General features: G+C 36.3%; 2 protein-coding genes and 1 long non-coding RNA gene across 6 annotated transcripts; 2 read left to right on the forward strand and 1 right to left on the reverse strand.

Annotated features, from left to right (window-relative positions):
• Window positions 1-45605: 45605 nt before the first annotated feature.
• LOC131144794 (transcription factor bHLH61-like) lies at window positions 45606-47673 on the forward strand. Of its 2 annotated transcripts, XM_058093668.1 has the most exons (4): window positions 45606-46646; window positions 46798-46974; window positions 47131-47298; window positions 47459-47673. In XM_058093668.1, exons 1-4 carry the CDS (start codon window positions 45972-45974, stop codon window positions 47543-47545), a joined length of 1107 nt encoding a protein of 368 aa, XP_057949651.1. In that variant the 5' UTR covers window positions 45606-45971; the 3' UTR covers window positions 47546-47673. The 2 variants fall into 2 exon arrangements, with proteins under 2 accessions (XP_057949651.1, XP_057949643.1); XM_058093660.1 differs by having other exon boundaries at window positions 45671-46646; window positions 47131-47673.
• Window positions 47674-48245: 572 nt separating this feature from the next.
• LOC131144775 (uncharacterized) lies at window positions 48246-83804 on the reverse strand. 3 transcript variants are annotated; one of them, XM_058093648.1, is made up of 3 exons: window positions 82639-83773; window positions 49262-49702; window positions 48246-49187 (listed from the first exon to the last, which is right to left on the reverse strand). In XM_058093648.1, the coding sequence occupies exons 1-3, from the start codon at window positions 83623-83625 to the stop codon at window positions 49137-49139; spliced, it is 1479 nt and encodes a 492-aa protein (XP_057949631.1). In that variant the 5' UTR covers window positions 83626-83773; the 3' UTR covers window positions 48246-49136. The 3 variants fall into 3 exon arrangements, with proteins under 3 accessions (XP_057949631.1, XP_057949615.1, XP_057949621.1); XM_058093632.1 differs by having other exon boundaries at window positions 48246-49702; window positions 82639-83804; XM_058093638.1 differs by having other exon boundaries at window positions 48246-49702; window positions 82651-83778.
• Window positions 83805-122592: 38788 nt separating this feature from the next.
• On the forward strand, window positions 122593-123503 carry LOC131144805 (uncharacterized). Its single transcript, XR_009133913.1, has 2 exons — window positions 122593-122717; window positions 123050-123503. It is a non-coding gene; the product is annotated as an uncharacterized LOC131144805 (long non-coding RNA).
• Window positions 123504-144179: the final 20676 nt, after the last annotated feature.

Genomic DNA, 144179 nt, shown 5'->3' on the forward strand with positions numbered 1-144179 from the left:
TGGTAAGTTATCGACAATGTATCAATATATGGAAGATAATATTTTCGACCTCCAATTTGGTGCCACCTAGTTGGTCTTAAGGGCTTGTCAAAATTAAAAATCTAAACTATTAAAGGAAAAAACCTCAAAATTTACATTTAAACGTCATCTGAGTAATAAAAAAAAAAATTATAAAAAGTAAGAAAATATCATAAAATTTATATTTTCATGTTTGATTATTAAAAAATAAAAAATAAAATAAGAATATCTTAATTTATAAACAAAATTTTAGTTATTCATATCATTAATATTTAATTATTCACAATTTTTAATTTTTTAAAATTAATTTTTATGTTTAGTAGTATTTCATATAAAAGCAAAATATAATAGAAAATGAGTTTCTTCTTATTTTTTACTTTTTTCAAATAAAATTATTAATTCAAACGAACTCTTATGATTTGTTTGGAACTTGAAAAATATTAGGAAAAGGAAAGGAAAATATAAAGGTTCCACTTTTCATACTTGGTTATCAAGTAAAGTGAAAAAGAAAATTAAAAATATAATTATGAACAAAATTTTAATTTCATTCATTCTTAACATTTAGTTTTTCTTAATTTTTTAATTAAATTATAAAAAAATTTATTTTTAATGATATTTGAGATAAAGAGAAAATATAGTACGGAATATATTTCCTTCTTTTTTTTTTTTTTTCTTTCTCCAAACAAAATCTTTGATTCAAACTAGCCCTTCGAGTCCATTTGGATCAAGGATTTTAGTTGAGGAAAAGAAAGGAAAGGAAAATAAGAGAAAAGTCATTTTCCCTTATATTTTCCTACTCTATTATATACTATCAAAACTCAAAGTTTGTTTTAATATGACTAAAAATTAGGAAAAACTAAATATTAGTTGTGTAAAATCAAAATTTTGTTCATAGGTTTGATAATTTTTTTTTAATTTTTTTCTCACTTTCATTAATAGTCAAACATGAAAATATGAATTTCTTGATTTGTTTTCCTTTCTTTCCCTAATATTTTTTGAGTTCTAAATAAATCCTTAGGTCCCGTTTAGAACTCGAAAAATATTAAGGAAAGGAAATGAAAATATCAAAGAATCCATATTTTCATGTGTTGGTTATTGAGGAAAATACGAAGGAAAATAAAAAATGTATCAAATTCATTAATAAACTTTTTTATTTTACACATTATTAATATCTAATTTTTAAAATTTTTAACTATATTAAAACAAACTTTCATTTCTAATAGAATTTAATAAATAGAATGAAAAAAGAATTTCCTCCCAATTTTCCTATGTAAAATCCTTAATTCTAAAGGATCTTAGACTCAGTTTAGAGTTTAGAAAATATTAAAGAAAGGAAAGAAAAATATCAATGAATCCACACTTTCATGTTTGTTTATTGAGGATAGTGAGAAAAATTTTATTAAAAAAAATACTAAATTTATAAAATTAAAATTTTGATTTTACACATCATTAATGTTTTATTTTTCTTAATTTTTAATCATATTTAAATAAACTTTCATTTCTGATAATATTTAATAGAGAAGAAAAATACAAAAGAAAATGAGTTCCTTCACTTTTCTTTCCAATTTTTTTATCCAAATAAATCACTAATATAGTAGAAAAAAAAAAAAAAGGAATTTTGAAAAGAAATAAAAGGAAGAAATTAAAATTGAAGCAGCTGGTAGCCTTCACAATGAAAAGATGAGAGGAGGGTTTAGCAGAAAAAGATGATACAGAAATTGAATGATGTGAAGTGATGGTCAAATTGCATATACACATGTCAAGTTAATTTTGTACTGTGTCCCTCCCTGCCTTCCTGCCTGCCCAGCTGCCCTTATTTTTGTGTTCCCCCCTTTTTTCCCATTTTCATTCTTTCACTCACTTGGGTCTACTTCCAAAATTAAACTACTGTATCAAGAAAAGGACTTGAATGTCTTGGTGGTACCATGCAATATTCATTTAAAATTGTCACATAACTTAAAGTTTATGTAGTTAATGAAGACGGTATGGTGCTCTCGAGGTATACATTTACACTTTGTTTGAAATATAAATTTCGGATCTTAAATATGAATTTGAGTGAACTTTGACACAATTTTATATTACATTTTATTCAAATTCAAGACCTCCCCAAACATACGGTTTAGTTTTTTCTTCATTCATGTTCATCCACCTCAAGAATCTATACGGGACTTGTCCCGTTATATTATCTGTGTCTGTTTCTTAGATGTGAAACATTTGATAAATGAGTTCCGCTCCCTATCTGTTTGATGCAGAAAATTATATAGAAACATGTCCCTATACGTTTTCATGTCCTTGCTTTTTATATATGAGACATATGACAGCGGGTCTCACATTCATTTGTGTTGGATAAGTTGTTAGATGAAGTTTAGAGAGAATGGGTGAATGAATAATTTTTAGTCTTTTCTTGGCTCCAAAGAGTTCAGTTTAAGGTGCTTACACACACGAATCGCATTGGTTAATTCATAAAACTATGGAGAAGGTTGGTGTTTATACACATGAATCACATGTGTTAATTCATACAAGGTAGTTATGTATATATGCATGGATGTATTTACACGTATAGTTGTATCTTACTAACGGGTAAGGGTGGCAAAACAAGTCAACGGGCTAGGTTCGGGCGGGTCATTAACGGGTCATGGTTAAACAGATTCGGTTTTGGGTTAGCCCGTTTATTAATGGGTGACTACTACATATGTAAACTCAAACCCGTTTGTTTAATAAACGGATCATAAATGGGTCACCCATCTAAAAAAATATAATTTATTTATTTTAAAAATGTTTAACATTTCATACAAAATAACATTTAAAAAAAAAAAACACACACACACACACACTCCTTCATTTTATTTTTAAACAAGTCATAAACGGGTGACTCGACCCAAACCCGCCTATCCCGTTTAATAAACGGGTTGGGTTTAGGTTGACCCTTTTATAAATAGGTCAGACTGTATTAAAACCAAACCCAGTTTAAATGGGCGAGTCACAAGTCACCCATCCGGTTTCAACTCATTTTTCCATCCCTTCTAATGGGACATAAGAAAAATGAGACTCATTAGTCGAAAGTTTTACATCTAGAAAACAAGTATATGAACAACATGGAGAGATAAGTCTCTCATATAATTTTTTTTAAATGCTAATGAATATGAGACCTATTCTCACATGTTTCACATATAAAAAAATTGGGTATTGACACGTGGAGGAGTATATAGATTGCTTGTAAAATTTTCTCGTCCACCTATGTCATCTGCATTTACAATGAGTATATCCATGAAAAGAGCATACATTTCAAATTTCGAATTTGAAACTTTTATATTAAAAATTTTAGGATCGAATTTCGTTAATAAACAATATAGTGAAGAAATATTTTCAATTTATGTCATTAATTTTCAGTTATTATTTCAACATTTGAAATGCCAAACTTTTGGTTTTAATTTTTATTGAGCAACAGTATTTTAATATCCAAAATTCATTTTTGAGAACTACATTATTGCATGCACAAATTTTAATGAATAAATATTATTAAAAAATTCTCATATAAATAAATTAAAATATCCCTAATTTTTCTATTTAAAAAATAATAATCTCAATTATTTACACATTTTAAAACCTTTTATATACAATAGGATTTTTATTCAAAAACTAAAGAGTTTTAAAGTATCAAAGTGACACATTTCTTATTTTTATAGCATATTTTAATTTATTTTATTCTTTTTCATATTTTATCCTAATAATTTTTAGTTTTTCCAAGCTTAAAATTTACTTTTTTGATATTAATTTATTCATGTTTAACGATACAAATTCAATTCATACAAATTTTTGAGTAGTTTTGCATTCTTTTCAAAGACAATGACTAATTTTGCATATCGTATTTTAACTACCTTCAACACAATCTTATACCAATATTTTTTTTTTCTTAGTACTTAATTAGTAATGTAGACTTTTACGACGCATATACAATGAAAGGACAATTAATTTTTATTTAATTTATTTCAGGAACAAAAAAATAAATATACCCACTTGATTTAAAATTTGAATCAATTTCGATGTCTAATTACCATTTAAAATAATTTATTTTATTTTTATAGTTTCATAATTTTTTACAATAATATTACATTGTTCCAAACAATCATAAAGCTTTCCTTTGTGTCACTCTCTCAAGGAGTGATCCAAAGGAGTTAGCACTTCCAATTCCCCTTGAGAACTTGGGTGGGTGAGTGTGCCTAGCTATATGCATGTACATGTATGTAGTAGCCACAAACCTCAAAGCACCTAGCTTAATTCCTTTTTAACCCTATCCTCACTAAATGCCATCACCAACAAACAGCCCCTCTCCTCTCTCTCTCTCTCTCTCTCTCTCTCTCTCTCTCTCTCTCTCACACACACACACACACACACATAAGTAGCTTCCACCAAGACCTATGAGAGGTGCACATGTATTTGAGCTGCATAATGTTTTTCCTTCTTTCTTTTTTAAACGAAACAATGGCTTTGGGCTTATATTATCCTAGCTAGGGCTTCCAATAGAAGTAGGTTTTGAACAAAGTTCCACAGTTGATGATGAGCAAAGAGGGCAGGCGGTTTTTTAAAAATATAATGAGCTTTGTTTTTTTTTTTTTTTTGTTAAATACTAATTTCTTTTCACCTTTTACCTAACTAGCTAGCAAAAGAATGCATTTGGTATATGGTATAATTTTCCATACCCTTAGACTGATTGACTAATCAATGGAAGGTTTTCAAACATCAATAATAATTAAATCATACACATAAAACATCACATCAGCCACGTCAACAACTCTGATACCACTCACATGACCTAACCCGCATTAGGTACTGGGTAAACAGACATTTTATTTATATTAGCCGAATAGCAGAAGACATAATGTTCATACTATTCAGAATATAATATCCAGAGTTTCAACATGTATACACACATTTCTATCATACCCAAAAATAATACAACCCTAGCGGAATTACACCTCTCTAGCCCAAACTCACCCTGTATATCAGGGTATCCACTCCTCACTATCTCGGAGTTCTATTCCCTAGTCTATCTCTATTCCCCGAAAAGTTTAGATAATTCGGGTGAGACACATCTCAGTAAGACGGAATAAATTATTTACAGTGTAAGGCAATATAAGTTCTGTTATAACACATTTTACTTTTCAAATCATCAATTCATCTGAGAAAAATACACTAATATATATATACACACTCATAATCATATTGTTATAAAACACAAGCTTTTATAAGCTTTTAATTTTATTTCCAATCTCATTCACATGCAACCCATGTTTATCAATGAAGTTCCCAAGAATAGAGAAGTCTATCCCCCCATATAAGTCGTTTCCCTCTGCCCTAATACGTTATGCAGCCAAATATGACTATATCTGATACCTATCAGAGCACTCATCTTACTTAGTAAGCCCTCAGGCGGAGAGTTTTACTTCGCTTAATTACTTAGATTATTAAACCCACACTCTTTTATTTTCCATTTTCATCATTCTTTCCTTTTCCATTCCCATTTCATAATCGAGCCCATAAGTGTCCTTGATACCCAATACCAACATCGTGTCTGTAACTTATGGCTGCCTTGAGGAATTTTCTCCACGTCATGCTTTCCCCCATGAATAGGGTGTGTGGTCCAAAGGCTGGATCTAACCGCGATTGGCCTACCCTGTTAGATCAAAATGGAAATCCATTCATACATCTGTAGTACGACTGGCTGACCTATAGCCTTGATCTGAACTCAGGGGCTACAACAACTCTACTAAACGATTCAGTCGACTGCCCACACCACACTCTCTACGAGATTGTGTGGTTGCACTAACACCTCACTAGTAACAGTACAGTGTTCAATATCACAACCCATCATTAGGGTTTCCATATCAATTACCACATACCCGCAATCATTATACGGTATTGACATTTCATCAATCATATTTCAATGATCCCATTGTAGCTTTCGCGCTTTGCAATGTTCACATTTCCCCAATATTCACAATTAGCATTCTCATTTCAATTATCACATTTCAATTTCCATATTGCATTATTCACGTTACAATATTCTCATTTTCTCATTCTCAACTCAGCATTTATTTTGCCATATTCACATTTCAGTATACTCATTTCAATATTTACATTTCAATATTCATATTTCAATTCCCACATTTCAATGTTCATATTGCAAAATTTACATTGCAATATTTCCATTTTCATATTCATTTTCTAATATACGTATTTCATAATTCTCATTTCAAAATTCATTTCATAATAATACACATATATCTCATTTCACATTCATTTTCTCAGAAAATACTCATCCTCATATTTCACATTTTTCAGTATACATCATATGCCACACAATTTTTATTTAATATTCATAATATACTAATTTCACAGGGAAAAATATCATAACTTCATTTTTCACATATTCATTCAATCAATAATATCAAAAATACTGCTATAATTTATTCCCCTTACCTGGTTTCTTGAATTACGCCTGTAGGGATCACGAAATTACACCTGCAGCGCTCACTCAAGCCTTGAATTCCAAAAACCCTACTTACTCAGTTCAACCCCAGATTGCCCAATATTTTAACATTTTTAAATCTACATTAATTAAATAACAATTAATCCCTAAATAACCCCTTTATCCTAATTTTGGGGCTATGCCTACGATGACCCTACGAGAAATCCGCTCTACTAAACTTGTAGAGAATCATTCCTAGATTCTCGTGGTGGTTTCCGATCATCAATACGGCTTAAGATTTAATAAAAATTTTGGTAAGAGTGAGAATTTACCTTCCCCCAAGGAATATGCCTACGTTGCTCCTACGAAAAATCTGCTCCGGTAAAAATGTCAATCGTAGAGAATAGAGTCCAGCGGTATTTTTTAATTTTAAATCGGCCGAATATCAGCCGAAAAATTGAGGAGAGTAAGAGAGAGAACGAAGGAGATAAGAGAGAACGAAGGGGGGGGGGGCACAACTTCTTTACAAATTTGAAGTTCAGATGCTTCCTGAAGGATTTCCTTCAGGAAGCTTTGTAACTTATAATATATTATATTATAATAATACTATATTATATACTTTTATATATATACATATATATATCTAATGTATATTATACTATTACTATTTAATTAATAATAATAATAATTTAATTTATTTATTTATTTATTTTGAAATCACTCCACTAATCTTGTATAACATTCTCCCCTCATAAAAATTTTGTCCTCGAAATTGCTATTCATCTACTTTCCATCCGTAAAGAAACACTTCTAATTTTATTAATTACCCTCACTAATGGCGGAGGAACACCGTGGTTACAAAGAGGGTTCTGAGAGATTACAACTATTCAAAATTCTCCCAAAACCATTCACATCCTAAAACCAAAAACTTTATCTATCCTACGTCACACTATACAAATCAAAATATAAAATTATTAATCACTCTTATTCTGACTGGTTCAACTCTAAGCTCCACTGAATAGATATGGGTACCTCTGGTGCATTTGCTCTTCTAATTCCCACCAAACTTCATCTACTGCATGATTGCACCATAGCACCTTTACTAGTGGAATCTTCTTCGTGCGTAGCTCTTGTTTCTTCCAGTTTAAAATCTGCACTAGTACCTCTTCATAAATCAAGGTATCACCCAACTCCAATACTTCATAACTGATCACATAGGAGGGGTCTGGGACGTATTTCCTCAACATAAAAACATGAAATATGTCATGGATCCTAGATAGGACCGGTGGCAATGCCAACCTATAGGCAACTAGACCCACTCGTTCAAGAATTTCGAATGGTCCAATATACCTAGGGCTCAACTTACCCTTTCTCCCGAACCTCATAACTCCCTTTAACGGTGCCACTTTTAGATACGTGATCTCCTACGTCAAACTCCAACTCTCGCTGCCGAGTATCTACATAACTCTTTTGCCAGCTCTATACTGTTCTGATCCTATCTTTGATGAGTCAGACTTTATCTTGAGTCTGTTGTATCATATCTAGCCCCAAAATCTGTCTTTCCCCAATCTACTGCCAGTAAAACAGAGATCGGCACCTCCTGCAATATAATGTCTCATACGATGTCATCCCAATGGTGACCTGATAGTTGTTGTTATACGCAAACATGACCAATGGCAAATACTGCATCCAATGACCTCCAAAGTCCAGCATACATGCTTGCAGCTTATCCTCTAGAATATGTATCGACCTCTCCTTCTGCCCATCTGTCTGGGGATGAAAAGTTGTTCTGAACGACAACTGAGAACCCATAGCCCCTTGCAAACTCCTCCGAAAACGAGATGTGAACCGTGGATCTCTGTCTGAAACTATGGACACTAGGATGCCATGGAGTTTAACTATCTCCTGGATGTATAACTCAGTCAATCTGTCCATGGAGTAGTTAACTCTGATTGGCAAAAAGTGGGCAGTATTCATTAGTAGATCCACAACTACCCAAATAGCATTATGTCCATGCAATGCCGGTGATAATCTTGTGACAAAATCCATCATTATATGCTCTCATTTCTACTTAGGAATGTAGAGTGGCTACAATGATCCCGCCGGTCTCTGATGCTCAGCTTTCACCTGTTGGCATGTCAAACACTGGTCCTGTAACGACCCAAAAAAATTTTAACTATTTAAAATAATAAGGAAGATAATAAATGGAATAGGGAAAAATAGAAAAAAGGGAAAGGAAATTTTAAAATGGTAATAAGCAGGCACTCGTAGATGACCTTGATTTTCTCATCGACGAGCAATCTTCTAAGCCTCGTCACCAAGTGTGCATGTCTCGTCGACAAGGATTTACCAAGAGAGGTTCTCATATTTCTGAATTTCGTCGATGAGCTTTTAGTTTCATCCATTAATGCTATTCTTGGGCTCATCGACAAGTCCACGTGTCTCATCAACAAGGCCCTGCCTATAAATAGAGTTTGCTTTCATTTTCAATGAGAAAACTTGGGGGTTTTCACTTTCTCTCTCTAGGAAATCGTCCGTCCGCCTTCTCTCTTCAATTCAGAGTTGGATTTGACCCTATTTTATGATCCAGAACCACCACGAGGTTCGTAGGATCATTCTCTACAAAGCTGCAAGAGATGATCGTTGATTTGGGGTTTTGGGACACCATCCCAAAATCAGGGTAAGTAAGTTATTTTGGAGTCTTCTTGTTAAATATAATTATTTGGAGCCTAGAAAGCATTAAATGAGTGTTTTCTGAGATTTGAGTAAGTTAGGATTTTTGGAATACAAGGTCTTATTTCCATTCAATTAAGGCAGGAACTTGAGGAGCAAGTAAGAGGAAATACTTTATAACAATTTTTTATTAATTTTTAAACCAGTTAAATTTTGGGTATAAAATTCTATATACATATATATATATATATATATATATATATATATATAGGTATAATTTTTTGAACGGTGCAAGTATTGAAAATATTATTTTTGATTATATACTATATTGGGAAAAATCGTGTGGCATGAAAACAACTTTGATAATTAAATGATTGTGGGTGCTATTTGATTTTGACTGATGTTCACTTGTGGATACTGTTTGGGATGTGAATTCTGTTTGGTTGTGATGTTGTTTGGATGATTAAATACTGTGACTGGCAATGCATTGAGGTTTTTCACCCCAACGAATATTTAATTTTTTCAAGTGTTCCAGGTGATCGAGCTTAGATAGCTCTAGGGCAGGGTTTGTTTTGTGAGTGGATACCAGAACGAATATGTGTATAGTTTTATGTTTAATATTTTGTCTTGATTATGCAATATGAAGAATGGAATGTACCTCTTTATGGGTTTGCATATGTTAATATAGCACTCTGGTATTTTGGTTTGAGGTTATTTAATTAATTCTGCTACCTGAATGGTATTAGAGACATATTATTGGTCTCACAACACTCCGAACCCCACGTGGCAGGTCCGGGGCATTACAGTTTCTATCACAGCCTAATGGTCTTGCAAACTTTAGGAGGATTAATACCAAAGTATAGGTTTAAGTTGAATAAGGGTAGGAATGGGTAGATTAGGGTGTTGACAGGAGTTTGAGTTTGTTTCGTACCCTGGAGGCAAAAATCTTTTGATGAACTTCTGTGAATTTCTGAATGAGTTGACGGTTTCAGAAAACCACGGTAAATCCATCGACGATGATGTTTCCAAGCATAGAAACTGAAATATGGAATTTGAATTTGCAGGTTAAAATAAATGCGGACAATTGGATATCGAATGTTTAATTGAAGATTTGGATATTAAATTGGTTTCTTGTTTTATGATTTTTGTCTATTATATTAAGATGTAGAGATATTAAACTCGCCTCTGTTATATATATTTAGGGATGGATCCTAGACGCAAAGGCGTGGATGAAGGAGGAGGAAGTGAGTTGGGAGCTTCCAATGGGGATGAGATTGAAACCTCCCAACTATTACGAGGTATAGCTCATCAGGTTAGGGAAGAGATGAGACGAGATTTTGGGGTATCAATCTACCCACCAGTACACCAGGGTTGCACGACTAAGCAATTCACCCACTTGAAACTCTCATCTTTTGAGGGTGGTACTGACCCGATAAAGGCTGAGACGTGGATGCAAGAGATGGAGAAGATAATGGTAGTGTTGAACTATACTAAGGAGCAAAAGGTTCTTTTTAACACCTTTAAGTTGGCCGTAGAAGTTGAACGGTGGTGGCATGCAATGAAGCTATAGGAAGAACAGTGAGCAGTACCTATAGCGATGACTTGTGGTCGTTTCAGGAAGGTCTTCTACGATCGATATTTTCCCGCTACTACCAGAAATGCGTAAGGAGAAGAATTTTTCAACCTAACTCAGGGGTGTTTCACTATTCAGCAGTATGTTGCTAAATTTTTGGAACTTTCCCGTTTTGCACCTTCTATGATTCCAGATGAATACCAAAAGGCGAGGTGGTTTGAAAGGGGTCTGAATTAGAGGATTCATGAGCATATGAGATACTTGCAAATTCAAGATTTGGTAGAATTGGTGGAAAAAGCCACTGTTGTAGAGTCAAATCTGCAGAGAGGTGCAGAGGCGTCAGAACAAAGAAGGAGACCCGTGTCTCCCTGTTCTCAAACAAATGTTAGACAAGGGTCATGGAAGGGAGACAGAGATGTTGTAGGTCAGGGGTCGGAAAGAAATAATCGAGGACGACATGGCGATTCGTCACGCCCCCACTGCCCTAGATGTAACCAGGGGCATTGGGGAGAATGTCGAAGTAGCAGTGTCGTGTGCTATAGATGCAGTAAATATGGTCATATAACTTGAGAATGTTGAGAACTGCTGAACAACGCACCTGCTCCAAATCAGAATCAGATGGACAAACCGGTACCTCGCGGTGGCGGTGCCCCGACACGTGTTTATATATTGGGTACACCTAAGGGGGACAACGCTAAAGGCGTAGGTAATATGTCTACATTAGCATAAGTATTAATTTTGTTTTACTTTGCATGATTCAGTGTTGTATATGTTTGAATTGATTGAAATGTATGAATATGGTTGGTTAGCTTTTTAGTTGTGAAAATGGGTGATTAACAAATTTCGACGATGAAATTTTCTAAAGGAGGGGAGAATGTAATGACCCGAAAAATTTTAACTATTTAAAATAATAAGGAAGATAATAAATGGAATAGGGAAAAAATAGAAGAAAGGGAAAAGAAATTTTAAGAGGGTAATAAGCAGGCGCTCGTCAACGAAATTGATTTTTTCATCGACAAGCAATCTTCTGAGCCTCGTCACCAAGTATGCATGTCTCGTCGACGAGGATTTACTAAAAGAGGTTCTCATATTTTTCAATTTCATCGACGAGCTTCTGGTTTCGTCCATGAATGGTGTTCTTGGGCTCGTTGATGAGTCCACGTGTCTTGTCGACGAGGCCTTGTCGATAAATAGATTTTGCTTTCATTTTCAGCAAGAAAACTTGAAGTTTTTCACTTTCTCTCTCTAGAAAACAGTCCCTCTGCCTTCTCTTTTCGATTCTGGGCTGGATTTGACCCGGTTTGACGATCTGGAACCACCATGAGGTTTGTTGGATTGTTTTCTGTAAAACTGCGGGAGCTAATTGTTGATTTGGGGTTTTGGGGCACCATCCCAAAATCAAGGTAAATGAGTTATTTTGGATTCTTCTCGTTAAATATAATTATTTGGAGCCTAGGACGCATTAAATGAGTGTTTTTCTGAGATTTGAGTAAGATGGGATTTTTGGAATACAAGGTCTTATTTCGGTTTGGTTTAGGCAAGAACTTGAGGAGCAGGTAAAAGGAAATACTTTATAACAGCTTTTTATTCATTTTAAAACCGGTTAAATTTTGGGTATAAAATTCTATATATATATATATATATATATATATATTGGTATAATTTTTTGAACGGTGCAGGCATTGAAAATATTATTTTTGATTATATACTATATTGGGAAAAATTGTGTGGCATGAAAACAACTATGATAATTAAATGGTTGTGGGTGCTGTTTGATTTTGACTGATGTTCAGTTGTGGATACTATTTAGGATGCATATTCTATTTGGTTGTGATGTTGTTTGGATGATTAAATATTGTGAATGGAAATGCATTGAGGTGTCTCACCCCGGCAAATATTTAATCTTTTTAGGTCTTCTAGATGATCGAGCTTAGATAGCTCCAGGGCGGGGTTAGTTTTGTGAGTGGATACCAAAACGGACATGTGAAGTTATTTAACTAATTCTATTGTGTGAATGGTATTAGAGACGTATTATTGGTCTCATAACACTCCGGGTCCCATGTGGTGGGTCTGGGGCGTTATAGATCCACATTATGGGCTATCTCCCTCTTCATGTTGCTCCACCAGAAAGACTCTCGAAGATCCCTGTACATTTTAGTGCTACCCGGATGTATAGTATATAAGGACCAGTTTGCTTCCTCCAGAATAACCCTCTTGATCTTAGGGTCAGTAGAAACGCACAATCTGGTACGGAACCTCAAGGTTCCATCATCTGAGATACTGAACTCTGTCTCCTGACCATCCTGTACCTTCTCCATAAGCTCTACTAGTTCTGCATTATTCCTTTGAGCTACTTTAATTCTCTCTTGTAGAGTTTGCTGCAAAATCAGGTTAGCAATAAATGTCTGATGATCGCCCTCTACCAGCTCCACACCGAGCCTCTCTAGATCTATCTGGATCGGATGCTGAATCTTTACTACATATACAGATGGATCCACTAATTTTCAAGTCAAAGCATCAGCAACCACATTAGCCTTCCCTAGGTGGTAGCTGATAGTGCAGTTGTAATCTTTTATCAGCTCCATCCATCTCCTCTGCCTCATATTTAACTCTTTCTACAGGTATCTTAAACTTTTAGGGTTAATGAAAATCTCACACCTACCCCCATAGTGTCTCCAAATCTTCAATGCATAAACCACTGCTGCTAACTCCAAATCATGGATAGGATAGTTCTTCTCATATTCTTTCAGCTGTTATGAGACATATGCTATAACTCTAACCCGCTACATTAACACACATCCAAACCCTTTATGGGACGCATCACTGCAAATTATGAAACCCTCTTCTCCTAAAGGAATCATCAATACAGGTGCAGTGATGAGTTACTGCTTCAAATCCTTAAAGCTCCGTTCACACTCATTAGACCACTCAAATTTCACGCCTTTACCTGGTCAATCTAGTTAGTGGGCCTAATAGTTTAAAGAAGCCTTCTATAAACCTCCAGTAGTACCTAGCCAATCCTAGGAAACTCCTAATCTCCTGCATATTTTTCGGTCGTACCCAATCTACTATCGCCTCAATCTTACTCGGATAAAAAAAAATATCACCCCTGGATATAACGTGTCTAAGGAACGTAACCTATTCCAGCCAGAACTCGCACTTCTTGAGCTTCGCATACAACTTCCTTTCTCTTAGTACCTAAAGCATTATCCTCAGATGTTCCTTATGCTCCTCTGGGCTCTTTGAATACACCAGTGTATCATCAATAAATACTACCATAAACTGGTCTAAACACTGGTGGAAAACCCTATTCATCAAATCCATAAATACTGTAGGAGCATTTGTCAAACCAAACGGCATAACTAGAAATTCATAGTGGTCATACCGTATTCTGAACGCTGTCTTCAGAACATATTCTACCCTAACTTTCACCTGATGATATCCAGAGCGTAAGTCTATCTTTGAGAATATATGTGTCCCCTATAACTGATCAAACAAATCATCGATACGAGAGAGCGGGTATTTATTCTTAATAGTTACTTTATTTATTTCCCTATAGTCAATGCATAACCTCATCGACCCATCCTTTTTATTCACAAATAATATTGGCGCTTCCCAGGGCGACACACTGGGCTGAATAAACCCCTTATATAACAGTTTTTGCAACTGTTCCTTCAATTCTTTCAACTCTACCAGTGCCATTTTGGCCGAATAAATGTCTTTTGTACGACGCCTAGTAGTTTCTCGCCATATACTTAGGCTGATGTCACTGATAATAGACAACCTCCCTCACTTGCATTCTCCCGGGTGTCTCCTGAATCATATGGGGCAAGAAGGGGGCATTTGTCTGCCCTGTGCCGCTCATTCTCCTCCTCCTTGTCGTCGTCCCCCTCTGCTATCATATCTCCTCCACGGCTCTCGACTGGACCCTACTTGAAACTCTGAGGGCACGTGCCTTTTTCCTTGGCTCTGTGCTACAACACCTCTCTGCAAGCCACTCTCAATCACTGTAGCTCTGTCTACTATCTCTGAGAAGGTCTAAGCTTGGAAGCCTACCACCTGCTCATACAGGTTCTACCTCAAGCCCTCCTCAAACTTCCTCGCCTTCCTCTCCTTATCTCACACCAGATACGAGGCAAATCGGGACAGCTCAATGAATCTCGCTGCATGCTGCTGCACTGTCAAAGGCCCCTATGTCAGATGCTGAAATTCTGATGCCTTCTCATTCCTGACAATAGTGAGAAAGTACCGCTAGAAGAAAATCTCCCTAAAGCGACTTCACGTCATCACCACAGGGTCAGGCCTTTGCTCCTCCAATAATCTCGCCGACCTCCGCCAATGCTTTACTTCCCCGGTTAATTTAAATGTCACAAATGACACCCTTTGCTCGTATGTACACGAGAGGATTGCCAATGTCTTCTATGTCCTCAACCCAGTTCTCTACTACTAGTGGATCCGCTCCTCCAGCAAATGATGGGGGTCGCATACGCGTGAAATGCTCAATCGTGCAGCTCCGCTCCCCCGAGCTCCTAGCCATCTCAGCCATCACCTGCTGGGTGACGCTACGCAATACTATGTTAGGGTCTCTGCCACTCATATTGGAAGGTCCTACTCCATCACCTACTGCACTCGTGTTACTGTTCCCCGGATCCATCCTGCAAAGGGAACAACTAGTCTAAGCATACAATTACTATCACACAACCAGTACACTACTATAACTTATAAATTACTCTTCTACAACCATTTATCTCCACATCCTTTGTCCATATTTAAGATTCAGTCCTACCACTCAGAAATAAGACCCAGCGATAGTATCCATGATTTTCCTAAAATTGTCACCCCAGTAAAAACACAGAAACAACTTCAGTACTCATGTCTCTAGGCCGCAAGATAGAACCCTAAATTATCATCTCATCCTCTAACAATAACTTACTTGTTTCCAATCTACCTAACTCCTATTTTCCTCAAAGTTAAATCCTATACTCTCGTATTGTATTCCGTTGTTTACTAAAGTCTGCAGAACCTAACAACCTAAGCTCTAATACCAAACTATGACGCCCCGATTTTCCATACCATTTTTTAAAATCATCAATAATAATTAAATCATACACATAAAACATCACATCGGTGACGTCAAAAACTCTGATTCCACTCACATGACCCGACCCGCATTGGGTACCGGGTAAACAGAAATTTTATTTATATTAGCCTAACAGCAAAAGAGAAATGTGTATACCATTCAAAATACAATATTCAGAGTTTCAACATACATATACACGCATTTCTATCATACCCAAAAACAATATTACCCTAGGGGAATTACACCTCCCTAGTCCAAACTTACCCTGTTTATCAGGGTATCCGCTCCACACTATCTCGGAGCTCTATCCCCTGGTCTATCTCTGTTCCTTGAAAATTTTAGATAATTCGGGTGAGACACATCTCAGTAAGGCGGAATAAATTATTTAATGTGTGTGGCAATATGAGTTCAGTTATAACACATTTTACTTTTCAAATCATCAATTCATCTAAGAAAAATACACTAATATATATATATATATATATATATATATATATATATATATATATGCTCATAATCATATAGCTATAAAACACAAGTTTTTATAAGCTTTTAATTCCATTTCCAATCTCATTCGCATGCAACCCATGTTTATCAGCAAAGTTCCCGAGAATATGGAAGTCTACCCGCCCATACAAATAGTTTCCCTCTGCCCTAATACGTTATGTAGCTAGATATAGCTACATCTGATACTTATCAGGACACTCACCTTACTCCATAAGCCCTCAGGCAAAGAGTTTTACTTCACTTAATTATTTAGATTATTAAACTCACACTCTTTTATTTTCCATTTTCATCATTCTTTCCTTTTCTATTTCCATTTCACAATCCAGCCCATGAGTGTCCTTAATACCCAGTATCAACATCACGTCTATAACTCATAGCTGCCCTGAGGATTTTTCTCCACGTCATGCTTCCCCCCATAGGGTTGTGCGGCCAGAAAGTTGGATCTAACCGCGGTTGGCCTACCCGGTTAGATCAAAATGGAAATTCATCCATGTGTTTGTAGTACGACTAGCTAACCTATAGCCCTGATTCGAACTCAAGGGGCACAACAAGTCTACTAAATAGCTTAGTCGACTGCCCACACCACACTCTCCACAAGACCGTGTGGTTGCACTAACACTTCACTAGCAACGGTATCATGCTCAATATCTCAACCCATCATTAGGGTTTCCATATCCATCCATCAGGATTATCATTACCACATACCCGCAATCATTATGCAGTATTGACATTTCATCAATCATATTTAAATGATCCCATTGCAGTTTTCGCACTTTGCAATGTTCACATTTCCCCAGTATTCACAATCAGCATCCTCATTTCAATCATCACATTTCTATTTCCATATTGCATTATTCACATTGCAATATTCTCATTTTCTCATTCTCAACTCAGCATTTATTTTGTCATATTCACATTTCAGTATACTCATTTCAATATTTACATTTCAATATTCATATTTCAATTCCCACATTTCAATGTTCATATTGTAGAATTTACATTGCCATATTTCCATTTTCATATTCATTTTCTAATATACATATTTCAAAATTCTAATTTCAAAATTCATTTCATAATAAAACATATATATCTCATTTCACATTCATTTTCTTAGAAAATACTCATCATCATATTTCACATTTTTCAGCATACATCATATGTGACACAATTTTTATCTAATATTCATAATATACTAATTTCACTGGGAAAAATACCATAGCTTCATTTGTCACATATTCATTCAATCAATAATATAAAAAATATTGTTATAATTTATTCCCCTTACCTAGTTTCTTGAACTACGTTTATAAGGATCCTGAAATTATACATGCGACGCTCACCCGAGTCCTGAATTTCAATAACCCTACTTACTCATTTCAACCCCAAATTGCCCAATATTTTAACTTTTCCAAATCTACATTAATTAAATAATAATTAATCCCTAAATAACCCCTTTTCCTAATTTTGGGACTATGCCTTTGACGACCACACAAGAAATCCGCTCCGCTAGACTTGTAAAATCATCCCTAAATTCTCGTGGTGGTGTCCGATAATCAATTCGACTTAAGATCTAAGAAAAATTGAGGTAAGAGTGAGAATTTACCTTACCTCAAGAAATATGCCTACGTTACTCCTACGACAAATCTGCTCCGATAAAAATGTCAGTGGCGGTGAATGGAACCCAACGGTATTTTTTGATTTTCAATCGACCAAATATTAGCCAAGAAATTGAAGAGAGTGGAAAAAAGAACGAAGGAGACAAGAGAGACTCCGGGGGGGAGGCTCATCTTCTCTGCATATTAGAAGTTCAAGAAGCATTGTAACTTATAATATATTATATTATAATAATACTATATTATATACTTTTGCTTATATATATATATATATATATATATATCTAATGTATATTATATTATTATTATTTAATTAATTATTATTATTATTTTATTTATTTATTTATTTATTTATCACTCCACTAATCTTGTATAACCATTTTTGGGGTTATTACTTGATAAAAACTTTTAAATTAGAATTTAATCAACCAACATAAACAAAATAAATCATGCTTTATCATGTGGTCCAAGGATTTTAAAAAGGTGTATAATTATGTTCAAATTTAGTCCCAGGTGGTTCTTTCGATAATCAAGTTATATGCCATGAACATGCTCTTCAATCATTAAAGAAGATAATTCTAAGCTACCACAATCATATTCCCATGGTTAACATTCAAATATGTGTTTAAACTGAGAAATTTTGGGAATCACTAGAACAACTAATGGATTTTCGGCCGCAAACACCCTTTGGTATTTGGGGCATAATATTCTCTACAAAACTCCAAATAAGGTGATCTAGCTGTCAAAAGAAAGCTAAGAAAATTTCGCACAACTTTTGTTTTCAAGGTTTTTGAACATGGGAAGGTTTTGATAGTGAAAATAGCACATCAAGTCGAAAGACAAACACTGTCAGGCATTGTGCAGCGAAGGGTTGGCATAAAAACGGGATTTTTATGGGGTTTTGCAAAACTACGGTTTATGCAATCATAAAAAAAAAAAAAAAAAAAAAAGATGACAAACAAAGTTATATGGTAGAGATGAGTTTTACCATGTGGATCCTCTGAATAACTTACCAATGATCAACGAATATGAATCACGCCAAGGAATCCATCAAAATCACGGTGAACCGGTGTAAAGGTTGTTGCTTGTTGTTCATCGTGTGCAGATGGTGCGGGATGATCTGAGATGGTGTAGATGTGATGGATGGATTGTGATAGATAGATGTTGGATAGGTTGATGGTCTCACACCAATTGATTTTCGAGGAGAACATTGTAACCTTTCGCCACTCAATCGCAAGGATCGGAACAAAGCTTCAAGAGCTTCACAAAGGAAGAACCTTTTTCATTCAATAATAATACTTGGCTACCTTCCAGCATTTACAATAGCAACATATATAGGAAAGTAAAAACCTAAACAATAATTGACCTAAACGTCCTCATACAGGCATGGGAAATAACTTACTTAATATTCAAAATTAAAACTTATTAATCACTCAATTAAATACGTCTCACAACTCATAATGTAAGTAATTAAATACAAATAAAGTAAAAAGGGGAGGCCTAGGCTATGGGGCCTAGAGTAGCCATGTGGGGCCCAATAGGTCCGTGTGGGGCCCACAAGAGTCTTGATCTCCAAATTGGAAAATCACAACTCAGGCTCCTTTGTGCTGAAAAATCTTCAAGTATTTTCATAAAGTCTTCAAGTATATATGGACATCCAGGGGTCATCCACATGTCACCATGTCGGCAAACGAAAGTTGGTCATCATGTCGATGAAGAACGTAGACATCTGAAGGTTGTCCATGTGTTAGAACATCTGCAAAAGGTTGGCGTAACGCATGTCGATCCCCATCACTCCAGCCACCATTGCACTTCTTTGGATACTATGGTGTGACACCAAATTCGAGAAGTGAAAGCCGCCTGCCCATTGAAACAGCCCTAGTAATTCACTGGGGTAAACTCTCAAAAGGGAATTGAACCCATGACCTTGGGGTCAAAAATTTGTCAATATATTAGGCATTTTGATTTAAAGGACTTTAATTTGCATAAGAATTGCTTAGATGATACTCTAGAGTTGCGTTTGGAAGCATATATTTTGAGTTTTGGGTTTGAATTTGAGTGAATTTAGACAAAATTCGGTATAATTTTGTATTACGTATTATTTAAATATGCATAAATCTAAATTCAAGACCTCTCTTAAACATAGGGTGATAAATTTATGACCAAAGGTAGAATAATAAAAATATTTATTTGAACAAAATTGGGTCATAGGTAATTTTGAGTAAGTTCATATACAAACACACATTCATATTATCGTTCCAAAAATTTACACTCCAACAAATGGCTAGTGGAAGTTGGGAAGATTAGTTGAATCTAGGATTGAGGGAAATTAATTATGGGTTGGAAAATATTTATTTATTTTTCAATTTTAGTTTTCAATTAGAAAAATATCAACTTATTTTCAGTTTTGTAAGACTACTACTAGAATGGTAGAAAATAAGAGTTTGTTTAATTGTAAAAAATAATTTTAAATTTTTTATTTCTACATATCTAAATAATTACAAAAATAACGCTTTATTTTTTTAGTTTTTAAAAAATTATATAAGAAATTATAAATCTAGAAATCAATAAAAGACATTTTCCGAATTTTTTTTAACAAATTTGAGAAATTGAAAAATAAGTTGATTTTTTTGTAGTTATTTAAAAAAAATAAAAATGGGAAAAAATATTTTTCAAAATTGAATAGTGTCAATTTTTTTTATTTTTTATTTAAAGCTTTGCATACAAATGTTATAAAATTGAGAAATAAGCAATTTTTGTAATTCTTCGGAAAATTAAGAATAAAAAATGACAATTGATTTCCACAATTATAGGTCCTATAGTCTTTTGGGGGGGTGTAGTATTGATTCATAGTGGAAAAAAAAAAAAAAAAAAAAACCCCAATAGATCGTGCAAGTGAATTGTTGAATCTAAGAATAAAACGAAGGAAAGAAATTATAAAAACACGAAAAGAGGAAAAAAAAAAAAAAGCTCAAGATATTCATGTGTTTCAGCTGTAAAGTCTAAATTTACAAACAACACAACATGAAGTCCAAAATGAAGCAAGAAGCATATAATATAGATGATGACACGATGCTCTCAAAGCAATCTTTGCAAGAAACTGATAGTGATGGTTCCAACCTTAGTGTCGATCAAACAATAAAAAAGAAAGAAAAAACACTTCTAAAAGAGAATTGGTCGGCATATCCTATTTTTATCAATCAACTAGCATAGGATAAGTTGTTCTATTCTACGCAAATAATAATAATAATAATAATAATAATAATAATAATATGTTTGCTTAAAAGAAGAATAACCAATCATGTTAATTTTTATGCCTAATATGTTTAGTAATAATGATAATGATAATAGTAATGATAATGAAATTATTATTAAAAGTTTGCCTTTTTGAGATGAAGCTACTTTGATGAGGACTAATAATTAATTTTCTTCACAATAGGCTTGAGTCTATTAAACCAAGATTTTGTGGTGATTTTATACATGAAACTACACAAGCTCATTATAGGTATCAATGGGGGTGTGGTGAACTCAAAAAGTTGAGGCAAAGTAGATTCCCTTGAAAATCTAACATGCAATAGAGTTTTCCCTTTTATATAAAAGACAATGATAATAAAGGGAGAGAGGGTTTCTTTGCCTTAGACCTCTCCTAGGTTGAAGGTGCGGGGAGGTCCCCATTCCAAAGAAAAAAGAATTTGTTGTCAAACACACAATATATGATTAGTTGAATCTAGGTGGGGAAAGTAAAAGTCTTTTAAAATTGGTAAAAGAAAAGACTAGCTAATTATAGACTTTCTCAAGTTCTATGAATGTTCTCTTCTATAGTATGAGGTAACATTGTTAAAAGTCTCTGTTTTACGAATAAAGCTATTTTGATAACAACTAACAATTTTCTTTGCATATCTATTTACTAAGATATTGTGATGATTTCGTAGGTGATCATATTACACAACCTAATTATAGGTAATTCAAGGCAACTAATTTTAAGGACGAGGTATGAAGCTCCTAATAATCCTATTAAGGGGACATTTGACTTGTGTTATCGCTCAACAACATCGCTTTTAAAATATTTAGAAATCCATGGGAATTCTATGGGACAAAATATTCGTACCATTCACCATTTATGGACTTCCACTATTATTATTATTATTATTATTATTATTATTATTATTATAAAATACCTTTTTTGAATTATCATGGTTATTGTTTTCTTTACAATGATTAAATAGCTACTAGCTAGTGTAGTTGTTTTCATATAATAGGAATGGAACAAGATGGAAGTGTAACAAAGAAAGATGATGTAAGATATTTTCATAATAATGAGCGGTCATGCACTTGTTAGAATTTATCGAAATCAAAAAATGGTTTTTCTTACTTTTGAAAGGTCTCTATATATGAACTAAGCATCATGCAGGTGAATCAAAATTTGGTAATTGACTTTAGGGTTAATAAGTACATTCAAGGTCCATTTGGATGAAAGATTTTGATGGAAAAAGGGAGAGGAAAGAAAAATAGGCATGAAACTCATTTTCCATTATATTTTATTTTTATATCAAATATTAAAATGTTGTAGTATGTGACTCATATCGAGTGAAACACATATACAAAGAAAGAAGACTAAAGAAAATAAGGAAGTTGGCTTGAAGAAAACTGTCGACAGTTTTCTATAGGTACATCGACAATTTTCTCCAAAAGCCAATTAGGAAAAAAGCATCTACGGTTTTGGTCCACATTAGATTGTTTTAATTGGCTGGAATGATTAATAGGTTGGGGTGTGTGGTGGCAGCCCTTGCGAAACGATATAGGGGTATTTGAGGAATTTTTATAATACCTTTATGTGGCTAGAGTTAGTATAAATACATATGATGTAACCCTATTTGGATGATAGTGAATTTCAACCATCGCTTGCTCCTGTGGATGTAGGCATTTTGACGAACCACGTTAAATGTGTGCTTCTTGCTTTCCTTATCCCTGTGTATTTTTGTATTATTCATCGTAATTATTACACCGCATTTTTTCACAACAATTGGTATTAAAGCCCAAGTCACAATGTATGGGATTTCTTCTACGAAATTCGACATGGTGGAGTTTGACGGATCTAAAAATTTTGGATTATGGCATAGGAGGGTCAAGGATTTGTTAGTGCAGCAAGGCATGGTGAAGGCGTTAATCGTCGACGAACCACTTGAATTTATCGACGAATCCCAGGCAATAAAGGGTGGAAACCCTCATTTCAGTGTCATCTTCTCTCTCTCTCTCTCTCTCTCTCTCTAGAACCATGGTCCCCTCCCCTTCTCTCTTCATTTCCGGCTTCGTTAAAGCTTGGATTGACAATCAGGAATCGCCACGGGGTTCCTAGGAAGATTCTCTACAACATAGGTGAAGTAGATTTCCAATTTGGAGTTCTGGGGCATCATCCCAAAATCAGGGTAAGTAAGATATTTAAAGGTATTATAGGTTGTTTGGAGTATTTGAAATGTAGGTAGTATTATACAGAAATTATTGTGGGAAATGAGCTAAGTGATTTGGAAAAAATGTGATTTTTAGGCTTTTGAGTTGGGAACGCCGAGGAGCATCTATTAGTGGACCTCTCAGTAAGCCAGGTAAGGGGAATAAATTATAACAGTTTTTTTATGGAAATTATGGGTTGAAAAATATATGAAAATGATGAATGGTATTTTTCCTAAAATTTATTATGATATAAATATTAGATGAAATCTGTGTGGCATATGATTTATATTGAGAAATGTTTAAACTAGGTTAAATGATTTACCTTATGAAATATGTGATACTGAAATGTGTTTTGATATGAGAACTGAAATGTGGAAAAATGATGAAAGTGAAACCCACTTGAAAATGTATCTTCTAAGAAAAGATAAAATGTGAAATATGGAAATGTGTATAGAGAAATATTGAATTACATGAAATGAAGCATGGATATGTTATTATGAGATGAAAAGAATTTTAAACTGATGAAATGATGAAATGAGTTGAGAATACTGAATATGTGAAATGAAAATATTGCAATAATATTTCTGCAATATGAAAATGAGAAATGTGAATATGAGAAATATGATTATAAGAAATGTGAATATGTGAAATGAAAATATTGCAATGATATTCTGCAATATGAAAATGAGAAATGTGAATATAAGAAATATGATTATGGGAAATGTGACTGTGAAATGTGAATATTGCACCGTTAATTATGCAATATGAATATTAAATTGTGAGTAATGAAATGTGAAATTTTGAAAGGGGAATATAGACATGTGATTGATGAAATGCCTATACCACATAATGAATGTTGGTATGTGGCAGTGATAACCCTGGTGGATGGATATGAAAACCCTAATGATGGGTTGTGATATTGTGAGCACGGTATCGTTGCTAGTGGTGTTAGTGCAACCACACAGACTCGTGGAGTGTATGGTGTGACAAACGACTGAGCTATATAGTAGAATTGTTGCACCCCCTAAGTCTGGATCAGGGCTTTTGTCCAACCAATCGTACTACGGATACAAGATATGTGATGATATTTGACCTAACCGGGTCGGCCAATCGCAGCTCGATCCAGCCTTCGGGCCGCACAACTCATGGGGGGAAGAATGACGTAAAGCGATATTCTCAGGGCAGCCATGAAAACAAACACGGATGTATCGGTTATGGTGACACTCATGAGCTTGATATGAAAATGGAAAATGAAAAGGAAATGGAAATGGAAATGAAATGAAAATGGAAATGGAAATGAAATAAGAATGGGAACGAGAATGAAAATGAGAAATGAAATCATGAGAGTTAATAAATAATTTAAGCGAAGTAAAACACGTCGCCTGAGAGCTTACTGAGTAAGGTGAGTGCTCTGATAAGTATCAGTTGTAGCTAAATCTGAGTTAATCGGGCTAGGCTGCAAACGATATCAGGGCAGAGGGAAGCTACTTGTATGAGCTGGCAAGCTTCCCTGTTCTCAGGACCTTCGCTGCTAAACTTGGGATACGAATGAATGATTTTGGAAATAGAAGTAAAGCTTATGAAAGCTTGTGTTGTATGTCTATATATTTATGATTATGGAATTGGTATATTTTCTTAGAAGATATTATTATTGAAACGAATATGTGTTATTATATATGAGTCTTATATTTCCAGACACTTTAGATAATTTATTCCGTCTTACTGACATGTGTCTCATCCAATCATTTAAATATTTAAGGAAACTAAGATAGACCTGGTGATAGAGCTCTGAGATAAAGGGGAGCAGATACCCTCTGTAGTCGGGGAGAGTATTTTGAGCTAGGGAGGTTTGATTCCCCTAGAGGTTTATGCATTAGACTTGTGTATATGGATGGTATAGTACTCTAGTATGTGTATTCGCTACGGTTTGTATGTATATATTTATGAAATGACTTCCGTTGTTAGGATCATGTATATAAGCATGATTGCATACCCGGTACCCACTTTTGGGTCAAGTTATGTATTATGGTATCAGTGGTTGAGGTGGATGGTTTATGGTTATATGTGATATGTACATGGAAAAAAAATGGTATGAAAAATCGAGGCGTCACACTTTGGTATAAGAGTATAGGAATGCATATTAACGAGATATGAGTCAGGTTTTGTTAGAGGATGAGATTAGAATTTAGGGTTATGTCTTGCGACCTGAAAGCAGGAGTTCCGCGGTTGTTTCTGTGTTTTTCTTGGGGTGATGACTTCTGGAAAACCTTCGATACTATTGCCGAATCGTGTTTCTAAATGGTAGGATTGAATCTTAAATGGGAATTGAGAAATGTTTGTAGAAAAATGTACTGTGGATTCTAGTATGGTGAGGGATTGTCAAGCACCACCAGTTGCTGCGCCTATTCCTAGACCATATCGAAGAGGTCATCAGGCACCTCAAGGTGGACAACAGAGGAATATTGCCCCAACGCGAGTCTACGCGCTGACACTGGGGGATGCAGAGGCAGCAGAAGATGTGTTGACAGGTACAGTTTCAATTCTATCATTTACAACTATTATTTTGTTTGATTCAAGGGTGACTCATTCTTTTATCGCCCGGGTGTTTGTTAAATTATGTGGGTTTGAAACACAGCAGTTGAGTGTCAATTTTTCAGTGACTATGCCAACAGGGGCTGTGGGGATATGTGGTAAAGTACTTAGTAACTGTCGAGTGTGCATTCAGGGAAGATCTTTATTAGCTGATTTGGTAGTCTTAGATATGCATGGGTTTGAGGTAATATTGGGGATGGACTGGCTAGCTACTCACTATGCTAGTATTGATTGTCATCAGAGAGAGGTAGTGTTCAGACCTCCAGGGGGACAGAAGTACAGGTTTGTGGGGTCTTGTGTGTGTACCCCACCACAGTTATTATTCGTCATTTAGGCGAGGCGTTTGCTGGTAGAGGGTTGTTAGGGTTATATGGCTTGTGTAAAGGTGGTATCAGAACGAGAGTTGAGGATTGAGGATATCCCGATAGTGAGGGATTTTCCTAATGTTTTTCCTGAGGATTTTTTGAGACTACCTCTTAATCATGAGGTAAAACCAGTTGCAGGATTTGTTAGATAGGGGATTTATTCGACCTAGTGTGTCGGTCTGGGGAGTGCCGGTATTATTTGTGAAAAAGAAAGATGGGTCTATGAGAATATGCATCGACTACCGAGAAATTAACAAAGTGACTATTAAGAATAAGTATTTGTTTCCCTGCATCGATGATTTATTTGATCAGCTATAAGGGACACATGTTTTCTTGAAGATAGATTTACGGTCTAGATATCATCAGGTAAAGGTTACGGCAGAGAATGTTTCAAAGACGATGTTCAGGACTCGATATGGCCATTACGAATTCTTGGTTATGTCGTTTGTACTGACAAATGCTTCTGTAGTGTTTATGAAATTGATGAACAGGGTCTTCCACCAGTATTTGGATCAGTTTGTGGTAGTGCTTATCGATGGCATACTGGTGTATTCAACAAGCCCAGAGGAGCACGAGAAACATATAAGGAAAGTACTTTCGATACTGGGGGAAAGGAAATTGTTCGTGAAATTCAAAAAGTGTGAGTTCTGGCTAGAGTAGGTTACCTTCCTTGGACATGTGATCTCCAAGGGTGGTATCTCAATAGACCCGAGTAAGATTGAGGCGGTAGTAGATTGGGTGCGACCGAAGAATGTACAGAAAATCAGAAGTTTCCTGGAATTGGTTGGATACTACCACAGGTTTGTTGATGGCTTTTCTAAATTGTCAGGTCCATTGACTAGATTAACCAGGAAAGGGGTGAAATTTGAGTGGTCTGATGAATGTGAGTAGAGCTTCCAAGAGTTGAAGCAGCGGCTTATCACTGCATCGGTGTTGACGATTCCTTCAGGTGAAAAGGGTTTCGTGATTTACAGTGATGCGTCACATAAAGGGCTTGGTTACGTTTTGATGCAGCAGGGGAAAGTTAGAGCATATACCTCACAACACTTGAAAGAATATGAGAAAAATTATCCTACCCATGATTTGGAATTGGCAGCGGTGATGTACACATTAAAGATTTGGAGACATTATCTTTATGAGGGTAGGTGTGAAATTTTTACTATTTACGAGAGTTTGAAATACTTCTTCACGCAGAAAGAATTGAACATGAGGCAGAGGAGGTGGTTGGAACTGATAAAGGGTTACGATTGCACCATCAGTTACCACTCGGGAAAGGCTAATGTGGTGGCTGATGCCTTGAGCCAAAAATCAGTGGGTGCATGAGTGTCTGCAGTGGCGATCCAGCATTCGATTTAGATGGATTTGAAGAGACTGGAATAGAACTCGCAGAGGATGATCATCAGGCATTTATTACCAACCTAGTGTTGCAACCGACTCTACAAGAAAGAATTAAAGCAACACAGATGAGTGATGCAAAGCAAGTAGAGCTTATAGAGAAAGTACAGGATAGTCTGGAAGAGGATTTCCGTATCTCAAATGATAGGTCCTTGAGGTTCCATGCCAGGTTATGTGTACCTGCCGACACTGAGATTAAGAAAGTGATTTTGGAGGTAGTGCATCGATCGCTGTATACGGTTCATTCGGGTAGCACTAAAATGTACAGGTATCTTCGAAAATCTTTTTGGTGGAGCTAAATGAAAAGAGAGATTATTGAATTTGTAGCACAGTGTTTGACATGCCAGCATGTAAAAGCTGAGCATCAAAGACCGGCGAGGTCTTTGCAGCCGCTGTATATTCCTGAGTGGAAGTGGGAGCATATAGCGATGGATTTTGTCATTGGGTTGCCGTCGGCACTACATGGACAAGACGCCATCTGGGTAGTTGTGGATTGACTTACGAAGATTGTCCACTTCCTACCTATCAAAGTTAACTACTCCTTAAATCGATTGGCAAAGTTATATATTCAAGAGATAGTGAGAATGCATGGTGTGCCAGTGTCCATAGTTTCAGATCGATACTCACGGTTTACATCCCGTTTTTGGAGCAGTTTGCAGGAGGCCATGGTGTTGGCTTTTTGAGTCCAATCTCTATTTTGATGCTGACAAACCACCAGTATCTTATATGTAACAACCTGCCTATTTTACCATATTTTTTTTCACGTAAAAAACATAACATCATTCTTTATTACCATGTTTCCCTATTATACAGATATATAAACATGGACCACCCAGGCCCGTGGGTACCGGAGACATACCTGCCAAACAACTTCGACACCTAAGCAATAGGAAACGTAATTTACATACAATCATCCAATAAATCACAATACCAGAGTTCTATTTAATCCGCTAATTATATATATACAATCATCTACCAAAAGACTGAAAGTATCCTAGGTCCAATTCCCAAATTAAATCTGACCTTAGCACAACAACTTTCCCTTCTAACAGGGTAGCATAGTCCAACTCTACTGTCACGGAGCTCTATCTACTCCTCTACCTGGATTTCCTGAAATGTTTTTATGCTGGGGTGAGACACCTCTCAGTAAGGGAAATAAACTAGTATCAATGTGTGGCAACATGAGTATTTTCGTGTTATACATATAAATAATACATAAAACATAACTGAAAAAGTATGACTATACTAAACTGAGTAAAACATGTTTTGTCAATTCATAATATAACATACTGCATACTGTACATGGAAAACATCTTATATAATTGTACTTATAACGACCCGAAGAATAATGGTATTTAAATAATAAAAGAAAGAGAAATGGAAACGGGAAACAGAAGGAGGCAATTGAATCCCAGGAATTTTTCAGCTCCCCGTCGACGAATACGGGGGACTCGTCAACGAGGGTGTAACAGGAGCTCGTCGACGAGGATGGGATTTGTTGACGAAAATATAATTGGGCTCGTCAACGAGGTGATGTGGCTCGTCAACGAGGAATTACCGAGGGGATGATTTTGGGGTTTCTAAATTTCGTCGACAAAGGGGAGAGTTTGTTGACGAATTTTGTATTGACCTTGTCGACGAGGTGACGTGACTCATCAACGAAGGCCACAGTTTAAATAGGCCTAAAGTTCATTTCCGGATGAAATTTTTTGCGTAAATATTTTCTCTCCCCTAACCTTCGGTCCCTCCTCCTTCTCTTTTCAATTTAGGACCAGATTTCTACCGGTTCGATGATCTGAAGCCACCACGACGCTCCTGAGAAAGTTCTCTCCAAGTCTGTCGGAGCGGATCATCGGTGGGGCTGAGTTGGAAACCATCCCAAATCCAGGGTAAGGCTTTCTACTCAGTATTTGGTTAATTGACAGTTGTAGGAAGTGACATACGCGTAGAAATACTGAACTTTAGTTCTGGGGAATGATGTTTCCAAGGTGTTGAGTTGGGAACCCTGCGAGTGCGAGACAGATTTTCTTAAGGGCTTTTCAGGAATCAAGTAAGGGGATAAACTAAACTAGTTCTTTTTGAGAAAATGTATGTATATATATAACATTTGATTTTAAGAAAGTAAATATGTTCATATATATGATTTATATTTGAGAAAACACTGTTGAAAATAATGATATGTTGAATATGCGGAAAACCTGTTAGTGTGGCATGAGTAGAAATTGTTATGAAATACTGTTTTCTGGGAATGTGTTAATGATATGGTTTTTTATAATGGAAAACCGGTGTACGGGCCGAGATTTTTATATGTTTTGCCGGCGTACGGGTTGTGCTATATGTATGATTTACCAGCGTACGGGCTGAGCTATAGATATATTTTTTTGGCATATAGGTCGTGCTATGGATGTGATTTTCCAACGTACGGGCTGTGCTATGATATGATTTACCGGCGTACGGATCGAGCTATGGTAAAATGTGTAATACCGGCGTACGAGCAGATAATTCTCATGATATACGTATATATGCAAAATGATATGATTGATTTGATAATTAATAATATGAAATATCCACGTATCACAGTTTCAGTATATGTTATATGATATCAGAACCTGGTTGACTTGGTCTAGGCTAGCACTTGCACAGTATCGTTGCTATGTGTCCATGGTCTTCGTGATCATGATATTTGTGTTAATGCCACTGTACAGAGTGGTATGAGATTGGATGGTCGATGTGGTTTTTAAGAAGTGTGTGAGCGCCCCTGGTGTACAGACCAGGTCTGGCAGACTCATCAGACTTACAGACTGTACTTTTGACTTAACAGTGGTCGGCCAACCATTGTCAGGTCCCGCCTTCAGGCCGCACAACCCAGTCATGTGGGGGTAATACATGACAATAGCCAGCTAACCTATCAGGAATGTTTTTGTATAATTATTATATGAGATGAAATATGTTTATGAAAATGCAGTATGTTCTGCCATGTTTTGATGATATATATGTTTTCTCAGATTTGACAAAACAGTTACTGGATATGTTCTGTATGGTATATGTATAACACGGAATACTTATGTTGCCACATACTGATATTAGTTTATTTCCCTTACTGAGAGGTGTCTCACCCCAAAATTTTATAAACTTTTCAGGAGCCCCAGATAGGAGAGCAAGAAAAGCCCCGCTGATTTAGAGTTGTTGTCTGCCCTTTTTGAAGGGTAAGTTTTAGTAGGGACAGTTGGATTTGTGGGAAATGTCCCTAGATTTTTTTTTTGGGATGTATATACTGAAATATAGTGGATATAATGACTCTGGTATTTATAGTAATGTGATGGATGTTTTGTATTTATAATATTGTGATTATATGTTTCCTGCTGCTTAGGATTCCGTTATGTGTTCTGATGTATCCCTGGTACCCATGGGTCCAAGTGGATTATGATCTGCTCATCTGGGATTTTTTATATTGATTTTATTAAAAAATGTGAAAATTAAGCAGGTCGTCACAGTATTATACTAAAATAACACTCAGGATGGATAGATAGATGATGCCATGTCTTACCCCCACATAAATAGGTTGTGCAGCTTGAAGGCAGGACCTAGCAATGGCTAGCCAACCATGCTAGATCAATCATAAGTTTGTAAGTACGATGGGCCTGTCCCACCTGGTCCTAGACTACCAGGGGAACAAGTCCACTCTACACTATAGCCACATCGACTGTCATCTCCTACACTACTAGTCGTGTGGTAGCATTATCATAATTCTGAACATATAGTTGTGGTACCGTGCTCCTGAAAACTAAACTAAACCATACCATCCGGTTTCTGATAACATATAGTTTGTTTCTTATACTAAACATAATTGTTTCGTATTTCATAATAATATCAGACACGATAATATTTCATGAATTCTGTAATATCATACATGAATATGACATCTGCGCCAACATGAATCACGACATCTGCGCCGGAATATCGTAATATACTAAACATGAATTTCTTGCACTATTTTTTTGTAATATTCATAAATTCATGGTTCCTATACTGTTTAATAATTTTCCTGAAAACTGAAAATACATGATAATTCTAGGAAAACGTGATATTTCATTAACATAATTTTCATGATAAATAATACTCATGCCACACAAAAATGGGTAATATCCTGAACATAAAACCTATTCTAAAATCATATTCTTTGGTAACCCATTAAAATCATATCTCTGTTCAGCTGTGGTATTTTCCAAACATAATTATACAGTATACATATTTGCCTGAAATTAAATACTATAAAATATTGATTAATCTTATGAAAAAAAAAATGAATTAGTTTTTCCCCTTACCTAGCTTACTGAGATGCCCACACAGTTCAATCCTGAGCCTATGGCATTTCCAACACAAAACCTACAATTTTCATTTCCCCATAACTTTCAACAGAATTCCAACATAATTCCATAAAACATTTCCTAGGCTCCCAATAACCTAAATAAATTGTTTAACTCCAAAATAATCAAATTACCTTGGTTTTCCTAAACTATGCCCATAGGATCCCGAAATTACACCCGCGGCGCTTACCCGAACCCTAAATTCAATGATCCTAATTCAACCTCAGAATGCCCAATATTTAACATTTCCAAACCTACAATAATTAAATAATAATTAGCCCCTTAATAACCCCCTTAGCCTAATTTTGGGGTTCTGCCTATGACAACCCCACGAGAAATTCGCTCCGCCAGACTTGTAGAGAATTATCCCTAGATTCTCGTGATCGTGTCCGATCATCAATTGGGTTTAAGATTTATGAGAAATTGAGGTAAAAGTGAGAATTGAGCTTACCCCAGGAGATATGCTTACGCCGCTCCTATGACAAATCTGTTCTAGTAGAAATGACGGTGGCGGAGAATGGAGCCCAACGTTATTTTCTGATTTTCGATCGGTGCCTGTTTGATCGGAAAAATTAAGGAGAGTAAGAAAGAGAGCGAGGAGAGAGATGGAGAGTGGGAGAGGCGCCTGGAGAAAGAAGAAACATACGCAAATCACAGGAAGATGTCTCAAGATCCTTCCTGAGACATTCCTTATGTCTTTTATTTTAAGATAATATTATAATATTAATTATATTATATACTCTTATATACATTTATGTTACCTTAATCCATTATATATATATATATATATATGTCTATCATTTTAATTATTTAATAAATTCAATTTAATAATGTTTAATTAATTAACCTAGTTTAACAATATTTAACTAATTAGTTAATTAATAATTAATAATTAATATATTATCATTTTTTCACACTTTCATGCATATAATTTTCTGTGGCATTACATTATGTGTGCATTTAGTGTGTGAATAGGTTTCCAATTTAACACAAACATAAGATACCGATAAATGGATGCCAGAAGAACTTGAAGAGCGATATTATCTGGCATATTTCATAAGGATGGGAGAGCAAAGAAGAAGAAGAAGAAGAAGACATTTGTTTCAATTTGTATATGCATTTTAATTTTTATTATTCTAGTCTGTAATAATGCATACATATGCATAAAATTATTTGAATGCTCAGACAGAACTGTAGACAAACCTTAGGGCTAAGTCGACCAACGCCAGATTTTTTGGGTAAATTAAAAAGCCTAGACCTTAGACAGACTGTAACAACTTGGCCCTTTACACGGACTCAGGTGTCACTCAACATACATCAAATACCTATACCTGTTCAAGATATGGAAACAACCCGCCCTAAACAGGGACATACGGGTGTAAATAATACATAATCATGATGTAAATGTCGCAGAAAAACATAAACATCCATTGGGATTACTACTAGCCTTATACCAGAGTTCACTAATACATCCATAATTTACATACATTCGGACTTAGAGTAACCGTCATATTACAACCCTCCAAAAAGGACTTTCATCAAGTTTAGTACTAAATTTAGATGCTTACGTAAGCTAACCAAAATAACCTCCCCAGTCCCTTTATCTACTAGGACCGACGCACGGATGGACCTGAAAACAAAGGTTGTAAGATAGGGTGAGACATCTCTCAGTAAGGAAGAGGGAGTTACAACAGTGTGTGACTGCATACATGCATATTTTCATTCAACATTTGGAATATAAATCAAATATTTTCAATACAGTAATGCATAAGGTATATCATTATTCATATTACAAAATTCTCACTTCTGTCTTTCGACCATTTAATGATTTATCAAATGACCAACAGCAAAATATCCTTATAACTAGTTTTACCCCGTGGCTCGGGTTGTGCACTGGTACTCGTCCAATGCGTTATTCGTACAAACACTGTCGAGTACCTACATACGATCCGACTGCCTCCATTGGCCCAATATCAGCCAATGGTTTCACCCTGCTAGCCGACCATCTTAGTACCCACATCGTTTAGTACGTGTGGTTACATGTGTACATTTAGCTATAATATTGTACCGTATCATATAACAGTGGTTTCATTTCACCGTGCAAAGAAAGTATTTTTCAACCCTCCCGAGACTCTCAAGCTATGGTTCCATGTATCATAAATTCAATTTATACAAATATGATTTTATCTCTCATAATCTATATCAATAGTATAGAAATAATTCCATCGGGTTCAAACCGGCGTCTTTCCACTCAGTTTACCCCTCTTTGTTTACTGATGCGGCTCGGTGTATCACCAGCCTCTGTTTATCACATTGTCAGTATAACAAATTTGAATTTCATTCCCATATTCTATATCAGTAGTATAGAAAATACATTCATTTCCATTTCAACATATATCACAAAAGTTTAATACAAAAACCCTAAATGATAGAAATTCAATATACATAGTTTAACTAAATAAATAAAGGTATAGAGCCTCTCCTACTATAGTATAAATACAAATAACGATGTTTGTAAAATTTGGAGATCATACGTCGAAATCCTCGTTTTTATCAAAAATCGTAAAATCTTCAAACCGGCATTTCTACTCGGTAGAATTTCACAAATAAGCAGTTAAATCATACATAATAATGTAAACTAGCTTTTTAGTGGTTTAGTTTTCCAAAATAACTGTTGTAATCAAATTCCCCTTACCTTATACTCGAAATGAAAGTTCGTATGAAAATGGTCCAAATCGACAACCCGAGATCCCGAAAACCTAAAACCACAGAACATAACCTTACTATGTTTTCTACTGCTATCCAAATATCCAATCAAAATTAGGATCAGATTCCTACCTCGATTCTTGGGAAAACCCGAAACTCTCCGAAACGACGATCCGATCCACTAAAAGTGTAGAGTTTCCTCTTCTGATCCACGCAGTACCCTCCGTTTTTGGAAACAGATGACGAACGGCGAAGGATCTTAGAGAGAGAGAGAGAGAGAGAGAGAGAGAGAGAGAGAGAGAGAGAGAGAGAGAGAGAGAGAGAGAGAGAGAGAGAGAGAGAGAGAGAGAGAATGAGAGAGAATAAGAGAATTTATAGAATAAATCCTTACTTAGCCCTTAAGTAATCTAAATAAATATCTCCTCCAATATATTTATATATAAATATCTCAAAATATCTCTTTTCAAAATATCTTTTTTTTTTTTTTCTTTTTTTGAGGTCGGGTTACTACACTGACCCTACGTCCCTGCACATAATTTTGCTAAAAAATCAAGACAAAATCATAAGTGTGAAAGGGCTTCGGGCGACCGAATTGTGTGCGTTGAAAACGCCTCGGTCGACCGAATCGCGGACTGGTCAACAAGTTTGACTTGATTCGGGCGACCGAACCAAATTGAACAGAGCGTCCTTGGGCGACCAAACCCTTGAGCAGTCACTTTTCACCTTCCCCGGGCACCCAAACTTCACGTTCAAATATGCCTCGGGTGACCGAAAGTTGAAGTTCGGTATACCAAACTTTAGACCAAGCGACTGAACCACGGTCTTTTGAAATCGCCTTCGGTTCAGAAAACCGAACCCATTTTCAAGCAAGTGAACCTCAAAAACTCATTTTTTTCTCTTGTGTCTATTTGGGCGACCGAACTCGGATTCAGTCGACCGAAACTCTCATGTTGCTTATTTTTAATTGCAGTAATGAAGGTTAAAACTTAATTAAACTTTTCTAAAAATTCCCAATAGGACCCTAACAGTCATAATTTTTAGAAAAACAATAAATATCCTTTCATTTGTCAAAATTAGTAACTTTGATTAGCCAATTTTTCTCTCTATTAATTTTCTCCTAATCAAAGTTCCCCTAAAACATGTTTTTAGTTCAAAAATCTTTTATGGGGTAAATCTTATACTCTCCAACTCTCTCTATTATTCTTTGAAATATTTTTTAAAGAGAGTATTTTAGTTGGGCATTTGTTTTTAAGTGTGTTTTCATTGCAAAAATCTTTTGAGCTAAAAACCCTAGTTTTCCATTAACTTATTTTTAACATCTTTACTTGGAAAAATATCTTGAGGGTTTAGAGATCTTTGAAAAATACTTATTGCATATTTCATTTTTGAAATCAAATATCATATAAATCTTTGATGTGCTTTTCATATAAATCATTTTCAAAATTGCAAACTTTATTTGAAAAACACTCTTACTCTATTGAGCATACATTTCATATCATATTAGAGTGTTTGCATTTGAGATTAATGTGTACATTTCTGCTTGAATGTTTTAGAAGCAATTTTCATGTACAAAAATGTTTTCCATGTACTGGTTGGGTTTAGCCCGTTAATTGAACTAGGGAGTCTCAACCCCATAAGTGAGACCGATTTGGTTTAGGCCGAAAATTGAACTGGAGAGTCTCAGCCCCATAAGTGAGACTAGTTCGGCTCAGCCTAATAATTGAGCTGGGGTTTTCCTCGCCCCGTAAGTAGAGCATGTAAAAGGCTTCTACTCCACCCTATTAAGTGAGCAGGTATAGTGTAATCCTTGGGGGGTATGCCCAAAACGGGGACGTAGGCTGGTTTGGCTAAACCTCAATAACAAATATCGTGTGTTGCTATCTCCCTATCTCATTTGATTACTGTACTTTAATTTTCACACTTTATTTTCCATATGTGTATGTCTGTTCATTTTTAGTTATAATCATTTGCGTGCACATTTATTTTAAATGAGATACACGTGTATGTTTGCACTGATAACTTAATTGTTTTACATGCACGCTTTCAATATTGAATGGGATACGAACGGTGGTGAATCGGTGAAATGTTTTAAATTAGCCAAAAAGTTTTAAATGTCCAATTCACCCCCTCCCCTTTTAGGATCACACCATTTCCAACACATGGGTTCTCAATTGTCATTCAGCACCGCATTTCATCCTCAGACAGACAGGAAGACTGAGACAACGATACGAATATTGGAGGATATGTTACGTGCATGTGTTCTGGACTTTGGAGACAATTGGTTATGGCTTATACCACTAGTCGAGTTCGTGTATAATAACAGCTATGGGGCCAGCATTGGGATGGCAACATTTGAGGCATTGTATGGCAGGAAATGTTGATCCCCATTGTACTGGGATGAGATTGGGGGGAGATAGATATTGGGGCCAGATCTGATACAGTACACTCATGATAAAGTCAGACGTATCAAGGACAGGATCAGAATAGCGCAGAGTCAGCAAAAGAGTTATGCATATACTCGCCGACGAGAATTAGAGTTTGACACTAGGGATCATGTGTTTCTGCGGGTGGCACCGTTGAAAGGAGTTATGAGGTTTGGGAAGAAGGGTAAACTGAGCCCTAGGTATATTGGACCATTTCAGATTCTTGAAAAAGTTGGTCCAGTTGCCTACAGATTGGCTTTACCACCACCTTTGTCGAGAATTCATGACATATTTTACGTTTCCATGTTAAGGAAATATGTCCCCGATCCCTCCTATGTGATCAGATATGAGGCACTGGAGCTCAGTGATGCTTTGTCATATGAAGAAGTATCAATGCAGATTCTAGATTGAAAAGAAAAAGAACTACGTACAAAAAGCATACCATTGGTAAAAGTTCAGTGGCGCAACCATGCAGTAGAGGAAGTTTCTTGGGAATCAGAGGATCAGATGCCCCAAAGATACCCACAGGTATTTGGTGGGAACCAAGGTTAAGGTATGTGTTTAATTTGTATAGTGTAGGATAGTTAAAGTTTTGGTTTTGATAAGAATGGTTTTGGGGAGAATTTTCTTTCAGTGGTTGTAATCTCTTAGAACCCCTATGTAACCATGGTATTCCTCCGTCATAAGTGTGGGTGATTAATAAAATGGTGGTGTTTTTCTTTAAGAAAGGAAATGTGGTGAATGGAAAATTTCGAGGACGAAATTTTATAAGGAGGGGAGAATGTAGAGACCTGAAAAATTAAATTAATAAAAGAAATGAAGAGAAGTAAAAAGGGAATTTTTAAAAGGGAGAGAATATAGGGTTTCGTCGACGAACACAGGGTCTTCATCGACGAATGACCCGTAAATTTCGGTGACGAGATACACGTGTCACATCGACGAGAGATTATCGAGAGAGTTTTGGGAATTTCAAGTTCATCGACGAAATAGACCCCTCGTCGACGAAGTGCCTTCATGTATTCGTTGACGAACCACTTGAATTCATCGACAAATCCCGAGCTATAAATGGTTGAAACCCTCATTTCTGCATCGTCTTCTCTCTCTCTCTCTCTCTCTCTCTCTCACTCACTTTCTCTCTCTAGAACCACGGTCCCCTCCCCTTCTCTCTTCATTTTCGGCTTCATTAAAGCTTGGATTAACAATCGGGAATCGCCATGGGGTTAATAGGAAGATTCTCTACAACATAGGTGAAGTAGATTTCCAATTTGGAGTTCTGGGGCATCATTCCAAAATCAGGGTAAGTAAGAGATTTAAAGGTATTATAGGTTGTTTGGAGTATTTGAAATGTAGGTAGTATTATACAGAAATTATTGTGGGAAATGAGCTAAGTGATTTGGAAAAAATGTGATTTTTAGGCTTTTGAGTTGGGAACGCCGAGGAGCATTTGTTAGTGGACCTCTCAGTAAGCCAGGTAAGGGGAATAAATTATAACAGTCTTTTTATGAAAATTATGGGTTGAGAAATATATGAAAATGGTGAATAGTATTTTCCCTAAAATTTATTATGATATAAATATCAGATGAAATCTGTATGGCATATGATTTATATTGAGAAATGTTTAAACTGGGTTAAATGATTTACCCTGTGAAATATGTGATACTAAAATGTGTTTTGATATGAGAACTGAAATGTGGGAAAATGATGAAAGTGAAACCCACTTGAAAATGTATCTTCTAAGAAAAAATAAAATGTGAAATATGGAAATGTGTATCGAGAAATATTGAATTACGTGAAATGAAGTATGTGATGAAATGAATTTTGAACTGATCAAATGATGAAATGAGTTGAGAACACTGAATATGTGAAATGAAAATATTGTAATGATATTTCTGCAATATGAAAATGAGAAATATGATTATGAGAAATATGATTATGAGAAATGTGAATATGTGAAATGAAAATATTGCAATGATATTCTACAATATGAAATGAGAAATGTGAATATGAGAAATATGATTATGGGAAATGTGAATTTGTGAAATGTGAATATTGCACTGTTAATTCTGCAATATGAATATTAAATTGTGAGTAATAAAATGTGAAATTTCGAAACAGGAATACAGACATGTGATTGATGAAATGCCTATACCACATAATGATTTCTAGTATGTGGTAGTGATAACCCTGATGGATGGATATGGAAACCCTAATGATGGGTTATGATATTGAAAGCACGATACCGTTGCTAGTGGTGTTAGTGCAACCACACGGACTCATGGAGCGTGTGGCGTGACAGTCGACTGAGCTGTATAGTAGAGTTGTTGTGCCCCCTAAGTCTAGATCAGGGCTTTTGGCCGGCCAGTCGTACTACAAATACGAGATATGTGATAATATTTGACCTAATCAAGTCGGCCAACCGCAGTTAGATCTAGCGTTCGGGCCACATAACCCTATTCATGGGGTAAGCATGACGTGGTGCGATATCCTCAAGGAAGCCATGAGTATAGACACGAATGTATCGGTTATGGTGACACTCATGAGCTTGATATGGAAATGGAAAATGAAAAGGAAATAGAAATGGAAATGGAAGTGAAATGAAAACAGAAATGAAATAAGAATGGGAATAAGAATGAAAATTAGAAATGAAATAATGTGAGTTAATAAATAATTTAAGTGAAGTAAAACACCTCACTTGAGGGCTTACTGAGTAAAGTGAGTGCTCTGATAAGTATCAGTTGTAGTTGAACCCGAGTTAATCGGGTTAAGCTACAAACGATATCAGGGCAGAGGGAAGCTGCTTGTATAGGCGGGAAAGTTTCCCTATTCTTAAGAATCTCGCCGGTAAACTTGGGATACGAATGAATGATTTTGGAAATAGAAGTAAAGCTTATGAAAGCTTGTGTTGTATATCTATATGTTTATGATTATGGAATTGGTATATTTTCTCAAAAGATATTATTATTGAAACGAATATGTATTATTATATATGAATCTTATATTGCCACACACTGTAGATAATTTATTCCGTCTAACTGAGATGTGTCTCGCCCAATCATTTAAATATTTTAGGAAACCGAGATAGACCCGATGATAGGCCTCCGACATAGAGGGGAGCAGATACCCTATGTAGTCAAAGAGAGTATTTTGAGCTAGGGAGGTTTGATTCCCCTAGAGGTTTATGTATTAGACTTGTATATATGGATGGTATAGTACTTTGGTATGTGTATTCGTTGTGGTATGTATGTATATATTTATGAAATGACTTCCGCTATTAGGATCATGTATATGAGTAATGTTGTATACCCGGTACCCACTTTTGGGTCGGGTTATGTATTATGGTATCAGTGGTTGACGTGGCCGATTTATAGTTATATGTGATATTTACATAGGAAAAAAAATGGTGTGAGAAATCGGGGCATCACACATTTATTTTTCTGTTACTTTATATGGATGACATGTTAATTGCTACGAAGAGTATGAGTGAGGTCAATAAGTTGAAAACTTTTTTAAGCAAATAATTTAACATGAAGGATTTGGGTGCAGCCAAGAAGATTCTTAGGATGGAGATTCACAGGGACAAAGCTTCCAAGATATTATGGTTATCTCGGCGTAGCTATGTTGAGAGGGTGTTGGAAAGGTTCACCATGGATAATGCAAAACCAGTTAGTAAACCTATGGCAAATCATTTTAAATTGTCTATTACCTATTGCTCGAAGATAGGTGATGGAGTTCAAGACATGTCAAAGGTTCCATATGCTAGTGTAGTGGGGTGCTTGATGTATGCTATGATTTGTACAAGACCGGATTTGGCACAAGCTGTCAGTGTAATGAGCAAGTTTCTATCAAATCCAGGATGACAACATTGGGATGCAGTCAAGTGGATTTTCAAATACTTGAGGGGTACTACAAACTATGGCATCATATTTGGCAGACAACAGGGTGATCCTTCAGTTGTGGGATATGTAGATGCAGACTATGCAAGGACTTGGATGACAGGAAGTCTACCACAGGATATGTAGTCACTCTTGTGTGGGGGCCTTATTGACTCTATGAGTTCTATCCCATTTTGATTATAACAAATCCAATGTATCTCACTTGTACATCTAGTGCTTAAACAGAAATTTGTTTTAAGAAGGCACATAAAGTCGAGGTAAAATGGAAGTCATGATGAACTAAAAGCTCGTATCACCAAGCTTGCGGCATGGCAAAGTAAAGAGCAAGGAATGAAGAAATTTTATTTTAAATTGTAATGCATTAAGTTTGGTCTGTAATATTGCATATTTTGCATGATGGCTTCAAATGTTTTTAGGACAAAAACAGGGCTAAATTTAATATTTTTATTGACCTTAGTCGACTGACCTTGCCCATATGGCCAAAAACTTTTTTTTCAAAGGCCTAGTCGACCGACCCCTTTATGTTTTATAAGCCCTAGTCGACCGGCCCTTTCATTTGGCTTGCATTGAGTAGCCCCAACCGATCGGCCCAAATTATACTCAAAATGCCCAATTGACCAGCCTCATGATCCGACAAACTAGATCTTGAGCCCCAGCCGACCGTTCTCGGTAATTTGGAAATTGCTTTGCTCCAGCCGACCAGTGCTTTGCCTAGTCGACCAGTCCTCTCAAGAATTTTGAAATTTGCCTAAGGCTAGCTGACCCGCGCAATCCCCAGTCGACCGTGGGCAATTTTTTAGCGCAAAATGGTCATTAATTTTTAATTAAACAAATCTAATAATGCCCAACATGTCCCTTGATGGTCATTTTTTCTAGATATATATATAGCCCACTCAATGCTCATTTAAACACTTTTGATTATCTTGAGAATATATATATATATAGCCCACTCAATGCTCATTTAAACACTTTTGATTATCTTGAGAATTCTCTCAAACATTTTGTGCTTTATTTCTTACATTTACAAGCAATCATCCTACTCTCTTACTATTTTGAATTCATTTTAAGAGAGCTTTAATTCTCTTTTACTCTCTTCATTAGTAAATTTATTGCTCTTGAGGGTGGTTGAAAGAAGCATTTATATTGGGCATTTACTCCATCAATTTAAAACATTTACTTTCACTCATCTTTTATTTTGAAAATCATTTTGGAGAGTAAGCTTAAAGTTTCTCCCACTTATTTTTCTTGATAAATATTTTCGTAGAAACTTATTCTAACTTGTGAATCTTTGAGTATTCCCATTGTAAGATTCAAAAGCTCACTTGTCTTTATTTGCAAAAATCTTTTTGAGCAAAAACCCCGACTTCTCTTGAACGATATTTTTGAATATCATTTTTGGTAAAATCTCTTGGGGGTTTAAGATCTTTGAAAACATATATTGTATATTTCATTTTTGAAATCAAAGATCATTTACTTACATCTTCTCTCATATTATTTCATAAATATTCTGTTGAGAGAAAAACCACACAAACTCTACAGAGCATAAATCTTATCATACAAAAGTGAATATATAACTTCATTGTACACACTAGCTTATTTTGATAAGCATCTTATTGTACACAAAAATTTATTCCATATCATTTGTATCCCTACGGTTCAGGAAGTAAACCGTGTTCCAGACGTGGGGTATCGCCTGAGGAGGAGGTGCTACATCCTATAAGGAGCAGTTGTAACGGTTTGACTCCATATGGTTAAGGGAGCTAGGGGAACTCCACTCTCTAAGGAGAACTTGTAAACGGCATTGCCTCGCCCAGTTAAGTGAGCAAGGTAGTGAATCCTCAAGTGGATTGGCTTGAGGCGAGGACATAGGCATGATTTGCTGAACCTCGTTAAAACCCTGCGTTATTCTTTCCTGATACTTTTTACATTTCAGTATTTGCATGTTTATATTCACTTGTTGAGATTAGTGTATTTGCATTTAAATACTGATTGGTGATTGTTTGAGAAATACTAAAACTGTTATACTTGCTTAAATTTATTTGAACATTCTGTTGGTATTGTGATTGATTAGAAAGACCCTACGTTGTGTAATACTGGATATGATTTTAAAATAGGACATAATTAACCTAGAAAATTTTAAAATCTCCAATTCACCCCCCCCCCCCCCTTCTTGGGATTACACCAAAAATTCACTAGCCTATTTGTTGGAAGTCCATGGTTTAGCCTCTAGTTGCACTATCTACTACTAAGTCAAAGTATATGGTAGTGACTCAAGCTGCCAAGGAAGCTTTGTGGTCAAGGAGTTGGGTATTTAGTAAGGTAAAGTTATGTTGCATTGTGATAGTCAGAGTGTCATTTATTTGGCAAAGAACCAAGTGTATCATGCAAAGACCAAGCACATAGATGTGAGGTTTCACAAGATCAAGGAATTGATTTCTTCTAGTGAATTATTGCTTGAGAAAGTTTACACTTCTAAGAATGCAACAAACATGTTTACAAAGCATGTTACCATAGATAAGTTCAAGCACTGCTTGGACTTGATTAACGTCTCCAGATGCTAGATTGGAGGTGTCCCAAGCTATTGTCTCAAGTAGAGTTTTGGGTTATGTTTTCTTCTTTCTCATAAGGGGGTGAATATTCGCCAATGTGGGGATTGTTGTAGTAAGTGACTCATATCGAGCGGAACACATATACAAAGAAAGAATACTGAAGAAAATAAGGAAGCTAGTCTAAAGAAAACCGTTGACGGTTTTCTATAGGTGCATCGACGGTTTCCTCCAGAAGCCAATTAGAGGAAGAAAATTGTTGATGGTTTGATGAAATCAGCAATGGTTTTGGTCGGCATCAGATTGTTTTAATTGGTTGGGACGATTAAAAGGTTGGGGTGTGTGGGGGCAATGCCTCCACGGGATGGTTAAGGGGTATTTGAAAAAAAATTTAATACCTCTGTACAGTTATGATTAGTATAAATACATATGATGTAATCCTATTTGGATGATAGTGAATTTTAGCTGCCGCTTGCTCCCTTGGCATTTTGCCGAACCATGTTAAATTTGTATATGTTTCTTACTTTCTTTATTTCTATGTGTTTCCATATTATTCACCATAATTGTTGCACCGCATTTTTTCACAATATAAAAATAGAAAGTTATTCAAATATAATTCAAATTTAAGAAAATTCAAATGTTAGGGATGCGTCAAATTAAAATTTTATTTATTAATTTGAAATTTTTTTTTCTTTTCAATTTTTTCTGATAACCAATCATGAAAAAGTAAATTTCTTTAATTTTTTTTTCCTTTTCTTCATATTTTTCAAATTCCAAATGGGATCTTAATGACTACAAATATATTTGAGATTATATTACATAGAAAATTATCTAAATATCAAAGAATATTGCAAGCATAAGAAAAAATGTTCATCCCTTTAAATGCTAAATTAATCACAAGCTTTGCATGTAATTCTAACTAGACAATACTAAGTAAATATAATTATTTTTTTATTTTTCAATTACCCTAATTTATAAGAACATATATTTCAAATAAGAATTGAAACAAAACTCATATAATAGTACCGCCTACACAACTATTACTTAAAAAGAAGGAAATATAGTTTTCATCCAATTTTTCTTTCTAGCTCATAACAATAACAACAAAACCAAATCTTAAGTTTCACTAGGTGGGGTCAATTATATGAATCCTTTTTTAACTCATACTCGTACAAAATCTTAGGTTTTACAAATTTTCAATTAGTAATAATATTTTGAATAAAAAATATTAACATCTTGAGATTTGATAAAAAGATAAAAATAATCTTTAAGATTTCAAAATTTCATTGACCTCTCTTAAGATTTTGAAAATTCTACAAATAAACTTGCCCATGTTTTTGTCTTGTTAGGACCTCAGAGAGATCCTTGAAAATTTTAAAACCTCAAGAGAGTTTCTTAAAATTTTTAAAATCTTAAGGGGGTCGCCGTATTTTTTATCAAATCTTAAAGGAGGTTAGTGTTTTTTTGTCTTTTTATAGATAATATAAAAGGGGCCCGGGGCCTATGGAAGGGGTGGATCATAATTTTTAAAATATAAATGATAAATTATTCTAAATTTACTTTTAATTCCTAATATCTTCACAATTTTAATTTTTTTCTAAATAAGAAAAAATTGAGGATCGTGGAGCACGCCATACCCGAGTGCCCAAGACCACCTCCACCATTATATTTAAGGTACACCAATACTACTGCATAAATAAATAAATATATAGTTATCAAAAAAGGCAAGGGCATTTTTGTCAATAAATTACTCGGGATCAGCTTGATGTTTTTTTAACAATTAACAAATATAATAATGTATCTTTAATATTTTATAGTGAACAAACTTAAAAAGTATGCATATTATTCTATGCTTGGTGGAAAAAAAATTACAGAAAAAAAAAAAAGCCAGACCAATGAATCAAAACTCAAGGCACTGAGATGGGGTCCCCAACACAGCGAAACAGAGAGAGAGAGAGAGAGTGATGATATACAAAGAACCTGACACAGTCTATGATGCTAACTCCATCCTTTTCGGTTCAGACAGATTTGTGGGTCAAAGCCTTTCAGGGTATGGGAATTAAAAAAACTTTAAGCCTCTTACGATCAAAATTTTTCGGTGAAAAAGACGATGAATTCACCCAGAGGAAGAGAGAGAAAGAAACAGAGACAGAGCTAGAGAGAGAGAGAGACGCACACACAAAAGCAGATTCCATTTCCATCTTAATTAGTCTCTCTAGGTGATATTACACACCACAATTCCACAATAGATTACTACAATCGCGCCACCCATAATCAAAAACAACCATTTTATATATATATATATGCCTGACCCTTCTCCTTGTTCTATGCTTTCTCTGAAGAATCCTACGCAGAGAGAGACAGAGAGTGAGAGGCAGGGAGAAATGGAGATGGAGCTTACTCAACATGGTTTCTTTGAGGAGCTACTGGCTCTGAGAAGAGACGCTTGGAACCCATTTGCTGCTGGAGTGAATGAGTTCGTCCCTACTGCTGCCTGGAACTTTGATTCTTTTGATGAGAACCCAGTTCAGGGCACGCCATTTTCTTCACTTGCAGGATTTTCTGCGCCCGCAGAGCCCGCCTTTGAATGTCTTTTTAGCGAAATTTACCCTTTTGGCGCTGATGGGTTAATCTCACCAGTGCCAGAGATCAATTCCTCGGAGAATTACAAGGACGACTCACCCCCATTGATCCCAATTCAAGAAGACTACCCCTCAGTCGTGAAGGATGAAGAACTTGGCCCTCTTAGTGATGATCTTCTTAGCTTCGAAGATGGAAATTTCAGCAGCAGAGTCGAACAGGAAGTGCAGGCTCCAGGTATTCCGGTTTTCAACATGGGTGTCTGTGGAGAGAGGAAAACTCGAGTTAAGAAATTGGAAGGACAACCATCGAAGAACCTAATGGCTGAGAGAAGGCGAAGGAAGAGACTCAATGATCGGCTTTCCATGCTCAGATCAATTGTTCCTAAGATAAGCAAGGTGATCTGCAACTTTCTTTTTCTTGGTCTCTTCTTTCCTCCTCTTGCCCCCCCCCCCCCCCCCCAAAAAAAAAAAAAACTTTTTTTCACATTCACATTGTGGCGATTTTCGATTTCTTGGTTTAAATGTGGATTTGTAAATGTGTGAGCAGATGGACAGAACATCCATACTTGGAGATACCATAGATTATATGAAAGAGCTCCTGGAAAGAATCAACAAGTTGCAGGAAGAAGAAACAGAGGAGGGTAAGAATCAAATGAGCATAGTTGGGATGTGCAGAGCTAGAGAGATGAAGCCAAACGAAGTGATGGTGAGAAATAGCCCGAAGGTATGGTATTTTCATTCCCCGAAATTCACCCACTTTGTAAGAGGCCCTAAAAATTAAAATTAACCCATGTATACCCTGTCTGCCCAAACCCAATTCCTGAATTGAATTTTTTTTTTTTTTTTTTTTTTATATTTTTATGCTTCTATGAATTGGCAGTTTGATGTGGAAAGGAAAAACACGGATACCCGTATCGAAATCTGCTGTGCAACAAAACCAGGATTGTTGCTGTCAACAGTGAACACCCTAGAAGCTCTAGGCCTCGAGATTCAACAGTGTGTCATAAGTTGTTTCAATGATTTCTCAATGCAAGCTTCTTGTTCAGAGGTAAGTACAGAAGATCTTGTGCTAGTTAGCTTTCTTCTGATGAATAGATTTCCTATACATAACATAGATTTCTCAGTCCACAATGTTTCCTTCTTCTTTACATCCATCTAATTTTTATTTTTATTTTTTGTTGATCATCCATCTTTGATGGTATTATTAGGTAGCAGAGCAGCGGGCAATTTTTAGCTCTGAAGACGTAAAGCAAGCATTATTCAGAAATGCAGGTTATGGGGGGAGATGTTTGTAGCCGAAATGAATGAAAAATTTAAAAAGTTGGTCCATTTAAGAAGCCTAAAGGGTTTCAATGACCCTGGCAGTGAGAAATAATGTTGTCTTGTAAATAAGTGTTATTAATTCATCAGTTACATTCTGCTATGCAGTTTCTACCCTGTTAGGGTTTTTTAATATGTGGGTCATTTGCTCTTCAGTCTTGCCCTCACATAAAGATATAAACTAAAGAAGAAAGGAGTTCAGGTTTTTTTTTTTTTTTTTCAAATGGGGGTAAGAATGATCTAGAGATTTTTTTTTTTTTGGAGTACTAGTTGGCAAATGATGGCAGTTCTTTTTTATAAAGCACAAATGAATAATGTTAGGTTTTATTCTGCACCTGATGTAACAGCACACCAAAGTCTGAAAGAGAATGATATTTTGTCCCTGAATCAGCAATAATGGGAGTAGTTAACCTCACATTATTCTTTTTCCTCTTTTAATATGCATTGAAGCCCACCATTAATTAATTCAAAAAGTTTTCATTCATTATTTAATTTTAAAAAAAATGGTCAAAAGTATGCAAGCTTTTATCTACCTTTTTAATCTTTTATTTTACATGTTCTTTTCAGCAAGTTCCTTTTAAACATGTCAACTAATGATGAATGGAACCCATGGATTCATGTGTGGGAGCTGGGATGTCATGAAGCAATGGAGCATGTAGAGCAATGGCAAAGTTATAACGATATAATGAACTTCTATAATCCAAAATGATCTGTATAGAACTGTAGATATGAAAAATGATATGTCACTACAAAAGTCTGAATCACCAGAGCTATCTCGAAAGATCATAAGCTGTTTGCCGCCATGGGGTTTGGGAGCTGAGAGCCTAGCTCACTGTAAGTTTTGAACTTCCCCTGTGATGTGGTATAGATTTGGACAATCATTTCTGTCCCTGCAGAAAAGCATGTACAGTTCTTCACCCATGATGTTAAATGTTTCAAAAGTATTAATGCCTATGCTATTCTCAAATGCCCCATGGGAGAGAGACTCACTATTCTCCCTCAATCAAATCTGTGACTATTTTGCATTCAATCATGTTTCCATCCACAAGCTCAAGTAGGTCGAGCTTCATAAACTGCAACTGGAATTGGCTTGAATCGGGCTATTGTAGCATATTAACAATGTTATGATTATGGAACACTTGTGATATCATTGCCTCCGTATATTTGCTAAATATAATCCCAAACTTTGACCACCAAGAGCAGAACTCGCATTTACATTCACAAAGGCCAATTTCGTAGAATGTGAGATTTTTTTAAAATGGTTATTTTCAACCAAGCACCCACAACTCAGCAGTTACAGGTGGCTGCTTCAATTAGTACAAGGGACAGCTAGCTATGCATTTATAGATCTTGGTTCAAGTCAATAAATGGAATTAAAGTTCATCATCACCTTCATCATTGTCACAATCTAAACCATCCTCATCAAACTCAGATAACTCGCTTGTGGCATTGGCTTCCTTTTGTTGGAATTGATGTATAGCATCTTGAGCATCAGAAACAAGGGCATTTTTTGCTGCTCTAACCATATCCTTTTTCTGAATATGGGTCTCATTCCTATCGCCCTTTTCAGGAATGGATTTTGCTGCCCGTGCAAGTGCAGCCTTTCTCTTTGCTTCCCTGCAATGTAGTTGATCAATATATTTCTCATGTAAGGCCCTATTCTTAACCTGCTTCAGAACTGGGGGACTTACAAGAACCATCCCTGAGCTACTAAACCTTGAAAGAATCTTATGCCTAGAAGATCTCTCACGGTGCTTTTGATACAATTCCACCTTTCCTTTCACATTTTCTGGAGTGGAGAACATTACATTCTGCTGAAATGCACTAGTAGATAGATTCGCTGTGGGCTCAAGAACTGAGAACAGATCCAGTTCATAACCTTGGTCCACATGACACTGCTTCTGTAGCAAACCTCGTACAGTCTTTTGTGTAAGGTGGCTCTTCCGTTTATCACGAATCACCCTTCCACTCTTTGGTTTGGTGGGTTTCAGCAACTTACTTGCAGAGAGTGAACAATAACCCAGGGGTGACAAGTCTGTTTTCTTGACCCTCGAACGTGGTTGTGCCTGGGGTGGGGTTAAGTGGTCAGAGTGGACTTTGTCAAAGCAATCCTGTGCAGACTTTCCAGGTACCTGCATGAATTTTTCAAAGCAGCTATTTTCATTTTTTTCTCTCATTATGTTTTTAAATCGACAGTTGGGTTATTGGGAATAAACAGATTAGATGTGAGAAACAGCAATACATATTTTAGAATTTGAAAACTAATTATTACAGTATCAATCTTTACAAGACAAATAAATCAAATAAATTCATTCCCTCAAAGTCCATACATAAATACAATACCACCTGTGACTGATCAAAATATATATCCTTACTAATATATAAAGCCAATCCTTTTTTGGTGTTTTCTTTCCAAAAGTAACCACAATTTTAATGCCTACAAGATATATAGGTTTATGGGTAATTTTTTAAGGAAAAAAAAATACCAACTGACTTCCTCGCCTGCAATCACCACCCCCCCCCCAACAATTACCATCCTATCTCCTACAACTTTATATAAAAATGAATTTTTTTTATAGCAAAAGACAATTTTATTCATAGGAAGAGAATTTACACAAGGGAGAATGAAGCATCTCTCCAAAAAAGGCCTGGAATTATCTAGTAAAACCAGCTAAAAAATAGCGAAAAATAATAAATCCACATTCCAAAATGTTCCTCCAATATCTATGCAACTAGTGGAAAATAATTCATCTAAAAAACCCAAACCAGTGCACCACAGTGAAGCCAAATACTGATTTTTTTTCCCAAACCAGCACCCTATTTAATTTATTTCCATTGAATATCCTTGCATTACGCTCCAACCATAACCCCCATAAAACTGCAAATATTCCACACTTTCATAGGACTGCCTTATCCTTTCTCCTACCAAAGCCCTTTGAAAGAAGTAGCTGACAATTCACCAACCAAAGAAGGGCAAGCCCAGCTCTCTCCAAAAAATACCAAAAAGCATATCCAAAATCCTCCAAGAAAATCCACTGTGCAAAAGAAGATGAGAAGCTATCTCTGAATTTTTGTAACAGAGCACACATACAAATGGTGTGAGAGCCTTCAAAGGTCTCCTCATTTGCAGCAAGTTATTAGTATTAAATTTTATTGAGCACAAACAACCAAATTAAAGCCTTAATTTTGGAGTGTTAGCCCTCCAGATGAAATGATAAGAGTCGGAAAGAAGAATTAGAGTGAGTCAAGAATTCAAAATAAGATTACCAAAAAAAAAACACTCCCAACTGATCCAAAGACCAGGACCAAACATCCCTCCCCAATGAAAGATTACTCTCATTCAATAAAGAAAACAAAGAAGACAGCTCTACCATCTCCCTGTCATTAAGAGGTGTCTTAAAATGAAGATACTAGGAAACCAACGGACTACTCAAATCCACAAGAAGGAAAGATATAGCTCTATTTTACTTGGAGCTTTATTGAAAAAGGCAAGGGATGAATTCGACAAGGATGCATTACCCAAGCAAGGGTCTTTCCATTAACAGATTCAAGAGCTCCTCCACACCTCAAGTTTAGTGTGAGAGATGAAAGAAGGATAAATCTGAGAAATAACCCTCCAAGGACTACCCAAAGAACATCTTAAACTAACATTCATATCCTACCCATTCTCATCCAACCCGCATTATTACCCTATGCCAAAGGGACAATTCTTCTAGACGGAAATACCATAGTTATTTAGATAAAAGAGCCATTTTTTTAGACACCAACTTCCATAGACCCAACCCTCCCTCTTTTTTTGACCTACAAACCTCATCCCAGCTAAGTGGTCCCTGTGATCCCCCCTACCAGACCGCAGAAAGTCTCATAATTCTCGAGCTTGCTCGCAATCCCCTTTGGAATCCTAAAAACAGACATGAAATATAACGGAATTCTAGAGAGACAAACCTGGATCAAGGTTATTCTACCTCCTCAAGAAAAAAGAGTCCCCTTCTAATCGTCCAAATTCTTATCATCCTTTCGGACCTTTCCACTACCGGACTCCAAAAATATGCTCCTCCAAGGTTACCCCCCAAGGAGATCCCTAAGTAAATCATAGGCCAATCCAAAATGCCACACCACACTTCAGTGATTCCATCACTCCTCCACAGGCACAATCAAATCTGCTAAACCACTCTTCCCCATATTAATTTTAGGGCAAAAGACACTCACCTCCCCTAAGGTTTGACAAAAAGACAAAAACCTCGCTTGAGGTTTTAAAAGTGTGAGAGACCTCCCCTGAGGTTTGGCCTCCCCTCAAAAAACTTGTCTTTTTGTAAAATATAAGAAGAGGTTTATGTCTTTTTGGCAAACCTTAGGAGAAGTCCTTGGAATTCTTGAAACCTCAGGGAAGGTCCTTGGAATTTTTGAAACCTTAGGAGAGGTCATTGTCTTTTTGCTAAACCTCAAGGTAGGTCAATGTCATTTGCCCTTAATTTTAAGGCACGACACCCTATCAAAAATTTGAAAAATGCCCAACATTCTCCTTAGGAAGGGCTATGATCGTCAAGGAAGAAAATAGTGTCCTCATCAAACTAAAGATGAGAGACCACCACTTCCACTTTCCCTACTTCTAGACCTTTAACCAACCCCCACTCTACAGCCCAATCCACCATCCTGCCTCAGCACATCAGCTATGAAGACAAAAAGAAATGGGGGTAAAGGGTCACCTTGTCTAATTCCCCTAGAAGCTCTAAACCAAGATTTCAGCTCACCATTAACAATCGCCGAGAACCATACATTAGACAAACAGCCTCTAATCCACTGACACCGATGCTCACCAAAGCTCTTCCTCTCAAGGAATTATATTAAAAAATTTAAATTTTTATTGCAGCAACACTGTAGGTGGCATCCATCTAGTGTGTATGTACACGCGCATAAACATCACCCACATTAACAGTCTTTTCCTCATTCTTGTTGCATAATTAGGTAAAATGGAAGACCTCGTCACAACAATAGGTCTTTCCCTCTATTTATAATATACGTCAAGTATGTATCAATGACCATAATATTTTTACTAACTCATACTTACCAACATAGCGCTAACACATGCTAATAATGCTAAATGACCAATATAACACTCCCCCTCAAGTTAGGGCATATATATGCTCCTATCTTGTTACAAATGGATTTAACTCAAGCACCCCACAAGGCTTTAGTGAATAAATCAACAAGCTGCAAATCAAACTTCACATGAGCTTCTAAACAAGTTTCTCCCAAACAAAATGGCAATCAACTTCAATGTATTTTTCCACTCATAGAAGACCGTGTTGGAGGCAATATGAATAGCAGTTTGATTATCACACATAAACTCCATAAACTAAGACTTTGGAAAACCCAATTCTTCTAACATGTTCTTCAACCAAACAAGTTCACATATAGTGTGAGCCATGACCCTATAACTCAACACTTAACCTGGCCACTAAAGTTTGTTTCTTCCTCTTTCAAGAAACCAAATCACTACCCCAATCTGCATCTATGCATCCCTAAATATTAGTGTGAGCCCAATCCCAATGTAAGAGACCTCTCCTCAAGATGCGATTTACTTCATCCTCGTGACTTATTCTCGAAAATCAAGAAACTAACTCAAAAAAATTGTCGCAAATGATACTTGGTAGAATGACTATAAGATAATTCAACTTTGCGACAAGTCTCTAGTATTGTCCTAGGTTAGGCAACCACCTATGTCTAGCACTAACTTGCTGTTAGGATCCATGAGTGTATCAACAAGTCTGTATCCCAGCAAGAGTCTCTTCTAAAAGATCAAGAACAAACTTTGTGACATGCTGGTCCTCATAGGAGATCTTAATGCTTCTATTCCTAAGAAAAACTTCAATGGTCCTAAATTCTTAGTCTAATATCTAATTTATAGGAAATGCTTTAGGCCTTGGATACCTTGATCACTTTACCAGTAATCACAATATCATCCACATACACAATAAGTAGAATCCTATTGGATGGAATATGATGATAAAATATAGAATGATCTACTGCACACAGTCATGAGCCACACTCAAGTACTACATCACTGAATCGACCAAACCATGCTCTAGAAGACTTGTTTAAGCCATATAGTGATTTCTTAAGCCAACACACTAAGCCTGACTCCCCTTGAGCAACAAACTCAGGTGGCTACTCCATATAAACTTCCTTTTTGAAGATCACCATGTAGGAAAGCATTCTTCACATCTAACTGATGCAGAGGCTAGTGTCATGTGGTGACTAAGAAGATGAACAAATGTACTGAGGCAAGTTTGACAACTGAGGAGAATGTATCTGAATAATCCAAACCATACACCTTATTATTTTCCTTAGCAACAAGGCACGCCATCAATTGAGCCATGGAACCATCTGGATTGACCTTCATGATACACACCCAACGACAACCAACCACAGACTTATCAATAGGAAGAGGTACCAACTCCCACGCATCATTATCCTATAGCGCATGCATCTCTTCAATCATTGCACTCCTCAACACAGAATGGGACAAGGCTTCAAAGATAAATTTTAGAAAAGCAACAGAAGACTAAGTACTAACAAGATAGTAATATAAGGACGACAAGAAACTATAAAGAAATAAAATTAGAGATTGGATGTTGGGTACAAGTGCATTTACCCTTTCGAATAACAATAGGAGGATTAGCATCTTAGGAAATAAGATAATCAGACGGGGGAATGAGAGTCATAGAAGTGAAATCTCGAGGAAACTCTCCTCCTTTGAGATCCCGTGTGTAGACAACTAGATGTGCAAATTGGGATGATCCATGCAACGAGGACCCTAACTAGCTGAAGATGTAAGAGGACTAGGTGGAGATAATAGGCTACTATATCGAAGGCTAGGCAGAGAAAGGGACTCATCAAAGTCAACAGAACTCAAGGAATCATAATAGTATAGTGTAGATTCAAAAAAGGTGACATCACAGAGACAAAAAATTGACCTAAAGTAAAGGTATAACATGACCTTTTTAAGTACAAGAATAACCAAGCAAGACACATTTAATAGAACGAGGATCCAAAGTAGAGGTATAACATGACCTTTTTAAGTACAAGAATAACCAAGAAAGATACATTTAATAGAACGAGGATCCAACTTATCTATTCCTGGATTTAATTGATGGACAAAGGAGACATAGCCGAATACTGAATATGGGGATTTTACCACATATGACAGAGGATGGAACTTTATTGATGAGAGGACAAATAGTGAGCACAACATCACTCCAAAAAAACTTTGGGGGGCATTTATTGATACAATAATGCTCAATAAATTCAAGAATATGTTTGCTCTCCGCTCTACAACTCCATTTGTTGTGTAGTAAAATGACTGGCATATCATAGCAAAGTTAGTCATATAGGTAGTGAATTAAGTATTGAATTACTACTTAGCATTATGACTACGAAGATTCCTGACTGGCATATCAAACTAAGTACTTATTTGACAATAAATGGCACAAAAGATATTAAACAACTCAAAAAGATCTTCCTTTAAATACAGCCTAGTCATTCTGGAGTAATCATGACAAACGTAACAAAGTATTAAAACTCCAACTTTGACATGACACAACTATTACCCCAAATCGAAATGGACAAACATGAAGGGTTTAATTGCCCGTTTATTGACTCATGAACAACGGAAACACTGATGCTTTTTTAATTGATAAGACTTGCCCATAAGATTACACGGAACTCAAAGTAGGTGTGAAATTTTGATTAAATGGATGACCTAACTTGAATAGGAGTTACAAACTCTCACTACACAAAGTAACACACTTAATAATACTAAAAGACTAAAATAATTTTTAACACACCTCCTCAAGTTGGAGCATAAATATCATATGCTCCTAGCTACAAATAAATTTAACATAAGTACCCCCAAAATCTTTGGAAAACAAATCAGCAAGCTACATATCAAACTTCACATAAGTTGTAGTAATGAGCTTCTACACAAGTTTCTCAAAACCAAAATGGCAATCAACTTCAATGTGAGAACATTGAAGAAAGTAAGAACAAACATCAAAACTTGTGTGGCCCAGAAAACTTACAAAATACACAAAATCAATGCATACATACATACATACATATATATCAATGTTTTAAAAGGCGAAGGTGTAAGGCGAGGCGTTTTAACCCTTAAAAGGTGAGGCATAAGCTTTAAGACGTTGGCTTAAGCCTTTTAAGAATTTATTTTTAAGATTAAAAAAATGTAAATAAATTTTATATATTTTTAAAATAAAGAAAAATTTAAAAAATCACAAATATAATGTAAGAAAGAAAAAATGTATATACTTTGCAAACTACTTGTCGGCTATTCAAAAATTGCTAACTTGAATACAAGACATAAATCACGACAAGAGATAGCTATACAATGACATAGTCCAAACTAAGATACAGCTCTCTGTAATTTTGGAAAGATTAAGGTTCAAGAGTTCTAGAAATCCATAAACCTCAACTAAAAAGGCGCAAAAGGCGTAGCTTTTGTAAAAATGCGTTAGCCTCAGCATATAATGCTTAGCCTTTGTGGAATTTTGTATTTTAAACTGGGCCTCAAGGTGTATTAGGCATGTAAGGCTCACCTCAAAACACTAATATATATATATATATATAATGCCATTGAATTTGGTTGGTTAAAAAAAATAATTTAACATGAAAATTACATTCTGAAAATCATGTATCATGACATTCATGATTAACAAATAAGATAATAAAGTAACCTCAACTTTAAGTGTTCAAAATTCAAATCTTTAAAGAATAAATAAATGGAGATATGCTCGGACTTATTGCAAAATATAAAGTAGTACACCAACAATTATGACCAATCTTAATGGAATCAAAGTTTCTTTTATAATTTTCAGCATACGCAATTTTTTTTTCCCCCTTCTAAAAATAGATAATAGAAATCTGCATTAAGATTGTTGGAAATATAATATAAGGGAAAATATTTACAAATAAATTTAATATTAAATAAAAATACAAATAATTAGCAGAAGCTGAAGCATGAAAAGACCACTATCCTTAAAGCTGATTTCGCGCCTACGGAGAACATTTCTCGGTTCATATAACTCGGCTAGCTCAGTTTTGTGTGCACTCACAAACACCAGAGCTACAGGAGATGTAACGTCATTTGCTTACCCAACAAAATCTCAAGAGAGAGTATAATATAGAGTTGTTTTGAAGAAGAAAAATGTATCTTGAAATGAAGTTGGATCACAGTTTTTATAAGTAAAATTAAGTATAACTTCCAGCACCATAGATACGAAACATTAAAATAGTAGTTAATATTTTAAAAATGTTAAAACTGATATATTCAATAAAGCTGATGACTATTATATAATATTTATTGAACAGATATTTTTTAAATTTGAAACATCCAACATTAATACAGTAATACCAACAACCTAGCCCTAGGATGCAATTGAAAATGTAAGAACAAATCCTAGGTATGCGTTCTGTAATTGGGCATTGTAACCTACAATGGCATTGTTATCTCCGAGGCCAAGCAGATGGCAGGCATGGAAGCCATGAACTTGAAAGAAGCTATCTGATTTAGAGCTTGCTTGGTGAGCTCAATATGGATCGTCATGTGAGTATGGTATAGGTGAGCTGATAAATGAGACCTAGCCCTACGATGCAATTGAAAATGTATGAATGGACCCTAGATATGTTTTTTTTAGATAACAAAAGACTTCACTATGTAATAAAGGAAAAAAAAAATTATAGGGAAAAGAGGACAAGTCATCCTCCTCTACAGAAAAAACAAAAGGAAAAAATTTATTTATAGCAATGCTGCCTTCCAATCCCTCTGGATATTAGACAGCGAAATACCCTTAAAAAACCCCAAAACTATAAGCCCAAAATGCAGCCAAAACAAGAAGCTTTCTTCGAAATCAAAAGCGTTAAGAGTCTTCTGATCTCCAAATATCCTAGCATTCCATTCAAATCAAAGAGTCCACAATATTGCAAAAACAACACAAAACCAAAACCTTCTCCTTTTTCTCTTCCTTTCAAAGTCCTAAAACTCTACTGACATGAACTCATAAGTTGTCTTCGGAGTCGCCCAATCCTCATTGCTACAGGAAAACAAATCATTCCACAGTGCCCTTGCCACCTCATGACATAGGAATAAAATCAATTAGTCTCTCTTTCCTTGCCACACATCAAACAGACATTAGGACTAAGAGCCTTATAAGGCCTCTTAATTTGAAGCAAGTCTTTTGTATTAACCCTGGTAAGAGAAAAAGTCCATACGAAATCCAGTATGGTCAAATCTGAAAAAGAACAACAGCCTTTTACACTATTTTATCCGAATGAAAAGGACTGGAATAATAGGCTTAGTCAGATGGACAATGAAGACTTCAAAGAGAAAGAAACTGAAGAGTCCCCAATCCAAAGCCTACTGTCCCCCGTGGTCTTAAGAATGAATGAATTCAGAACATGAAGACACAACACACAAGACCCGTCTCAGAAGAATAAAATTCAGAAATAGAAGCATCAATGCATCATGCACAAACGAAACTTTGTACAATCGAGGCACAAGGTAAACCAACAAAGTCTCACCCACCCAAATATCTTCCCAAACGCAAACCCTACACCCAACAGCAATAGAAAAACAAGTGAGAAAAAGAAATAGGCAGAAACTTGAGAGACAAATTTCCAAGTGCATGCATGAGAACCAATTCCCCTTCCCCTAGTATCCCACGCATTCATATGAATACCATACTTACTTTTCATTACTTTCAGCCATAAGGAACCAGACTCTGAAGGGAATCTCCATAACCATTTGCCTATTAAAGAAATGTTTTTAGAAACCAAACTATCTATACCCAGGCCTCTCTCAGATTTTGGCCTCCTAACTGCCTCCCCAACTAACAAGATGAACCATTTTATCTTCCATATTAGGCCACAGAAAATCTCTCATAAGCTTCTATAAACTCTTGACTATTTTCATAGGAATATTAAAAACAGAGAGATAGTAAATAGGAATATTATCGAGACATGCACTCATGAGAATAATCCTACCACCCAAGGAAATATAAGCCTTCTTCCACCCTTTAAGTCTCTTCCCTACCCTCTCTAGCACTGGATCTCAAAAAGTAGTGGACAACAGGTTACCCCCAAGAGTAGGGGTGAGCATAATTCAATTTTAACCAAATTAACCGACCAAATTTGGTTGGTTCGGTTCGGTTTTATAATTTGGTCAATTTGGTTATTCGATTTTGGGTTCAATTATGGGAAAAGTGAATTTCGGTTAACCGATTTAACTAAATTATGTAATTAATTAATAATTAAATATAAATTATATAATTTAGGGTTCCCACAATTCCCTAAATCCAAATTCCTAAATTATGTAATTAATTAATTATGCAATCAATTAATAATTAAATATAAATTATTAAGTTGAATCTTGAAAGCATATAAATTATACAATCATATTTTTTCCATAATTAATTATAATTTAATTCGGTTAAATTCGATTAACTGAATTAACCGGAAATTCGGTTCAGTCGGGAACAGGTCGGGTACAGTTTGGTTAAGGAGTGTAATTCGATCGATTCGGTTATAATGAAGCGTTAATCGAAAAAATTTGGTTAATTGGCCGAATTGGCCGAACCAACCGATTGCACACCCCTACCCAAGAGGAAGGCCAAGATACAAAATGGCCTAGAAACAAAACGCAACCCACAAGAGATCTAAAACCCTCTAACACCTAATCACTCCAAATTCCTGGACACCCTATACAAACCTACTCAAACCATCCACAACCAACCTACACAAGAAAGGAGATAACCGATACCCTTATCTTAACCCCCTAAACATATCAAAACACTCCCTAGGCTTTCCATTAATAACCATAAAACAATTGGCTGCTAAGGCAACCTTTTATCCAATTACGCCATAAGACCCAAAGCCTTCTTAGCCATCACCTTATACAAGACTTTCCAAATAACCATATTGTAGGCTTTCTCAAAATCTAATTTCTTTTTTTTTTAAATGCCTTGTTTACTTCTCCATTTAAAATCCTCGACCACTTCATTAGCTACCAAAACTGCTTCTAGATTTGCCTCTCTAACAAAAGCAAATTGTGCTAATGAAATAGTTTCCCCCAACACCTCCCTAAGTCTCCTCGACAAGTCTTCAGAGAGAATCTTATAAATGTTAGTGATTAAACTAATGGTGTAAAATCTCTCATCTTCCTCAACCTCTCTTTTTTGGGAATGAGCACAACAAAATCTTGTTACATCATCAACTATCCTGGAAAATAGACAAAGTGAAACCATCCATACATGGAGCTTTATCCCTATCCATTTCTATCACTGCCTTTCTTTTCTCTTCCAATCCAAACAGCCTCTCAAGCAAATTACCAAACTCTTCCCCATTGGGTTCCCAATCTAGCCCCTCCAACATCAACTCATTCCCACATTCCTCAAAGTAAAGGAACAATCTACTGTTGCAACCCCATCCATGGCTCAACAAACCCTAGATTTTTTACACCAAATTCTTTTTTCTCTGAAAAAAGCACTTCCAATTCATTGCAAAAATAAGCCCCCCTCTCCCTCTCCCGATAAACACAACTCCTCTAAAATGTATAAACCTTTCATTGTATTCAATGTAATATCTCTAAACCTCTGCCAATATTCCCTAACAACTCTTTGTTCCAAACCTTAAGCCCATTTTAACGAACTTCAGCTTCTTCATCACCCTAAAACCTGCCCACACATGAACCTGGCACTCCTTCCACCATTCTAAAATCTTCCCGAAAAAGAGGAATGAGCCAACCACATATACTCAAATCTAAAGAGAATGGTCCCCATTTAATGGAATTAGAATTTAGGAGAATAGGGCTACGATTGAAGGTGGGTCTAACCAACACCTTTTGTACAATGTTCAAAAACAAATCTTCTCAAAATATGTAAAGAGGAATCTATTAATGTAAGACCAAGATCTATCCCCCAAGTCCACTAAAATTGCTATTTTTTAAAAGAACATTGATACGGCCACATTCCCAATTAAAATTATCAAAACTTCTAATCCTGATATTCACCCTACAGACTCCCCCGCCTAAAGGGGCAGCTCGGTGCACAAAGCTCCCACATATGAAGGGGCATACCACAATGGGTCTATAGTACGCAGCCTTACCTTGCATTTTGCAAGAGGTTGTTTCCATGCCTCAAACCTATGACCTCCAGGTCACACGATGACAACTTTATGAACAGCATTAAAATCACACTCCACCACCCATTTGTGGGTTACAAAGACCAAACAAGCTAGAAAACTCTTCAAAAAAACTATTCTGCTGAAAAGAAATAGTAGGGCCATACACAGAAGTAAATCACCACTCCCCAACTCTCTTAACATCTAACAACAAAGATAAGGAAAAAGAATCTAAGTATACAATACTTTAAGAAACAAGCTCTGGTGTCCTAAGCGACTAATTGACCCCCCCCCCCCCCCCCCCAAAAAAGGCCAAAAAGAAGGAAAAATTGCCCATTTCCAAGACCTCGAATTCCAAATACTCTGAAAATCTAGGGACCAATGTCCTCTAAATTGGTTTCTCAAAGAAATAAAATATCAATGCTAATTCTATTTATCAAATCTCTAATAATCCTCCTCTTAACCAACCCCCCTAAACTCCTAAAATTCCACAAAAGGATCTTCATTTAACATTAGCTAAGACCCCTGAAACCCTTCCTTTTTTATCATAATTAATTAAGGATGGACGCTAATCTACCTACTTCCCTAACCCCTTTTTTTAACTTTTCTCCCGACCCCCTCCAAACAAGTACTAAACTACTCTCCACCCAGGCAACCCATCTTAAAACCTAAATCATTCAAAAGAACTTAACATCCTTGTCTTCTATTGTTGGGGATGTGGTTCATATTCAAAACAGATCACATGTACCGAAGAAAGCTACATGAAGCGAGGGACAATTGCATAAGAGGAGTCTACAACACTGAGGGCAAACCATCAACGAATTGGGCCCTAACCGTCTACGGTTTCAGGCAATACGTAGAAGGCATTTTTCTCAACACCAAACCTTCGACGGTTTGGCTAAACCGTCGACGGTTACCATCGGAGCAGATTACGTGATTTCAAATTGGGGGCTTGTAGACTGAGCTAAAATGGAGGGATTTCCTTCGAGGATTGATACAGATAGTTTAGATATACTAGAACACTTTTGTACGCATTGAGTTCATACTTAAACAATACTATAACCCAAAGATTGTAGCTTTGACATTGATCATAGTGAAAATCAAAGTGCTGCTCCCATGGATGTAGGCTGTAGCCGAACCACATAAATCTTGTGCATTCTAGTTGTGCTTTTTATTCTTCTTATTATTGTTTGATTGCTCCTTAAGTATATTTCATTGTCGAGTGATTGTTGCATTAGTGGTTGTTGAATGTTTCGTGTTTGATTGTGTGCTTCCACTGCGTGTGTTCAAGTTGAACGAACGTCAACAAGTGCTATCAAAGGTATTGGTTCTACAATGGCTGGTGTCTCTTCGATTAAGTTCAATATGAACATGTTCAACGGAATTGGTAATTTCAGACTTTGGCAACGAAGGGTGAAAGATCTACTAGTGCAGCAAAGGATGGTGAAGGTTTTGTATGGAAAGAAGTCGGACAACATGAACGAAGCAAGTTGGAAAGAGCTTGAAGCAAAGGCGGTTTCCACAATCCTACACTATCTAGCCGATGACGTTATGTACAATGTCATAGATGAGGAATCGTCGGCTGCGATTTGGTTGAAGCTTGAAAGTTGGTACATGTCCAAGTCGCTTACGAACAAGTTGTATCTTAAGCAAAAACTTTACTTTTGCTTAAGATGGCGGAGGGTTCGGACTTTAGTTAGCACATCAACATCATATCATCAGCGATCTGAAGCGCGTTGATGTGAAGTTTAAGGAAGAGGATAAAGCACTAATGCTGCTATATTTCCAAATGACGTCTCCGGCATACGAAAACTTGGTTACGAAACTAACTTGGGGAAAAGAAACCCTGGAGTTGGAAGACATCACAGGTGCGTTGCTGAGGTTCCACCAAAGAAAGAAGGTCAGCGACGAGGATTCACATGCTGAAGGCCTCGTGGTGAAGTTGAATCAAGATTGGGGGAGGAGCGATTTTCGGGGTGGATCGAGCGGCCATGGGGCTCGGTGTAACGCCCCAGAAAATGATATACTTGGGAATGTAAAATAAAATAAAAAATAAGAAAATAAATAAAAATTAAATTAAGTATTAATTAATTAATTAATTAAACATTATTAAATTGAATAAATTAATTAAATAATATGGTGGTTATATATATAAACATATAAGGATATATAACAATAAGATATATATATATATAATATAATATTATTATAATATAAGTAATATATATATACATCTCTTGAAGCACCATCAAGCTTCAGGAGACACTTGTTACTGAGATTGAATTAATCTCAAAGACACAAGCCCCCCCCCCCCCCCAAACGCCTCTCCTCGTCTCCTCTCCTTCTCTCCTTATTTTCTCGGCCAATATTCGGCCGATCGGAAAACCAAAAATACCGCTGGACTCCATTTTCCACCACCGATATATCTACAAGAGCGGATTTGTCATAGAAGCGGTGTAGGCACCATTCCTCGGGTAAGGTAATCTTTCCCTATTTTCTCAATTTCTCTTAGATTTTCAACCAAATCCACGACGGGCACCACCACAGAATCCTAGTCGCAATCGTCGTCATTTTGGTTGGAGTAAATTTTCAATTTGGGTTTCCTAAGCACCATTCAAAAGTGAGAGTAGGATTTGAGAAATTAAGTAAATTGGTTATATTTGAGGGTATAATTATTTATTTGGAATTTATGGGTCTAGAAAATATTAAAATAGTATTTTAATGGAATTAAGATTTTTGATTCAGGGTCCAGGTGAGCGCAGCAGGCATCAGTTTGGAATTCCTGTTGTCGTAATTCAAGAAACTAGGTAAGGGAATAAATTAAGTCAGAATTTTCATGGAAATACTTATTATTCTACAACATTTTATTTTAGAAATTATGTATGATATAAAATTATGTTTGGAAAAATTACTGCTGTTTATAGGGAATGTTTATATATATTATCAGGAAAAATAGTTTAATTTGTGTGGCATGGGTATAAAATCTTATGATTTATGTGATGGCAAAATGTTATGTTTTTAGAACCTTCATGCTTCAGCAAATGATTAAAACAGTACAGGAATTATATTTTCCGTAATTTATGTGAAATGGCGCAAGGACCGTAATTTATGAAACGGCGCAAGGGCCGTAATTTATGTGAAACAGCACAAGGGCCACAGTTTATATAAAATGGCATAAGGACCATTAATTTATATGATATGATATGAAATGTTGGCGCAAGGGTCGTAATGAAAGATATGTTATTTTTATGAAAATATTATTATGTTAGATATTATGGTGAAACGGTTATATTCAGCATATGAAATACAATATATGATATCAGTACACAAATGGCTTAGTTTAGTTTAGTTCAGCAGCACCGTACCATAGCTATATATGTATTCAGATTATGTTAGTATTAGCACATGCCGCAAGAGGCTGTGGGAGATTGGCAGTCGATGTGGCTTCAGTGCAAAGTTGTAGACTTCCCCCTGGTAGTCTGGACTAGGGTGGGGCGGGCTCATCATACTTACAGACTTATATTGATCTAACATGGTCGGCCAACCAGTGCTAGGTCCCACCTTCAGACCACACAACCCAGTCATGTAGGGGTAATACATGGCATCAGTTAGCTATCCATCCAGGGATTTATTTCACGTATTATGCAGTGATATAAGATGTTTTACATGTACAGATATATAGCATGACATGTATGCTACTTTCAAATATGTTTATTCAGTAAATTATCAGACAGTTTTCACACATACGATTTATATACAGTATATGCTTATGACACATGAAAATACCCATATTACCACACACTGATATTAGTTTATTTCCCTTACTGAGAGGTGTCTCAACCCAACTCTAAAACATTTCAGGAAATCCAAGTAGAGGAGCGGATAGAGCTCCACAGCGTTAGTGGTCGCCCGATCTACCCTTCCAGAAGGGTAAGTCGCTATGCTAGGGTCAGATGGGTTTTTGGGTAGTGACCCTAGGGAACTTTATGATCATTTTGGGATGTGTGTATATTTAGATGACGGGTTTGTAAAACTCTGGTATTGTATTTGGACGGTTGATTTGTTATGCATATGATGTATGTTTTCCGCTGCTACGGTATCAGTGATATATGACAGGGTTTTTCCCCAGTACCCAAAGGTCTGGGTGGATTATGTTTATAGTTATCATGATTATTGGCATGCTATTATGTAAAAAATTTAATAAATATATGATAAATTAGGCAGGTCATTACAGTTTGGTATTAGAGCCTAGGTTGCTAGGTTCTATAGACTTTAAAGTGCAGCGGAAACAATACCAGAGTATAGGAATGGATTTTGATGAAAGTAGGAGATGGGTAGATTGATATATAAGTAAGTTATTTTTAGAGGATGAGATTAGGAATTTGGGGTTCTATCTTGCGGCCTGGAGGTAGGAGTCCGTGATTGTTTCTGTGTTTTTCCTGGGATGACGATTTCAGGAAAACCATGGATACTATCATCGGTTCTTATTTCTAAGTGGTAGGATTGAATCCTAAATTGGGATTGAAGATGATAAAATGAATGGTCAGAGAAGATTATTTTCGGATCCTAGTGTGTTAAGTGTATTAGTGGTATTACGTAGCATCACCCAGTAGGTGATGACAAAAATGACTAGGAGTTTAGGGGAACAGAGCTGCATGATTGAGCAGTTCATACGTATGAAGCCCCGTCGTTTTTCGAAGGGGCCAACTATAGTGGCTGAGAATTGGGTTCAGAATATTGAGGACATGTTGGCAGAGCTCCCTTGTATTGAGGAGTAGAAAGTGTCCTTTGCTGCATTCGAGTTGACTAGGGAAGCAAATACTGGTGAAGATCAATGAGACTGGTAGCGGAACAGAAACTTGAGCCTGTAACGGTGAACTGGAGCCGCTTTAGGGAGTTGTTCTTCGAGCGATACTTCCCCGCTACCGTTAGAAATGCAAAGGTGGCAGAGTTTTGTATTTGACGTAGGGGCATATGACAGTACAGCAGCATGTAGCTAGATTTATCGAGTTGTTCTGGTTTACCCCACACTTAGTGCCAGATAAGGAAAGAAGGCAAGAAAGTTTGGGAGGGCCTGATTCAGGGATTTTATGAGCAGGTTGTAGGTTTCCAAGCCCAGACTTTTCGGAGATAGTTGATAGAGCCACAGTGATTGAGAGTGGCCTATAAAGAGGTGTTGCGGCACAAAGTCAAAGGATGAGGCCCGCGCCTCCAGATTTTCAGGTAGGGTTCAACTGAGGGCTGTGGAAGAGGTAGGATAGCAGAGGAGGTCAGAGATAGGGGATGGGAGGTCGAGCAGTAAAAGATAGACCGATGCCCCCTCCTTGTCCCAGATGCTACAGGAGACACCTGGGAGAGTGCCGAGTGAGGGAGGTTGTCTGTTATCGATGCTATCAGCCTGAACATATTTTGAGAAACTGTCAGGCACCTCCAGCGATAACGGTTGTTCCTCGACCATATAAAGGAGGCTATTAGGCACCTCAAAGCGAACAACAAATGAATACTGCTCTAGCGCAAGTTTATGCACTGACGCCGAGAGATACTGAGGCGGCAGGAGACATGGCGTCAGGTAGTAAAGTTATAATTTTAGTTAAAGTTATTGTTTTATGTGATTTAGAAACAATGTGTTCATTTATTTCTTGGGAATATATCAGACAGTGTATGATGGAAACTTAATTGTTAGACACCAAATTATTTGTAGTCACATCAATAGGAACAATGATAAAATGTAGAAGGGTGTTTAAGGATTGTCCAGCAGATATTCAGGGAACGATATTGTCTGCTGGTCTTGTAGTGCTTTATAGGCACTGGTTTATTTTGATCTTGGCAAAGGACTGGCTAGCTGTCAGTTAGGCCAGTATTAACTATTACCAGAAAGAGGTAGTGTTTAGACCTCCAAGATGACAGGAGTATAGATTTGTGGGGTCATGTGTGCGCGCCCCACTACAGTTGTTATCCGCCAATCAAGTGAGGAGGTTGTTGTTGGAGGGTTGTCAGGGATTTGCGGATTGTGTGAAGGAGGTACCATAAAGGGAGTTGAGATTAGAGGATATCCCGGTAGTGAGGAATTTTCCTGATGTATTTCCTGAGGATTTTTCGGAACTACCTCCTGAACGTACGGTAGAATTTGCTATTGATCTAATTCCAGGGACAGCGCCGATTTCAAAGGCATTGTACAGAATGGCACCGGCAGAGTTAAAAGAGTTAAAGGAACAATTGCAGGAACTGTTCGATAAGGATTCATCAGGCCCAGTGTGTCACCCTGGGGAGTGCCGGTATTGGTTGTGAAAAAGAAAGATGAATCGATGAGAATGTGCATCAGCTACATAAGTTCATATTTCCATAAGTCGGCCAAAATAGTGAATCCTGAAATTAAGATGCCATAAAAATGTAAGATACTAAGTGGGCAACAATTTGACTTCTATGTTCTGTGAAAATTCTGTATTCCCTGGTAAATGATGTTATCACCATAACCTGAAAACAAACCTGAGAATAAAATGTCATGGGCATCACATTGCCAAGTAACCTGAAGGATCTTGTGAATTAAATAACACCTAACCAAATCATCTTTAGCAACTTACCTAAAAGAAAAATCAAAATGATAATTGGACCTTAGCAATCTACCATCCAGAAGGAAAACCATACAGGCTAGGACCTGAAACTTTATCTTTTTGCTCTATCCTATGCCAATCCTACTTGGCAATGGGACACTAATTTAACCGCTTAGGCATTGGCTTGATTGGGATTTGATTCGTATACAGCTTAATGTGAAATCTTTTGTGGTGATCTGCAATTGATTGTAACTTTTGAAGCCATCTTCATAATCTGATCCTTCTACCGTTAGCAACTCTCTAGTACAAATAAATGTAACCCTTTCCTTCCTAGTCCATTTCACATAAGATTCATGCTGCCAGATAATGTTCGATCACTGATCATAGCTGACTAAACAAATTCATTAGTATTGTATTCTGTACCAAAAACCAAGACACGTGTTTATTGCATATTTGTCGAGTCACTGGAGCAAGATCGAGGTCATTTGAAAGAGGTGATCTTCAAACCACCAGGCAAGCAAGAATTTAGATTTGTAGGGTCGCAGGTGCATTCCCCACCTCAGTTAGTATCAGCTATACAGGTGAGAAGATTACTCCTGGAGGGATGTCAGGGGTTTATAGCCTATGTAAAAGAGGTGTCAGAAAATGAAATGAAACTTGACAATACACCTGTAGTTAAGGAGTTTCCAGATGTTTTCCCAGAAGAATTGTCAAGATTGCCTCCTGATCGCGAGGTAGATTTTGCTATCGATCTACTTCCCAGGACAGCAACAATCTTTAAAGCTCCTTACCGTATGGCTCCAACAGAGTTGAGGGAATTAAAGGACTAGTTGCAAGACCTATTGAATAAAGAATTTATCAGGCCTAGTGTTTCGCCTTGGGGAGCTCCAGTGTTATTTGTAAAGAAGAAGGACGGGTCTATGAGAATGTGTATAGACTATAGGGAGATAAACAAGGTAACCATTAAGAACAGATATCCTCTACCCCATATAGATGACTTATTTGATCAGCTCCAAGGTACACGGGTTTATTCTAAGATTGACCTCAGATTAAGTTATCATCAGGTACAAAGGTAAAAGCAGAAGACGTCTCGAAGACAGCTTTTAGGACCAATTATGGGCATTATGAATTTCTTGTTATGCCTTTTGGTCTGACGAATGCTCCTGCAGTATTCATGGATTTGATGAATAAAATCTTTCATCAGTATTTAGACCAGTTTGTCGTAATTTTCATTTATGATATACTGGTCTACTCGAGGAGTTTTGAGGAGCATGAGGCACACTTACGACTGGTACTCCAGACGCTCAGGGAAAAAATTTGCATGCTAAGTTCAGTAAATGTGAATTCTGGTTAGAGAAGGTGGTGTTTCTGGGGCACGTTATCTCAGGTGATGGAATTTCAGTGGATCCTAGCAAGATTAAAGCAGTTGTGAAGTGGGTCAGACTGAAGAATGTTCAGGAAATCAGGAGTGTCTTGGGGCTGGCAGATTATTACAGTCGATTTGTTGAGGGGTTCTCAGCATTATCAGGGCCTCTGACGCGACTGACCAAAAAGAATGTCAAGTTTGAATGGGATGACAAATGGGAGCAAAGTTTCCAGGAACTGAAGTAGAGGCTCATCACTGCACCAGTGTTGATCATCCCATCAGGGGGTGATGGTTATGTTATCTACAGTGATGCGTCCTTGAAAGGACTTGGGTGTGTATTGATGCAGCGAGGCAAGGTAGTAGCGTATGCTTCCAGGCAGTTGAAACAGTATGATAAGAACTACCCTACCCACGATCTTGAATTGGCTGCAGTGGTAGACACGCTAAACATTTGGAGGCATTACTTGTACGGTGAAAGATGCGAAATATTCTCCGACCACAAAAGTCTAAAGTACTTCTTTACACAGAAGGAATTGAATATGCGACAAAGAAGATGGTTGGAACTTTTTAAGGACTATGATTGCACCATCAGCTACAATCCATGTAAAGCAAATGTGGTAGCTAATGCACTGAGCCGTAAATCAAGGAGTGCAGCATAGTTAGCAACAGAATCTTGATGGATCTGGAAAGATTAGATATGGAGTTGGTTGAGTGCGATCACCAAGCTTTTGTTGCCAACCTGGTGGTGTAGCCTACGTTGTATGAAAGGATTAAGGCAGCCCAGAAGAATGACACAGAGTTGGTGGAATTGATCGAGAAAGTGCAAGACGGACAACGGGAGGAGTTCAGTATTTCAGATGACGGAACTTTGCGGTTCCGTTCTAAATTATGCGTGCCTGCAAATGTTGATATCAGGAGGACGATCCTTGAGGAGGCTCATAGGTCCCTATATACAGTTCATCCCGATAGCACTAAAATATATCGGGATCTACGGGAGTCCTTTAGGTGGAGCGGCATGAAGAGAGAAATTGTCAAGTTTGTGCAGCAGTGTCTGACGTGCCAGCAGATTAAGCCTGGGCACCAGAGGCCGACGGGTCAGTTGCAGCCACTTTTCATACCAAAGTGGAAGTGGGACCATGTTTCTATTGACTTGGTGATGGATTTACTGCCGGCGCAACAAGGGTAGAATGCTATTTGGGTGGTCGTTGATAGATTGACAAAGACCACTCATTTCATTCCCATTAAAGTCAACTACTCTATGGATAGACTGGCAAAGTTATATATTCAAGAGATCGTGGGATCACATAGAGTGCCAGTATCTATTGTATCAGACCAAAATCCATGTTTCACGTCACGTTTTTGGAGGAGCTTACAGGAGGCTCTGAGGTCTCAGTTATCTTTCAGCACGGCGTTTCTTCCTCAGACGGACGGCCAGACTGAGAGGGTGATTCAGATATTAGAAGATATGTTGCGGGCGTGCGTGCTAGATTTTAGGGATAGTTGGACTCAATATATGCCGCTGATAGAGTTTGCATACAATAACAGCTATCAGGTCAGCATTGGCATGGCACCGTATGAGGCGCTCTACGGTAGGAGGTGTTGTTCTCCTCTATACTAGGATAAAATAGGTGAGAGGCGAGTTTTGGGACCAGAAATAGTGTAGCAGGCATACAATAAAGTCCAGTTCATTAAAGAAAGAATCAATACAGCTCAAAGTCGGCAGAAGAGCTACGCCGATACTCGTCGCTGGAAGTTAGAATTTGAAGTTAGAGATCACATGTTTTTGAACATAGCGCCACTGAAGGGGATTATGAGGTTTGGGAGGAAGGGTAAGTTGCGCCCTAACTTTATTGGCCCTTTCGAGATTCTTGAAAAAGTAGGGTCAGTTGCCTACCGGCTAACTTTACCACCAGCTTTGTTTAGAATTTACGACGTATTCCATGTTTCCATGTTAAGGAAATACATCCCAGATCCTTCCCATGTCATCAGTTATGCAAAGTTAGGACTCAGTGATGCTTTGGCTTATAAGGAAGCCTCGGTGCAAATTCTAAACAGGAAGGAACAAGAATTACGCAGTAAAGGTCCTACGGAGGAATCACGCAGTTGAAGAAGCTTTTTGGGAGCTTGAGGAACCTGTATCTCTTCAATGGAGATCAACAGTAATCAAGGAAAAATACAGGTAATTATGTAAGGTTTTTTTTGTATAGGTTAGTTAGTAAATGTAATAATTTTCTACTAGTAGGTAGTATTTTGGTTGTGGGAGAATTCTATTTTATATGTATTTGTAATCTCCCAGAACCCTGAATGTAACCACGGTATTCGTTCGCCACAAGTGAGGCTAAGTAATAAGATAAGTAACTCATTTTTCCTTCAGGGATGGTGCATAACACAGACAGTAAATTTCGATGATGAAATTTTATAAAGAAGGGAGAATGTAACGCCCAAAAATAATTATTATAGGAGGAGGTAGTGGATCCTAAAAAATAAATAAATAACTAAATTAAATTTAATTAAATAATTAATTATATTAATTAAAATAAATAAATAAATAAATTATTAATAATTAAATATTATAATAATAATGATTTTGATATTAATATTAATATTATTATTGTTATTATATTAATATATATATAAATATATATCCAAGCTTTTGCTTCAGGAAGCAATTGAATTAAAATTCAGGAGAAGTCGCAGCCCCCCCTCTGAATCTCTCTCTGGCTCACCTCCGTCTCTCTCCCACTTCCTTCAATTTCTAGACGGATATTAGGCTGATCGAAAAACGGAAGGTGTCGTTGGATTCCATTCTCCGCCACCGACATTTTTACTAGAGTGGATTTGTCATAGGAGTTGTGTAGGCACCATTCCTGGGGTAAGGTAATCTTTCCCTATTTTCTCAATTTCTCCTTAGATCTTCAGTCAAATCGACGATCGGACACCACCACGGGGTCCTAGTTGTGATCGTCGTCATTTTGGTTGGAGTAAATTTTCAATTTGGGTTTCCTAGGCACCATTCCAAAGCGAGAGTGGGATTTGGGGAATTACGTAAATTGGTTATATTTGAGGGTATAATTATTTATTTGGAATTTATGGCCTTAGAAAATATTAAAATAGTATTTTATTCAGGATTGATTTAATGGAATTAGGATTTTTTATTCAGAGTCCGGGCAAGCGCCGCAGGCATCAATTTGGGATTCCTGTTGGCGTAGTTCAAGAAACCAGTTAAGGGAATAAATTAAGTCAATATTTTTCATGGAAATATTTACTATTTTACAGCATTTTATTCCAAGAAATTATATATGGCATAAAATTATGTTTGGGAAATTTACTGCTGTTAATAGAAGATTGTTTTAATACATTTAATCAGGAAAAATGATTTCAGTGCAGATTTTCTGAGTAGAACATGATTTACTTTGTATGGCATGGGCATAGAATTTTATGATTTGATGTAATGGCAAAATGATATGTTTTCAGAATAAGCATGTTATCACTGTTTCAGGAAATTATTAAAAACAGTACAGAAATATATTTAAAGTATATTATAATGCAACAGCGCAAGGGCCGTAATTTATATGATATGGGGCAAGGACCATAATTTATATGATATTATATGCCGGCACAAGGGTCATGATGTATGATATGCTATTTTCATGAAATTATTATTATGTCAGATATTATGATGAAACAGTTATGTTCAGCATATAAAACATAGTATATGATATCAGAACTCGGATGGCTTAGTTTAGTTCAGTTTTCAGGAGCACGGTACCATAACTATATATATTCAGATTATGATAGTGCAACCACACGATCAGAGTATGGTAAGGTGGCAATCAATGTGGCTTCAGTGTAGTTTGGAGATGTTCCCCTGGTAGTCTGAACCAGGTGGGGCAGGCCCATCGTACTTACAAATCAGAGTTTTTTATCTAGCATGGTCGGTCAGCCATTGCTAGGTCCAGCCTTCGAGCCGCACAACCCAGTCATGTGGGGGTAATATATGACACCAACTAGCTATCCATCTTGGGATTTATTTCACGTATTATACAGTTGTATAAGATGATTTACACGTACAGAGATATAGCATGACATGTATGTTACTTTTAAATATGATACTTAACGTCTTGAGTGCTTAGGGAAGGATAGAATTTGGGCACATGTTTGGGGTTTGTACTAGTAATGAAAGAAATATACGAAATTTTAAGATATTCTTTCCAGATGACTTATCAGAGCTACCTTCAGGAGGAAATTGAATCTAATATTGATTTGGTGTTAGGAGCGAAGCCTATGTCGATTGCTTCCTATAGAATGACATCAATTGAACTAACGCAACTTAAGGTGCAACTAGAAGATTTCCTTAACAAGGAATCTGTTCGACCTAGTATATCATTATAAGTTGTACTTGTGTTATTCACTAAGAGACATAATGGGGCCTGAGGTAATGCATTAATCATTGGAAGTTAAATCACGTTACAGTAGGAATTGATATCGACAACTAGGGATTGGGGGATTAATTGGTAAATCCCAAAATTTTTGAAGATTGATTTGCAATAAAAGTATCACCAATTAAGAATTGGAAATTATACACCCCAAAGACAGAATTGAGTACATAGTAAGATCACTATAAGTTTCTGGTGTTACCAATTGAGGGTTATCAATGCATCTTATATTTTCATAGATATAATGAATCAAGTCATTCACCCATACTTGGATCAGTGCATTGTAATTTTTATGGATGATTTTTTTTTTTTTTGGGTATTCACAGACTTAAAAAGAGCATGAACAACATTTGTGATTAATTTTACAAACACTATAAGAGCATCAGTTACATGCTAAATAGGAAATGCGGGTTTTGGACAACTAATACGAAATTTTTGGGTCATGTCATAATCAAAGGATAGTTATTTATTGATCCTTCTAAGGTTATATTAGTGTTAGATCTTTGGAAGACTCAAGGAAAAAATTGAAGTTGTTGAGTGTTAGTGCTGAAGCAAGGTGTATTAGAACAGGATGTATAATCCATCAATTTATGTTAGTTATCAATTCTAATGAACTTGTTTAAAAGATTAATTCAAAACTTATTAGGGTTGTATTCAACAAATTTCGATGACGAAATTTTTATAAGGAGGGGAGAATGTAACGCCCCAAAAAATGATATACTTGGGAATGTAAAATAAAATAAAAAATAAGAAAATAAATAAATAAATTTTAAATTAAGTATTAATTGATTAATTAACTAAACATTATTAAATTGAATAAATTAATTAAATAATATGGTGGTTATATATATAAACATATAAGGATATATAAGGATAAGATATATATATATATAAATATATAATATAATATTATTATAATATAAGTAATATATATATACATCTCCTGAAGCATCATCAAGCTTCAGGAGACATTTGTTACTGAGATTGAATCAATCTCAGAGACACGGCGGCGGCCCGCGCCCCCCCCCCCCCCCACCCCAAGACGCCTCTCCTCATCTCCTCTCCTTCTCTTCTCATTTTCTCGGCCGATCGAAAAACCAAAGATACCACTAGACTCCATTTTCCGCCACCGACATATCTACCGGAACGAATTTGTCATAAGAGCGGTGTAGGCACCATACCTGGGGTAAGATAATATTTCCCTATTTTCTCAATATCTCCTTTGATCTTCAGCTAAATCGACGATTGGGCACCACCACGGGATCCTAGTCGCGATTGTCGTCATTTTGGCTAGAGTAAATTTTCAATTTGGGTTTCCTAAGCACCATTCCAAAGCGAGAGTAGGATTTGAGAAATTAAGTAAATTGGTTATATTTGAAGGTATAATTATTTATTTGGAATTTATGGGTTTAGAAAATATTAAAATAGTATTTTATTTAGGATTGATTTAATGGAATTAGGATTTTTGATTCAGGATCCGAGTGAGCGCCGCAAGCATCAGTTTGGGATTCCTATTGGCGTAGTTCAAGAAACCAGGTAAAAGAATAAATTAAGTCAGAATTTTCATGGAAATACTCTACAGTATTTTATTTTAGAAATTATGTATGATATAAAATTATGTTTGGAAAAATTACTGCTGTTTATAGGGAATGTTTATATATATTATCAAGGAAAATGGTTTAATTTGTGTGGCATGGGTATAAAATCTTATGATTTATGTGATGGAAAAATGTTATGTTTTCAGAACCTTCATGCTTCGGGAAATGGTTAAAACAGTACACGAATTATATTTTTCGTAATTTACGTGAAATGGCACAAGAGCCGTAATTTATGAAACGGCGCAAGGGCCGTAATTTATGTGAAATAGCGCAAGGGTCAGAGTTTATATAAAATGGCGTAAGGGTCATTAATTTATATGATATGATATGAAATGTAGGCGCAAGTAAGGATGAGCAAACGGTCAGTTCGGTGAAATTCGGTTAATTAACTGAAAATTTTGGCTAACCATTTCCATTAACCAAACCGACCAAATTAGAGATATTAACCGAATCTCGACGGACCGAATTAACTGTTCGGGTAATTCGGTTAACCAAATTTAACCGAAATTATTTACTTAATTATTAAAAACATAATATAATTATAGTTTTTTTACTCTGCAACTCATTTATTAATTTTATTAAAAAAAAAGATATTTTGCATCTATTCATTTTAACAAACACGACAAGGGATTGTTCAAGCCTTTAAGGGGCTGTTCAAGTGTAGATTATTGGATCATTAGAGACTCATTGAATAAATGAGAAGTACATGAACCTGAGTGAAGAAGCGTCGCCATGCGAAGAGCCGAAGAGGGATTTTGGACAGGCGAAGCCACAAAGACGAAGAGGGAGAACTAAGAGGGATTCGGGAATGGGGACCTCAGGCGAGCCAAACTGAAGAGGAGAACTGGAACTGGAGAACTGCTGAACGCCTGAACTGAGAAGTGGAGATGGAGAAGTCGAGTACTCGAGAAGGAGTGAAGGACCGAAGGAGAAGTCGAGACTCAAGAGTGGAGAGGAGTCGAGGACACTGGACAACGGTTGCGGAGTGCGGAGCAGACCACTAAACAGAACCCTAGTCAATTTAAGCTTGAAATTTAAGTAATTATTAAATCGGTTAATCGGTTAACCGAATTTATATTTTCTGTTCACTGAACCGAAAACCGATTAACCGAAATTAGATAAACCCCAACCAAACCGACCGAACCAATTTTTTTACCCGAACCAAAACAACCAATTTCGGTCGGTTAAATCGGTTAATTCAGGTTTCCCCGAATTATGCTCACCCCTAGGCGCAAGGGCCGTAGTGAAAAATATGTTGATTAACCGAATTTATATTTTCTGTTCACTGAACCAAAAACCGATTAACCGAAATTAGATAAACCCCAACCAAACCGACCGAACCAATTTTTTTACCCGAACCAAAACAACCAATTTCGGTCGGTTAAATCGGTTAATTCGGGTTTCCCCGAATTATGCTCACCCCTAGGCGCAAGGGCCGTAGTGAAAGATATGTTATTTTTATGAAAATATTATTATTTTAGATATTATGGTGAAACGGTTATATTCAGCATATGAAATACAGTATATGATATCAGTACCCGGATGGCTTAGTTTAGTTCAGTTCAACAGTACAATACCATAGCTATATATGTATTCAGATTATGTTAGTGCTACCACATGCCGCAAGGGGCTGTGGGAGATTGGCAGTTGATGTGACTTTAGTGCAGAGTTGTAGACGTCCCCCTGGCAGTCCAAACCAGGGTGGGACAAGCCCATCGTACTTACAGACTTATATCGATCTAGCATGGTCAACTAGCCAGTGCTAGGTCTCACCTTCGGGCCACCCAACTCAGTCATGTGGGGGTAATACAAGGCATCAGCTAGCTATCCATCCAGGGATTTATTTTATGTATTATACAGTGGTATAAGATGTTTTACATATACAGATATATAGCATAACATGTATGCTACTTTCAGATACATTTATTCAGTAAATTATCAGACAGTTTTCACATACACGATTTATATACAATATATGCTTATGACACATGAAAATACCCATGTTGTCACACACTGATATTAGTTTATTTCCCTTACTGAGAGGTGTCTCACCCCAGCTCTAAAACATTTCAGGGAATCCAGGTAGAGGAGCGGATAGAGCTCCGCAGCGTTAGTGGTCGCCCGATCTACCCTGCCAGAAGGGTAAGTCGCTATGCTAGGGTCATATGGGTTTTTGGGTAGTGACCCTAGGGAACTTTATGATCATTTTGGGATGTGTGTATATTTAGATGACGGGTTTGTAAAACTCTGGTATTGTATTTGGACGGTTGGTTTGTTATGTATATGATGTATGTTTTCCGCTGCTAGGGTGTCAGTGATATATGACAGGGTTTTTTCCCAGTACCCACGTGTCTGGGTGGATTATGTTTAGGTTATCATGATTATTGGCATGCTATTGTGTAAAAAATTTAATAAATATATGGTAAATTAGGTAGATCGTTACACTCGGTCCAAGTCCAGGAAGAAGAAGAATGTGCGGTGTTTTAAGTGCGGGAAGAGAGGGCACATAAAACCCGAGTGCCCTAAAAAAAGGTAGGGAGGTGCTAAAAACAAAGAAGGTTCGTCGACAACGGCGAATATAGTTGAAGAAAGAGACTTTGGAAGTGGTGACAGTGATATGCTCTCAGTTTCATTGGGGTCAGATGAGTCCGCAAATTCTTCGATTTTGGACTCTGCATGTTCGTATCATATGACGCCCAATAAGGACTGGTTCACTACATTCAGATTGATCAGTTCTGGTTTCGTTCTGATGGGGAACAATTTTGCGTGCAAAGTGATCGAGATGGGGAATATCAAAATCAGGATGTACGACAGTGTAGTGCGTACATTGGGTGATGTGAGGCACATACCAAAGTTGAGGAAGAATTTGGTTTCGTTGGGCACTTTGGATTGTAACGGATTCAATTACAAGTTCGAAGGTGGATAATGAAGGTGAGTAAAGGAGTTCTGACCATGATGAAGGGGAAAAGAGTACCGAGTAATATTTACACACTGCTAGGTACAATGGTTGTAGGTGGAGCTGCAGTCGTAGAGTCTGAGTATGACAGTATTCTTGTGTGGCATATGCGTCTAGGGCATATAGGAAAGCGTGGGATGCAGGAACTTCACAAGAGAGATCTTCTAAAGGGGGTAAAATCATGCAAGTTGGAGTTCTGCAAGTATTGCATGCTTGGGAAGCAGAACTGGGTTCAATGCATGACAGCCACGCACAAGACAAAAGGAGTACTAGACTACATTCATTCTAACGTTTAGGGGCGGTGAGAGTGGCATCACGAGGGGGACATGTGTATTTTGTGAGTTTTATCAACAACTACTCACAAAAGGTCTGGATTTACTTCATGCGTCACAAGTAGAAAATATTTGTCAAGTTTAAAGTGTGGAAAGCTGAAGTGAAAAATAAGACCAGGAGAAAGATCAAAATCCTCAGGATAGACAATGGGACTGAGTACACAAACTTAGGATTCAAAGAGTTCTGCGAGCAGCAAGGCATAAGTAGGCATTTTACCATGTGCCGGACACCGCAGCAAAATGGTGTGGCGAAGAGGATGAACTAAACCCTAGCTGAAATGGCTTGGTGCCTCAGGTTGCATGTTGGGCTCGCCATGAATTTCTAGGTCTAGGCGGTTAATATGACCTTTTTCTTGGTAAACAGATCACCAAGGGTATCAAAGAATGGGAAAGTTGCTAAGGAGGTGTGAACCAGTGAAAAGGTAGACTACTCTGGTCTTAGAGTATTTGGGTGTTCGGCCTATGCGCACATCCCGGGTGAAGGGAGATCTAAGCTTAAGGTGAAGTCTAGAAGGTAAAGTCATGTTGTGGCGTACTCAGGATGAAATAGAGAAATGGATGCCAAAAAATCGCAATAGCAATGAGCGTGCGATTCAGGTAGAGTTAGACTCAAGGCAGATATGCAGGGATTCCTACCCTGAGAGATCAGCCAGTGGTGCAGATGGAGTCAGAAACTCAGGGTGGAGATGACACAGGGAGTTCTAGCTCAGATGACCAACAGCCACGTCAAAGCATAGCTGTAGACAGACCCAGACGCATCGTCAGACCACCCCCAAGATACAGTTTTGACGATCTGGTGTCTTATGCGTTTATCACCAACAACGGGGATCCTACTACCTATCAGGAGGCGATGCATAGCCAAGAGAAGGGTAGCTGGATAGGCGCTATGGTGGAGGAGACAGAGTCATTGCATAAGAACCAGACATGGGACTTGGTGGAGCTTCTAGCTAGGAAGCGAACAATTGGATGCAAGTGAGTACACAGGAAGAAGGAAGCAGTTTCAAAAAAGGAAAGAAAGAAGTACAAGGTTCGCTTGGTAGCGAAGGGCTACTCGCAGAGGAAGGGAGTAGATTATGATGAAATGTTCTCCCCTGTGGTTAGGCACACTTCCATCAGGGTAGTGTTGGGACTAGTGACGTAACATGATCTACATCTGGAGCAGATGGACAGAAAGACGGCGTTCTTCCATGGTGACTTGGACGAGCTGATTTACATGACACAGCTAGAAGGGTTCAGCCAACCTGAACAAAAGCATTTAGTCTGCAAACTGAACAAGTCACTGTACAGGTTAAAGCAGCCTCCGAGGTAATGGTGCAAGAAGTTTGACGCCTATATGAACCAGATCGGCTACAGGAGGTGTGAGTACGATTGCTACATCTATGTGAGGGAACTTGTGGACGAGTTTCTTATTTTTCTTCTGCTATGCATAGACGACATGCTAATTGCTGCTAAAGATATGACTGAGGCAAATCGGTTGAAAACTCTGCTAGGAAAGGAGTTCGATATTTAATACGTGGGTCCAGCCAAGAGAATACTTGGCATGGAGATTCGCAAGGGCAAAGCTGCAAGGAGACTATGGTTATCTCAAGGCGGCTATATGGAGAAGGTGGTGGAGAGGTTTAGCATGGCCAATGAGCACGCCTTTGGTGAGTCATTTCAGATAATCTACCATCCAATGCCCAAGGATGGACGATGAGGTCTGGGATATGTCGAGGATTCCCTATGCTAGAGCAGTGGGGTGTCTAATGTATGTCATGGTGTGTACGAGGCCAAACCTGGCACATGTTGTCAGCTTGGTGAGCAAGTTCTTCTCAAATCCGGGTCGACAGCACTGGGATGCTGTGAAGTGGATTCTCAGGTACATGATGGGTATGACCGGATATGACATCATGTTCAGCACACAACAAAGTGATCCATCAGTGGTGAGGTACGTGGATGCTGATTACGCAAAAGATGGATGACAAGAGGTCTACCACAAGGTACGTATTTACCCTTGTGGGAGGACCTATTTGTTAGAGGTCTATGGTGCAGTCGCTCGTGGTGTTGTCTACTACCAAGTCAGAATACATGGCAGTGGCTGAGGCTGCCAAGGAAGCGTTGTGGCTTACGGGGTTAGTCAGAGAATTGGGTGTCCAGCAAGGTGGAGTCCGGCTACAATGTGATAGTCAGTGTCATATACTTGGCGAAGAATCAAATGTACCATGCAAGAACGAAGCACATTAATGTGTGGTATCACAGGGTCAGAGAACTGATTATTTCAGGGGAACTTCTTCTTGAGAAGGCCCATACATCTGACAATGCAGCTGATATGCTGACAAAGCCGGTCACGACGGACAAGTTCAAGCATTGCTTAGACTTGATCAACGTCTCCAAGTGCTAGAGGGGAGACAGACCCAATCTACAAGCCCGGGTGGAGCAGCGGTTATACTTTCAGATTTCCAAGGTGGTGAATATTCGCTAAGTTGGAGATTGTTGGGAATGTGGCTCATATTCAAAGCGGATCACATGTACCGGAGAAAGCTACGTGAAGCGAGGGACAATTGCATGAGAGGAGTCTGCAGCACTGAGGGCAAACCGTCGACGGATTGGGCCCTAACCGTCAACAGTTTCAAGCAGTACACAAAAGGCAATTTTCTCAATACCAAACTGTCGACAGTTACCGTTGGCACAGATTACGTGGTTTCAAATCAGGGGCGTGTAGATTGGGCTAAAACTGAGGGATTTCCTCCAGAAATTGATACAAATGTAGTTTAGATATACTAGAACACTTATGCACGCATTGGGTTCATACTTAAAAAATATTGTAACCCAAAGATTGTAGCTTTTACATTGATCATAGTGAAAACTGAAGTGCTGCTCCCATGGACGTAGGCTATTGCCAAACCACGTAAATTTTGTGCGTTCTACTTGTGTTTTTGATTCTTCTTATTGTTGTTTGATTGCTTCTTAAGTATATTTCATTGTCGAGTGATTGCATTAGTGGTTGTTGATTGTTTCGTGTTTGATTGTGTGCTTCTACTGTGCGTGTTCAAGTTGAACGAACATCAACATCTCTCTCACCCCTAAAAAGGCTTACAATATTGGGCATCCCTCTAACCATAGTTGTAACCTAAAGTTGATTGCGTACCATCGAGGGTGAGTATATGGCAGGTGTAGGAGCTATAAAAAAAAGAAATCGAACGAAGCAATCTAATTTAGAGCAGGCTTGGTGACCTCAATTTGGATTGGCATGTGACTACAATCTATTATGACAATCAAAGTGCTATCAATTGAACAAAGGATCATGATTTGAGACCAAACATCCCACAACTTAATGCTCATATCTAATATCCATAAAACCTAATATAAACTTACGATGCTTGGTGGGAAAGGAAACTAAATTAAAACCTAATTTAACCAAAATACCAGTTTCCTTACCCTAATAAAATTAACCTAGATAAAAAAAACGAAAATACAATAAAATTAGAAAATTAAAATAGATCTTGTTTGCATGTTGCATCATTGTTCCCCAATTAAAAATAATTGGACCTCCAATTTTAGAAATTTGAAAGATGAAACATCTATATCATTATCATGTTTGAGGGAGGCCAATGTAATATCGTAGTTATGATCCAACTAGTTTAAAAGTCCAAATTGTTACCATGTTTGATGGAGGCCAATGCAATATCCCAATTATGATCCAACTGGTTTATGACACATGAATCACTACAAAATTGGAAAAAAAAAAATGGTGATACCACTTAATCTCCAAGCGGGATATTCCCCTCAATGTGCCAATGCCTCGGTATTTGCCTTGATAGTGTATGCCAACTTAGGCCAAAAAGAGCATCAAAATACTTTCTAAACCTTGTGCTGTAGGAACATGGAGAAATACGTTCCTAAATCCTAACACAAAAAGGCAGTATTATACTTCCATCCTCAAGTTTGCTAGGACATCTTTTGCACCTCATAACTACCATCTTACTTTAGCTAATTTGTGTGAAACCTCTGCAACCCCCTAGAGAAAGCATCTCTACTTTTGTAATTTGTATATTTCAACAAAAAAAAAGCTATAAAATTTAACCAATAGTTAAACACCAATTGATTTAGTATTGTATTCACTATTCACTTCTAGGAGTTTGAGTGCAAGATATAAAAATAAACTCAAACAACATAATGTTTTAAAATTGGATTCAAATTCAAATCTTCTTGCCCTAGAAGCAATAATTCCTCAAGCTTACAAAAGTTCATCACAAGTTTTTGTTTATAGAAAAAGTTCATCACAATTTATCAACACATTAAACAAATGGCCAATATCTTTTTTGCTTCTTTGAGAATATCACAAGTCATTTAGCACAATCATTCCATGAATTTCTTCCAAGTATTTAGGTCGAGAATGGACATGTTTCAATATGTTGGCCCAACAAAAAATAATATAAACAGAGCAAGGTGCAACAAGGCTATGTAGAGTTTCTTAATCTTGCCATCTCTGATATAAGAAGAAGAAGAAGAAGAAGAAGCAGCAGATAGGCACTCAGTCTGCAGACACAATATGTATATTTTCTCTTACCTATGTAGTTTAATGTTAAAAACTAGTTGAAGACAATAATAATGAAGAAACAATAATTTCAAATATTGAGTAGTCAAAGGGCAGTCAAATACCAGTTTTGCAACCTTCTTCCAGAAATGTGGAGTGGGCTTTAAAGTAAAGTAAGCTTTATGCAGTGCCAATTCTTGTTCTTCTGTCCAAGCTTGCACAAGCCAATCACATTCCATTCCTTCCTCTATCTCCCTCCTATTTCCAATATATCCACCCTCTTTATCAACACCTGCTGCCTCACTCTTTCCTCCTATTTCAATACCCACAGAATCTGCAGAATTACTCCTGAAGCTCCTTTCCCTTTTCCTTGCAAATTTTTCACACAAATTGGCACCCATATTGTCTTTCCACAAACCTAACGAGACCCCCCTATCCACGGATTCACTTAAGCTACGTTCGATAAACCGATTATTCTTACTGTCGCTGGCCTTCTCCGCACGTTCATCGAACTCTACCTGACACAAAAACCTTGGAGACCGCCTGATACTTTGAGTACCCGCGACCCGATTGGTGACTCTTCGAGAATTTTTCAGAGGGCTCAAATTCGTACATTTTCTCAGCCCATCGTCGGATTTTTCCAAACCCCCCGAAATATTTTCTAGATTGATCGATTCTCTGGAAACACGTTTCGTAAATTTATCATTCATGTCACCGCTGGTCTTCTGCTCGCGTTCATCCATTTTTCTCTGATTCTGAAACCTAGGAGATCGCCTGCGACTCTGAATTCCAGCAGCCCCATTGTTCACTCTTTGAGATCTTCTCAACACAGCACTCGAATTCACGCGCTTTATCAACCCATCGCTGGATTCATTCAAATTGTTCAAAACCTTTTCCGGGTAATCTTCTTGGGTTCTCTTCCGAGAAACACTAGCCGAAGAGCTGAGAGGAAAATCCAACTCCGCCTCGACCCTGCTCTTCTTGAACTTGGGTTTAGGGTTTTCTTGCGAACCTATGGATTCTGGGGTGACCTCTTGCTGGAGAAACCTCGGAGATCTTCTGAGAGCCGTGGGCTTTTCCCCTCCATTGGCAGCGTTTTTCCTCTCGAGCATTTTCACAAACAGGTGGCGGACCTTGCACTACCACATTGAGGTTTAGAGAGGGAAACTTGATTCAAAAGCGGCAGGTAGGGAAGCCGGTGAGCATGTTGCACTCAGCCACGCAGCAACATTGCCCCATTCCGCATTTCGGGCCATCATTGCATGAACTTTCTCGTGGAAATGACAATGGGCCCGACTAGGCCCGGCCCAACATGACCCATTGTTATATATATATATTATTTTCATGAATTGTTGTATTTTTTTTCTTTTTTGATTTTTATTAGCAAGGAGAGATTATCACAATTTCATGACATAGCTTCTAACATAATTAATATAGTTTTTTTATGAATAAAAGTGAATTGTGTATCATAATCTTAAAAAACTGTTGAATATAATGTGGTATTGAGATGTAGTAATAAAATATTTGTCAAGATATTAAGCTCATTTAAAAAAGCAAATAGTAGCAAAATTATAAAAAATTTAAATGTAAAATATTTTTTTATTATTATATTATGTTTTATTTTTTGATGTACAAATCTTATGAATTTTAATTTGTATATAAATAATTAAAATACTTCTAAAAGTTCAAAGGAAAAAAATTGATAGTCCCAAAGTGACAAAAATTAAAATGCCAATTCTACTCTTTATTTGTTAATTATAGTTAAATTCCTTCTATGTCCTAAAACTTAAAATCAATGTCCCTTGCTTGAATCTCCCCCCCACCCCAAATCTTCCTATGGCGTTTGATCTAGCTGCATGACCATTCAACCGCTATTACTGCTCAAATGACATCACACTTACTCCCAACTGTTATGTTTCATTCTTTTATTCCTTTGGCTATCGATATTCCCTCATGGCCCTCTAGCATCTAAGTGACTTTTGTTGACAAAAGTTCAAATGTCTCACCATTTTGTTATGTATATGCTTAAATCTGTAATATGCAATCGTAAAAAAATAATTCTTATGGTATGTTTGATGCTACTGCAAGATGTAAGTCAACAGTGTACATTGCTTTGGAAGATAAAGTGATAAGATTGAGAGCTTTTCTAAACAACCATTAGACTGTGTATGCTCAAAGAAATGGAGGTGTTTGTAGTAGATCCCGCAAGAGATATGCAATCGTGATTCCAGGGGCTTTGATTTCCGATGATTGATTTGGGGTCTCAACAAGGGGGTCTAACAACCAAGGTGGGTTTCTGATACCTTTTTCATCTTCTTTGTCCAATAGTATTCTTTCTTAATTTTATGGAAATGTTGCTTGGATTTTTTATATTTTTTCTAGTTTTATTGTTCTCTATATACATTTAAAACCCTAAAAATAATTGTTAGATTTTAAATAAAATAAAATAAATTTTTCAATTCATAATTTGCTTTTATTATTAAATTCATGCGACTATGGTCCTCTTTTATTATAAATGGCAAGGCCTTTTCTTCCACCTGTCAAAGGGTGTGAGCATAGCTTTCTTTTTCTTTTTTTCTTTTTTTTTTATTACATAAGAACTTCAGCCACCAATGAGCCCTTTGGACTCCCTAATGCGGCACCAAACCTACGGATCAGTGTCCTCCGCCCCCAGGTCTCGCTGATCAGGGTAAAGTCTGGATGCAGACACGGCTTCTGTGCATCAGTTGGATGTTCGGCCAACCTGACCCCAAGAACACATCTTCATTACCATCCACAGTCCCCGCTGGCTCATGGAGAACTCTCACCATCCACGGTCCTCGCTGGCTCACAGAGCGAACTCTCACCATCCACAGTCTCTGCTGGCTCACAGAGTAAACTCTCACCATTCACAAGTACCGCTGGTTCTGTGAGTGTATCTACCTAGAATTGAACCTCTAATGCTCCTTCTTACTTGCTGATGTCTTTCCACCGCGCCATGTCGTGGGGGCGAGCATAGCTTTCTATTGCTGAATGTTATAAAGGTAGAAAATTACATTTGTGTTGATTTTTATCAAACATGGATATTATATGTTTATTGGTCACAATCTCTACTTCATACTTAGATGTTTTTTGTTTTGTTTCCTAAATTGATTCTAAAATAATTTTGCTCTATTTGGTTGCGTAGAAGATGAAATATAATCTTTATTCATACATTTATATTTTGCCTGTCTAACCAGATTTATGTAAGTTCATTAATTTATTTATTTAATAAGATTAGTAAATGTAAGTTATATCGTTTCAAATAACTATCAATGCCAAGTCCCCCTTCCCCAAATTATTCCTTGTATTTATTACTACTCAAGTTGATCTCTTTTTGCATGCATTTTTGCTCTCTTTTTCTCTAATTATTCTCTTTTTTATTTCAATTACTCTAATCCATGAATTTATATCTAAGGTTTTCTAGGATTACTAATATTCATTTGATCCAGTTATTTTTTATCTTTATTTGTCCAGATTTTGTGTCCTTACCCCTACATGGAATTACAATATTTTGTTTATTTAGTGCAAAGAGGTTAAAAGAAGGAGAAGGAGAAGGAGAAGGAGAAGATATTATGGGTGATAAAAGTTTGATGAATATTGTATTTGAAATTATTGGGAATTTTGAAGTTAATAATTTTCTTTTCTCTTGTTGTGTTCCTCATGAACTTGGAATTCAATTCAAACATTTGATTTGGGTTTAAGCAAAATATGCAACATAAAATTGTATCGATTTTTACCAAGTTCTTGTTTTGCCAAACTTCCCATGTTCATAACCGAAAAAGCTCAAAGTACATTTACTCTTTTACTTTTTGTTACCTATAATTTTGGTAGGTATCTTTAGGGGTTCTCAGACACAAATTGGCTAATTGTGTATCTTTCCATACCATAGTTTAATGTTGCGATTTATAAGTAAGACATAATCTTTTAATTAGCAAATACCTTACCAATTCTCTTAATGGGCATACAATATTTAACACTAGTAATGCTACACTTACCTAAAAAACATCTTACTTTTTCTTACCCACTACTTTAAATAATTGTATTATATACATAGTACAATACTCATAAAGTAGTGGGTATATATATGGTACAATTATTTAAAACAGTAGATAAGAAAAAGTATGATGTTTGATAGGTAAGTATAGTATTAGTGTATTTAACATTGTTACTCCAATTAAAGGTCATTTATTGCATCATGTTGGCTGCAATATCTTGTTAGCAAGTTGAACCTTTGGTGGGATATGGTAAAAATATATCTATTATATTATTCCTCTTTGCTTCCTCTTATTTTAATTTTTGAGTCATTTTCAAATTATTTTTTACATATATTTAAATAAAAAATAGAGAATATATATATATATATATATATATATATATATATATATATATATTCATTCTTTTCTTTTTACAACTCTTTGCAAATTGGGAAAATGTGTAATACCATAAACTTTCCCTTCTTTTTGAAATTCTTTTGTAGACAACCATTTTCTTGAAGCAAATGCTCTAAAGATGGGAATTCCTGTTTTTTTTTTTTTTTTTAAGAAAGAATTTGGTTTAAATATTTTTAAGGCAAATGTTGGGTTTTTTTTTTTTCATTTTTTTATAACATGTAATATTAGTCTAATCTTTTAGGAATGTAATAATTTTTTTTTTTTTTTTTAGTAAAAGAGGGCGGCACCTCCATTTATTTATTAATATACGCTCACTTTTGATGGAGGAATACCGTGGTTACAAGATTGTAAACATACCGTGGTTAGGAATGTAATAATGATTATAAGCAAGCATATAGTTTCAATAATTATTTTTCAAAGATTGCTCCTCAAAAGTGATTTGTGTCATGGCTTCAACTGTTCTTCTTATAATTTGTAGTCTATAAGTTTCTTAGGAGGGATCCCATTATTTAAAATTTGTAAATTTGATGCTAGAAATTTAAAGTTTGAATCTTAGAAAAGGATGTGATGGGATGAGAAATGAACTCTCTCTATTATTGTGCAACTCACGCTTATGAGTGTGGACCTTTATAAGACCACTCCTTTTTGTTACTATGTTCAAAACTTCAAACCATTTAGGATCGTCATTGTGGTTACCATCAATGTAAAATTTCGAATAGATACTTTTTATGTTGAAAGGTAGGTCTAATTATTGTTCAATTTTCTTTAAAAAGGATGGTGGTTTTTAAGTGATTATATTGTCCTAATGAAGTTCTTTGTTTTCCTTTCCAGTGTTCTTTTTTCTTCATTTTGGTGGTGCCTTTAAATTATTTATTATTGTTACAAGCATCTAATGGATAATAAATTTTTCTTTATTTTGCTGCTGCAATTGGATCAAAGAACCTCCTACTATTCCATATATGTATTTACATGGAAAAAAATGCTAAATAAAGATCTCTCTTCAGGTTTCTCTGTGTTAAATCATACCAAAGTAATTGTCTTTTGCTAATTCCAACTGCTCTTAACACCTTTGATAAAACTTTGATGGTAAATGAATCCAAACAATGATCGAATTTGATCTAGTATGCCAGATATGATTTCTTTCTCCCTTTTTTTGTTCTTCTCGTTTTACCCCGTCCCTTTAGTTTCATCTTTTTCTTTAAACAAGTAGAAGAAAAAAAATTGAGATGATTACATAAATGGTTCTCATTTCACAAACACTGTGTCAGCAAATTTTTCTTTCAATTGCTTCTATTCTTATTATACTGTAGGATAGTTTTGAATTCGAACACAATTGGGTCACTAGGATATGCATGAAAAGAAAGAGAAAAAAAAAACAGAATTGTGAGTTAGTAAAATAGTTACAAATCTTCTTTCTTTAGTTTCACCTTTTTTTTTGTTAAAACTTGATATACATTGTTGGCCCACAACTTAACAGCTTAAACTTTTTGGTAAAGTAGTAATCTAACATGATATCAAAGCTGATTACCAGAAGGTCCCGAGTTCAAGTCTTGTTGCCCGCAATTTAAAAAAAAAATATTTCATTCCTTATTATGGGTGCTATTTATCATGTGTTTATCTCTTCACATGTGGCTGCACATGCGGAGAGTTAAAACTTGGTATACATTATTGGCCCACAACCTAACAGCTTAAGCTTTTAGGTAAAGTGGTAATCTTAAATTTAAAAAAAAAAAAAAATCAAGAAACCAAGGGAATTTTAAATTGATTTAAAAGGTTAATGACCATTATATTCACATGAGAATGCTAGAAGTTTTGTTTCTACCAAACACATTGGTTAAGAAAATTCTAGAAACTACACATTCTTAAATTGATTTGTTCTCTTATTATATAGTTGTTATGATCGTGCAGCAAATTAATTAGTGAAAAATATTATTAAGAAAGGGAAATTCACTACTTAGATTACTGTGATAGGGCTACCTTTTGATTTAATTTCTAGAGTCAACTACTATAAGTTCCGTAGCAAGGGACTTGATTAAAAGAGGTTTACTCATGAAATAAACTTCATATAAAGCACCAACAATTGAGAAGTTGTCAGGTGTTAATTTGAAGAATTCAAATAATTAATTGAATTTTTTTAAAAATTTTTGTAAATTTTCATTTCATTTCATCAAATCGAATCTCATGATAGTATCTATATTATGTTTCAATGGTTTCTTCTTTATTTTAAGGGAACACAAATGTATATCATTTGTTAAGCATATATTGTTAGGACCCTGTGAGTATCCAAATCAAAGTGACACCAAGAATTTTACGTGGTTCGGTCAACAACGACCTACGTCCACGGAGCACACACCAAAATTCACTAACTCGCCGAAAAATATTACAATTCTCTCTCTTTCTCTCTCTCTCTTCTTCCCTTCTTGCTCTCTCTGAGCTTCTCTGCTCTCTCTGCACTCTCTCTGTGCTATTCATATACATCTTCCACAGCCCTCTTTATATAGGCTTGGAATTTACATCATAATCAATACAAATCAATTACAAATTGGAAGTTTCAACAAAGAGATAAATTGCACCATAAATTCCACCGCGTGAAAATAAATTCACCACGCGTTTTCTGACTCAGCAACGCGTTGTCTCCTGGCTGTCTTCTGGCTCCATCTCTAACAATTTATTGTTGCCTCAGAGCGTTTACATCTTGAACAGTTAGATGTGAAAACGGCGTTTCTTCACGGTGATCTTGATGAGGAAATCTACATGCATCAACCAAAAGGATTCTCAGAGAAAGGTAAAGAGAATCTGGTGTGCAGGTTGAAGAAGAGCTTGTACGGTCTCAAACAAGCTCCCAGACAATGGTACCGAAAATTTGACGGCTTTATGCACAAGAATGATTTTATAAAGTGTAACGCCGACCACTATTGCTACTTCAAGAGGTATCAGTGTAGCTATATCATTATGTTGTTATATGTAGATGACATGTTGATCGCAGGACCAAATATAGAAGAGATCGGAAAATTGAAGAAGCAATTGTCAATGGAATTTGACATGAAGGACTTAGGCTCAGCGAAACAGATACTTGGGATACGAATCTCCAGAGATAAGCGACAGGGAATATTGCAGTTATCTCAGTCGGAGTACATTAGCCGTGTTTTACAGAGGTTTAACATGAGCAACGCCAAAGTAGTAAATACACCTTTGGCAGGACACTTTCACCTCTCCAAAGATCAGGTTCCCCAGACAGATGAAGAGAAGGACTTCATGGCTAAGGTTCCTTACGCCTCAGCCATTGGAAGTCTCATGTACGCCATGGTTTGTACCAGACCGGACATTGGCCAAGCAGTGGGAGCAGTTAGTAGATTCATGTCTAAACTAGGGAAGACTCACTGAGAAGCAGTGAAGTGGATCTTCAAGTACCTCAAAGGCACTATTGATAAGTGCTTATGTTTTGGCAAAGGAGACTTGAAAGTCAAAGGATATATAGATGCCAATTTTGCTGGTGAAATAGATCACTGCAGGAGCACCATTGGATATGTGTTCACTGTTGGCACAACAGCTGTTAGTTGGATGTCGCAGATACAAAAGATTGTTGCCTTATCTACTACAGAAGCTGAGTATGTAGTAGTGATAGAAGCTAGTAAAGAGATGATTTGGTTTCAGGGTTTGTTAACGGAGCTTGGATTAAAGTAGAAAAGGAATGTTTAGCACAATGATAGTCAGAGTGCGATACATCTGGCAAAGAATTCAGCATTTCATTCCAGAATTAAGCATATTGGATTGTGTTACCACTTCGTCAGATCTCTAATAAAGGACGTTGTGTTTATACTTGAAAAAATTCAAGGTAACAAAAATCCGGCAGATATGTTAACTAAAGTGGTGACTACAGAGAAGCTGAAGTTGTGTTCAACTTCAATTGGTCTTCATGCTTGAAAACACATATTATGAGCACATCATTTATTCATGATACTCTAGTTAAGGAGGTGTCTCTGTCTCCAAGTGGGAGATTGTTATAGATGGGGCCAAGAGACAGCTGGTGACGCGTTGTTGAGTCAGAAAATGCGGTGGAATTATCTCTCATTTAATCTCTTCATTTTAAACTTCCAATTGTGATTAAATTGATTGATTCGTATTTAATTATGATGTAAAATCCAAGCCTATATAAAGAGGGTTGTGGAAAGTGTATGATGTACATCACAGTAGTGCAGGAATAGCACAGAGAGAGTGCAGAGAGAGCAGAGAAGCTCAGAGAGAGCAAGAAGGGAAGAAGAGAGAGAGAGAGAGAGAGAGAGAGAGAGAGAGAGAGAGAGAGAGAGAGAGAGAGAGAGAGAGAGAGAATTGTAATATTTTCCGGCGAGTTAGTGAATTTTGGTGTGTGCTCCGGGGACGTAGGTCGTTATTGACCGAACCACGTAAAATTCTTAGTGTCACTTTGATCTGGATGCTCACAGGGTCCTAACATATATAACTTTTCAATATATGCAAATTGCATCAAATAAAGATGATGCTGCAAATCTTTCTATTCTAGCATATCTTTTTGCTCCAAAAATTGAAGTATGTTCCTTCAATAACATTGAAACAATAATTTTTATCATATATTATTCTTATGTAGGATGGTAGTGAAATGATATGTACATGTTCACTAGGACAAAAATTTTGAAGTATATGCCCTTTTAGATTTTTATCACATGAAGAAGAATTTAAAATGTTAAATAAAACGTGGTACCATGTGCAAGGCATGTGTACTACACTAGTTATACATAAAAGTGCAAATGTCTACTTGGAAACATTCTAGTGATTCAAGTTTGAGATATACTTAACACACACTCAGCTATACGTGTCTGCGCACGTACTCTATATTTATATAATACAAAATAAAAGTACAAAAAGAATAAATTTCCATGTTAGTAAAACTACTTGAATTTATTGTACTATTTTTTAACAATAAAATAAATTTTCATACTTATAAAATTACTTGTATTTGTTTCATGCTTTTTGCAGTTTATATTTATCAAATTATACTAATGATAGCGTAGTTATTTGTATCCATAAACTATTAATTATTATATTTGAATAACAACATCGATATGAACAATTTAATAAATTAGACTTATCATTTCATTATAATATACAATTTATTCTCACAAGTTAGGTAAATAGTTTTAAAACTTAAAAATATTGTTCTAAAATTTTAATATATTTTTATTAGATAATAATAAATGTAATTTATTAGTATCTTTTACAATAATAACATGCTTATGGAGAGAGGGAGGGAACAACTAGAAGAAAAGAATATCAAAAGAGGAACTTGTTAACTTGTTAGGATAAGTGTTTAATCATGTCATATTTTAAGCGACCAATCATATATATATTTCCTATTATTGAGACCCTCCCATGTGGGACTATTTGACATGCCCACAAAGAAAGAGAGATAGGGAACATATACAAAAGGGCTAACACATTGACTTGTGGCACCCATCGAGGAGAAAAAAACGAGAAAAAGAATAAAAGATCTCTCATTCCTATAATGCCCTCATTCTCCTTCAAAATTACTAAAGTTAGGTATCAAACACGATCACACAAAGGGTTCAAAATTTATGGTAGTCGATTGTTTGTTTTATTTATACTATATAATGCTATCAAAGGAATTCTCCCTTTTGTGTCTTATTTGAAAATGTCAAATTTATCTCTATAACTATCAATAATTATTTTATAATACTCCTCTAATTACTCATAATTATCCAAAAATACATTTATAATTATATCAAATGTATCCCTATAACTACTCATAATTATTCCAAAATATCTCTGTACTATTTACAACTATCCCAAAATGCAATTATACTATTTAATTTTTTGTTATTTTCTTTATATGGGAGCACCCACATGGTGCATAAAATAATATAAATCTTGATTAACTCAAAATAATAACATATTAAGTTGTTTTATAAAATATTACACCTATATAATTGCTAATAAAAAAGGTCAGAAGTCATAAGAATAATTAATATCAAACTTAAGAAAAATTGAAAGATAAAATTGTTGGAGATGTTTCAAGCAGTTTTTTGGTTCTTCATTTTATGGACTAATTGCAACGGTTTTTTCTTAGTGTTATTTTTTTGACTGTTTTTTTTTTTTTTGCTTAATTTCTTCCAACAGCTTGATATTACTGGTGGTATTTGAACCGTCAAATACCATTAATCTAGTGTAATAACCGACTGGAAGCTACTCCTCTATGCAGCCTATAAAAAGGCTACCTCCAGCCCTTTCCAAAACATAGCCAAAGAAACATATCTCTTCTCTTTCTTACATGCTTTTTCTTTTCATTGTCGAGTAATAGTTTTTAGTAGATATCTTGTTATTATTTTTTATATGCCCCGAAATATATCAGTCAGCAAAAGGGAGTCAATGCCTAACAATCACTCCCCAAGTCAGAACTTCTGACGAGAGCAATTAGCTCCAACTCAATAAAGAGGGGAGAGATCCACGCTGGCGCCTTAAACGCTCGGAGTGATACACACTGACACTTTATGACCCGGGAGCGATCCACACCCCCACGTCATAAAGATGAATCGCCTCAAGGGTCAACCCACACCACTATAAAGAGGGAAACACAAACAAGCGGAGGTATCTCATTCTTAACTCATTTTTACTGTTGCATTCAACCTCTTTGAAGCATTCCCCTTACTTAGGCATCGGAGTGATCCCCCGGAGTACACCCCGGGTCCTCCAAGCCTATTTTTTTTAACCTTTTTCGAGTCATCGGAATTCGAAGAGCAATCTTGCAAGTCATCGCCATTTTTATCCCGCAACAGTTGGCACCGTCTTTGGGAACCGCTTCTGAGAGGTGCTCATTCTGCTCCCGACCTCCGACACTCAAATAATGACAACCACTCACAGCTCAAGCTCTGGGCCTGCCACTGGAAAAGAATCCACCCAGTCCATTCACTCCACACTTGTAAAACACTCTGGAGTCACCAGGGAGGAATTTCTCGCCTTTCAAAAGAAAATGAAGAATATGTTCAATCTACTATTGCAGCAAAAGATTCAAGAAGAGCATATCCCCTAACAATAGGTTAGCCCCAACCCACTTAATAAAGAAGAGAAACTAAAGGAGCGTAAGGAAAAACCTAACCTCACTAAGAAGGTGGAAGACACGAACAGCGTAGGAGTCAACGAGCAAAGATCGACCGAGTTAGAGGAAAGGATTAAGAAGATAGACCAAATTGAGAAGATGATGAAAGAGGGCCGAACCAACCCCTTCTATGGGGAAGCCTCTCTAAGATCCTCGGAGCCACCATTTAGTAAAGAAGTGATGGAGGTCCCGCTGCCCAATAAATTCAAAATGCCAACCTTTGAAAGGTACGAGAGTTTGACTGACCCGATCGATCATCTGGACACCTTCAAGGTGTTGATGCAATTGCAAGGCGCACCTGATGCCATTATGTGTCGCGTATTTGCAACCACCCTTAAAGGTAGTTCCAGGGATTGGTACCGAACCCTACGGTCTGGATCAATTGACTCCTTCTCAGTGATGGAGCAATTGTTCACCGACCATTTCCTCAGTAGCCGGAGAATCATTAAAATGTCGACTCATTTGATGAGCATGGTTTAGGGAGAATGAGAAACACTAAAAAAGTTTATGCACCATTTCCTCACCGCGACCTTGGAGATCCCCAACCTGGACATGGGAGTGTCTTTGGAAGATCTGACCACGGCCCTTCAGCCAGGAAATTTCTTGTACTCATTGGGGAAAAAGTCACCGGTTGATATGGGAAAACTGATGGCCAAGGCACAGAAGTATATCAACCTGGAAGGAGTACGTCCCATGGCCCGAACCTATGCAAACACCCTCATATAAACGGAACATGTCAAAGTTCTGTCAGTTTCGTAAGGATCACGGGCACGATACGGAAGAGTGTATTTAACTGAAGTGTTGACCTTATAGGCTATACCCGATTTTTTATAATAAATACTCTTGGTATTTAATGTTTTCCAAGCTTGTGTGCAGGATAAATTGGCAATATCATACGACACACAGTGACTTGAATACTAAAGACCTAGAAGATTTATTTTGTGTTGTAATTCATATCATGTTTAGTTTGGGTTTGTAATAGTAAAGTAGGATTGATTTGTAATAATTGATGTGCATTATGCATGTAGGAACTTATAAGCTCAAAACCATAGACAGACCTTAGGGATCACCCTTCGATTAACCTTCGATCGATCGATGCCAGATTTTTTCAGCAAGCAAGATGACCTTAGAAAGACCCTAGGTCCCAGTACTTGCACATAAGATGTCCCCAAAATCACTTATAATACTAGGGGAATTAATTGAAGTGAAAATGAACTTATATGTAAAAATTGTGAGAGGTCGGGCGATCAAACCCGTTGTATTCAAAATACCTCAGGCGCCCGAACTGTGCATCGGTTAACATGTTGACCTAAGTTTGGTAAATTGAACTAAAATACACGTACCATCCACGGTCGATCGAACCGCTAATATGACATTTCCCAACAACTCGGCTGCGCGAACTTATACATTCAAAATAGCCTCGGGCAACCGAACACATGAGTTTGATTAACCGAATGTCAGACCGGGCACCAAAATCTTAGATAGTGTGGGAATCACCTATTTTAGCAAACCGAACTCATACTCAGGTGACCGAACTTTGAAAAATAGCTTTTTTCGTTGAGTCTGTTCAGGCGATCGAACCGTGGTTCAGCCACCCAAAACTAAGAGTTGTCTTATATTTTTACCACGGTTAAGACGGTTAAACAGGGTTATTTTTGCTAAATTGTTTTAAAACAAATTTAAGAATGCCCTATATGTCCCCAATGGCTGTAATTTTGCCAATGCCTATATATACAAGTTCATTTGCAAGGATTAGTAGAGAATTAGCAAAGTGATTAGTGAGAAATCCTCTAAAAATTTCCAAACCCTATTCTCTCATACTAAGTCCATAACACTCAAATACCTTCATTCCTTTGAGAAATCTTACATTGTGAGTGTTTTATTTATCATTCTATATTGCTAGAAACCTTCTCTTGTTATTTGTGATTGTGATTTTTATTTGACGGTTAAACAAAGGATTCCCCCCCCCCCTCGATTTTATTTGATTAATCTTTGTGTGGGAAAAATCTTATAACTAAGTGAGCCTTTGCATTGTTATTGCAAGACTCATTTGTGCTTGTATTTTTTTATTGTGCAAAAACATTTTTACAAGTTTTGATTTGAATATCTCTTTATGCTTTAATATTGAGAAAACTATTTTTAGATAATCTAAATTGTCATTGGTATGAATCTTTGAAACCCTAAACTGAGATTAAGATTTTATCACTACTTAGTTTCAAAGACTAGCTTGTAGAAACACTCTTGTGCTTGACTTGAGAAAATCACTACATTGAGTGTTGATTGCACATAAACACCATTGAGCTTATAATTCCTACATGATTGGTGTGCATTAATTAGTGTTTGTGCTGAATTAGTACATATCTACTTGTGTAAGAAACATTTTTTGTACGTAAATTTTAATATTCGTTGTATTCCAGGCGTGGGCTTGAAGAGAGAGACTAGCCCTGTTAAATAGTCCCGGATTGGCTTAGACCTGGTTAGGAAAGTTAGGTGCACCATCTTGGTAAGGTGTGGTTAGGTTGAGGTCAGCCTCGCTAATTGACCTGGCTGTAACTGGTGCCGCTCCGCCCGTTAAGTGAGCATAAGTGGAATCCTTAGGCTTGCAAGCTAAAGGCGGGGACATAGGCATAGTTGGCAAAACCCCAATAACATATCATGTGTGCACTTTACCTTTCCATAATTTATTTTCTGCACGCGTATGTTATTTTATGAATGTTGCGCATGATTTAATTTTCATACATTTTTTTTATCTGCGCATTTGGGTTTATGAGTATATAGACAGACCCTAGGTTGAATACTGCTACTGACTTAAATATACCTAGGAAGAAATTTTAAATATCCAATTCACCCCCCTCTTGGGAATACACCAAGGCTAACATGGAGAATGAAATTAAAGGCTTGATAAAAAAAAAAAAAGGCCACCTATCAAGGTTCATAAAGAAGGGGGATCTTCAAGGGGAAGCTCGTGAGCAAAAAAAGCCAAACAAGGATGAGAAAGAGGAACAGATTGTAGGAGAAATCATTGTCATCTTTGGAGGATCCGCTAGTGACGGAGATAGCGGAGGTGCTCGAAAGAGGTATGCTAAACCGGTACAATCGACGGAGAAAAGGAGGCAAGCGGAAAAAGACAAAAACAAGACGATGCTATCACCTTTGATAAAGAAGATGAGGAAGGAGTACAACAACCCCATGAAGACGCTTTAGTAGTCTCCCTTCTGGTGGCTAACTATAGAGTGAGGTGCGTGCTGATAGACAATGGGAGCTCGGCCAACATTATATTCTCGTTGGTGCTCGAGGGAATAAAGATCGGGAGGGAACGCCTCAAACCAATCTCCACCACCTTGGTCGGATTTGGAGGAGAAATAGTGCATCCCATGGGAACAATTACACTCCTGGTAATAATAGAGACAGCCCCACAGCAAATCACTTCGTTGATGGATTTCCTGGTGGTCGATCAGCCATCGGTATATAACATCATACTAGGCCGCCCCTCACTCAATGTGGCCCGAGCCATAATGTCCAAGTATCACCTAAAGATGAAATTCCCTACTCCGCACGAGACAGAGATGGTCAAGGGAGATCAAGTAGCAGCCTGGAGTTGCTATGTGATGGCTTTAAAAGGCAAGACGGAAGCAAGGGAGACCTTGACTATAGATGACTCACTCAAAAAATGAGCAGCTCGAAAGCTATCCCAAGTATAGGAGTTCTGTCGTGTAATACTTAGCCCAAAGGTCATATCGTCTCCTCGGGAAATGCAGTTTAATTTCAAATTTTACGTAATTCCAATCGAAAACAAGAAACAAAAGGGTCACTGAACATAGTTTAGATTCGGTTTCCTGAGATTTTTGAGATTTTGCAATGAAATTTAAATCCTAACTAAAAATTAAACACGCGCAAAATAACTATTTAAATACTATATTTAAATACCGAAATAATGAAATAAGTAAACCCTGCAATCATCCAACTAAATAAAAATATTAACTTTAAACGTAAACCCAAGCAAGAATACACTCTAAATAAAAACACTAACTTTAATAATAAAAACACCCAAGAAAATAATTAAATCCCTATAAAAACTTTAAATAAGAAGACAAATTGAAATTAACAATAATAATGCTCAAACAATAATTTAAATGCAAGAGAGAGAGAGAGAGAGAGAGAGAGAGAGAGAGAGAGAGAGAGATTTAAACAAAAAATTATCTAGTAAAAAGAAAGTTCTTAAATTAAACAAACTATTTTTAAACAAAAATTAATCCAAACCTTGAATGAGTTAAAAACTTAACAATAAAATTAATTTTAATAAAATAGAGTTCAAAGAAATAGAGAGATGAGAGAGTAAGGGAGAAGAGAGAAGAGAGAGAGAGAGAGAGAATAGTCGTGAGAGAGAGAAGCCATGGAGAAGGGAGAGCCCCCTTTGCCGCACCCTATTGCTTAAGCTGCTGCTACTTTAAAAGCTACCTAAAGAAAAACCTAAGGAAAACAAACCCTACCAGAAGTTACTAAAAAAAAACCTACTGCTTTTACTATTTTATTTTAATCCTCTCCTGGACTCCCTGCAATGGCCAACAAAGACCAGCGCATGGACCATGTGGCCCTGTCACGTGGTCACATTAAAACTTTTTTTTTTTTTCTTGTTTCTTCCTCTTTTCTTTTTTCTTTTTTGTTTCTCAGCGCACAAGCACAATTTCGACCATACTGAAGCCCGTATCTCTCAAAACTTAAAACACGAAAGTTGTAGATAATTTCCTTAGCTTACCAGCATTTTTAACTGTCTCAATCGGATTTTGGACGAGAAAGTTAAACATAGAAAACGAAACAGTGTCGATTTTAGCTTCCAATAATTGTCCTGCAATAAAAAATAGCAAAAATTCATAAATTACTTAATAAAATCCAAATATTATAAATAGAGCATAATGTTAAAATATTGAGAATAATTAGGTATTTAATTAAAAATATAAGCTTCAATGCATGAATTAAAATACTTAATTACGCAATTTAGGCGTGTGATCACACCCCCCAACTAATGTTTTGTTAGTCTCTAGCAAATAACGTGAATGAATTCCAGGGCGGCACCCACAAATACTAATTCCAACAAACAAGAAATAAATGCACATGCGACCCAACTATACTATATCACATACAAGAATATAACCAAATTTTACACAAGTTCATCATATACAATGCACGTAACTCCGAAGTAAGTCATTCATGCGAGTCTCATCGTTATATAGCCGTTAAGAATAGTATACTCACATGAAGTTAACTAGCAATATAATTCAGAGTTAATGTAGTCATATAAATTCGAGTATAAACAAACAAAATCTCGAGGTATGTGTAATGTGTATAACTCGTTACACCCAAGATACCAATGGACACCTACAGAATGGTCGTTTTGACTCGACCTAACTGGTATACCCTAAAAAACACTAAAAAAGAATAGGTTCGCTCATCATATATGAGGAGGAGTATCGCGATCAAACATCCCACATATTGCAAGGAACAAACACTAAATGTATGGAGTAGACTAGTCTAAAAAGGATCTAGCCTATTTGTGAGGTGTCGGGTCCTTCACCCTAGCATCTTCTCACCTACTCGCCATGTCCAACCAAGGCCACCCTAAATCAACTTATTCACAAATCAGACGTGAATACATCTGAAGCATTAAGCGGTTGAAGAGTCTTCATACGTGGAGAACATGTGTCGTGTCCCTGACTTTTTGTGGTATTTGTATGGAGCAGGTATTAACCTTTCATTTCATGCGTATTTCTATTTTTTTTTTATTTCTTCTGCTCATTCTTCAATTTATGTCTTTTCATTGTCAATTAGGATAATCATTACACTTCTTTTATTGTCTTCATACCACCAATGACAATTAAGCTCGAATAGTAGTCTATGAACTAAATCTATCTCTAGGGGTGGCTCAGCCTTCACATTTTGAGTAGGCTACAAGACCTAGGTTTCTATCTCCCTACTAGATGCCACCTCTAGGCTAGGAAGTCAAAAACAGAGACTAGTGTACAAAGAATTGTTCAGAAAAAAAAAAAAAACTAAGTTTCATGAACTCTGATTTGATGTTAACGCTCAAAAGGACTATAAATAGCTCAAGGATACCTCACAAGGCGTCATAGTCGCCACAGACGTTCTCTCAGTGCTCACAAGGAACCCTAAGTGCAATCAATCACGTAAATGTTTCTATTCAGTCTCATAAGATACCATGTAAATACAAGAGTTTATATAACCAAATTAACAAGAATGAACTACCAATCAACCTTCATAGAGTTACAAAGTCATATAAAGAGAAACTACCCATAAATGACTCAAATGTGTAATTCTTAGGTTATATGCAAATATGTGAAGGGTATATGTCAGTGTTAATCATGACATAATCATCTATCCTCAATACCCTTTCTTTCTTTCTTTCTTTCTTTTTCTTTTTTTTAAATTAATACTGAACTCAGCAAGTGGACGTGCACAGTGTCACATGTAAATTCTCACCACCCCCCCAACTAAAGTGGAACATTGTCCTCAGTGTGAAAGCATAGAAGAAATAGAAAAGATGTGCACGAGAGAGGTAGAGCGTACTTGGGTAGAGAAGTAATGGAAAATAAAAACTGAAACTACAGAAAAAGGTACCTGATAATAAACTAAAAATAAAGTAAGGTAAAACAAAATGAAAAGAAGGGAAAGAAAAACATCACAGCCTGTCTGACGGAGGCTCTAGAAGAATTTCATCTGGTGGGTGCAGGTCTATAAATTGAACTGGTGAGTCTCCAAATTTGAGTCGCCACGATGAATCAGTCTTGTTACCTGCACAAAAGTTAGCCTCAAATGAATCAATACGTTTTAAGGTACCAAACAAAACACGTGCAGATTGTCTTCCTTATTTTAACAAGAAAGGATCTTTATTCAGTATATTTTCCAGGAAATTCACTTCTTTAAGAATTCACTTCTTTAAGAAGCATCAACATTAAAATTTTTACCTAATTCTTTGAAAATTAAACTCTCACCAGTCTGCTCTCAATGGTTGAGCTGCAATTGGTCTTTTGTCAATCCCAGTGTTCCATTGCAGAGCATAGTCAGTTAAATGATCCAAAAAATCCAATTCCTCATCAAACTCCTTGTCGAAGAAATATCCTGAACACATAGTATGAACAAACTATTTCAATTCAGGAGTCAACGTAGTGTAGAAATAGTTGACCAAGCGTCATGATTCAAATCCATGGTGGGGATACATATTAACCAGATCTCTAAATCACTCCTAACTTTCATGAAATGTCTCATCAACTCCTTGCATGAATTGACTGATCTGTTCCTACAAAAATTAAGTTCTCTGTAAGGGAAAAAATTTATGGAGAAATTCGATTTGCATATCAGCCCAACTAGAGATAGAATTAGGCCTAAGAGAATTAAACCACATCTTAGCCTTGTCTTTCAATAAAAAAGGAAATAAATGCAATCTATTTGTCTGATTAATAGCAGCCTCATCTATGAATGTAACATATGCAAGCTCATAATCAGTTAAATGCTGATACGGATTTTCACACTCCATCTCATAAAATTGAGGTATCACAGATATCATTCCGAACTTAATGTTAACGTTTTGTGCTTTCTCAGGCAATATGATGCAAGAAGGTTGTGTGGTTCAATATCCATAAGCGTGTGTGGTGCAGGTGCAGCCATATTTTCTTCAAAACTTAAATTTTTTCCTTTTTTTTTTCTTTTTCTTGAGAAAAATTAAAATAACAGGAAAAATACTAGTTTGAAACTAAAACTAACATTCCTCAGCAACGACGCAAAAAACTTGACTTACTTGAAAAATGAGCAGTTCGAAAGTTATCCTAAGTATAAGAGTTCTGTTGTGTAATACTTAACCCAAAAGCCAGATCGTCTCCTCGGGGAATGCAGTTTTATTCCAAATTTTACGTAATTCCAACCCAAAACAAGAAACAAAAGGGTCACTGAACATAGTTCAAATTCAATTTCTTGAGATTTTTGAGATTTGTAATGAAATTTAAACCCTAACTAAAAATTAAACACACACAAAATAATTGTTTAAATACTAGATTTAAATACCGAAATAACGAAATAAGTAAACCCTGCAATCATTCAACTGAATAAAAATATTAACTTTAAACGTAAACCCAAGCAAGAATACACTCTAAATAAAAGCACCAATTTTAATAATAAAAACACCTAATAAAATAATTAAATCCCTAAAAAACTTTAAATAAGAAGACAAATTGAAATTAACAATAATAATACTCAAACAAGAATTTAAATACGAGAGAGAGAGAGAGAGAGAGAGAGAGAGAGAGAGAGAGAGAGAGAGAGAGAGAGAGAGAGAGATTTAAACAGAAATTTATCTAGTAAAAAGAAAGTTCTTTGCTTTCACCCTTTTCGGGTGGAACCATTGGTGCCACTTTTGATTTGACATTATTTTCACTTGCATCATTGGGTTGAACCTCTGTATCTGGAGAAAAATCTTCCTATTGGTTGCTCCATTCACTTATCATCTCTACCTTTATCTTGGAAGGTTCTTCACTACAATTGTTAGGATTTCTCAATGCAGAGAAATTGCAACATCTCCCTGTGCATTCTTGCTTGATCAGATGGTGAAATCTGAGGCTTATTAATCTTCATAGACACACACTTCATTACAATTTGCTCGAGTCAACATATGACTCTTCCACCAGTTGTAGTGCCTAATAGAAACTCCTGCTTGGAATGATCTTTGCAAGACATGCAAGAAGTCAACCTTGCCCAGAAGTTATTGATCCATCCCAAATTGTACTGCCACTCGATGTGGCAAATACTTCGCTACACAACCTATTCCAACTAGCTCATAAGCACCCAAGCACCTAACAAAAGACCGTAGCTCGTCGTCTAAACTCAACCAATCAAACACAGATTGTTCTTTTGTTAACGTGCATTGATCGTTTTAAAAAATCGTCACCAATAATTCACTATATTAGCAATGATTTGTAAAATCGACACTAATAATCCACCCTTTGGGGGATCTTGAGTCAACTTATAAAGGTGAAGCTAGCGGATAATTTCTTCTCGATGAGACTACCCGTGTACAAGTTCTCTATACTTGGTAACCTATTGAACTTTTTTACCCATCAACAAATGCATTATTAGTGATGATTGTAAAAACATAACTAATATAAGACTACTAGTGACAACCTTTCTCTTGAAGCATTCTACTTAAAAGGACATGGGTTGCTCGATCTATTTTATCTTCAACTCATTTAGGTTAGTTTTGCAAATATATATATCCGGCTTTGCTTCCACGGATAATATCAGGAATTGTTTTCATATGCCCACTGCTACGAAGATAGTCTCCTAATGACCATGCTAAAATGTAGTCATCTTCACAAGCAACCCACTCACTGCTCTTAAGGTGCTTTTATTAATCATTTTAATATTCACATCTTCTTAATTTGATGTCTTGTGTAATTAGGTGTTCTTTAAAAGACGCCTCATTTATTTAGAACTCAAACTATCCTTATACGCCCAATATCTCTGTACTACACACCCGATGTGGGATCCTTATACAAAGATCCCATATGTTAAAAAACTTTTATAGGTTCATATAATAAGTTTTTGTTGCTAAGTTGTTAAATGAACTCCATGAAAACTATCCACATTAGACAATTCAAGAATAGTTGAAATACAAACATCACTTTCAAAAATATTTTAGCATGTAGTATAACATAGTCATTTTAGCGCATGGTTTATGGACTTTTGATTATTTTGGGAAAATTCTAACAAAATTTCGGCAACATGCTGTCTGTAAATAGAACATTTTCCCATAAAGACATGCTCAAAAAACCTGGTTCTTTATAACAAGTAATTCAAATTAAGCATGCGAGAACCTAAAAATATCTACCAACATGCAATACACAAGTCACTGCATTAGCCATGCAGGTGGCATTTAGTTCAATTAGCATGCACTCCTATTATCACCTATCAACATGCATTTCACAATACTGCATCAGCCATGCAGTTCGCGTTCCAGAAAAATAGGCAATCCAGGATATTTAAGTGATTCAGAATAGTCCAATATAGTTCATGTGAAAATATAAACAATCCATTGAAGAGATATAATTATTTAATACAATATGGATAGTAGGTTGTCGTGCTAATCTCATAAGGCATATAGGAACAAAAAGTCACAATGAAAATCCTTTTATGTTTACTTTGAACCATTCGGAGAAATGATATGACAAATGTGGAGACTAACATCCTATTCTTAATTAGTATGCCAAAGGTGTATAGTGAATGCACATACCAAGATTTGTCATTTTAGGCACAAACAACTTCCGAAGCCTTTTAGTCATCACTACCCCTAATCTTAAGAATTAAGGAAGGATTAAGTATTATGTAATTCCAATCGGAATACAAAAAAGTCAAATTTATGTTTATGAAAATAGTAAACAAAATGGGAAGTACTTGAGAAAATACTAAGCATCAATCGAAATTCATGTAAATTTAATTGATGAAAATCCTAGATTAAATCAAGGTTTTGTTATGCCTAACATCAACAACAGAATAAGAAATAAGAGCAAGCAATTTATTAATGATGTCTTCAATTTTCGATTTTAGCCAAATAAAATTTTAACAATAATATTGAAGGAAACCTAATAAAATATGGAGACATTGAACTACAACCCAAGTTGTAGAACTTAGCCAATCATGTTCGCAATCCAAAATTTTCGAATCAAATTAATTCCACAATAAATCATTCAAAAATAATAAACTACATGGATACTAAAGTTAAGGGAACAAACTAAATCACCAACAAACTATTGCAACAATAAAATAAAAGACAAAAAGTGCATGAAACGGACCTGCATTCCACATTCACCTTGTCTCAACAAAAGCCAACTCAAATAAATTCATGCTTCAAAAAATGAAATATCAGCTTCCTGCCTTTCAACAGAACAACAATCCTACGTATTTGGTTATGTAAACAATATAAATTTATAGAAATCTTGATAAAATATAGTACAAACTTATATCTTCTATTTTGAAATTTTGCATAAATTTTAATTTAACTTTCAAAATATATACTTCCAAATATATAAAGGTTCCATTTGGAAGCATGAATTTTGGACTTTCAATTCAGATTTAGGTGACTTTAGACAAATTTCAATATAATTTTATATTACATCTTAGTCAAATCCAAAACATTTCCAAACATAGGAAATTAGAATTTTGAATGACAGTTTGTGAATTTGAGAAGGGTATTTTAGACTTAATAAAGCAAACTGAATGAATTTTAAAAACACACAAATATGATTGTAATGATTTTTATAAATGATAGTTTTGAAAGTTAGGATTCATTTAGATCGAACACTTAGGTGCTATTAATTGTTTGCACTTAATAACCTTTATAGTTGAGGTATTGTTTGTTTGATAAAATAGATTTGAGAAAGCACTCTTAACCAATGCTCGATACAAAATAAGTACAGTATAAGATAAACCAAGATAACTTCTTAGCTCCTCACATGGGCTAAAGCTAGCTGGTCCCCCTCCCACTTAACTAACTAACTCAAGTTAAAAAAATTTCACCTATCTCTTGACTCACCCTTTAGGAATGAAAAACTAAATAAAAGATAGGATAATGATTTAAATTAAATGAACCAGTCTTAAATGATAATTTTTGTTTTTATTTGTGCTAGTTGTCTTCGATTGAATTAAAGCTTTTGCGATTGATAATTTGATAAGATGCCCATTTTAAGGCTTTGTCCAACATTACCCCTCCTAATTAGTGCAAATCTCACAATTTTTCACATCTTTTATCACACTATTCTCCTCTCTATCTCTCTCTCTCTCATACACACACATATCTAGATTACTTACAATACAATCAAAATAATTCAATGTTTACATTCAGAAATTAATCTTATTATATTTCAAAACCCAATTCACAAATTTGAAGTTACATTCATAATTTGACACTTAACCCTTAATTTGATAAAAAATCTCACTTAATCAACATGTTAAAAATAATATTTGATGAATAAGCCTCGACCTACCAACCAACCCACATAAATTTATATGTTTTAAATGTAAGTTTTTTTTTTCTAATTAACGTTAAAAAGAATAAAAAAAGCTATAGCCCTATGTTTGGAGAGGTCTTAAATTTAGATTTGAAATTGTATTAAATTTAAATAAGATATACTATAAAACTATATTAAAAATTTTCCATATCATAAAGAAAAAATTGAAACACGAAGATTAATGATATTTTATTCAAATAACTGAGCTGTAAACACTATATACTTTAGAGAAAAACCAGTAGGGGTATTTATACACTATTACATGATATAGGAAAAGAAATAAAAGGGAAATAATAAGGACAGTCACACACTCACGCACACACGTAGAATGTCACAGACACACTCACACACTCACACGCACACTGTCAAACACACATTGATGCACACACACTCACACTCACACACATTGTCACACAAATACTCACACATGCACAGAAAGTTGAAGAAGAAGAAGAAGAAGAACCTGCAAGGGAGGGGGGAGGATCGGCGGTGGCGGTGGAGGGAGCAGCTCACGGTGTCGGTGGAGGTAGTAGCTAACGGCGTCAGCGGGGGGTGGTAGTCGCAGGAGGAACGAACGGTGGGGGTGGCCGGAGAGGATGGGTGCAGGGAGGAGGAAATTTAGAGGGAGATCGAGGAGATGGGGGGAAATTAGGGGAAATGAGTGCGATCTAGGGTTTTAAGATGTTAAGGTATTAGTGACGGTTTAAAATCGTCACTAATACTCCAAAAACCGTCACTAAAAGTTTGTTAAATTGTTTGTATGTTTTTTAATAAAGAAAACACTATTAGTAACGGTTTTATAAACTGTTACTAATATAACACTATTACTAACGGTTTTGGAGAAACCGTCATTAATAGTATATTATTTGTAACAACCTGCCTAATTTACCATATATATATATATATATATATTTATAATAAATACACATATTAATCCTAACACCTACTAAATTGATATAATCATGATCAACCTGGTCCTGAGGTACGAGGGATGAACTTGCCATATAACTCTAATAACTAAGTAGCAGGAAACGAAATTTACAAGCATGTCATCCAACGAACCACAATATCAGAGTCCTACTAAAACTGTTATATATATATTTACAATCATCCATCAAAAGGTCAAAAAGTAACCTAGAGTCACTTCCCAAATAAATCTAAAATGGCTAAACCTATCTGACTGAGAGCGAACTTTGACTTTAGCTTCTTTAGCTTACCAAAAGGTATCTCACAAAAGAAAAGGGTTCCAACCCTTTTCTTTTGCCTTTTCGGGTACCTAAGTTGAGGCGGTGGTTACCTACTCTAATTGCCTTAGGGAAAGCATAACATACATATGCAGGTTTAGTTCAAAAGCAACGTTTCGATAAGCAAATCAATTAAATGTAGGTCCTTAAAAATCCCACTCCCAAGCCTGCCACCAGACCTGAAGGAAGCAAAGCCGGTAAAAGCTTTCCTCTCCTGCGCCTATTGCGATTGATAGCTTTTCCTTTCCCACCCACCGGCCCATTACTTCGATAGTTACCTATAAACAATTATTCCACCAAGTGAAACGAGTTGCATGTTGGCTTGGGTCAACAACTCACCCTTCTGATAGGGTAGTTCAGTTGGACTCTATCGTTGCAGAGCTCTAGTTGCTCCTCTACTTGGATTTCCTGAAATGTTTGAAATGTTGGGGTGAGACACCTCTCAGTAAGGGAAATAAATTAATATCAGTGTGTTGCATCATGAGTATTTTCGTGTTATACATATAAAAAGTATAATAATCATATTTGGTAAAACCTGTCTGTAGCAAAACTGAGTAAAACATGATTTATCATATCATAATAAGGCATACTAAATTTATGTACATAAAAATCATCTTATATAACTGTACAATATTGAAATAACACCCAGGATGGATAGCTAGCTGATGTCATGTCTTGCCCCAACATGACTAGGTTGTGTAGCCCGAATACGGGACCTAGCAATGGCTGGTCGACCATGTTAGATCAATAATAAGTCTGTAAGTACGATGGACCTGCCCCTCTTGGTCCTGGACTGCCAGGGGAACAACTCCACTCTACACTGAAACCACATCAACTGCTATCCCCACACTACTGGTTGTGTGGTAACACTATCATAATTCTGAATATATAGCTACGATACCGTGTTCCTGCAAACTTAATTAAACCATACCATCTGGGTTCTGATAACATATAGTATGTTTCATATACTGAACATAACTGTTTCGTATTTCATAATAATATCTAACATGATAATATTTCATGAATTTTGTCTTATCATACATGACTATGGCATCTGCGCCAACATGAATCACGACATCTGCACTGGCATAACATAACATGAATCACAACATCTGCGCCGGCATATCATAATATACTGAACATGATTTCTTTATACTGTTAAACATTATATTCATAAAATCATGGTTCCTGCATTATTTTATAATTGCCCTAAAAACTATTATATTATACTTGATATGAGAAAAACATATTATTCTGATATACATAGTTATATGGAATTTAAACTCATGTCACATAAAAATTGGTAACATTCTGAATGTAAAATATGTTCCAAAATCATAACTCCTAAACAAACACGTTTAAATCATATCCCTGTTCATAGCAGTATTTTCCAAACATAATTTTATAATATACATATTTTCTTGAAATTTAATATTGTAGAATAATAAATAATTTCGTGAAAAATTCTAACTTAGTTTATCCCCTTACCTGACTTATTGAGAAGCCCACAAAGCACTCAATCCTACACCTGTAGTGTTCCCAGCACAATACCCTAAAATTAACATTTTCGCTCAACAAACTTCAGTATTATCTTACCTAACATATTCTCCTCAGTCCAAAAACACTAAATACGCAATAAAATTGAAATTAACTAACTTACCCAATTTTTGGGATGATTCCCAAACTTTCCAAATCGAATTTCTGCTTCGGCTATGTTATAGAGAATCTCCCCAAGATCACCATAGTAGCTTATGATCGTCGAACCGGGGAGAATCGAAACCAAAAACTTAGAGAGAAAAGAGAGAAATCGTGTAGAGAGAGAGAGAGAGAGAGAGAGGAATTGGAAAAATAAAATTTTTTTCCACTGAAATCGATTTTGGGCTATATATAGAGTGTTGTCCACGTGGCCTCGTCAACGAGCCACGTCTCCTTGTTAACGAGTCCAAGCAATAGTCTCGTCGACGTACGCCTACTCCTCGTCGATGAGATTTAGGTCCACGACCCTCTCAGTAACTTCTCATCGACGATACATACATCCCTGTTGACGAGCCCAGAGCCCTGCTCGTCGACGAGCACTTCTTCACTCGTTGACGAGACCCTGCTGAAAATCCTTTTCTTTCCTTTCTTTATTATTTAATTACTATAATTCTTCGGGTCTCTACATTCTCCCCTCCTTATAAAAATTTCATCCTCAAAATTTACTATCTATATTGACACCATCTTTAAAAGAAAATGGGTTACTTATTTTATTACTTACCCTCGCTTGTGACAGAGGAATACCGAGGTTACAATCAAGGTTCTAGGAGATTACAAATACTTAAAATAAAATTCTCCCAAAACCAAAACACTACCTACCAACTGAAAATTATTACATGTATTGACTAACCTGCATAAAAGAAACATTACACATCTACTTGTATCTCTTCCTGATTACTGCTATTCCCCGCTAAACAAATACGGGTATTTTTGTTGTACCTCTTCCTCAAGCTCCTAAGAAGCTTCTTCCACTGCATGATTCCTCCACATAACTTTTACTAATGGAATCCTCTTACTACACAATTCTTGTTCCTTTCTGTCTAGAATCTGCATTGGAGTTTCTTCATAAGCCAAAGTATCACTGAGTTCTAACTTGACATAAGTGATGACATGGGAGGGATCTAGGACGTATTTCCTTAACATGGAAACATGAAATACGTTGTGAATTCTAAATAAAGCTGGTGGTAAAGCCAACCAGTAGGCAACTGACCCTACTCTTTCAAGAATCTCGAAAAGGCCAATAAACCTAGGGCTCAACTTACCCTTCCTCCCAAATCTCATAACCCCCTTCAGTGGCGCTATCTTCAAAAACACATGATCTCCTACTTCAAATTTCAACTCCCAGCAGCGTGTATGGACGTAACTTTTCTACCGACTTTGAGTTGCACTGATTCTTTCTTTAATGAGCTAAACTTTGTCGTAGGCTTGCTGCACTATTTCTAGTCCCAACACTTGCTTCTCACCTATCTCATCCCAGTATAGAGGAGAACGACACCTCCTACCATAGAGCGCCTCATAAGGTGCTATGTCGATGCTGGCCTGATAACTGTTATTGTATGCAAACTTTACCAGCGGCATATACTGGGTCTAACTACCTCCAAAATCCAGCACGCACGCCCGCAGCATATCTTTTAATATCTGAATCACCCTCTTAGTCTGGCCATCTATCTGAGGATGAAACGTCGTGCTGAAAGATAACTGAGACCCCAAAGCCTCCTGCAAGCTCTTCCAAAACCGCGACGTGAAACGTGGGTCTTGGTTTGATACTATAGACACTGGAACACCATGTGATCGTACTACCTCCTGAATGTATAATTCAGTCAGTCTGTCCATGGAGTAGTTGACTTTATTAGGAATGAAGTAAGCGATTTTCGTTAATCTATCAACGACCACCCAAATAGCATTCTGACCATGTGGTGCCGGCGGTAAACCTATCAAGAAATCCATAAATACATGATCCCACTTCCACTCTAGGATGTAAAGAGGCTACAACTGGCCCGCTGGCCTCTGGTGCTCAGTCTTTACCAGTTGGCATGTCAGACACTACTATACAAACTCGGCAATTTTCCTCTTCATGCCGCTCCACCAGTAAGACTCTCACAGATCCCTATACATTTTAGTACTACCTGGATGAACCGTGTACAAGGACTTGTGATCCTCCTCTAAGATCGTCCTCCTAATGTCCATAACTACAGACACGCACAACTTGGAATGGAACCTCAAGGCGTTGTCATCAGAAATACTAAATTCCTTCCCTTGTCCATCCTATACCTTAGCTATTAGCTCTGTTAATTCTGCGTCATCTCTCTAAACGATCTTAATCATTTCCTATAAAGTAGGCTGCACAACCAGATTGACAATAAATGCCCGGTGATCACTCTCCACTAATTCTACGTCGAGCCTCTCCAAGTCCATCATGGTCAGATGCTGAACCTTCATAGCTGTCAATGCTAGTCCCACTAATTTCCTACTTAGTGCATTAACTATTACATTTGTTTTCCCTAGGTGGTAATTGATAGTGCCTTCATAATCTTTAATAAGCTCTAACCACCTCCTCTATCTCATGTTCGTATCCTTTTGAGTGTAAAAGTACTTCAAACTTTTTTTATCGGAGAATATCTCACATCTCTCACCATACAAGTAATGTCTCCAAATCTTTAATGCGTATACCACTGCTGCCAATTCCAGATCGTGCGTAGTTCTTTTCATACTCTTTCAACTATCGGGAGGCATAAGCTACAACCCTACCATGTTGCATCAATACACAATCGAGCCCTCTCAAAGACGTGTCACTGTAAATTACATAACTATCACCGCCTAACGGGATGATCAACACTGGTGCAGTGACAAGCCTCTACTTCAATTCTTGGAAGCTCTACTCACAACTGTCATCCCTTTCAAACTTGACATTCTTCCTAGTCAAACGCGTCAAAGGCCCTAATAATGTTAAGAATCCCTCAACAAACCAACGATAATAACCTGTGAGGCCCAATAAACTCCTGATTTCCTGAACGTTTTTCAGCCTGACCCAGTTCACTACTGTAGTAATCTCGCTAGGATCCATTGAAATTCCATCATCTGATATAACATGCACTAGAAATGCCACTTTCTTCAACTAAAATTCACATTTACGGAACTTGGCATACAATCTCTTTTCCCTACTATTGATTTTCTAAATTTTTAATAAGAATCTTTTTAAAAAAATTAATAATAAACACTATTAGTGACAATTTTCATAAACCATCGCTAATAACAGAGTATTGGTGACGATTTTTGTAAATTGTCATTAATATAGTTAAATAAATTATTTTTATATTTTTTAAATAAAAAACACTATTAGTGATGATTTTTATAATTTGTCGCTGATAATAGACTATTAGTGACGATTTTCATAAACCGTCACTAATATAGTTAAATAATATGTTTTTATACTTTTTAAACAAAAACATTATTAGTGACGGTTTAGAAAATTCGCCACTAAGAATAGACTATTAGTGACAGTTTAAAAGAACCATTACTAATAATGTATTATTAGTGATGATTTTTATAAACCGTCACTAATATTGTTGACTTTGTCTACTAATACAATACTATTAGTGACGGTTAACTAACCGCTACTAATAAGTGTCTTTTAGTGTAATACCCCAAACCCTGAAGGATATGAGATGTTTACTTTTTACCATTAATTTACAGTAGAAGTAAATAAACTCGATTATTATTAAACCAAAACGTTAATTAATCGTTTTACAATCATTTATTCCAAAAGAAGAAAAATTACACAAACATAATCATCTGACATCATACTAATATTACTAATTAAACTTTCTTTTTCTATTCCCACCCGTATGATTGCTATGTCTGATTTCTGATATGTCATTCAGAGTTATCTAAAATGTAAAATATGATTGAGGTGAGACGATGCTCAGTAAGTAAATATGATTATTATTAGTGTGTGGTTAAAATGAACTTTTACAATTTTGTAAAATAATATTTAATATTATAACTTCAAAATTGTTTTTAAAATAAATGTAAATTTAAAAATTTCTGCATAAAACTTTTACCATCAACTACAACAATAAAATATAATAATCATATACTGTAACTGTTAAATTAAACTTTTAATTTTAAAACTGTAATTAAAATATTTAATTATATACCTATTAAGTCTTGACCCGGAACTAGGTATGCACTTAGGAGAAATCCACTACTTTATATAACCACTCTATAAACAGTATGAGTGCACTCTGATTCGTTTAAATTTTAAGTTGCGCTATCGAACATTCGTAATTTTTTGTATCATCTAAGCCATAAGGGGTTTTGAAAACATCTTATTATATAATTTGTACAATTAAAATAATATCATGAAAATTTCATTTCTACTCATATTTTTGTGAAATGCGTAATGAAAAAAAATAAACTCATCCACACGATTTTCGTGTCAAAAATATTTTCTTAAATATAAATTAATGTTGTAAAAATATTTGAGGGGTTTAGAACATTTCTTAACTCAAAAATAAATACAAGTATATTAAAGATAAAATTGGTATAATTAAATATGCATAAAAATATACTCAAGAGAATTTTATGAAACTAACTAACATAATCGAAATTTACTTACAAATAAACTCGGGTATAATTTTTAAATAAAAATATAACATAATCAAATTTACTTACCTCTTACTTAACATTTTGATATGATCACAATGAATATCTCAAAAAAAATGAGATAAAAAAGAGTAGGTGAGTGAGAATTTTAATTATAACAAAAATTTTCCCTCCACCACTAATTCTTTCGCTCATTAATCCTTCTTTTCCTTTGAAAATTTTTTATAAAAAATGAAGATTGAGAACTTCCTATTTATAAGAAAATTTTGAGGAAGAAAATATAATTTGTAAAAGTGTGAGGAGAGGGGTAAAATTATATATATTTTTTTAAATAAATAAATGTGTATGAGATGAACTAGGTATGGGATGGGGATAAAGATCATGTGGAAAAATGGGAGTACTTGACGACACTCCCATTTAATTAATTAATTAGTTATTATTATTATTATTATTATTAAAATCATTATTATTATCATTGTTATTATTTTTAAGTTATGCTTTAGTATATATATATATATATATATATATATATATATTTGAAAAAAAATTAAGTTTAAATTTTGAAAACTCATATGGGCCCCATGCAACTTCAAAACTCAAGTGGATCCTACGTAACTCCAATAGTTCTCACATGATTTTATGGGCCTTACATAGTATCGGGACTCATGTGGACCCCACACGACTTCATGACTCATGTGGGCCTCACACAGTCATGTGGGTCCTGTATAAGATACCTATATTATTATTATTATTATTATTATTTCTACAAATTATGTGAGTCAAAACATATATGTACGTGTACAAGCGTTGTCTACCCTATTTATCCTATAAAATTCTATTTTGACTAGGCCAACCTCTAGGGAGCGACTGAACCGCAATGGTCTCTGAGCACTTGCTTAGATAAGGTTTTTCTTAGGCATCAAACATGAAATCAAGGATTCTAAAAGAGAAACAGTTTCGTTTTGATAACCATTATTATTATTATTATTATTATACATTTTTTGGGTTATTACATTTAGACGACCTGAAATCGTCACTAATACTCTAAGAAACGTCGCTAATATTTTCTTAAAATAGTTTCCGCACGAAAAATGATTTCCTGTGATAGTTTAAGCAGGAAAACTAGTTTTTAGTAATGAATATATTAGTGACAGTTTTAGAACTGTCACTAATATTATTGTATTAGTGACAGTTGTCAAAACCGTTACTAATACTCACACCAGTAGTGACAGTTTTTAAAAACCGTTACTAATACTCACACTATTAGTGACGGTTTTTGAACTGACACTAATATTTTCGTCACTAAAAATCAGTTTTTTTGTAGTGTTAATATATTGTTTTTTTTTTTTTTTCTTAGTTGGGGTTCTTATTACTTGGTTGATGCTATATAGACTAATGGAGAGGGATTCCTTACCCCATACAGAGGGCAATGTTATCATCTCAATGAATAAGGAGTTGGGCACCAACCTTAAAGTGCAGAAGAATACTTTAATACGAAATACTCCCAATCAAGAAATGTAATTGAACGATGCTTTGGGATGCTTAAGGATTAATGGAATATTTTTAGAAGCCCTTCATACTCTCCAATTAAAACGCAATGCTGCATTTAAATGGCATAAGCTCTACTACATAATCTTATAAGGAGAGAAATGCCTAGGGACATTAGAGAACTCCTATGTGATATTGAAGAAGTTTGTATTGAAGAGGTTGAAAATGGTGACGCTGAGTTTATTACAATGTTTCATCTACGGATCAATTGAGCAATTTCAGAAACCTTAGCTCAACAAATGTTTAATTCTTGGAGAGTTAGATATAGATAATGATATTTTTTTAACTATATTTGTCCTATGTAAATTTATTTTTGCCAAATGTTTGCTTGAACTTTGTATTATGTGTTCACTAATTGTTTTACCCATAATGTATTCACAAATTGTTTACTTTGAATTTTTATATTAAATTTTACTAGTTATTTAAAGTGCTTATAATGATTAATTTAAAAACCATGATAACATTTGAATGCAATAGGATGGACATAAGTGAAAATATACAATTTACTTGTGGTAGAGAAAAAGGTAAACGTCAACGGACACATTCTGAGGATGAAGTTTTTGTTGATTGTTTGTTTGAGTTGTCCATATATAGATCCTCAATGGAAAGCAGTCACACATACGGAGAAGATGCTTGCATGAAATATCCTTAACTGCGACCTGAATGCCAGTCCTCACATAGAGTTAGGGGTGAAAATTTTAAAACAAAAATTTCATGCAATATCTGAAATGTTGGGCAAAAGAATATGATTTTGTGTGAGAAACAAGCTTATAATGAATGGTGCAAGGTAAGTTATAAATTATACTTTTCAAAACTACTAAATTATTTAAATTATTCAATATTTATTTTGTATGTGATATTTTTAAATGATAAGGGCACAAAAAGCTAGAGGATTATATGGAGTTTCCTTTCCACATTTTGAGGCTCTTGGAGTGGTATATGGAAAAGATTGGGCAACCAATGATTTTGTCGAAATATTTGTGGATGTTGTGCATAATATGGAAGAAGAAGATACAACCAATGTTAACATTGATGAAGATGATGTAGTACATGTTGAAGGTGAATCAAGTACCCGATCTCTTCATTCACCTAGGATACCATCTAGTAACTCCAAAAAGCAGAGAAAGGACGAAGGAAATTGGCGTAAGGATGGCAAGGGTTCAAAGTCTTTTAGTGACCCAATGTTAAAACAATTTGAGAATATGTCTGACATTTTTGGGTCTTTTGTTCATGACATAGTGCCACATTTGCTACTATAGCTAGAGCAATGATGCGCAAAAATGAATTACAGATAGAAGTAATAAGGTGGTCGAAGAATTGTTTAAATTAGAAGGATTAACTGGAGCATGAATCATTTAGGAAGCCGACATACTTGCTTCTGAACCAAGTAGAGCTTCAATGTTTTTCTCTCCTCCTAATCATCTTAAGTAACATTATATTACTGACCGATAGATCATAGTATAAGAAAAACTAGTGCTAGTCATTAGGACTATATATGGGTTATTTGAACTTAGATAATTAATGATGAACTTATTATTTTAAGTATTTTTATTGTTTTTAGAGAGTTATGAATTAAAACTATCATTGCAGTTGTAGTTTGTTGGGTCTTTTATGTTTGAATTTATAGAGATGATGATGTTGTTCATGGTATTTAATTTTTAATATTTCTTATTGTGGCTTAACCATTTTGTTTATGAAATTATTAAATTTTATTATATGCATAAAGAAATGTTGTTTTAAATTAATTTTCTATAGCATATTTGTATATATTGATGATTGTAATTGTTGCATATATATGATTATTGCAAATCTTAAATAGACAAATAACTTTGAACATGGATTTATTCAATCGATAGTTGAAGAGGATCATGGCAGTGTCATACAACATAAGACTTTAAATCACGTCTTAGATAAATATTAAAGTATGTTAACCCATAAATAAATAAATAAATAAAGATTAATTACATTTATTTAAATTTAAATTGTTGGGAATACTATGGGATGCTCTAACAAACAAACTATATGATATATATGGTATTTTTTTAATTTATTACTTTTCATACTTTCTATTGAAAATTATAATATTTTTATATCATTTTAGTATTTTTAAATTTATTGCATTGTATGTGAGCTAACCTTTTTGATGCAACTATTCATTTAAGAGACAAAATATTCTTGTGATTTCTTTATGATTGTGTTTTTTTTTTTAATTTACTTAAAAATTAAAGAAACATTAATGTATGAAAATTATTCTTAAAAGAACATTATTTTTTTTAATTAGGGTAAAAAAAAGGTGATTTCGATTCCTATAAGTAGGTATTCCAAACAAAAACATTTGATTCTGATTCCGTTTCTCTATCCAATCAAACATGAAACTATAATTTGTCATTTCTATTCCAATTTTAGTGCATTATGATTATGATTCCGACGCTGATTTGAGTCGCGAATTAAACAACCCTTATAATATTAGAGTTATTTTTTATGGCTAAACTTTGTCAAATTTTAAGTTAAATAAAATTATAGCTTCAGAGCGACCAGAACGGGAAGGCTACTAGGGTGGCAAAACGGGTTAACGGTTCGGGTTCAGGCGGGTCATAAACGGGTCAGGGTTAAATGGGTTCTGGTTGACCCACTTATTAACGGTGACTACTATGTAAACCCAAACTTGATTGTTTAATAAATGGGTCACCCATTTAAAAAAGATAATATATTTATTTTAAAAATTTGTAAACATTTTCATTTAAAAAAAAAAAAACATTCCTTCATTTAGGCGGATCTAAACAAACACATATCTAGGCTTGACAAAAATGGGTCAAAACTCGACGAGTAACCCGTGACCCACTCGTTTAAACCAGGTTAGGATTTAATATAAGTCAACCCGTTTATAAATAGGTCAATCCGGGCCCGACCCGTTTATTAAACAGGTTAGCTGGGTTCAGATCGGGTCACCTGTTGGGTGACCCGTTTATTTGCCTATTATACGCACTGAAACAAGTAACCCTAATTTCTTACCCACACCCTCTGCCCTCTGCCTAACACGCCGCCCGTGCCCCACGCCAATACGCCATCTTCTATCTTCCTCTTCCAGGCAGCCTAGCAACTGCAGCACCAACACACCCTCACTGCATGCCATCGCCGTCTCTCAAGAGTCAAGCCTCGTAGACGACAAATCCTCTCGCCTCTTGCCGCTGCTCTCCTCTCGAGCATCTGTAGATCCTCTCGCTAGTTGCCTCACTCCATCTCACTCTCAGTCTCCCTCCCACTCTCAGCCTTAGTCTCCCTCTCACAATCTCACCCTCAGTCTCCCCCTTCCTCTCACTCTCAGTCTCCCTCTTGAGTCTTAGCTCTCACTCTGTGTCTCCCTCTCTTGGCTCTCTTAGTCTTACTTGATATGTCTAAACACTTTTTTTTTTTACATTTTATGTTTTTTTTTAAGATTTAATAAATAAAAAAAGGAGTACTTTTCTTTAAAAAGCAATTAAAAAAAATTAAAATATATAATAATTTTTTTAAATGGGTAACCCGTGATCTGCCCGTTTATTAAACAAGCGGGTTAGGGTTTACATGGTTGTGGTCCGTTTAACCTTGACCTGTTTATGACCCGACCCATTTACGACCTGCTCAGACCCAGGCCGTGAACCCGTTTTGCTACCCCTACACATATCTACTAAAAAAAAAAAAAACACTCCTTCATTTAGGCAGATTTGAACAAACACGTATCTGCTTCTTTTCTTAGAAGAATAATTTTTCTAAAATAGAAGAACACCTCATGTCCTCTACTACTGAGATCCTCACTTGAATCTTGATTTTATTGCATGGTCACGTGGGGGGTATTGCGATGTAAGCTTGTGAGCTGCAAGTATGCAACGGATGGCGGCTGATGGCTGCTTAAAGGCTATGGGGGAGCTAAGGAGAGGCTTTTGCTAAAGCACCACTCCTTGCTGCTGTGAGCGTAAGGCCTAAGGGAGACCCAAAGATGAGATGGCTAGATTGAGATAGAGATTACTCATATTAGGGAGTGAGGCCGAGGGAGAGCCTGAGAGCCAAGAGGCTTCTGCTGCTTTGCGTGCTTTTGCGCTCGTGTTGGTGCGACTTGGGTTTGGTCTCAACTATCAGTTTCAACTGCTCATTGAGAGTGCGTGCTCAGGAAGCCTTCCACACATACCACACTCCACTCACCCGTCGATCCAAACCCGCATATAAATAGGTCGAGTTTGGGTTGACTCATTTATTAACTAGGTTAGCATGTAACCCAAACTCGATTTAAATAGGCGGTCCTCCCTCTGTTTTGATCCGTTTTGCTAGCGAAGGCTGCAAAGTTTTTTCCCGATTTATCTTTATTTTAAAATAATATATTAAATAATACCCTGTTTGGGAAAATATTTTTCTAGAATGACGTTCACATAATCTCACTGCTTGGTCCAACGAGATTTAAAGGGCTAGACAAATCAGGTGTTGATGCGTGTCAAGGCAAATCTCGCTGGACTAAGCAGCGAGATTGCCTGGGAAATGGAACAGCCGATTTGTGTGCGACGCGTGGCAAATCTCGTTGCTTGGTCTAGCGAGATTTGCCTTGACACCCTTCAACTCCTCCTTTTTCCTTCACTTCCCTCGTGAACACGCGATCATAGCAGAGAGCAGAAAGTCTAGCAGGGAGGAGGATGGCAGCAGCAGCAGACTAGCAGGTGGTTGTTCGTTATGGTAGGTGACCGTTCGGCGTAGCAGGTGACCCTTTGGGAGCTCGAGTAAGCTATAAAAGGGGAGAAATGGGGTATGTATTTCTTACCCTGAGTCTATTTTGTTTTCATTGATTATTTTTAATTAATTTAAAATGGCTTTGAAGATTTGTTATTATAGATTCATAATATAGTATTTTGCTTTCGATTTGTTGTTTGGAAGCTGCAGCCAGAACCTCCAACTGAGGTAAGACTTTTATTTCATTATTTGTATTTTATCAAATTAAAATTATTATATATTGATTTATTAAATATTGTTGGTTAATTTGCTTTATAACTATAGCAATAGTACAATTTTTTTTTAATTATTAGCATATAAATTTTTTTCCAGTGAGGTGTTTTCAATGTGTAAATGTAATTTTGCTACTAAAATCTTTATAATTCTTATTTTTTTGTTCACTTAATGATCAATTATATTTAAATTTTTTTTTGAATAAATTTAAAATTTATTATTTGTTGGCACTTCTAGATCTAAATTTGTTTTCTAAATTTTTTTCAAAAGTCATGTTTTTATTTATCTAAATGAATGTGTTTTATTTGCTAATATTATTTGCAGGTACTACACTTTTATTGATAATTTTATTATATTGCGCAATAATTATAGTGGTAAAATGATTTGGTTTTAAAAATTAACGGTGCTTTTAAAAATTGATTTGATTTTGAGTAGTGGTTTTGGTCAAGAAAATATGCATCATAATATATAATATTTAATTAAAAAATACAATATGAATTATATTAACTATAAAAATAATAATTAAAAATGGTGAAATATTATTAAAAAAATTTCACAATCATATGTTAATTCACTATATGATATAAACATGCAAGCTTACCACATACATTTATACATACACATACTCTCATACTTATACATGTATACAAAAATATATATACAAACTCACATTCACGTGCACATATATGTATTGTTGTTAATTAGAAAGTAATAATGTGAATTATATTAAGTAGAAAATAATAATCAAAACTTCCTTTCATTTGTTATATGTGTTATGTGTAATTGAATTGACAAGTATCCTATAATCTAATGTTCTAAATTTGGTATTAAAAAGGCACAAAAAGCGTTCTTTTTTGTAAAAATGCGTTGGCCTCAGCATGTAATGTGTTACCCTTTTTCGAATATGGTATTTTAGATTGAGCCTCAACGCGTTTTAAGCATGCCTTGTGTTGAGGATAGCTTCGATTGAGCTTTTTAAAATATTAAAAAATACTATTAACAAAAACTAATAACGAATATACAGTTAAATATACTATGTGGACATGATTAATCTGGAACGTCATTTGCATGATTGATGCAATATTGTGAAATGCATGCTGGTAGTTGATTAGGAGTGCATGCTAATTGAATTGAATGCCACCTGCATGACTATTTCAGTGACTTGTGAATTGCATGCAGTAGAAACTCATAAGATATTTGGTGCACAGTCTGTGATATGCAGGATGAGAGAATGTTCTGTTTATAGACGACATGCTGCCGAATTTTTTATAAAATTTTTCCAAACCAAAATATTCAAAGTGTATAAACCATGTATTGAATGATTAACAAATGTTGCATGCTATACTTTATTTTGAAGGATTACTGCATAATTAATGGAGTCATGATTATAATTGGTTAGCTTACCATGAATGGGAATAATTGTAATGTCATACGCTTACATATATAATTTTGTTATTTGTAGGTATTTTCTATTTCATGAGAGTCGATCTAAATGGTATGAAGCTGAAACAGTGTTTATGGTATCGATTGTTTAGGACAAATGTTTTTTTTGAACAGTTGCATGGATGAGATATGATCATTTTTTAAAAGGAAATTCTGCCGAAATTTTTACATTAACTTGATACTTTGAATGTGTATGAAAGGTGTGAATGAAATTTGTGAACATATGGTATCGATTATCTAGGAAAAATGTTTTCTTTGAACATGTACATGAATGAGATATGGTCATTTTCTTAAAAGGAGATTCTGTCGAAATTTTTACAGTAATTTGATATGTTGAATGTGTATAAAGTTGTGAATGAAATTTGTGAACATACTGGTATCGATTGTTTAGGAAAAATGTTTTTTTTGAACATGTACATGGATGGATATGATCATTTTTAAAAGAAGATTTTGCTGAAATAAGTGTTATTATAAGTGACATTTGATTTTATTTAAATAAGTATTATTATTAGTTTTAAATATAATTTAAATTAGAATTATTAAGATTTTTAGTTAACAATTTCAATAATAATAATTTTTAATTAATATTTAAATATTTTCTACTAAATAAAATAATATAAGATTTCCCTTTTCAATTAAAAATAATTTTATTATTAGTGTATATATAACTGTCATATTAATTTATGATAAAAATAATATTCTTAATTAAATTAAAAAATTTAATTTATTCTATGTAAAATTTTAAATTAATAAATGGTTCTTGGCTCCAATAATTTAATTTATTATTATTATAATAAATAAATAAAAAAAAGAGAATACAAAATTAAAACAGTTCAAATTGTAGTTAAAATGATTTTTGAAAATGAAATACTTAGGATTATTAATAAAAAAAAATTAAATACATAGTAAATCTCGCTGTTTGGTCTAATGAGATTTGTTTAAATCTCGTTAGACCATACAGCAAGATTTAAATGGTAGTGCAAGGATAAAAACTGGTCTCGATATGTCACAAATCTTACTGTTTGGTTTAATGTGATTTGTTTAAATCTTGCTGAGTGGGATTACGTGGGGTTGGAAAATATTTATTTAATATATATATTTAAAATAAATACAAACCGGGAAAAAACTCGAAGGCTGCACTAGTGTCCCTCTGTCCACGGGCTGGGAACATACGAATTGTTCCATCTTCTCCGCTGTTTCGCGCACTCATCTATGAAGGCCGTTGCCGTTGTTCTCCACTGTACGATCGCGCAGGTAAGCTACGTTTTCGATGCTTTCTCTAATTCTCCCTCCCTCTATCTGCATTCTCACCATTGGACATGAGGACATCAGCAATCATCAGAGCCCGACAATGGTGTAAATTTGCCGGACGAGTCCCGTAGAAGTCTGGGGTTTCTTTACTTCACATTGGGGATTTCGAGGATGCTTTTTCTTCCCTTTTTTTTTTTTTTTCCCTTTCTTTTCTTTTGAGGGTTTTTGTTTCTTATTCGGATTATTTAGACTTTGAGGAGAATATATATGTGTGTGCATTATATATTGTAGGGTTTTTGAGCGATTTAGTTATTTATCAGATTATTACGGTGCAGGGGGAGATGGCGTATATAAGAGTCTATGCAGTTCCATTCTATTTTGCGGTCGTTTGTGCGTTCATTTGTCTGCTTTGGCTCTTCTGCGGTGGAGTTTTGGCGAGATTAAGGTTCGATTAGAACACCCAGTTTTTGCATTTGGGTTTTTTCTGTTTTATATCGAGGAAAAAAAAATAAAAATTCGTTTCCATTTGATTCTGTTGTTGGTTTGCTGTCTCTGTTCTTATGTGTGTCTAGAAAAAAATATGCGTTTGCATCAGTGTTGATGCACTGCGGAGCTTCTCTTTCCTCTATTGGAATGGTCCTATACGATTAATTGATATTTATATTTATTGTTAAGAGACATTAAGAAATCAAAGACTTGCTACTATTTACAATTTTGTATATGCTTGAGTAATTGTTTTTTAAAAAAACAGAAGGTTGAATAATGATAGCAATTTGTTTCCTTTATAAAGGTTTAGTTCAAAATATTATTGTGTCTTCTTATTATGTGCATGTGTATGTATAATAATAATGACAAAGCAAGGAGAAAAGTTGTGAGTTTAGCTGCTAATACATCTGAAATGAGTCTTTTTGGCTTGTTGATTTTATGTTTGATTATTATAACCTCGGTATTTTTAATAGTTTACCGCTTAAAAAAGAAAATGAACCCTAAAGTTGGGAGTTGTTGGGTTGGACTTTGGAGGGATTGAATTGGTTTAGAAAAAGGTAGGGGGATGTTGGGACATTGAAGGCCAAGGAAGATGGCCATTCTTTATGTTGCTAATGCTGGTGGGTGAGGGATTGATCCTGAATGTGACTGAGTTTTTCTTTTGTATTTATAATGCGGTGGAGGGAAGAAGCAAAAATCTACGACATTTATCGTCCTCTTATCATGTACACTCAGTGTGAACATGATTAAACATTTCATGAAATCTCTTAACCTTATTTTGCTTTATTATAACTATTATTCATAGCTCTTAATTTTAGGTGTTTGAAATTTTGTTGTACTCCATCGGTTGCCTTGTGCATTCTTTCTTGAGCTATTGTCTAGTACATGATTCAAATATTGTTTTCATTTCAAAGTATTCAAATGAAATATTGTGTGATCTACCGTGTGTTATAATTTTTCTATTCTTAATAGCCTCACCGCATAGCACGAGCACTTTTCTAATATATAATAGTAATGATAGTACTCTTAATTTAATCAAGATTTCCCATCTTGCGAGAAAGAGAATGAAACTTTCATCCTTGCAGCTTGTGATGAATATGAGAACTCAAATTGTCCAACTTGCCATACTGCAGGAAAGATTTCCCCTGTTTCATTTTTCTTGCTTCTAGGAGCCTGTTTGGAACTTGAAAACGTTAGAGAAAGGAAAAGAAATAAAGGAGGAATTGCCATTTTTATGTTTGGCTATCAAGGAACGTGTGAAAGAAAATAAAATATGTTAACAAATTACAAACCAATAAACAAAATATTAATTTTACACATCATTAATGTTTGACATTTCTTAATTTTTAATCATATTAGAACAAAAAATCATTTTTAGTAACATTTTGATAAATAACAATAACAACAACAACAAACCAAGCCTAAGTCTCACTAGGTGGGGTCGGCTACATGAGTTTGTTTCCGCCAATTTATGTGATCATGGGCAATTTCCTTTGACAAATTCAAGGCTATTAAATTCTTACTATCTCATTCCAAGTTGTTTTAGGTCTACGCTTACCCCTTCTATTGTCTCCCATAGTAACTAGCTCACTTCTCCCCATTCGCACACTATTTAACCTACATTACAAATGCTCAAACCATTGAATTCGTCCCACCCTTATCTTAACTTCTACAGGAGGTACGCTTAACTTACTGCAAATATGTTCATTCGGAAGTCTATCTTTTAATATTATGCCACTCATCCCCCTTAACATTCTTATCTTGACAACTTTTATTTTTTGGATATGTTGTTTCTTAGTCTTTCAACATTATGATCCATATAGCTTAGTTGGTCTTATAGTTATCCTATAGAACTTCCCTTTCAATTTTAAGGTTATTCTATGATCAAGCAATACACTTGAAGATGTATCTATGTGCTTTGTTCTAGTTGGGTTCCATGATAATTAATTTCCTAATTAGAAGTTAGAATTTTTTGATCTCGTTTCATTTTATCTCAAAAGGGTCATTGTAACACTTTGGTTTTTATTTCTTTGATTTGAGGCTGGTCTCTCTCTCTCTCTCTCTCCATATTTAATATGATCGACTTGCACATTAGCTGCTCCTCCAACCTAATTAACCAACATTTTCAAAGGTGAATGTGTGAGGCAAGGTGTTTTAATCGTTTAAGAGACGAAACATAAGCCTTTTGATAATTTTATTTTTAGATAAATTATGTATATGAATTACATATACGTTTAAAAATAAAGAAAAATTAAAAATTCAATGTAAAAAAAATCAAATATAATTTGCAAACTATTTGTTGGCCATCCAAAAAAGATTAACTTGAATTCGTAGTTGTTAAAGATTCAATTTGTGAATTGAAATCCTAATTTTGGGATTCGAGAATTGCATTGAATCATAAGATTTGGTAAAAATCTCCAAAATTGATCCAGATGACGTGCATATATTGATATACAAACAAGCAAAATAGTAAAATGCAATTTAAATTTTGATAATTAAAAAAAAAATCACATTTCATGTGTATGCTTTCCCTAAAAAATATAAAGTAATGGAATGAGAGAAGAAAAATGAATAAAAAATGAATTTTTTTTTAAGATAGTAAAAGAAGGTTTATAAGATTGAGGAAGGGAAGTTACAGCCTAAGGGAACAAGAGGACCACCTGAAAAAATAAAAAAAACAGAAACAAAGCAAAAAATAAAAATAAAAAGCAATTTTTTTAAAAAATAAAATAAAAATCACATAATAATACTCCTGACCAAGAAGCCACTTTTCAAGCATTTTCCGTCATAATTCACCAAGCACTTTAAATTTGCAAGCTCCCTCTGACCCTTCTTTGCTTTGTACTTACCCCATCAAAGCGCATTTCAATCCACCAGCATCACACATTTTTAAATCCAGTTTATCCATTATATCTTGGGCTTTTAACTCCTTCCTAGAAATCACCTCCACTAGTGTAGGAAAAATTCTATCATTGCGCTGCAGTTTATCATGCAACCCATTGTTAAATAGGAACCCCCTCCAATCCTCCTAACGGGAAGGATGTACGTATGATAGGTCCCCTAGAGCATCACAGGAATTAGAAACACATCCATATTGTTCCTGAATCTCATCCAACAGCAAACCACCATCACAGTCAAACTCACTGATGTCATCACCATCGTTATCTGAAAATTTTCCCAATTTCTTAGCCTCCTTTCATTTGCTGACTCCATCACTTGCTATATCTTTCATCTTAGCAAGTGTATCTTCTACAATGCTCAACTCTCCTTCAGAATCGCTCCTTATAATCTTTGGCCTTATCTCACCAGAATGCTCTCTCTTTGCTTCATATAATTTCCTCTTCTCCACACCCATCATAGCAGCTGTCCGGCGGGCGTACACCTTACGACCCTTAGATTTTTCAGAATTAAATCCTGAAACACCAGATTTCTTAACCAATCCAGCTTCTTCTTTTTTATTAATCCGGGCGACACCAGCCTCTAATCCCTCTGCAAAACCAGAATTAACAGCCAATCTAATGCTTATATGATTATCATCATTTTCATCACAAACTGTTTTCGAAACCAAATTAAAATCATCCTGATTACGCTCTTAATGTTGATCCATTCAATGCGTAGTTTGGAGAGCTGGAGAGAGATTTTGTATTTTGTTGGCATCTGGTTGAATACCCAACTCTCCCCTATGTAAATTTTGGCTAGGATAGTGGGCTTGTTCAGTACAGGGTTGTGCAAGGGAAGGGCACTGGGCCTTTTCAGATACGAAGCTCATTTGAGAAAGCCCCTAGAGCCTTCTTTCGAATCCATAGAAAGGCCCATAGCATTCTGGTCAAAACACTGGGCCTGGTCTATTAAATGGCCTAACTTTGTTAAAAACAGAAGCACCACCTTTCTCACAAATCTGGCCCAAATCCAAGTTGAGTACCAGATGACCAGGCCCAGACTTGGTAGCCTCATTGTTCCCTACTACAATCATAGCCATCTCTGCAAGATTAGCAGCAACCACCGGAACCATTGTTTCCTGCAACTTATGGACATTTGCCTCCGATTGAGCAGCACTATAATCTGGTAACGGCACCCCTAATTTCTTCAATCGCAGATCAGCACCACACCTAAGACACGATTTTTCTGATGATGGACTACTTGAGCAGCTTTCACATCTTTCAATCACTACCTTACTCCATGATCTGGGAGCTGAAGTGCTTGTTTAAGGGAAGAAATCAAGAAAAAAATGAAAAACTGAAATTTTGGTGTTCATAAAAAAATTTTAAAAAAATCATATTTCGTGCATATTCTTTCCCTAACTAAGAATAAAAAAACAGTTTACTTTAAAAAATTGATAATAACTGAATAAACTACTGAAAAAACCAAAATTTGAATCTTAACAGCAATGAAACATGAGTACCGCCTAAGCAGACGAGTGTTCTGCGGCTTCTGCCACTTCTTCTCTGTAGCAGTAAAAGGAATGTTGTTTTTGGAGTTTTAACCTATTGAGTCTGACAAGATATGATGGGCATAGAATCGTGTGAATTAATGTATTCAGTTTGATTTATTATTCATAAAGTGAATCGCAGATTCGGCAATGATTTGATTGTTTTTTGACTCCCTAACAAGATTCAAATTAGTTTGTGTGGAATTGATATGAATCGTATGAGTCAAATCGTGAATCATAAGATTCTAACAACTATGCTTGAATTAAGTAAATAATGGCAAGAGATAGATAGTTTTAACTCTACAAAATTCATTATATATATTTTGGATAGAAAAATAATTTATTAATAAAGTCAAGAGAAAATTAAATAGAAAGAAGGATAAGATATCCTCCTATATACAAACATAAAACAAAGAGACAAGAAACAAATACATTATGGCCCCCTTCCAGTTGTAAAAAATCTGTCATTTGTATTCTACTCCTTCTTCATCTTTTTTTTTTTCCTTTCTTATATATAAAAAACTTAACTTTACTATACAGTTTTTCATCTCCTAGACTCAAGCTAACCACCCTAATTTATGGGATGTTACAAATTTCAAATGCCTCAAATCTCTCTTGGTTGTTTACAATGACAGCTCACGCCAACACTCCCCCTCAAGTTGATGCATAGAGGTCTCGCATGCCCAACTTGTCAAGTGAGTTGTAGAAGTCCTTGCTAGATACAGCTTTTGTAAGGATGTCTGCCAATTGATCTTCGGATTTCACAAACGAAAACCTAATTGTTTTTGCTTCAAGATTCTCTTTGATGAAGTGTCGATCTACCTCCACATGTTTAGTACGATCATGTTGAATAGGATTGTGAGAAATGGCAATTGCAGCTTTATTGTCACACAAGAGATCCATCTCGGAAGTGAGGGCAAACCCGATTTCAGTGAGTAGCTTTCTTAGCCAAAGGAATTCACAAAGACCTTTAGCCATGCCCCTAAACTCAGCTTCAGCACTTGACAAGGCTACCACTTTTTGTTTCTTGCTTCTCCAAGTTACAAGATTTCCTCCAACAAATGTAAAATATCCTGATGTAGACTTTCTATCAGTGATATTACCTGCCCAATCCTCATCCGTATACCCATAAACCATCGGCTGACTGTTATGTTTTGAAAACATAAGTCCCTTGCCCGGGGATGACTTCAAGTATCGAAGTATTCGAATCACTGCTTCCATATGACTCTTACTTGGATTATGCATAAATTGACTTACGACACTTACAGCATAGGCAATATCTGGGCGAGTATGGGAGAGATAAATGAGTTTACCAACTAACCTTTGGTATCCTCCCTTATCTGTTGGTACTTGGTCTGGGTATTCTCCAAGCTTGTGATTCTGAACTATGGGGGTGTCTGCAGGCCTACACTCCAACAACCCTACTTCGGTTAGCAAATCTAATATGTATTTCCGTTGGGAGAGAAATATGCCTTTCTTAGACCTGGCAACTTCAATTCCCAAGAAATACTTGAGTCCTCCCAGATTTTTCATCTCAAATTCAATTGCTAATTGCTTTTGAAGCAAAGCGATTTCGTCTTCATCATCTCCTGTAATAATAATGTCATCTACATAAACTATCAAAGCAGTTACCTTGCCTAACTGATGCTTTAAGAACAAAGTATGGTCAGAGTTACTTTGTTGGAAGCCGTATTTCTTCATTGCCAAGCTAAACCTTCCAAACCACGCTCGTGGTGATTGCTTCAGTCCGTACAACGCTCGCTGCAATTTGCACACCACTCCATTCTTTGAAGATGTTGTATAACCAGGAGGAACATCCATATAAACCTCTTCTTGGAGATCACCGTTGAGAAAAGCATTCTTTACATCAAATTGATGCAAAGGCCAATCAAGATTTGCAGCAAGAGACAATAATACCCTAACTGTGTTTAGCTTGGCTACAGGTGAGAAAGTCTCCTGATAATCGACACCATATGTCTGCGTATATCCCTTTGCTACCAGTCGTGCTTTGTACCGTTCAATAGATCCATCTGCTTTGTGTTTAATGGAGAACACCCATTTGCACCCCACAGTTTGTTTTCCTTTAGGTAATGGAACAAGAGTCCATGTATCATTTTTTAGTAGTGCCTCCATTTCTTCCTCAATAGCTCGGGTCCATCTTGGATCTGCCAATGCCTCATGAACACTGGTAGGAATTTGACATATGGAGAGTTCTTGTGCAAATTTCTTAATCGATTCAGAGAGTTCCTTGGTGGATACATAGTTAGCAATAGGATACCTCGACCTTCGTTCCTCAATATCTGGAGAGTATCTATAGGTGGCTTGCCACGATTGTACCTATGAGGTAAGACATAACCCACAGAAGCATCTACATCATCGGTATGTAAGGGTGTAATAACATTACGCACCTCAGGAGTATTCTCAGGAGATGATTCGGCTGGCACTTCAGAGGGAGGGGATATAGGTTCAGTCTCAGATGTTGCATGCTCTGCAGTAGGATATATCTCAGCTTCACAGTTCACAATGCCTAAGTTATCATTCGGCCCAGCCTGCCCCTCATGTTCACGTGGCCCCTCATTTGGCGCCAACCAATCAAACTCATTTGGTGCCTCATGTTGGAACCAATTCAACTCTTCATTATGTATCTCCCCCTGAAGAGGAGAAGTAGGTGCCGAAGAGGAAAAGAACATATCAGTCTCCAAGAATTGGACATCCATAGTCACATAGAGTCTTCGGGTGGTAGGATCATAGCACCGGTACCCTTTCTGATGGACGCCATAGCCCAAAAACAAACATCGACATGCACACGGATCAAGTTTAGTGCGTTGGTTCTTGTGGAGATACACATAGACAATACACCCAAAGACGCGAGGAGGAAGCATTAGTGCAGTAGGTAGTGACACATAAGTAGAAAGACATTGGAGTGGTGTCTTAAAGGATAAAACCTTGGAAGGCATTCGGTTAAGAAGATGGACAGCAGTTGAGACGGCATCGGTCCAAAAACGTTTGGGCATATGAGCACCGAGAAGCAAAGCACGGGCAGTCTCAAGAACATGTCTATTCTTCCTCTCGGCAACATCGTTTTGTTGAGGTGTTTGTGAGCATGAAGTTTCATGAATTAAATCATGTTGAGTAAAGTACGCTTTAAGGTGCTTATTGACATATTCACCACCATTATTAGAGCGGAGAACCTTCACGATGGCACCGTACCAAGTACCAACCATAGCATGGAATGTTTCAAACACACTAAGAACCTCATCTTTGTGTTTCATCAAGTAAAGCCATGTCATACAAGTACAATCATCCACAAAAATCACAAACCAACGAAAGCCAGACATATTAGTAACAGGTGAGGGCCCCCATACATCAGAGTGAATTAACGTAAATGGAGTGTCACTTTTATTCATGCTTAAAGGATAAGTAGCGCGATGGCTCTTAGCCAAAATACAAGTGTCACATTTTAAATCAGGAGTCTGTAAATGCTTAAACAAATCAGGAAAAACATGCTTCAAATAAGGAAAAGATGGATGTCCCAAGCGTCGATGCCACAACCAAAGTAGTGTCTCTTTATCGGCATGCGGATGGTTCATGTGATTGGCCTGGCCGATACTAATGTCTTCCACATAATATAATCCCTCCCTCTTAATACCACGCCCAATTATCTCCTTGGTGAGAATATCCTGAATAAGACAGAAATTGGGATAAATAAGCACAACACACCCAAGGTCTGCAGTAAGCTGACTTACAGACAACAATTTATGGGATAAAGACGGAACAAGTAAAGTATTAGATAAATGCAGGGATGGAGATAAAGTCACAGAACCAGCGCCAGTGACTGGTGAGATAACACCATTTGCATTGGCTATGCTGGTGCGTCGCGGAAAAGAGGTATGAGAGAAGTCCGAGGCAGCAAAAGTCATATGGTCAGTGGCCCCCGAGTCAAGAAGCCATGCACTACAGTCTGCATCTCGATGGGAGGAAGGAAGAGCAAGATCAGGGATACCTGAGTTCAAATTAGGAGGAGCATCCGTGGACGTTGCAGCTGGTTGTATAAGGGAGAGATGAGGCTCTGCAGCAGCAACAACAGCTGTGCCTGAATTTCCATTCGTTCCGGTTCCAGCAGGACGTTTACGGGCTTGAAGGTCATGCCACCAATCAGGGTACCCATGCAATTTGAAACAGGTTTCATGTGTGTGCTTCTGGTTTCCACAATGAGAACATTTTTTCGAATCAATGGAGTTTCGGGGCTTGGAAGATTTACCAGGAGCAGAGGTGCTTAACGTAAGTGATTTTGAGGCCAAGACAGCTCCCTGGAGCCCATCGGGGTCATGGGTAGTCATAACCTGCTGTCGAATAGCCTCCCGTCTAACACGCGCATACGCTTGTTCGACAGTAGGAAATGGTTTCATCTGCAAAACATCAGCTCGTATTTTGTCTAGCCGATCGTCAAGACCATCCAAAAACACATAAACACGGTCTTCCTGAATGATCCGATTATAATGTTGAATATCAACAGAGCATTCCATAGGATTTGGCCAGCGGACATCAATTTCACGCCATAAACCCTGCAACTCAGTATAATATTTTTCCAGCGAGCCAGCGGCTTGCTTTAGCCGTGTCACACGGCGTCGAAGATCATACACTTGTGATGTATCACTACCATCAAAGAAGGTAGTGGCAATGGAATCCCAAACCGCCTTTGCCGTAGGAAACCGAATAAAATTGCCAATCAAGGACGAATCCATGAAAGAAATTAACCAACCTTTAACAATGGTGTTATCGATGCACCACTTGCGAAAGGAGGGATCAGTGGATAGCGGCTGGGGAAAGTCGCCATTAATGTACCCTAGTTTATCCTTGCCAGAGATATACATCTCAACAACCTGGGACCACAGTGCATAGTTTGAACCATCCAACTTAATGCCGATCTGAGCAGTGGATGTTTCAGTGGTGATGGTCGGGGTCCGAGTGTTGTTCAAAACCACGGTCATCCTTGTAGTCAATTCAAGGATAAAATCAGAGAGATTGGACGTGTCGCCAGAAGAGTTCAGATCATCAGAGTCCGCCATGAATAGAGGTATGGTTAGGATGCAATATAGGAAGCCAGAACTCGTTTGGCTCTGATACCATGTAAAAAATCTGTCTTTTGTATTCTACTCCTTCTTCATCCTTTTTTTTTTCCTTTCTTAAATATAAAAAAATTAACTTTACTATACAGTTTTTCATCTCCTAGACTCAAGCTAACCACCCTGATTTATGGGATGTTACAAATTTCAAATGCCTCAAATCTCTCACCCTGATTTATGAGATGTTACAAATTTCAAATGCCTCAAATCTCTCTTGGTTGTTTACAATGACAGCTCACGCCAACACCAGTCCCTCTTCTCTGACAGCAAAATTCCTCACAAAAGACCCAAAGAGTGAGCCCAAAAAAGAAGCCAAGAAAGCTACTCTATCCCAAGAGAATGCAAGAAATTTATTTTGCCATTAAAAATCCTTGCATTCCTTTAAATCCACAAGGTCCAAAAAATGCCAAAAACTGTACATCTCTGTAAGGCTCTCCCTCTTGTTCCTCCCGAAGCTTCTGTGTTGTGCCCCAACAGAAAGGGCTAAACACCAAAGCCTCCTAAAAAGCTGACAATAGGAGATTTCCAAAGCTGCCTAGCCACCCACGATGAAGAAATAAATGACATTGTTTTTGCTTACCACCAAACACATGATACAAATATCCAAACTTATGACTTCCGTAAGATCTCCTCTTTTGCAGCAAATCATTAGTATTAAGCCTACCAAGAGCTTGATTCCACATAAAAATTCTGATCTTAGAAGGAACCTTAGCCTTCCAAATAAAACGGTTCAAGGGAAAATAGAAGGGCTCGGCCTTTTCAACAAATAGGCAAGGGATGATTTTGTGAGAAAAGGAACTAGAAAAATCCCCAATCCAAATCCTTGAATCACCATCCATTTAAGGAAACAAACATGGTCATATCCTCAACCTCTCTCTCATTGAGGCTTCTATAAAAAAAAATTGAAATCTTAAGAAAGAGAGCCCCCCTCAAAAAGAAATTAAAAACATTAATAGAAGCATTATGAAAGATAAGACAATCTGAGTAGACTGGGGAAACAAACATTCCAATGAGAAGCTCAAATTAATTTCATGACCTTGGATCGAGTTCAAATTATTTTGATGATCTAAGATGCAGCTCTCAATTATTTTGGAAAGGTTCATGCTTAAGAGTTTAAGAAACCAACTCATACTGCAACACTCCTTTCATTTAAACGTGTAATAAAATTTTCTAGTCAAATCTAACTTGGGATTCACTCACCCAAAATGTGTGAGACTCAACTGGAAAGGCACAAAAGGCGTAACCCTCAGTACACTATATGTTGACCTTTTGGGGTTTGGTATTGAGCCTCAAGGCCTTTTAAGCTTGCCTTGATTGAGCCTTTTAAAACATTGTGTATTAGCTGTGTGGTTATATAACTTTTGTGACCAGATTGTGCATTCTTATGATTGTGAACTCTTTGTAAACAACCAAGAGAGATTTGAGGCATTTGAAATTTGTAACATCCCATAAATCAGGGTGAGAGATTTGAGGCATTTGAAATTTGTAACATCCCATAAATCAGGGTGGTTAGCTTGAGTCTAGGAGATGAAAAACTGTATAGTAAAGTTAAGTTTTTTATATTTAAGAAAGGAAAAAAAAAAGGATGAAGAAGGAGTAGAATACAAAAGACAGATTTTTTACATGGTATCAGAGCCAAACGAGTTCTGGCTTCCTATATTGCATCCTAACCATACCTCTATTCATGGCGGACTCTGATGATCTGAACTCTTTTGGCGACACGTCCAATCTCTCTGATTCTATCCTTGAATTGACTACAAGGATGACCGAGGTTTTGAACAACACTAGGACCCCGACCATCACCACTGAAACATCCACTGCTCCGATCGGCATTAAGTTGGATGGTTCAAACTATGCACTGTGGTCCCAGGTTGTTGAGATGTATATCTCTGGCAAGGATAAACTGGGGTACATTAATGGCGACTTTCCCCAGCCGCTATCCACTGATCCCTCCTTTCGCAAGTGGTGCATCGATAACGCCATTGTTAAAGGTTGGTTAATTTCTTCCATGGATTCGTCCTTGATTGGCAATTTTATTCGGTTTCCTACGACAAAGGCGGTTTGGGATTCCATTGCCACTACCTTCTTTGATGGTAGTGATACATCACAAGTGTATGATCTTCGACGCCGTGTGACACGGCTAAAGCAAGCCGCTGGCTCGCTGGAAAAATATTATACTGAGTTGCAGGGTTTATGGCGTGAAATTGATGTCCGCTGGCCAAATCCTATGGAATGCTCTGTTGATATTCAACATTATAATCGGATCATTCAGGAAGACCGTGTTTATGTGTTTTTGGATGGTCTTGACGATCGGCTAGACAAAATACGAGCTGATGTTTTGCAGATGAAACCATTTCCTACTGTCGAACAAGCGTATGCGCGTGTTAGACGGGAGGCTATTCGACAGCAGGTTATGACTACCCATGACCCCGATGGGCTCCAGGGGGCTGTCTTGGCCTCAAAATCACTTACGTTAAGCACCTCTGCTCCTGGTAAATCTTCCAAGCCCCGAAACTCCACTGATTCGAAAAAATGTTCTCATTGTGGAAACCAGAAGCACACACGTGAAACCTGTTTCAAATTGCATGGGTACCCTGATTGGTGGCATGACCTTCAAGCCCGTAAACGTCCTGCTGGAACCGGAACGAATGGAAATTCAGGCACAGCTGTTGTTGCTGCTGCAGAGCCTCATCTCTCCCTTATACAACCAGCTACAACGTCCATGGATGCTCCTCCTAATTTGAACTCAGGTATCCCTGATCTTGCTCTTCCTACCTCCCATCGAGATGCAGACTGTAGTGCATGGCTTCTTGACTCGGGGGCCACTGACCATATGACTTTTGCTGCCTCGGACTTCTCTCATACCTCTCTTCCGCGACGCACCAGCATAGCCAATGCAAATGGTGTTATCTCACCAGTCACTGGCGCTGGTTCTGTGACTTTATCTCCATCCCTGCATTTATCTAATACTTTACTTGTTCCGTCTTTATCCCATAAATTGTTGTCTGTAAGTCAGCTTACTGCAGACCTTGGGTGTGTTGTGCTTATTTATCCCAATTTCTGTCTTATTCAGGATATTCTCACCAAGGAGATAATTGGGCGTGGTATTAAGAGGGAGGGATTATATTATGTGGAAGACATTAGTATCGGCCAGGCCAATCACATGAACCATCCGCATGCCGATAAAGAGACACTACTTTGGTTGTGGCATCGACGCTTGGGACATCCATCTTTTCCTTATTTGAAGCATGTTTTTCCTGATTTGTTTAAGCATTTACAGACTCCTGATTTAAAATGTGACACTTGTATTTTGGCTAAGAGCCATCGCGCTACTTATCCTTTAAGCATGAATAAAAGTGACACTCCATTTACGTTAATTCACTCTGATGTATGGGGGCCCTCACCTGTTACTAATATGTCTGGCTTTCGTTGGTTTGTGATTTTTGTGGATGATTGTACTTGTATGACATGGCTTTACTTGATGAAACACAAAGATGAGGTTCTTAGTGTGTTTGAAACATTCCATGCTATGGTTGGTACTTGGTACGGTGCCATCGTGAAGGTTCTCCGCTCTAATAATGGTGGTGAATATGTCAATAAGCACCTTAAAGCGTACTTTACTCAACATGATTTAATTCATGAAACTTCATGCTCACAAACATCTCAACAAAACGATGTTGCCGAGAGGAAGAATAGACATGTTCTTGAGACTGCCCGTGCTTTGCTTCTCGGTGCTCATATGCCCAAACGTTTTTGGACCGATGCCGTCTCAACTGCTGTCCATCTTCTTAACCGAATGCCTTCCAAGGTTTTATCCTTTAAGACACCACTCCAATGTCTTTCTACTTATGTGTCACTACCTACTGCACTAATGCTTCCTCCTCGCGTCTTTGGGTGTATTGTCTATGTGTATCTCCACAAGAACCAACGCACTAAACTTGATCCGTGTGCATGTCGATGTTTGTTTTTGGGCTATGGCGTCCATCAGAAAGGGTACCGGTGCTATGATCCTACCACCCGAAGACTCTATGTGACTATGGATGTCCAATTCTTGGAGACTGATATGTTCTTTTCCTCTTCGGCACCTACTTCTCCTCTTCAGGGGGAGATACATAATGAAGAGTTGAATTGGTTCCAACATGAGGCACCAAATGAGTTTGATTGGTTGGCGCCAAATGAGGGGCCACGTGAACATGAGGGGCAGGCTGGGCCGAATGATAACTTAGGCATTGTGAACTGTGAAGCTGAGATATATCCTACTGCAGAGCATGCAACATCTGAGACTGAACCTATATCCCCTCCCTCTGAAGTGCCAGCCGAATCATCTCCTGAGAATACTCCTGAGGTGCGTAATGTTATTACACCCTTACATATCGATGATGTTGATGCTTCTGTGGGTTATGTCTTACCTCACAGGTACAATCGTGGCAAGCCACCTATAGATACTCTCCAGATATTGAGGAACGAAGGTCGAGGTATCCTATTGCTAACTATGTATCCACCAAGGAACTCTCTGAATCGATTAAGAAATTTGCACAAGAACTCTCCATATGTCAAATTCCTACCAGTGTTCATGAGGCATTGGCAGATCCAAGATGGACCCGAGCTATTGAGGAAGAAATGGAGGCACTACTAAAAAATGATACATGGACTCTTGTTCCATTACCTAAAGGAAAACAAACTGTGGGGTGCAAATGGGTGTTCTCCATTAAACACAAAGCAGATGGATCTATTGAACGGTACAAAGCACGACTGGTAGCAAAGGGATATACGCAGACATATGGTGTCGATTATCAGGAGACTTTCTCACCTGTAGCCAAGCTAAACACAGTTAGGGTATTATTGTCTCTTGCTGCAAATCTTGATTGGCCTTTGCATCAATTTGATGTAAAGAATGCTTTTCTCAACGGTGATCTCCAAGAAGAGGTTTATATGGATGTTCCTCCTGGTTATACAACATCTTCAAAGAATGGAGTGGTGTGCAAATTGCAGTGAGCGTTGTACGGACTGAAGCAATCACCACGAGCGTGGTTTGGAAGGTTTAGCTTGGCAATGAAGAAATATGGCTTCCAACAAAGTAACTCTGACCATACTTTGTTCTTAAAGCATCAGTTAGGCAAGGTAACTGCTTTGATAGTTTATGTAGATGACATTATTATTACAGGAGATGATGAAGACGAAATCTCTTTGCTTCAAAAGCAATTAGCAATTGAATTTGAGATGAAAAATCTGGGAGGACTCAAGTATTTCTTGGGAATTGAAGTTGCCAGGTCTAAGAAAGGCATATTTCTCTCCCAACGGAAATACATATTAGATTTGCTAACCGAAGTAGGGTTGTTGGAGTGTAGGCCTGCAGACACCCCCATAGTTCAGAATCACAAGCTTGGAGAATACCCAGACCAAGTACCAACAGATAAGGGAGGATACCAAAGGTTAGTTGGTAAACTCATTTATCTCTCCCATACTCGCCCAGATATTGCCTATGCTGTAAGTGTCGTAAGTCAATTTATGCATAATCCAAGTAAGAGTCATATGGAAGCAGTGATTCGAATACTTCGATACTTGAAGTCATCCCCGGGCAAGGGACTTATGTTTTCAAAACATAACAGTCAGCCGATGGTTTATGGGTATACGGATGCGGATTGGGCAGGTAATATCACTGATAGAAAGTCTACATCAGGATATTTTACATTTGTTGGAGGAAATCTTGTAACTTGGAGAAGCAAGAAACAAAAAGTGGTAGCCTTGTCAAGTGCTGAAGCTGAGTTTAGGGGCATGGCTAAAGGTCTTTGTGAATTCCTTTGGCTAAGAAAGCTACTCACTGAAATCGGGTTTGCCCTCACTTCCGAGATGGATCTCTTGTGTGACAATAAAGCTGCAATTGCCATTTCTCACAATCCTATTCAACATGATCGTACTAAACATGTGGAGGTAGATCGACATTTCATCAAAGAGAATCTTGAAGCAAAAACAATTAGGTTTTCGTTTGTGAAATCCGAAGATCAATTGGCAGACATCCTTACAAAAGCTGTATCTAGCAAGGACTTCTACAACTCACTTGACAAGTTGGGCATGCAAGACCTCTATGCATCAACTTGAGGGGGAGTGTTGGCGTGAGCTGTCATTGTAAACAACCAAGAGAGATTTGAGGCATTTGAAATTTGTAACATCCCATAAATTAGGGTGAGAGATTTGAGGCATTTGAAATTTGTAACATCCCATAAATCAGGGTGGTTAGCTTGAGTCTAGGAGATGAAAAACTGTATAGTAAAGTTAAGTTTTTTATTTATAAGAAAGGAAAGACGGCTGAAAAAAAAAAAAAAAAAAAAAAGGATGAAGAAGGAGTAGAATACAAATGACAGATTTTTTACATTTTTATGATTGCAACTTGTGTAATTTTTGAATGTACAGCTGCTGTCTTGTGTGTTTGTGTTTTTTGATAAAAAAGGAGGTTAGGACCAACAGGGACAGGAACAGCACTTTCTTGTGTTTTGATTCCCAGTTTACAGTATAAGCATATAAAATGCTAATTCAACGATCTTTAAATTGTTCACCTCCTTGGGTAATTCAAACTATAGAAGAACTAAACACATCATTAAGAACAAAAAGAAGTATGAAAATGTAGACCCTTTGAATGAACACAATTTATGAAAAGGATAAAGGATGTCATTGACTCTCAAGTTGATTTGAGAACTACCTTTGACCTCATCAATGTTGATGGTGCTCAGCGGAGAGGATGAGGCTTAGTGAGTCACGTAAATATGTCAATATTATCTCCAACAATTTTTTTTTGATACAGAAACCTCTTATGGATCTGCAACTGTGTCTGCTTGGTTAAACTTGCAAATTAAAAATCATCTGAATGCTGTTTGGAGTAAATGGGGTGAAAGTCTTTGTGGATTTTGTGAAGGATGACTAAGAGGGATGTTTGCTGAGGATGGTAGAAAGCTTAAGTTGAAGGAAATGGAGTTTGCTGGTTGCCTTGTCTGAAACCTGAAAATTAATGGAAGCCTTTGGAAGTATTCAGGGGTTTTGTGCTGGAACGTAGGGAGCCGCCTCCTTTCTATAGTCTGAAATCTCATGAGGAGATAAACCTAGAAAAAGGAATGGCCCCACAACATGTTAAAGTGGGGCAGAGAAAGGAATTGCAAGCAATCTCCATGAACCCCAGAGTCTGTTAGTCAAGGTCTATTTTATAGGCGACTCTCTCATTTGGGAAATTTGCGGTTGAGGATGAAACCTCCTGCTTAGCTCAGGAGTTGGAAAACTCAGACAAGAGATGGTGGGAATTTAGATTGATGGACGATTTGTTCCTGTTCTGCCTTCAGTCTAGATTAGAGCAAGGGAATCACAGGTGGATTTGCTCCTTGATTGGTTTTATCCAGCAGTTGAGTATTAGAAGCTCAATCATAAACTTAGATTGGTTTGGGTTAGAGTCTTGGTTCTTAGTGCACCTCTAGTAGTGCTATCAGGAATGTCTTAGGCTCATCTCTCACTTACAGTGGGCAAGGATCTTGGCCAAAGCTAGTGAGCACAAAGCCAACAACAATCACAGTGGAGATGGGAACCTGGATTATGAAGGATGCTTTCTGGTTTAAGGCTTCTCTGCCCGTAACAAAGATGGAGGAAAGGCAGAAGATTGAGAGACATGATATCATGTACAATGGGAAATGGCCAATAATAAGAGTACACAGGTAATCTGTCAAGGGAAGAAAAGTAAGGGATATTGTACACACTAGACATAAACTACAAGTCAAAATAGCAAGAAAATTTATTAACAAATTCTTTATTGATTTTGAGAATAGATTACAGACACTGAGAAATCTTTTATTTTTGAAAAATTTTCAAACAAACAAGATAGATCTCCAGTGATTTTTAGTTGGCTAAGATTGAAGTAGCTTGGAACTTGCAATCAAACTCAAAGTTGAGCACTTGAGATGTTTCTTTCTTGATGTTCTTGAGGGCTTGGAGATTTGAAGGTTAAAATTCTCTAGGGGCCTGTGAGGCTTGAGTCCATTGAAATTCTCTTCTTCCTCTCTTTGACCAGTCCCTGTCGGTTCGTCTCGTCATAAACCCTTGGCTCTGACTTGAGAAGCTTTCCTTCATTCTGTTTAGAGGAGAAAAAAAGAACACAAAAAAGAGCTCATGCATGGAGCTCGTAACACCTGCTGACACTGAGAAAAATGGATGGGGTTTGAATACACCCATGACAGAAACTTGCACGTCTTTCCTTTTACCTTCTTACTTTAAGGTTTACTACATTGCCTTTTGCGTTTCAACCTGTTTTATTTATCTGATGATGCAGGTGGCATTGTGAATGGTTTAATGTTTGAAATGAGATTGCCACAGCTGAAAGAATTAAATTCTCGAGCTTTCATTTTGGTGATCTTGGGTACTGATGGTGTTGGCTGCCAGTGGCTTATATACAGTAGGTTGGCCGTCAACTGCAGGTTCTTGTTACATTTTCCTTGTGATTTAATATTTTATTTTTTGCATAATATAGTCTCATTTAAAATTTTTCCCCCTCAATTTTTTCATATTATTTGTACTTTATTTTACTGTTTTTTTTTTTTTTGAAAAATACTTGAAGTTACATTTAAAATTTGAGTTAATAATGCAACACTGCTTGCATTAGATACAGCTTCTTTATCCTATTCCATTTTCGCACTAATTTACCAATTCTTTGGTGTTAGAGACTTCCATTGATTTGTTCTATTTTTCTTTAGTTTTTTTTTTTTTTTCCTTGGTTCCTTTGATAGGCCCGCTAGGTCTGGACTATATAATGGGAGGTAGCCCATCTCCCATCCCATGCCCCTTTCACCCCATCCCAAGTTAAGGGCTTGAGACCTTAAGTCCCAAGCTTGAGCTATTGGGATGTTCTGTAGTGGACTGCTGTTTCCTTGATGCTGATATTGCTTGCAAAATTCTGATTTGGAGCCTTTTTTAAAGTACAAATTTGAGTTCACAAATCTGAGCCGATGATGTTATTGTGCTCGTGTAAATACTCATTTTTATCATGTTTGCATTAAAACATCAATGCCTTTTCGTGTATATTAGCGAGCACTATTGGATTTTCTGTTTGCATAGAGACAAATGATAATAACACCCATTAAGGGAATACAATATAATTTTAAACACCACAAAAGAATTGCAGGCAACGAGACTAGAACCTAGGACCTCTTGGTAATTAGCTCTAATGCCATGTTAGATATTACTTGATCTAAAAAGTTAAGCTGTTAAGTTGTGTACTAACAATGTATATGAAGCTTTAACAGATATGTCTTCTGAAAATGTTAAGATTGTTTGCCCATATTCTAACAACTTAAAATTTTAGATAAAGTCATAATGTAACAAGGTATCAAAGTAGGTTACGATTTCTTGGGTTCTAGTCTCTTTGCCTGCATTTATTGTGTTGTGTTTTAAAAAAAATATTGTATTTCCTATCATGTGTTATCTCTCCACATGCTGTGTATCAAAGTAGGTTACGATTTCTTGGGTTCTAGTCTCATTGCCTGCATTAATTGTGTTGTGTTTTAAAAAAAATATTGTATTTCCTATCATGTGTTTATCTCTCCACATGCTGTCGGATCCATACATGCAGAAGAGTGTTAAAGTTTGTTGACCCATAATCTAACTGTTTAAGTTTTTTAGTGGTAATCCAACATATTGTTCACTCTATTTTTTGATCCATTATTGATAAGAAAATGATATTGCTATGCAACATGGGTCCACATGGCAACACTTGACTGAGTTTTGCAGTGTAGACCACAAGCCCATGTTGTTCAGCCTTTTCCATAAGAAAATGATATGTTCAAAAGGCCGTCTCCACTTGCAAACTGAATTTCATTCTCATCACATGATCGTTTACTACAAAATTTCTCATACCTAGAAGCTGTTCCTGCTTTTTCCCTTCTTTTACCTGCCTATCTCTTTCAGCAACAAAAAGGACCATTCGACACAAGTTATTGTTAGAACAAAGTGGATTGAATCGCTCAGCCATATATATATATATATATAAAGAAAAGGATTTGGACTGAGTGAAGCAAATGAGAGAGAGAGAGAGAGAGAGAGCATATTTTAACCTCTGTTTCTGCCTACTTTGGGGATTAGGAAATTTTGCCTACTCTTTTGTGGTGCCCTAAACCCTTCCTGCTTCAGAAAATTCACTCATTTCAATGGCTTACGTTTGTAATTCATGCTATTAACATTCCCCATTTTGCTTTTATCATATAGAAATGGTTAAACTGCAAGCAAACGTCTATTCCTAAGGACAAAATGGAATGAGATGTGAATGCAATGTGAATTATATAAAAATATCAGAAATTAGAAAAAAATTACTTATACAAAAAAGTTATATTATTCCATTTAATTTGAAATAAGATTGAAATAAACATTTTATAGTAAAATTTAAGAATATTCATTTTGTGTATACTATGGATTCATAAAAAAAAGTTTGCATTTGTTTTATGATGATAGCCTTTTTTTTGGGGGTAAGGTATCAAATTCTTATATCATGGTTGTTCTATTTATAGGAGTAGATATTTCATGAATTAAATATAAATATAAACAAGTATGCTGAAAATGGTTACTAAGTAAATGTGTTATTTACTATTTTTTTTTTATTTCTTATAAATTTTTTGTTTTATTATTGACATATTGGATGCGCAAGTGAGTTGGGGCTAAAGGGAAGATGTGAATAGGGTGAGGTACTTGCTTGACTTTGCATGTGCCCATAGATTGAGATGAGCATTCGATCACTATGATTTATTTGGTTCGAACCAAATTAACTTTTAACTAACTAATAGTTGATCGATTATTATCTCGGTTAAATCGGTTAATCGATTTTAATCGATTTATATGTATTATTAATATACATTATATATAAATCATTAATATATGCATTAAACTAATAATATTTTGGTATTATATATAAATTATTTATATATATAAATATTCGGTTAACTGACTTAACTTGGCACATCGGGAAATCGAAAATTGATTTTTTGTGACAATAAAAATCAAACAGACTGAATTACCTATATTAAACAAATTGAAAATTAAATGAGTTCATTCAGTTTGGTCGATTAATTTGTTTTTGACTGAATTATGCATAGCCCTACAAGCACATGTATGGAACTATTCTTGAAAAGTGTTCTAAAAAAATCATCAATAAATAAATTGCCAATCAGGTCAGGGCCCTTCCTAAGTTTCTCCCTTGCCTATAAATAGGAGTTTCCTAAAGAAGAAAGGGCAAAGAAGAAAAAGGGGGGACGGGAGTTGGATTGATGGAGTTAGACAAGTCAACTCAGATCTTTAGAAGAAAAAATGGAGGTTGTAGTGTAGTAGTGGTGATAAACTTGAGGGACATCTATTAGGTGAAGGTGTCTTCCTTTTTTTTTTGTTTTGTTTTTTTATCAAAATGGG

The sequence above is a fragment of the Malania oleifera genome, chromosome 1 (genome assembly GCF_029873635.1).
Source record: "Malania oleifera isolate guangnan ecotype guangnan chromosome 1, ASM2987363v1, whole genome shotgun sequence".
Classification (NCBI taxonomy): domain Eukaryota; kingdom Viridiplantae; phylum Streptophyta; class Magnoliopsida; order Santalales; family Ximeniaceae; genus Malania; species Malania oleifera.

What these genes read in the sequence shown, in the direction of transcription:
- LOC131144794 (XM_058093660.1), top strand. Translation starts at nt 45,972, where the DNA reads ATGCCTGACCCTTCTCCTTGTTCTATGCTTTCTCTGAAGAATCCTACG. An exon ending in TTGTTCCTAAGATAAGCAAG is followed by an intron (nt 46,647 to 46,797) that starts GTGATCTGCAAC and finishes ATGTGTGAGCAG; the next exon opens with ATGGACAGAACATCCATACT. An exon ending in TGGTGAGAAATAGCCCGAAG is followed by an intron (nt 46,975 to 47,130) that starts GTATGGTATTTT and finishes ATGAATTGGCAG; the next exon opens with TTTGATGTGGAAAGGAAAAA.
- LOC131144775 (XM_058093632.1), bottom strand. Translation starts at nt 83,625, where the DNA reads ATGCTCGAGAGGAAAAACGCTGCCAATGGAGGGGAAAAGCCCACGGCT. An exon ending in GGAAGAAGGTTGCAAAACTG is followed by an intron (nt 49,703 to 82,638) that starts GTATTTGACTGC and finishes AAATTCATGCAG; the next exon opens with GTACCTGGAAAGTCTGCACA.